Source organism: Mustela lutreola, chromosome 5 (assembly GCF_030435805.1).
Source record: "Mustela lutreola isolate mMusLut2 chromosome 5, mMusLut2.pri, whole genome shotgun sequence".
Classification (NCBI taxonomy): domain Eukaryota; kingdom Metazoa; phylum Chordata; class Mammalia; order Carnivora; family Mustelidae; genus Mustela; species Mustela lutreola.
In genome coordinates this window covers 34181944-34291326 of record NC_081294.1, presented here as the reverse complement: position 1 = coordinate 34291326, position 109383 = coordinate 34181944, and the positions used below count along the sequence as shown (strand labels likewise).

The window sequence follows — 109383 nt, the reverse complement described above, 5'->3', positions numbered from 1 at the left end:
GTGATATGACATACAGCATGATTACTATAGTTAATACCATATTGTACATTTGAAAGTTGCTAAGAAAGCAGATCTTGGGATGCCTGGGTGGCTCCGTCAGTTACAAGGCTGCCTTCTGCTCAGGTCATGATCCCAGAATCCTGGGATCGAGTCCCACATCGGGCTCCTTGCTCAGCGGGGAGCCTGCTTCTCCCTCTGCCTCTGCTGCCACTCTGCCTGCTTGTGCTCTCTCTCTCTCTCTGACAAATACACAAATAAAATCTTTAAAAATAAAAAAAGGAAAGGAAAATAGCCTTAAAAAAAAAAAAAGCAGATCTTAACGATTCTCATCACAAGAGAAAAAATCCTAACACATGCGGTGGTGGATATTAACTAAATGTAATGTGATCATTTTGCAATATACACATCTATCAAATTATTATCTTGTACACCTGAAACTCATGCAACATTATATGTCGATTATATCTCAGTTGAAAATAAACTCAACGTTTATTAGCAAATACAGGCTATAAGTAAGAATTCTCTGGAGAATGCAGTGCTATTACGGTTTCAATGATCTCAGCCTTTTTTTTTTCTAGGCAGAAACAGGAAGTCACCATGCAGTGGTGATTCGCTGCTCTCACTTGTTCTGTGAAGGGTTTCCCAAGTGGATTCCATTTGCCACATAGATATAAGATCAGTGGGTGAGGGCAAAGGGCACAGTAAGATCTCGCGTTCTCCCTTTATGGCTTAGCAGCGGTTTCTTCCACTGATGGAAGCAACATTCTGGGGAAGAAGTGATGAAGTTCTAGAACCTAGGTGAGGTTCAGTGGGCTGAGGTCCGGAGCCGATGACCGAGAAAGAATTCTTGAGACATCTTTGGTGCAAAATGGTGGTTTATTAAAGCACGGGGACAGGACCCGTGGGCAGGAAGAGCTGCTGCCCCGGGTTTTGAGGGATGGCAGGTTATATACCTTGCCGTTGGGTGGGTGTGAAGGGAAGGGAGATTCTTGGTGGGGTGTTATGATCCTGCTATCATTTACATTCCCTTCTACCTCAGCCTCCTCCAGTTTATGGTGGGGAGGGAGACATTAGGGCTTCAGGACCTGAGAGTTATTTGCCTCTGGAAATTTGTGCTATTGATAAGGTAACCTCCCTGTTTGTAGATCTCTAGGACATCTGTAGAGCAAGGGAGATTCCTGTCCTGCAGGATTGTGATCTCTGCAAGTTAACTATTTATCGTTTCATGGCAGTCAGGGGTTCCTGTGCTACACATATTACGGAGGGGAGCGGGTGGAGAGGGGGTGCAAGGTGCCAGCTTTTGCTCTGTCCTCAGTCAGCCTCCTTCATGCTCCCTCATCAGAAGCATGCGATGGGCCCAAGGAGGTCAGAGCATGTGAGGAAAAGGATTAACGTTCTCACCTGAACTGCCGAAACGGGAGTTCAGCAAATCTCTCAGAGTGACCTGCCCAAACCCACTGGCAGGCACGGCGCCAACTGTTACTAAAAAAAAACAAAAACAAAAACAAAAACAAAAAAGCCTCAGCTGAAGGACAGGATTCTTCCCCACTGATGTCTGGGCAGGGAGGTGGATTCTTTCTACCTCCATGTGTGGTTGCGAGCTCCAGCTCTCAAGACCCCGCCGCTCCAGTTGGAGCGTCTGAGCCTGGTTGTGACCCAGGAGAGCTGTCACTGTGGAACCAAGCAAAGCACAGAGCATTTCCGGAAGCTGCCCTCTGCGTCTGGGCCAGTCATCCTTCGGACTCCGCAGTACTGGGAAAGGTTCGTGAGGACAGAAGCCATGTCTAGCGTGTCCCCAGCTACACTGCTGGTGCTTAGCCAGTGTCTGGTACTCAGACAGTCCTCCGTGGATACTCGACCCATCAAGTTGCTAATAAAGGCTACAGGCTCTGGGATGCAGTAATAACATGTGGGAGCCAGTGCAGCAGCTGTGCTGGGAGACTGCGATTTCTCTATCTGGTCTTTGGGAAGCAGGAATGCTCTGCTTTGCACTGACTTCTCAGACTGTTCAGATGGAAGAGAGACAGAGAGAGGTCTTGAGAAGGAAATACTCTCGTTGTGATGAATAAAGGTAAATTAACTTGCAATCCATTGATTGGAAAAATAAAAGAAATCTGACTGTATTTACATTCCAAGCCGGTGGAGCCAGTCTCACTGGTTGCATAAGATAGCATTTCAGATATTAGAATCCTGTGGCTCTCAGACCTTCTGATTCCCTGAGAGGACATGCCCAAACAAGGCTTATTTCAACTGGGTTTGCCCTTCACACAGCCACACTAATTTCCTTACCTTAGAAATAACTCCTCATTCCAAAATGGGCTCAATTTATTCTATAGGGGTAAAAATATTTATCCCAGCATGTCTAGCTCCCCAAACCAAATCCCCAAATCAGGCCAATTTTCCCATATTTTAGGCTGAGAAATCAGAGGCCATGAAGACACAGCAAATATATTGTCTGGGACTAATATACTCACAATAACCATTATGTACATTGTTCCAATAAAATGCAAGTTGTAATAGTCTTGCATGAGTTTTTATGGAGTTAAAAATTCCTGTTTATAACATGCACATGCAACTTACAAACTGTATGTGATTCTGTCTTTTGTCAACTAAACATTCCTGAAATACTAAGAAATACTTAAAAACGATGTCAGTATTCAATTTATTACTGTAAGTTGAATTAAATTTTAAAAGGAGTATTATTTTTTTAAGAGCTAATGTTGATCTTTGATTTCCTTTTTTTTTTTTGTGGTGCATTATATGGTAGAGACAGTGCTGGATCGTTTTGATCAGACCTTGCTTGCAGTCCTTCTCCAGAATGTTGGATTGTTTATCTGTAAGGGGAGATAGGAAAACCTAGCTCAAAAAGATGGTGCAGCCAGAGAAGGAGATGCGACTCCCGAAGGAAGAATGGCCTGTCTCTGAGAAGAATGGTGACTTGCAGTGACCAAATCTGACCCCCTCTTGCTGGTTGAGAGCGTGGAGATGGGGCAGGGTAGGACCGAAGCCCACGCACGTGGCAGCCTTTGGGAGCTGGAAAAAGGCAAAGAAACTGATCCTCTTCCAGAGTCTCCAGAAGAAACACAGCCTTGGACACACCTTAATGTTAAGCCAGTGACACTCGTCTCAGGCCTCTGAATTTCCAGATCTTTAAGGTAACCACTTTGTGTTGTTCTAAGTCATTAAAAAAATAAAAAATATTGTCTTGAGGATTTATTATAAAACACAGTGCTTGACACCTAAGAGGTGCCTAGTAATTATTAGTTGTGTTCTGAGTAAAATTGGATTCTGGCTTGTTTAAGGGAAGAAAGATGTCTGAGGTGAGGGTGTTCTCCCCAGCTTGACTCTTGCCCTCTGATTCCTAACACTTGAGTTCCTGTGAGACAGTTACAACCTGGCCTCAGTTCTACTGCGCAGAGTTGGGAAGGGTCTGCCTTGTGCTTCAGAAAGAGTAGCTAAGGGGAGAGCATTGTCCTCACAAGACCCGGGTGGTGACTCTGGGGGCAGTCACCAACAGAGCAGAGCATGTCTGTGACCCTCAGAGGAGCAGCTTCATGTGGGTCATTGGTAGCTGAGGCAGCAAAGGGCAGCAGGAAGAAGGCCAGAGCACAAATCGTCTGTCCCTGAGCTCAGCTGGGATAATACCCTTGGGGCCGGGGCGGTGGGGGGGGGGGGCGGGCGTTGTCACACAGAATAAAAGTAAAACCTGACCATAAGTTTGGTAGAATCACATGATCTCTCCATTGAGCATCAAAATAATGCATCCATACCTTTTAGGTATGTACATTAGGTACATACCTAATGTACATAATGTACCTACCTTTTAGGTATGTACCTAACTTTTAGGTATGTACCTTTACTTATTCCACAGCAAGAAAACAGCTTCTGTTTCCTTAATTTGCAGTGGGCTGGAAAGAAGTTTGAGAAAATATCACCCTCTATCCTCCCCTTATCCTTTCTTTATCAAGAACATCCCAGAAGACCTAGAAGGGAAGAGTTAGAGACAGAGAACACAATAGCAAAGGATAGAGTACAGCAATGGTTCTTTGAGATAAGGGAGCCTGTAATACTTTTCTTTTTATTTGTTTTCCCTCTGCTTTCACTTTCACCAAGCCTGCTTCCCCAAGGCCATAGCTGAAGATCAATGTCATAAATGGTATTGGTTTTCCTTTGTTATCAGGAAGGAGTGGTGTCAGATCACTGAAGTTGACGTCTACCATGATCATCCCTGATATATTGAATTATTGGCCCCAATTCTTTGTCCTTCCCTTTAGCCACATGTGACTTTGCAGTTCCTGCCACAAAAGCAGAATGTGTTGCCCTTCCCTTTGACTTTGGACTTGACCCCATGATTTACTTTGGCAAAGTAGCAGATGTAAAAAATGCTTGCATGGTAAGGCTGCACCTTTTACACTCTGTTATTGGAGAAGAATCCTCCACGCTGGGTAGCTTCTCCCTCCAGTCTGGGTCGCAGAATGAAAACCCACAGAGAAAAGATATGAACTGGCCAGACCTACAGCTTGAATGGTGCTTCTCTGCTGACCCCTTTCTTTTTCTTTTTCTTTTTAAATTTTTATTTATTTATTTGACAGACAGAAATCACAAGTAGGCGGAGAGGCAGGCAGAGAGAGAGGAGGAAGCAGACTCCCTGCTGAGCAAAGAGCCCGATGCGGGGCTCGATCCCAGGACCCTGGGATCATGACCTGAGCCGAAGGCAGAGGCTTTAACCCACTGAGCCACCCAGGCACCCCTGCTGACCCCTTTCTAAATCAGCTAACTGCTGGTTAGCCTGTGGACACATAAACAGATAAAGGACTGCTGTCATAAATCACTGAAGTCTGGGGTGATATTGTTACACAGTGCTAGCTGACTAATATACAACACTTCTGGTGGAAGGGAGGTAGAGAGAAAGGAAAACTTTTTGAGAGGGATTATCTGTCACAGGGAGGAGAAGAAAAAAAGTCATGGGGCCAGGGTGACAAGGAGGCTATAAGAAAAAAAGATAAATCTGGAGGATGAGAGAAAATAAAATCAGAGCATTACCACCCCTAGGAATCTGGGTATTGGGTATAGGAGAACTCTGTACAATATTTGCACTTTTCTGGAAACCTAAAACTTGTCTAAATTTAAAGAATGTTTTTAACAATTAGAAATGTAGATTTTCTTTCCCCCCAAAGACTTTTAAAAAATTTTTTTGCTTTGATTTCCCTTCCTTCCTTCCTTCCTTCCTTCCTTCCTTCCTTCCTTCCTTCCTTCCTTCCTTCCTTCTCTTTCCTTAAGGCTTGGACATTCCAGTTCACTCACCTCTCTTTGAAATAGTGTATTTGATTTCTCTTCCTGCTCTTCATCTGCTCCCGTGTCACCTGTTGTCATCCTAGTACACGTGATCAGTTTTCCTGTTCTGTGATTTGTGGGTGTGGGTAGCGCGCCACCCTGGGCAGGGCCAGCCAGACCAGGTCAGGGCGGCCAACCTACCACTGTCTCAGCCATTCAAACTTTGTCACCTTAAAGACTGTATCTTGTTTCCTTTCAGCAAAGATTGTTTCTTTGAGGAACTGTGAAAACAACCCAGCATTCTCATCGTAAGCACTAAAAAAAATCTTAGAAATTAAGAACATCATAGCAGGAACTCTGATGGCCTACAACTCTTATTTTAAAGATGAAGGCCAGAGGACGCCCCGATGGCTCAATGGGTTAAAGCCTCTGCCTTCGACTCAGGTCATGATCTCGGGGTCTTGGGATCGAACCTTGCACCAGGCTCTCTGCTCAGCAGGGAGCCTGCTTCTTCCTCTCTCTCTGCCTGCCTCTCTGCCCACTTGTGTGATTTCTGTCTGTCAAATAAATAAATAACATCATTAAAAAAATGAGGGCCAGAAAAAAATAAACAGGGTAAAGCTCAAAATCAGGTTTCCTCATTCAGACATGATATGTGCAGCTCATTACACGAACTTGTTAGAGAAATAATGACCCAGATCAACTGCATTCATATCAGAAAATGGTTATTAATTAGCTATCTTGGGCAAAGCACTTAGCTAGATGCTGGAGGCAAAAGAAACATGAGCCAGAAACTGTATCTGCTCCCAGGGAGCTTCCAGTCTAGGGATGGGTAGGAAATAACACCCATATGTGGAATAGATAGACCATAAGCCAGAATAATGTATGTGCCAGAAGTAGTATAAGGGTGTGAGGAAGGGGACATTACATCCAACTGAGGCTATCAAGGAGGATTCATGGAGGGGGTTTCATTTGCGGTAGACTTGGAAGGATGGCTGATCTTGGTAGATGGAGTTGGGGGTGGAGGTGGGGACCCGGCAAGACATTGGGACCAAAGAGCACAAGCCACGTCATAAATGTGGAAAAGGATAGACTGCGTTTGAGGAAAAACAAATCACCAAGTTTGGGAAGAAGATTCTTCAATGGACTAGAAGAGTACCATGGAGGGCTTTCAGTAGTATTTAATTGTAAGGAATAAGGGATGCCCAATTTGTACCACTGGGAGTGAAGAGGTGGGGCTTTCCCGGGCTTGATGTTTTTCACTACAGAGCGGTAAGGTCAGAGCCACACTTTCCTTCCGGCGTGGGAACGCAGGTGTTCTATGAGGACACCGGGCTTCAGTGGAATGAGAACACCATAGCCAGTGGCATGATGAGGGACGAGGTATGCAACAAGATGAGGGGGCGGCTGGGAGGGTCAGGAAACTACAGATAGGAGGCTCATTTGTCTGGAATATTCTCCTATGCTGAGCAGCAAGAGACTCCTTGAGGAAATCAAATTGGTATAATAGATACAAAATTCCAAAGGGAGGGCTAGAATAAGTTGCAGATTTTCAGAGGAAAGGCTCAAACACTAGTTTCATAATTCTAAAAATACCCACCTCATAATAAGGGTGTCATGGTCAGTTTTGTGTGTCAATAGAACGAGACTACAGTCCCCAGTCACGCAATCAAACACAAATCTAGGTGTCGCTGAGAAGGTCTTTTGTAGGTATAATTAAAATCCAAAGTCAGGGACGCCTGCGGGGTGCAGACGATTAAGCATCCGACTCTTGGTTTTGGCTTAGACCATGATCCCAGGGTGGTGAGATCAAACCCTACGCAGAGGCTTGGAGTCCGCTTGAGATTCTCTTTCCCTCTCCTTCTGCCCTTCCTGCTCATGCTCTCTCTCTCTCTCTCTCTCTCATATTAAAAAAGAAGTCTCTGGGGAAAAAAATCCAATCCAAAGTCATTTGATTTCCAGCGAGAATATCTAGGTAAGCCATGCGGGGCCTGATTGAGTCAACTCAAGATGAAAAGCTTTAAGAGCAGAGCTGAGGTTTCCTGGAAGAAAAATAAGTTTCACTTGTGGGATACAGCATTGGCTGCTGCCAGAGATTTCCAGCCTGCCCTTCTGGATGGCCTGCCCTCTGGATTTGCCTCCACGATCATGTAAGTCAGTGTTTGCAATACATTTCTTAATATATATCCTAATGGGTGTTTCTCGGGTTGAACGCTGATGGATGGAATGAGTTGGAAGAGGGGCACTCAAAGACAATTTAGTGAGGAGAATTCCTTTGGACAGAGGTGGGCTTTGACCACCTTACTTCAGCTCAGGTGGGGCTGTGGTGGGACCCCCATGGTTTCCAGGTGCTCCATGAAGTTGGGGGTAGCACGGACCCATAGCAATGGTTGAGGCTGAGAGTTGGTGAGCTTGCTCCCTTAGCTGAGGAGCCCCCAAAGCCAGGATGGAGACTTGCAAGTAAAGACATGAATGAAGCATACGCTGACATTTGCTTCCTAGCAAAAACTGACTAACATGATCACATGTGGGTTTTCTCACAAGTCATACATCCATAAAAATAGAAAGCCCAAAAAAGAGACAACAGGGACAAAATTTTGTTGGCAAGCAGCGATCTTCCAAAGCTTCTATTTAGGTAAGTCCCTCTTTCCTATCGGGGAGGGGAGAGTAGATGAGGATGGAGAGCCCAGGAGCATGAGACAGACATCCCCTCCACATGCCATCCCTCCACCTCAACAAGGGCTACGCCATTTTTGTGTTATCTTTCTGGGTTTCACAAGGACCAATGTTTAAAAAAGACACAGACACAGCTGGATTAAAACACCTATCAGTTAAGCTCCCACATTCATAATCTCCTAATAACAATACAGAGAATGAAATAACTTCAGAGGTTTTTTGTTTTTCTTTTTTTTTTAAAGATTTTATTTATTTATTTGACAGACAGAAAGCACAAGTAGGCAGAGAGACAGGCAGAGAGAGAGAGGGAAGCAGCCTCCCTCTGTGGGGCTCGATTCCAGGACCCGGAGATCATGACCTGAGCTGAAGGCAGAGGCTTAACCCACTGAGCCACCCAGGCGCCCCCAAAGGTTTTTTGTTTTTTTTTTTAAACATAAATTCAGCAAAGTACAATCAGTTCATCAAAGTACAACCATAGAAAGTTAACCGTCATAACAGACACTAGCTCTGCCCGGGTTTAAACAGACAAGGGACTGATTGCAATGATACGGTGCAACTTGGAGACCTTCAGGGAAGGCTAAGAAAACAGGATTGGAAAATGGATGGAAACCAAAGAGGCTTGCTGATCAGAAGGGGCCTGACATGCCCCCTGCACATGTGCAAGGCCTGTGGCTTGCATTACTGCTCTTGAACACACTTACGGGCTTTGGCCCCCAGAAAATGGATGATGCGGCCACTATCAGAGAGACTTCTCTCCTTGTCTTGCTTCTTGGCACTAACCTCAGGTTCAAAGACCCAGGTGGGTGCATCTGACAGGCTTTAATCCAGGTCCCATGCTTTCTCCTGGTTAGGTGATCTGGGAAAGTAACTATCTGCTGTTCTCATCTGATTGTGGGAGGAAAAGAATTCATGGGGAGTTCCCTAAATATGGGAAAGAGGTCCACACGCTAAGAAGGGAAGAGAAAAAGCAACAAATGTGCACTACAACAATTTGTAGCAGTAGAGCAAATAACCAAATGTTTTCGGGTATTAAAATAGACCATAGCGAACCCCACAGTTTCATATTCTATAGTGCTTTCATTATCAGCTGGAGATATCAAACACAAAGGTCAGCCTATCAGGAATTAAAGCCCAGGGCTGCCTGGGTGGCTCAGTCTGTTAAGCATCTGCCTCTTGATTTCGGCTCAGGTCCAGATCTCAGGGTCGTCCACCCACTCTCTCTAAAATAAATAAATATTTACATTAAAAAAAAAAAGAAAGAAAAAGAAAACCACAAAACAAAATGTTACTACAACAATAAATCTTGGTCCCAACTAGGAAAATCAAGAAAACAAGAAATACTGAAATTTCTTGGTCCCAATTGAAATTTACTGGTCCCAATCTAGAAAACAAGAAATACTGAAATTCTCATGATCATTGCATCATATTTTTTCTATTTTTTAAACTGGAAGCATTCAGTATGTGGATACAGTAATTTAATATCCTTTTCTCTGTTCAGAAATTGAGCCTCAAGCCAATATTTTTGAAAAGGTTTTTAAATTATTTATTTATTTGACAGACAGATCACAAGCAGGCAGAGAGGCAGGCAGAGAGAGAGAACTGAGGAGGAAGCAGGCTCACTGAGTAGAGAGCCCCATGTGGGGCTCGATCCCAAGATCCTGGGATCGTGACCTGAACCGAAGGCAGAGGCTTTAACCCACTGAGCCACGCAGGCGCCCCAGGACTCTTGTTTTGAGAATAAGGGTATTCTGGAATATAACCAGTTATTATTTTATTTTTTTTTTAATGATTTATTTGAGAGAGAGAGAATGTGCATGTGCCCACACAAGTAAGGGGCGGGAAAGGGCAGAGGGCAAGGTGACCTTTCATGCAGACTCCCCACTGAGCAAGGAGCACAGCTTGACTTGGGGTGTGATCTTATGATCCATGAGACCGTGACCTGAGCAGAAACCAAAAGCTGGATGCTTAACTGACTGAGCCGTCCAGGCGCCCCAAACAGCTACTATTTTAAAACAACTTTTGCATAGTAGTATTTCGTTTGCTCCATTGGAAACACTGAGGGTTGGAGCTCCCTGCACTCTCCCCACGTAAACCCATCAATCCTGGACAGGACGTGTCTGCATGCATCAGAGTTATTTTCAAAAATATATCTTTAAACACATTTGTGAATTGGCATTCTATATTCTTGATTATGTGTTTTATTTGCCTGTACTTTTTCAGACCACTGTAGTTGGAACTGGCATTCTGAGTCTATCATAATAAGCATCATAAACTTGGTTGACATTGAGTGTACTTCTGGTTAAAGGTATGGTTCCTCTACTTGCTACTATTCTCTTTGTCTAAAATAAATGACAATTATTCGCCCTCTCCATCTCCAAGTCCGGCTGACACCTATTAGTTCCTCAAACTCAGCTGAGTCACACTTGTATTTTGTTTTTTTCTTCAAACTGGAGAGGTTTATGTGTGTCTCAGAACCTTTGTACTTACTGTCCTGGTTACATCCAGAGCTGCATCGGGCTGGTCCTTCTGATCATTTTGCAGCTCCACTGTCACAAGAAATGATTGCTTTCCTCACCACCTCCTGTGTCACGATCCTCCCCCCAGCCAATAATATTCTATCCTATTCTCCTGCTTTATTTGCTTAATAGTATTCTATCTGGAAACATTTCAGCTTATTTACGAATTAATTTATAAATTTTCTTACGTATTTCTCTGGCTCCTTCCCACCTTTAATATTGTGCTTTATAATTAAAAACCTGTTTTGGGTCTGTGTCCCATTTCTGGCACAGAGCACCTAAAGCCCTTGGAATATCCTAAGTGCTGAGAGTGGTGAAGGTATCATTCCTATCAAACCCCTCTCAACCACCCCTGAGTTTATGTTGATGAGGTAAATTTTGGAAAGCTCCTAAGGGTGCTGCTGGCTGGCTGTCAGGGCAACCAACGTTGTGTTTAGAGGACTGGAACTTTCAGTTCCCCTACCCGACCTGCCTCCCAGACCCCCAGACAGGGAAGAGGGGGTGGAGATTGAATTCAATTAATCATGCCTTAGAAATGAAGCCTCCGTCAACCCCTAAAAGGACAGGGTTTGGAGAGCTTCTTGGTTGGAGAACAAGAACCCACCCAGTGCTGGGAGGAGGGCGCGCTCCAAACACCATGGGGACAGAAGCTCTTATACCTGAGACACTTCTGGATCTTGCCCTGCGGATCTCTTCATTTGGCCATTTTTTGTTATCCTTAAAATCCCTTGTAATAAGCCGATAATCATCAGTCATTAAACCGGTTTCCTGAGTTTTGTGAGTTGCTCTATTAATGAAACCTGAGCAGGTGCCGTAGGCATCTCTGACGCATCGGTGGTGGGTCAGCAGCACAGGCAATAAGCAGGACTTGTGACTGGGATCTCAAATGGTTTGAGAGGGGGATAGACTCCTGAGACGGAGCTTTGAACCTGTCAGATCAGATGCTATCTCCAGGTAGACAGTGTCAGAATTGAGTTAAATTGCAGGATGTCTAGTGGCTGTCAAAGAACTACTTAATGTGTGGGAAACCCACATGTCTGGGGTCAGAAGTGAAGGAGAGTTTGAGTACTGAAGAGGAGAGGAAACACATAGGAGTGTGTTTTTCCTTAGACCACCCCACTAGAAAGAAAGCTCTACGGGAATGAGGACTTGGCTTGTCCGGTTTCCACCTGTTAACCCTATGGAATGGGAATCTTGAGCAAGAAAGGTGCCTTTCTGAGAAAAATGCCAACACTGAGGAAATGACTCTTCAAAGTTGGAGAGCACTATGATAGTAAAGACATCAACTGACCTCTTGGATCCAGTTATCCTTGAAATAAAATCAAGCTCCTGGATTTTTCATTATGTGAACAAATCGATTAAGCTTGTTTATGTTAGTTTCTGTTCTTTGCAACCAAAAGAGTATTGACTGATACATCAGTAAATGGAATCTCCAATTTAAATCAACCTGCAACCAGTCAGGGTTTAAAGGGAGTGTCTTGCCATAAAATCCCACGCCTGGTAGGAAGAGTTCTGTGATTACTCAGCCACCAAGCAGCCCCCAGACCCCCAGAAGCCACATATAGGAAAGTGACTGTAGTTCAGCTCCCTGGCTGGGGACTCTTCCCCAGGGAAGACTCGGTTCCTGCCTATCTTTTAGTCCTTTGCTCCATATTCCTTGTAAATAGAATCCAGAAATTCTTTTTTTTTTTATTTTATTTTAAAAATTGTTTTAGAGAGAGAGAAAGGGAGAGCATGTGAGCAGGGAGGAGAAGCAGAGAAAGAGGGAGAGAGAGATTATCTCAAGCAGGCTTCATGCCTGATGCAAGGCTCAGTGTCGTGACCCCGAGAAGATGACCTGAGCCAAAATCAAGAGTTGGACACTCAATAAACAGAGCCTTCCAGGTTCCCCAGGATCCAGAAATTCTTTCTGGGAAGGCTGAAACCAAGTAAAGATAATGGGATCGTCCCATCATGATTGATTTAAGATGTGTGCAATTTTGCCTAATGAAATATGAGAAGAAGTCTAGGGAGGCTTCTGGAAAAGTTGTCTTTGCTCTTCCAAAGGGATTTGGGGAAGGATCCCCTTTTTTTCCTTCCTCCAGCCTTTGGATATTGTTGGGTGAGGACATGCTTAGACCTGTTGCAACCATCTTATGATGGGACTAAAGCCAACCAAGGCCATGGGGTTAGAGGAGCAAAACCATGGCAAGACTGGTACACAGTGGCCACATAGCTCTTGCTCCTTGTATACTACAATGTTTTTACATGGAGCTGTGGGAACCTCTGAGGCTCTCTTTCATACACCCTGACACCTATTGTGGTGTCAGGATAGGGTTGGCCTGTTTTCTTCCCAGGCACTTCCTCATGCGACTGTTCCAACATGTTTTCTTTCAAAAATCTATGGACCAATAACAGACACTAATTTTTATATTTAATGTGTTCCTTCCCTCCCCTGGGATATATATAAATTCTTCCAAGAATTCTTCCTTCTTCCCCCAAAGTGTTCCTTAGGCGGGAGTGGGACAGGACTTTAGGCCCTACAGCTCAGCAATCATGTGGGGGATAGGGGGAGGGAAGGCAATGCCAGTCTCCTCTTCCTGTGAACAACCTCAAATTTTGATTTAATCTGGGAGTAATAGAGAGAGAACCACCTCTTCTAGGGGGTGAGAAGAAATTGTCCTCTCCCTAGAATCCTGAATTCCTCTCTGGACTGATGTCTCTTGACCTCTCTCTCTTCCTACCCTCACCACCCCATCTTCTTTTCCATTATGGAGGTAGAGCAGGTGGTAGTTGATGGTGGAAAGGTTTTCTTTCACCAGTTCGACAACCCTTTGTAGGTTGTCGATCTGGTCGATCTCAGTATGGTTCTTTTACAGTGTGAAGTATGTAGTACCTCTTTACTTCTCAGCTTTGGACCTCAGTGTTCATGCCTGAGTTCGTGCTCCAAATCTAGGGTAACGCACTTGTAACCACATTGCCTTACTCAGGCTATATGTGGGCTGGGCACTGTCTTAATACATTTCTTCCATACGCTACTGTGAGAGAGTATGAGGGTCAAGTGTGCTTTCAGCATGTGGGGTCTTTGGTGAGGTGTCCCCAAAGGACTTTGAAACAGGGTCATCTGCTGAAGAATAACCTTTAAAAAGTTGTCACACACTGAAGCAGAGATAGAAAGTCACTTTAAAGAAACCACATGTTACTCAGGCAGTTAAGACTAGACTTTAACCTGATTGATTGTACTGACTTGTTTAGAGAACAGACAGGGGAAGTAGAGATGGTCAGCCATGGACTCACAAAAAAGGAGATAGATACAAACACAAGCTGTGTCCAATTAATGATGGGTCACAGAATACAAGAGATTAGGAGTGGATTTCAAGTATTCTTGAGTCAATGGCAAAGCCAGTCTGTCTCAAAGTGGCATGGGTGACATTCATTGGTAGTATTATGGCCTTGGCATATCTTCACTCCTATTGGGAAGACCATCCTATTGAAAAATGGATGTAGGGCGCCTGGGTGGCTCAGTGGGTTAAGCCGCTGCCTTCGGCTCAGGTTATGATCTCAGGGTCCTGGGATCGAGTCCCGCATCGGGCTCTCTGCTCAGCAGGGAGCCTGTTTCCTTCTCTCTCTCTCTCTCTGCCTGCCTCTCAGTGTACTTGTGATTTCTCTCTGTCAAATAAATAAATAAAATTTAAAAAAAAAAGAAAGAAAAAAAGAAAAATGGATGCATAATGTTGTCTTAACCTGATGAGAAGAAGAGCTTGAAAGAACTGTGTTTCTAATTTTCTTCCCGATTCCATGTTTATCGGTCAATGTTCTGAGGGTGACATGACTTCCCATGTTGGTTAACCTAGAGGGTGAGTCATGTAGACTTAAGGGTTGTGGTCCCTTTTGTACTATGAATAGTAAAGTGGAATTCTGATTTTATGCATTCTAAACTCAGTGAGTGTAGCGCACCCCTCAGAGATGGACTTGTTCTTAGTAAACTGATAAAAGAAGTCTGCGGAGCCGGTGAGCAGGCACCAAACTGTTGTGTGGTGAGAGTCCTCAGGATAGTAAATGTTCTCTGAGGCCTCTTGGGAGAAGTTACTTAACATTCCTTTACTCAACATCTACCACCCCCTCCAGTCTACCTTCTTTGAACACAACTGTGCTTTTGTATAGAGAATAGTAGAAGAAACATGGGTTTTGACATCACAAGACCCGGATTTGAATTCATCTTTTCTACTTTGTAATTGAGTAACTTGAAACAAGTTCCCTAACCTCTCTTTACCTCCGTTCCCCCAGTAGCAAAACTGGAGGAATAGTGTATAAAAAAAAGACACATACTATCATCTCTGAAAAACAGTAGATACTCAGGAAACTCTTATTATAAATTGTTGACAAGTAAGAAGTAGATTAACCTCAAGAGCAGACTCTGGGAAGAACATTCGATTGAACTCACTCCTTCTCCTCCAAATTGTAAGGGAAAACATCATATGCTGTTCTAGTAGCACTCCTTTCATCTCCTACCCCACCCTCGCCTACTCTTTACCTAGCGAGATAAAGGCCAGAAACCCAGCCTTTTGCTATTTTTACTTTTCTCTTCCCCATTCTTTACACTATGAACTCTTTGAGGAAAGAGTCTTTCAATGGATCTTCTCACTGTCCAGCACAAATGGGAGCCACAGATGGAAGCCCATATAAAATTTTACATTTCAGGGCACCTAGGTGGCTCAGTCGGTTAAGCATCTGCCTTTGGCTCAGGTTATGATCTTGGGGTCCTGGGATGGAGCCCCACATAGGGCTCCCTGCTCAGTGAGGAGTCTGCTTCTCCCCCTCCCTCTGCTCCTCCCTCCAACTTGTGTTCAATCTCTCTCTCTCTGAAATGAACAGACTTTTAAAAAATTTACATTTCTTAACAGCTACACTAAAACTAAAAAGAAACAGATGAAATTAATTTTAGTATTATATTTTATTTAACCCAATATAATCAAAATATTATCATTATAACATATATCAATATAAAGATCATGAAGGTGATATTTCCTGTTTTTGTACTAAGTGTTTAAAATGTGGTGTGTATTTTACCCTTCTGTCTTATCTCCCTTTGCACTAGCCATCTTTTGAGTACTCAGGAGCCGCATGTAGCTAATGCTTGTCATTGGACAGCAGGAGTCTAGCACAATTCCTGCAACAGAGTAAGTAAAAGGCAAATGTTCAATGGATGAATTTATAATACTAAGTGCTATTATTATGTCTTCCTGCCTCTGAATAAACTTGTTCTTTTCAAAGTAGGACAGAACAATAAACTGTATTTTGCCTTTGATGTATAGCATCTATACTGCATGACCAACATGACTTAGCATTAAATTTAGAAACTATAATAAAACATAGATCTTAATATGCACATTCTAGTAGGACATGGACTTCACTGTGCTTGTGTAAAATTGTGGCTCAAAAAACTTGCAAGCCCTTTGAAAATAAGTATATGTATATTTTGTTTTCATTTGCATGGGCCATACCTAGTATTTTTGCAGCCTTGTATTATCTGCTATCAGATTCCACAGAATCTCAGAGGCTTGTTTTTAAAAATTCAGTCTAATTATTAACCCATTTCATTGTTCATTGCTTAGCTTCCCAGAACCATGCTCACTTTGCTCAACTGAGATTAATTTGACCAAAAAGACAGTCTGTGCCTTGTGGGACTTTTCCTGTTATGCAAGGTGACCACCCTCACAGCTATCTGGTTAGTCATTTCCCACTATGAACTTCTGCAGCTGGAACTATTGGCTATCCCTTTCTAAGGACAAAACTGTATCTTCTTTCTTGTGTTTGTCCTTACTGCTTTTCAGTATATTCTAATAAGTCAAGAGTATTTAATTTCCCCCACACAATTGCTGACGATCACAACCAGGCAATTTTTCTCTCTCTTTATCACCCAGTTACTTTATGAGAGCATGAAATGGGCAGTAGTACTGCAGAGTGATAACCACGGAGGGGTTCGTTCCCATGGCTAACTTACACCACCACTCCACAGTGGTTCCATTGCCAATGTATTTTGCCACTTCATTGCTGAGAATGTCTCTTACTAGGTTAGTATCTATAGTGGATAATAAATTTCCTATAATGGTAGTTGTGTGATGCACAGAGTCATCAATGGGCTCTTATCAACAGCATTCCTGGGTCTCAATGAAACAGAGGGAGAGAGATACAAACAACTCTGAATCTCTCGTGGTCCCCATCAAAGCTAAGTTTTATGGTTTCTCAGACTGAGGAGGAGAGGAGGTAGAGTCTAATTTAAAGCCATAATTGCCCTCCTTTGGATTCTCACAAACAGTGTTCCAGTGATGTTCTCCAGCTTGCTCCTAATTTCTGGGGGAGCTGGGCAGTTTATATTCTATGGGTTTGCTGTACCGACGACCATGGGGCCCCCTCCTTCTTTCAACAATCTTTTATTTGTCACCTACCACATACCTAGCTCAGAAGATACAGTGGGGCCAGATGGAGCCCCTTCCCTCAGAGTGCATGAGCTAGTAAAACTCCTAGAACCTGGATCAATTTCCCTGCTCCCGCAGGGCCCCTTACGGTCCTCACTGGTGTCTCTAACCCCAAACTATCTTGTTTCCAGTTTCCTTAGGAAAAATTGTCCCAATAGCAGTCTCTTTAAAAATCAAGGTAGTTTTGAATGGGGGTATTAGGTATTTACAAATCGGGTGTTTGGAATATTTACACAATTTACAAACTGAATGACATCCGGCACTGTGATGCTGGCGCCTTCGGCCGCTCTGGAAAATCGAAACCATTGAGATTGAATTCAAATAAAGTAATGTAGAAATCTCACAGATGAAGTCCTGTTGCTAAGCAACCTGACAGACTCGCGAGTGGGGACCAACTTGCCTCCCACACTTGACCATCTCTCCCCAGTGGTGGGACGCGGAGACCTCATTGGCTCCCGTGTCCTCTCACTAAACTCCAATTGGTGGGAGAAGCTCTCACTCCGTTTCCGTTGGCTCTCGCCGTCTCTCGCCGCTCCGTAATTGGCAGGCCGGCTCTCGGGCCACCGTACGTCACTCTCTCACCCCACTTCCTCGGCCCTCCAACTTTGTCCCCGCCCCTTCCCCCGCCCTTCCAGCCACGAGGGTAAACCCTAGCAAGAGCCCGCCTCCACTTTTCTTCGATTGGTGGAAGCCGGACCAGGGGGCGGGCGCTGCCGGGTAACTCTGCGGGCCGCGATTGGCTGCTGGAACCACTGTCCGGCCTCCCACCGACTCCCGGCTGTGCCGGAGTCGGGTGGGTGGGCAGCTATAAAGCTGGTGACGGCGGGGAGGCACCGCGTCTTGCCCCTCCGTGGCCCCATCTCTTTCTTTCTACGGCCACCGCCCGGTCACATTTGGGTGAGTGCCCGGGCAGGGGGCGAGCTGGGCTGCTGCGGTGCCGGGCGGGGTGAATACCAGGCGGAGGCGGTGTCCTTGACTAGGCCCAGAGGAGCTCCAGCTCGGTCCGGGGTGGGGGGGAGGCACGGACCCGGCCGGGGAGGATGGGGGCCCCGCGAGCAGGGCCGTGCCTGGCCTCCCCCGCCAGGGGCCTGGGGCCGACTACGGCGGGTTTGACGAGGGGCTGGGGAGGGGAGAAGGCGAAAGGGCGTTGAGGGCCAGGGTTCTAAAGACACAGCCAGGCGCAGGAGGTGCCGGGGACGTGGCTGTGATCCCCTTGAGGCGACCGGGGCTGGGGAGGCGCCTCAGGAGGGGACGAGGAAGGAGCTAGGCTGCCCAGGCGTTCCCAGTGCTTTGGGTTAAGGGTGGGCGCCGAAGGATGGCGAAGATCGCATCTAATTAGATGGAGACTTGTAGGTTGGCAGGGGGTGTGTCCTCTTACTGCCACATCTAGAGAGTGGCCGCGGTGGGGGAAAGGGAAGTGGGCGAGCATAACTTTTCTTCCCCAGCTCAGGTGCAAGAAAGCATCAGACCCGTGATTTAAGCTGGCCGAATACTTGGGCTGTTGACTGCTTCAGTCGGCTTGCTTCGCCTCTCACAGATTCCTGCCTCCCACCTTCCCGCCTCTATATTTTTTATGCCCATATTAAAGAAAAAACGGGTTTTCTTGGTGTTCTGAAGTCCCTTACCCCTCCTTCCTGCTAAGAGCTTCAGGGTCAGCCTGACCTGATATGACGTAGTGGACAGGCCCCCACAGGGCCTTCACACACAGTGGGTTTTGGGTTAAGCCAAGTATAGGGTGTCTTTGAAAAACGTGTGTTCTTCTTTAACCAGGGGTAGAGAAAACAATTACTCTGACCTACGCTGGAGGAGGGATTTGGACAACAGGTTGTCTCTGCTTGTTGTTTGCCCCGTGGCCTTGGCCTTAGGCCATCACAGGCTTCTTTCACTGCCCACCTCTGCCACAGCTCCTTCCAGCTGCTGATGTTCTTGTCAGCCTGCTGCGGTGGGATGATGTGCTCTGGCTTCTGCTGAGTAACATTTGCTCTGTCACACTGATGAATTAGAACAACAATGGCAGGATAAATGACAAAAGTAAGACAAATGGAAGTGTTTGTATAGTTAGCAGGTTTTTTTCCTTTGGAGATGGCGTTTGGACATCCATTGTACAGATTGTTAGAGGGCAAATTGAAAGTCCTTCACATGGATCTGTTCAAATAGTTCTTTGTATCTTGAGACCTCTAAGCGGTTTGTGTTCTTTCTTGGAGCAAAACTTTCTTTTTAAAATTTCAGTTATTTTTTGTAAGGGTAAGGAGGCCAGGGATAGCGTATTTTATGGGAAAGAAGAAAGACTTTATTTTCTTGGTGTTTAACCTTTGTAGGTCTCTTTCTCCTAAATTTGTAGGTTTGCCCTTTATTCAGTTCTAGTTTAATCAGTAACCCCAGTTCTTAGGAAGGTGTTTCCAATGGGGGAGAAATTACAGGATATTTTGTTTGGGACCATAGAAGGCCACGTCATCTGCTGGCTATTTCGGAGCCTTGCCTTTGATTTTGTTTTCTTCTTACATATTCCTCCAGAGTGCTTTTACATCTTGTTTTTCTTAACTGTGAGATGGACCTTAAGATTTTTTTAAGATTTCATTAATTTCAGAGAGAGGGAGAAAGTATGAGCAGGGTGATGGGCAGAGGAAGAAGCAGGCTCTCTGCTGAGCAGGGAGCCTGATGTGGGGCTTGATCCAGGGACTGTGGGATCATGACCTGAGCCAAAGGCAGATGCACAACCTACTGAGCCACCCAGGCATCTCAGACTTGAAGATTTTTTGATTGAGATTTTAGATAGCTTTTCTGGAAGGAAGTGCAAAACCCTGATATTGATGTAACGTGTATTTCCTCAGTGACCCAGAATTATTTAAAACTGTAAAGCAGTGGAACTGAATGAGGGAAGATACAGTTGAGGCTCTAGTTTGAGGAATTTGATGGGCTATGCATCAGAATCTGTAGTTTCATATGGAAAAGAACAGTCTTAAATTTTATGTTGGGTACTAACAAACCAAATATCATAGAAGAGTGTGATATTTTTTTTAAAAAGATTTATTTTTTAAGATTTATTTCAGAGAGAGAGGGGGAAGAGGGGCAGAAGGAGAGGGAGAGAGAATCTCAAGTGGACTCCCCACCAACCACTGAGCCCTCTTACAGGGCTTGATCTCACAACCCTGAGATCATGGCCTGAGCTGAAACCAGTTGGACGTTTAACCAACTGAGCCACCCAGGCGCCCTGTGTGATATGTTTATGTCTCTCAGGATGGTGGTACAGATTCAAAAGGTTGAAAACATGTTACCCAATCTAATGAGAGGATAGTAGGACTCAACTCTTAATAATCTATTCATTCTGAGGCTTTCGATATGTGGCAATGCTCACTTGCTTTCAATTGAGTGTGGTTAGAGCAGTAGAAGAAGAGCTAATTTTTTAGTCTTCATCTTTGCCAGTTTTGTGATTAGGGATGTGTGCATATGGGAATGATGATAAGAACAACCAAATGTTGTCTTACTCCATTTGGATCCCTTACATTTTTCAGTAGAAAGCCAATTTTCTTAAACACTTTCTGGGCACTCTTTGGTGCAGCGCTCATTTAAAAAAGTGATAGCAAAAAGAACTTACTAACGAGGGCTGCTGACAGGTACTCAAATCTAAAAGGTTTGTCTTCTGTGATAACTCCAAATTCAGCCCCTCAGAAAATGGCAGTTGAATGACCATTTCTTCAAGATCTCAAAGAGATTTCAGAAGAATCAAAATACAGCCCTTCTCCCAGCAAGAGTCTAGGAATCAAGTGTGGCTAGGAATACTGCCCCTAACTAGCACTGTTTTTACTTATTTATTTATGTTAAGATTTTATTTATTTATTTGTCAGAGAGAGAGAGAGAGAGCGAGCACAAGTAGGGGGAGTGGCAGGCAGAGGGAGAGGGAGAAGCAGGCTCCCTGTGGGACTCAATCCCAGAACCCTAGGATTATGACCTGAGTTTAAGGCAGACACTGAACCAATTGAGCCATCCAGGCGTCCTGACTAGTTTCACGTTGACAGTAGACTATGAGGACTTCGTGTGGATGACATAGACCTGCTGTAGAAGTGCGGGGCCCTCATTGGAAACTTGAGGAAACCTTGGAAGAGGTAGCTTAGAACAGGGCCTCGAAATAGGAGTAGAATTCCTAAGCAGACCAGGAGCTCTGGGGAGAGGCAGGCATGTGCGTTTTTTCCAGAGAGAACTAGAGCCAAGGAGGGTACAGGCATGGGCAAAGCCTTACTAGCAGTTTTGCTTGCTTGTGCCTAGGGAGAAAAGGTTGCCAGCCCTTTCTTATGAAAAAGGATGTCCCGATTTCTCTCCTGGTGTAGTGAAAAAGATGGGCAGGCAGCTGCTGCTTCTGGTGGTCCATGTACCTACATGGCTGCTGGGCGCATTTCTCTGATGACTTGTTTGAATCAAGGCTGAGGAAGGATCCAGAAGAAGGAATTCAGAACTCTGAGCAAACCCCAGGAGGAAGCATCATTGCATGAATCTGGCAGCCCTAGCAGGCTCTGCAGTCTTCAGTTTTTATCTTTGCCAAGCTCAGGGCCCCTGTGCTGCGGCTCCCGGCGCTCAGACGTGCTTTGTGCTAACCTGCCCAGCCGCTTGCGGTTCCCTAACTGCTTCCTGACCCGGTGGCCGGCCTCCATCTGACTCTCTGAAAAGACCTTCTGTTAGAAATAAGCTGATGACTGGCTGGAGACTTTGGCAGAGCAGTTTCAGTCAGGATAGAGAGCCCTCCTAGCTGCTGCAGACCAGGAGGGAAAGCCCGGTCCCTTTCTAATGGACTGTTCCCGCGAGTGGCGCTTACCGCCTCCGTTTGCATTCCTGGTCTCCAGGCCTGTCCTTCTCCGGAGAGCTTCGCTAACACAGCTGTCCTCTGTGAACCTTGGTTTTTCTTCTGTTTCTTTCTTCTTTGCTCTAATGCCCTTCTCTCCCTTTCTCCTCCTCTTGCTTCTCCTCTCTTGCCCATCCTGTCTTTACCCTCCTCTTCTCTCTGCCCAGCTCTCCCCACCTAAAGCTCCCTCCAGTTGAAATAATCAAAATTGAAAGAGGGAATATTGGCAGTTCAGGAGAAATTTTATTGATGAAAGTAGCGTCAAATGCATATACGTACATGGTTTCAAGAAGAGATATTACTAAGTTATTTAAGTTATTTAGTCTCAGCATGGAGGGAGAATCATGTAGTCTCCGGTTAATCCGGCAAAGGCAGATGCTAAATTTGCCAATAATTAAGTGGAGAGCAAAGGTAATCATGTTTTCATTAAACATAGAAACTGCTGTCTCAAGGAACAATCCTCCAGACCAGATGGACACAAAAAAATGCTCCAGTGTCCCCTTCCCTTTTTATTTCCACATAATTTAAATGATACTAAAGCTTAATGCTCTTTTATCTTGATATCATGTGCTTATCTTTTTAATACAGTCACTGTAGGGAAAAATCACTTGGAAAAGGTTGGGGAGGGTGGAGGTCGATGCAGTTGAAAAGTAGGAACAGAAGATTAAGTAAACGAAGGTAATTAGATCTTGTTACAGAGATTAATATTTTGTTTAAAAAATACTAAGAACCAGGGTAATGGTGTATTGGTGCTTTATATTACGAAGTGTTACTCACATATTTTATCTTCTCAACCATCTGGGAGGGTAGGTATTAGCTGCGTGTGATAGATGAGAAAACTGAAGCTCAGAGGGGCATACATTGCTAAAGCCAGAAGCTCCTAAGGGTAGAGCAAGCTCTTTTTTTTTTTTTTTTTTTTTTAAGATTTTATTTATTTGAGAGAGCACGAGTAGGGGGGAGGGAGCAGAGGGAGAAGCAGCGGGGTCTGAGGACCCCAGGATCAACGCCCAAGCCAAAGGCAGACGCTTCACCAACTGGACCCCTCAGGCACCCCCAGAGCAAACTCTGGAATGTGGGAGTCTCATTACTCCGGAACTTGCTTGTCCAGTCCAACTTACTTATATTCCTTTCGTTCAATTCATTATAATTCAAATTTAGTAAAGACAACTAACAGCTCTCCTGGCGATGCATTTGGTTTCAAGCCAGAATCAGTGACAGGAGCTTCCTCTGGCAGTTGGTTACCAGGACTGAACCTACCACTGTAACTCCTGAAATAAGCGGGGTGGGGTGGGGGGAGTTTTATAAGCTTTAAGTATCATTTTTCTAAGCAGAGTCAAATTCTGTTCTATGCAGTGTAATTGGACAAGGAATTGTTTACTTTAACTTACTTTGAATTGGAGTCATTATTTGAATTTGTGTGGTGATTGATGACTTTAAAAGAAGTTCTTATTTGAAATTCCTAGTGCCTGAAGGAGGAAACACAGTGACAGACCTGGAGACTGCAGTTCTTTATTCCTCACACAGGTACGGCATCCTGTCATGCTGCTAAGGAACGCCTTCCTCTCTCATGGAAGGGGGAAATTTAATTTTTATCCCAGGGCAAATGGCCTCTTGTGTGCCCCGCACATTCTTAAAACCTATTAACAAAGTTTTGTATCTTTAAATATTAGTTAATGCCATAATGCTTTGGGAGACTGGCCAGTTTTGTGATCATTAGACTGATGTTTGAAATCTAGAAACTAATTTTTTGACATTTTTAAAGATAAAATTTAAAAAGAAAATTTACACATTTTATTATAAATATAGAGTCCCCATTATCCTGCCTAGTTTTTTTTTTGTTTTTTTTTTTTTTATTTTAATTGTGGATACAAGCCTCTTAAAAATAGTGAAGTACCTTTTTATCAGCAAAAAGTTGAAAATATATGCAGGTAACTTTTTAAGCTGTCAGGTTTTTAAACTGTATTTGATTTAGAATTTTTTTTTTTTTTTTTTGCTATTTAGTGAATGACTAGAATGCCCCATTGTGTATGGCATTCACACTGTAGTGTGAACATCTCAGATCTTCAGCTGGCCTTTTTCTTTTTCTAAGTGTATCTGGCCTACTTCAGAGAGCATTTGAGAGGACAGGGTAAGAGCATACACTTACTAGGGTAGTTAAAAGTAAAAATTACAGATCAGAAACTATCAAACTTTTTGTTGTTCGAAATGCCATGGAAACAATTACTTCCGTGTATTAATTTTCCATTCTTTTCCAACTTAATCTTACTCCACCTTAATTTTAACCAAAAGCCAACTATTTCAAATTGCACAGCTTTTTATTAGGAATATAATGAGGACATCTTGGCTGCAAAACTCCTCAGAGAATGAGCAATATTGACTGAATTAGAAAATGTAAAAATTTTTTCCACACCAAGCTCAGAGTCATGATTCACTTCCAACCTGTTGAGTGTGGGTTAAACTACGTTTTCTTCCCCCAAATGAAATAAGGCACTTACTTAACCTCTCAGAAGTTTAAGCATAAAAGTTATGCCTTGTTTCTTAGGTACAATAATATAAGAACTGATCAGAGCTAGTCAGATTATGGTAAATATGGATTAATTCTGGAATCAAAGCCTTGCATTGTGGCCTTTAATAAACTGTTCAGAAGATTGTATGTACATTTTATTTCCAGAAGCATTTCAGGCCTCTGGGTGAGGGACGGAAGACCACACTGTCCTCAGTGTATTTAGAGCAGTTTGAAGAGTGGGAAGAATCCCAAGTGGTAACCTTGTGGGAAAGGCTGGGAAAGTGGGTAATACTATTGCCTCTGGTTTGGTGACTTAGAGGGTAGCATATGGGAGGGGTTCTTCTTATAAGGATAAAGACTGGTCTTTGGTTTTTAACATGAGTTGTAGAGCTCTTTTCCTTTCTTTTTCTTTTTCTATTTTATTTTATTTATTTATTTGACTGAGAGAGATCACAAGTAGACAGAAAGGAAGGCAGAGAGAGAGAGGGGAAAGCAGGCTCCCTGCTGAGCAGAGAGCCCAATTCGGGGCTCAATCCCAGGACCCTGAGATCATGACCTGAGCCGGAGGCAGAGGCTCAACCCACCCAGGTGCCCCCTGTCGAGCTCTTTTTTGTGGATTGTGCAGAGGACTTAATCTTGTTTTACTGTAAACTCAGAATCTGCCTGGTAACATTTAGGAGCATACCAGAGCTTTGATGACCCGTCTCTGGTCTAGTTCTCCTGACCTACTGCTTGCCTGCTCTACTCACTAGGCCTCACGTTTCACTTCAGGACTTCAGGAAGTTAGCCCAGCTTTTCCTACATCTTTGTACCCTGCCTTTTTCGATGTTGTCCACCCTGTTGAAAATCTACCACTGTTTGCTTCTGCAGAGCTTTACTGACTACTCCTTACTCATTCTGAAGATTCAGGGCAGCTCCAGTAACCGAGAAGCCTCTCTTCCTACTCCTTCCCTTGCCTCCAGGCTGGGTTAGGTAGTTCTCATAGCATAATGTGATGTCTCTGTTGTTTTCCTTGGTTATTATTAGGTGTTTGTATCACCTAATAACACATGGAGAGGGTGAATATTTGAAAGGGGAAAGCTTATCTTCTATGAAACTTATCCCACAATGAATCTTGGAACACTGAAAAAATTGAAAAGAATAAAAATAAAAAGGGGGAAAAAAACTTATCCCAAATGTTTGGCATGTAACATGTTGTCATTGTTTGAATAAATGAAAAAACATATAAATAAGATTCTTATGTTTAGAAGGAAGATTCAATGGTATCCCTTGGGACCTTTAACTTAGATTTTATGATTATATTTCTAGGTGCTTTTTTTTTAGGTTTTAATATACTTACAACTTTTTTTTTTTTTTTTAAGATTTTATTTATTTATTTGACAGACAGAGATCACAAGTAGGCAGAGAGGCAGGCAGAAAGAGAGGGGAAGCAGGCTCCCTGCCAAGCAGAGAGCCTGATGCGGGTCTTGATCCTAGGACCCTGGGATCATGACCTGAGCTGAAGGCAGAGGCTTTAACTCAGTGAGCCACCCAGGCACCCCAATATACTTACAACTTTAAAAAAATATATTTATTTATCAGAGAGAGGGAGCGAGCACAAGCAGAGGGAGGCAGGGGGAGAAGCAGGCTCCCTGCTGAGCAAGGAGCCTGATGTGGGACTCTATCCCAGGACCGTGGGCTCTTGACCTGAGCTGGAAGGCAGATGCCTAACTGAGCCACTCAGGCATCCCAGGACACTTACACCTGATGACCTGTGGGCTAAGCGTAGATGACATGATCTAAGGATACCTCTCTGCTTTAGATGTTCTTAAGATTTCAGTAATTAACTCACCAAGGCAGTAGTCTATAATTTCATTATACCTAATACTATACCAGAGTTTGCAGAGTGGTAGAGGACAAATGACATAAACATAGAATTGGACTTTTCATTTTTAGGAGTCAAAGTAGTAGTTGGTAAATGCTAAAGAACATTGGTGAACCAGTAGGACCCAGGTAACTCTTATGAGCCAATTCATTAGGCAAATGAAGACCTGAAATTCTGCTACGTAAGGAGCCCCTTCCAATTAATGTGATGCCTAAAAAGGAAATTGAGTTGTTGAAGTTTAAATGGGGAAAACATTCTTTCTCTAAAATGAATAGGCTGTGTCGTTCTTCACACCCTGACAACTGTATATTTCGGCTGGGTTCTGAGTAGACTGCCCGTGGAAGTACGCAAGGGAGAGAGAAGATGGGAAGGCGAGGCCGGCTTGTGTCAGTGGAGGCAGCAGGAAGGGCTGGGGTGGGGGTGGGGGGAGTGAGGGACGGGGTCGGAGGGGCAGGTCCGATCTTGAGCTCAGCAGCAGAGGTGCTGGTACTGGTAGATCCGGCAGCTTCAGTAGGAGTGTGAGCTCGTGGGATCCAAATAACCACATTCCCCCTTGACTCCTCTGGTCCCACCGAGCTTCTAAGCATTTCCCTATATTAAATTCTCCACTGTTGGAAGTATCTAGAATGTCTTCTCTTTTTCTGATGAATACTGTCTCTAAAGAAATTGAGACGGCTCTGATAGGTTATGTGACTTGCCCATATGCACATAGCAGTGTTCTTGAGTGGGTAGCACATTTATTTTACTGTTAGTAAGTAAATCTAGACACCACTGAAAGTATTGACAGCGTGGCAGCAGTCCTTTTTTTAGTGCCCTTTTAAAAAAGAAACAGGTGGCTTTAAGAGATATTTTCTAGATGCCACACAATTAATATGTGGATTACCAGTTTTCAAATTTGGCTTTTTCCCTGATTTAGAAGCTAAGTGATACCTTGTGGTTCTATGGTCATTTATTTTCTATAGACTAGCTGTAGAAAGTATAGAATATTGGCATATGACCCTGTGATGAGTCCTGGAACTTATTTTTGCTTAAAATTTCCATCATTTGGGTTTTGGGTGGGGGATGGGGTCTTCTTTATGATAACAGGGGACTTATGGAGATTTACTTGGTAGACTTCTATAGTGTGGATTTTCTACTTGCTGAGATTGTGTAGATCATTAGAGTGTGACATATATTTATGATGACTGACTGACTGACTGATTTAAACTTCCTTGGATGGCCAGAAATAGATCAGGTACCTGAAGTCTGATTTGTGGACCATATTACTAAATTGTCATTGTATTTTATCTTACAGTGTTTTACAATAGAAGAATCTTATTTGAGTTTTCTTTACTTTTAATAATCCCGTCTTAAATCTAAAGAGACCTAGGTGGGTTTTTTGTTTGTTTGTTTTAAAGATTTTAAAGTACTCTCTCCCCCGAGTGTGGGACTTGAACTCAAAACCCTGAGGTAAAGGGTCACATGTTCCACTGGCTGAGCCAGCCAGGCACCCCTGAAGAGGGCTAGTTTTAAGTAAAGTGCAAATCTTTTTAAAAGACAATAATTTTAAGTGGCAGTATTCCATTCATACTGTAATCGCTACTTTCACATATTAAAATTGCCTCTAATACAGTCAGTGGTATTGCAATAGCATATGATGAAAGATGGTAGCTACCATGAGCATAGCATAATGCAAATAAAATATGCCGTACACCAGAGACTAATGTAATGTGTCAACTACACTTCGATTAAGAAAAATGTAAAAATAAAATTGCCCTAAATAAAATATGCTAAACTTTAGAAACTAAATTAACATTTCAGGTGGTAGTTGAACTTCTAGTGTTGATTTCTTAAGTTTGACAATCTGGAATTTGTAACCTAAAACAGTGTTTCTTCTTATTTCTTTCTAAAGCTCTTTCACCATGCCTGGGTCACTTCCTTTGAATGCAGAAGCCTGCTGGCCAAAAGATGTGGGAATTGTTGCCCTTGAGATCTATTTTCCTTCTCAATATGTTGATCAAGCAGAGTTGGAAAAATACGATGGTGTAGATGCTGGAAAGTATACTATTGGCTTGGGCCAGGCCAAGATGGGCTTCTGCACAGACAGAGAAGATATCAACTCTCTTTGCCTGACTGTGGTTCAGAATCTTATGGAGAGACATAGCCTTTCGTACGATTGCATTGGGCGTTTAGAAGTTGGAACAGAGACAATCATCGACAAATCAAAGTCCGTGAAGACTAATTTGATGCAGCTCTTTGAGGAGTCTGGCAACACAGATATTGAAGGAATAGATACAACGAATGCATGCTACGGAGGCACAGCTGCTGTCTTCAATGCTGTTAATTGGATTGAGTCCAGCTCTTGGGATGGTATGTTACATGTTACTCTGAAGAGACGCTCCTTGAGGATATGTAGGCCCAAATGACCTTTTGGTGAATGCCTCACGCAGACCTACCAGTTATGCTTGTTTTAATATGGTCAGAAATATAGCTCTTTCAACTTACTGATATATAAACTGGTTATCTTTATCACATAGGACAAAATTATAAAAATTTAGAATTTTTTTCGTTTTGCCAAAGAAGGGAAAGCATATTTTAGGAAAATAGAAGACTTCAGTGTATACATATGATACTTACAGTGGTGATCACCTTCTTGTGTTATTAACAAAAATCTTTTTCAGGACGGTATGCCCTGGTAGTTGCGGGAGATATTGCTGTGTATGCCACAGGAAATGCTAGACCTACAGGTGGAGTGGGAGCTGTTGCTCTGCTAATTGGGCCAAATGCTCCTTTAATTTTTGACCGAGGTGAGTGAGTGGGAGAGCATTTCTTTTTTTATTAGCAATGTATGTTGAGGAGGTTGAAAATATAAATAGAAGCTAGTACTTACTAAGTGTTCATTAAATGCAAGTACTGCCTGCTCAGTGCTTTATATGTGTTAGCATAGTTGGTCTTTATAGCAATTTTATGAGGTACGTAATGTCATTCTCATTTTACAGAGCAGTAAAATGGGTTTGAGTAATAAAGAGTAACTTGCCCACAGTCATTCATTAGTCACAAGTTTACTTTGTTTTCAGTTCAGTAGAGCCCTTGTGATCTCTCAGTTGCAGATAGGAGACTTATATAAGATGTTGTATATCAAAGGAATCTTAGGCCTGTCTGTGGACACTGTTATGTTTCATTTCAATTACATGTCAGTTTCACCTTGTGATTTCCATGCTGCAGGTGGCAAGAGTTGACTAGATAGTTTGGGAAGGTCCCTAGATAATGCATTCTGCTGACTACCATACAGTCATCAAGGAGCAGAAAAAATACATATCTTCCATTTTTGTTCTAATAGGACTTCGTGGGACACATATGCAACACGCCTATGATTTTTACAAACCTGATATGCTTTCGGAATATCCTATAGTGGATGGGAAACTCTCCATACAGTGCTACCTCAGTGCACTAGACCGCTGCTATTCTGTCTACCGCAAAAAGATCCGTGCCCAGTGGCAGAAGGGTGGGTTTCATCCATGAGCCTTGGTTTGGGTATCTGTTGAGGGCAGTGTGGTGGGCTCTCTCCAGTGAGATGCTGCTTTGTGGGCATCCTTCATTAGTATCCTCGAACTATTTCTACCTCACCCGCCAGACTGCATTTCCCCACAGATTTGGGGCATGTGTAATTTAGGGATGCAGGGAAGCTTTGGAAATGAGGTCTATCTATGTAAAAACGCTTATTTAAACCTACCCTGGTTAAAAAAAAAATCAAAACTAGGGTAAAAGTAAAAAACTTGAATTTTTTTCATCTTTTGAGAGAGAAACTTTCACAAGGCTTTAGTTTGCAGCTGTGATCCATAGTTGACCCTAGTGAAAATAAATTACTGAAGTGACCCCCTTTCTCCCACAGGCTGTTTGCAATTGACCTGGGAATTCATACTTACTTTTCCAGTGTATCCATTAATCTCTGTCTTTAATCCTGGAAAATTTCTTGAGATACTCAAAAGGACAGCATTTGAATTAGTGCTATTAAAACACACAGAATCATATAAATTAGGATTTTTTGTTTGTTTGTTTGCTAAAGATTTTATTTATTTATTTGACAAAAAAAGAGATCACAGGTAAGCAGAGAGGCAGGCAAAGGGTTGGGGGTGGGTAGCAGGCTCCCTGCTGAGCAGAGATTCCCGATGCAGGGCTCGATCCCAGGTCCCTGAGTCCATCACCTGAACTGAAGGCAGAGGCTTAACTCACTGAGCCACCCAGATGCCCCAGTTAGGCTTTTTCCATAGACCAACTTTGCTTTATAGAGGTTGTAGGAGAGGGTTAAAGTATTGAATAATGTAATAAGATTCATAGTGGCCCTGGAGAAGCATTGTTGCTGTTGTGTAAAGTGTCATACTGTTTGTCAGTATTGAACAGGGCAGTGATTTTTCTTACGTTATTAGGCCCCACAGTGAGAAGTACACTCTACCTTGTCTGTGTGTGCTAAACTCACCCCCAAAAATCATGAAATTACTTCTAATGCCACAAGTTATGCAGTTCGCTATTTTCTATCCTATTCTATTTCATTTTAAAAATACCCTAAAGTTAAAAAAAAAAAACGTATCTGGCCCCAACCCACTAAATTAATTACAGACTCTTAAGACTGAAGTTTGAGGGCGCCTGGGTGGCTCAGTGGGTTAAGCCGCTGCCTTCGGCTCAGGTCATGATCTCAGGGTCCTGGGATCGAGTCCCGTGTCAGGCTCTCTGCTCAGCAATGGAGCCTGCTTCTCTCTCTCTCTGCCTTCTTCTCTGTCTACTTGTGATCTCTTTCTGTCAAATAAATAAATAAAATCTTAAAAAAAAAAAGACTGAAGTTTGAAAGCAGTGATGTGGGGCGGGGATGTTGTTCTATCCCTGGATGTCTTTTTGATAACGCGTTTTAAGTCCTAGAGTTATTTCATTATACAGTACATTTTTGGTTGCTATTTAAAGCTAGAAGAACATCCTAGCCTCGGTCTAAAATCAGACTGCAAAAGTTAGTGTTTTAAATGAATTTCATCATTTCTTTGGGTTTCTTTTTCAGAGGGAAATGATAAAGATTTTACCTTGAATGATTTTGGTTTCATGATCTTCCACTCACCCTACTGTAAGCTGGTTCAGAAATCTCTAGCTCGGATGTTGCTGAATGACTTCCTTAATGACCAGAACAGAGATAAAAATAGTATCTATAGTGGCCTGGAAGCCTTTGGGTAAGAGAAGTTTATTGGGATTTTTTTTTTTCTTCTGTGTGTGAGTATTTTATCTGTCTGTTAAACCACTCTTTTAATAGTTGTGAACATTTTAAAGTTAAAAGGATCTTAAAAGTATCTAGTCTAAGCCCTTTATATCATCAGTGAAGAAACTGAGTCCCAGAGAGGATCCCCATGAATTCTGTAGTCATCTCTACTCATATTTTCTGATTTCCTCCTGTTAGATCTATTCCTGTTGTCACCATGATAGCAGAGCCTCATGAGTCCCTGTGTTTACTATGACAGCCTCTGAAATCTCTCCCTGCCTCTGGAGCCCCTGTGCCCATCCTGTAGCCACCAAGCTCAAGTCCTCTTTCCTGCTCCTTCCACATTTCCCGGCGTGTAAGGCTCCCTAACGCACCAGGCCTGTAAAACTCATTCTGTCCCTTCTACATTTAGTAAAATTCTTTTCAACTTTTTAAGACTCAGCTCCTGCAACATCCTGACTTTTGTAACTAAATAGACATGATGATGGACTTGTAGTAGTAGTGTATGTTCTGTTGGATGATGACAGAGCTTTCGTGAGTTTATTGACCCATGAGAATTAAGTTGTCTTAACCTGATGATAAAAAGCTTTGACAGAAAGGACCATATGTGTGCAACTATTACATCTTCCATGGCAATTAGCTTATTGCTGCTTGGCTTTTAATAAATAGGGAAACCAGATCGTATGCACAGATTAGAATATTAGTGACATTAAGTAATATAATAAAAACGGTCTTTGAACATTGTAAGATGGTCTTTTTTCTAAATCTTTCAGGGATGTTAAATTAGAAGATACCTACTTTGATAGAGATGTGGAAAAAGCATTTATGAAAGCTAGTTCCGAACTCTTTAATCAGAAAACAAAGGCATCTTTGCTCGTGTCAAATCAAAATGGAAATATGTACACTTCGTCCGTGTATGGCTCCCTTGCTTCTGTCCTAGCGCAGTAAGTACCTAGTTTCGCTGCCTAACTCCTCTCATTTGGGGCTGCTAGATTTGGAACACCAAGCCTGGTGGCCCGCATGTTGGTGGCAGGTCACAGGGTAACATTTTCTTTCCAGGTTCTCTAGCCTACCGTCCGTTGGCTTAAAGTATGAGTAGGACGAGGCTACAGTTACTCCTGAGCTCGAACGTTCATACCGGCCCTCCTGGCTGCTCTCTGCGGTCATCTCATTCTTGACCTGCACTTGAGCGTCAGTCCCTAGTTGACAAAGTCACTTATTCTGTGTCGTAATAACTCTCATAAGCCCCGTCATGCCCAAAGAGACAGAAGCTCTTGTTTTCAGTCTGCATATTGCAAAGCTTTAGGTCAGCTTCCTCAGGCTATGGGATGAATTTCTACTCCCAGCTTCGGTCTTCCCACACATTCTAGTTTTGGATCAGTGAGACTTTTTATTGGTTTTTACTTTTATTTATTTATTTGTAAAATTTAGTTATTTATCTGAGAGAGAGAGAGTGGGCTCCAACTGGGGGAGGGGCAGGCTCCCCACTGAGCAGGGAGCCCCACATGGGGCTCGATCCCAGGACCCTGATCTGGGCTGAAGGCAGCTACTTTACCGAGTGAGTGACCCAGGCCCCCCTTGGTGAGACTTTTCAATAGCCTTTCTTCTCCCTACACAGGTACTCGCCTCAGCAGCTGGCGGGAAAGAGGATCGGCGTGTTCTCTTACGGTTCTGGTTTGGCCGCCACCCTGTACTCCCTTAAAGTTACGCAAGATGCCACACCAGGTAAACGCCCACGCTGCCTGCGCGGCTTGTTGGGAGCCTGTGTGCTAGGGGCTGAGGCTGATTCAGCGGGCTTCTCGGGGGCGCTGGAATCTGTCCCGCAGAGTGTTCCTTTTGTGTCTTCTTCACTTTCACCACAGCCAGATTCTTACTCTCTGAGAATCTGCTGTGACTGAGTAAATGGCAGGGTAATGTCTGCGTTAGGATCTCTTCTTTCCTTTTTTTCCAAGTCAGAAAAAAGATGTATAGGGAGCTTAAAAAATCTTTGTATGGCGTTATGTTTGACTTCTTCATCAAGTTACTTTAATTTTTATCTTTTTTTCTCTCATTTTCTTTCATTCATAAAGCATTTATAACCAGGGAGGAGATGCAGGCAGGGAAAGGGACTGTGTCCGTCGAATGCAGCAGCTGCTGAGTCTCGTCACATGACTGAGTAACACCAAAGCTTTCCTTGTTGGTTTGGTTTTATACAAGATCCCTTATTTTTATACATTTATGGTCCTGGCTTATATTCCTGAGCAGGAAGGAGCAGAAACATGGAGAAAAACTGATGAAAGACTTGGCATTACTCAAATACTGTGTCATGGATTGACCATGGACAAGTTATTTATAGTTTCAAATCCCATGTTTCCTCATTTGCTACTGAACAAATGTCTAGTCAGAGATCACAGGAAGCTGCTTCAAACAGATAACCATTTTTTCTCTTAACTAAACAGTATCCAGTAGTTCTATAAGAAATGAAGAGTTGTTTTTCCTTTTGGCAGCATCTTGTTCATGTTTCAGGGCATGCTACTTTTGTCTCCCCCCCCCCAAGATTTTATTTATTGGAGACATCTGGGTGCTTCAGTTGTTAAGCGTCTGCTTTTAGCTCAGGTTATGATCCTAGAGTCCTGGAATCAAGCCCCACATCAGGCTCCCGGCTCAGCAGGAAGCCTGCTTCTTCCACTCCCCCTGCCTTGTGTTCTCTCTCTATGTCAAATAAATTTTTTAAAAAGCTTTAAAAAAAATAATAAGATTTTATTTATCCATTTGACAGAGAGACAGACACAGTGAGAGAGGGAACATAGGCAGGGCAAGTGGGAGAGGGAGAAGCAGGATTCCTGCTGAATACGGAGCCTGATGCAGAGCTCAATCCCAGGACCCTGGGATCTTGACCTGAGCTGAAGGCAGATGCTTAACGACTGAGCCACCCAGGCGCCCCTGTCTATTTTTCTTTTAGAGAGAACCTGAAGGGGTGTGGGGAGGGACAGAGAGAGGAGGGAGAATCTGAAGCAGGATCCACACCCAGCGCAGAGCCTGATGTGGGACTCAGTCTCACTACCCTGAGATCATGACCTGAACCTAAGTTACTTGACACTTAACTGGGCCACCCAGGTGCCCCTACTGTCGTCTTTTAATTTTGGGATTTACTGTTTTAGGGTCTGCTCTCGATAAAATAACAGCAAGTTTGTGTGATCTTAAATCAAGACTTGACTCAAGAACTTGCGTGGCACCAGATGTCTTTGCTGAAAATATGAAGCTCAGAGAGGACACTCATCACTTGGGTAAAAATATTAAATTGTGTTCGAACATCTTGGTACCCACCCAGAAGCCTACCAGGGAGCGCTAATAACCTGAAACACATTACTTAAAGATAAGGGTGTCCAGGCTTGACTCAGTACTAATCCGATGTCAGTGAGAATCGTGGGGAAATGGGCAACTTACTATCTCTGGTTTTACCGGCGAACTTGCAAATCATAACTAACGTTTCACGTCCTTTGCCTTTCCTTTAGTGAACTATATTCCCCAGAGTTCCGTAGATTCCCTCTTCGAAGGAACCTGGTACCTTGTCAGAGTGGACGAGAAGTACAGGAGGACCTACGCCCGGCGCCCGGCCCCCAGTGAGGACACCCTGGGCGAGGGAGTTGGACTTGTCCACTCAAGCACAGCCACGGAGGTGGGTAAAGCTTGTAGTGTTTGCTCTCGGCCTCTGACAGGGTGAGAAGTTTCCATTCCCAGGTCTCAGGGTTCAGGAGACCTGTCTCTGAGCCACGTAAAGGAATGTGGATAAAGCAGAGTCCCTCAGAGCAAGGGCTCCAGCACTGGCTTCCCACTGTGCCATTTGCTAATTGTATACAGTGCTTGGTGCTTAAATTACTAGCATTTTTAAAACGTGGCGTTTATCAGCTCAGCACAGAGTGGATCAGTGCATCGTCTTGCTTCTCGCTCTTAAACCAGTTAGGTGGCTAGTCAGCCACGAGTCAGAGCGGGGAAAGCCAGAGTGCCAGTTGGAATGCCGTGTGTACTTTGTATGGTGGCTCGCGGTGGCCGCCTTCTCTCCCGTGTTGTGTGTTTGTGTAACTTCACTATAAAGAACAGCTAGTTAGTTCCTTCCATGGAAAACTCTAGAGAATGTACATTTAACATAAACCTCTCCACAATTGTCCTTTCTCAGTTTTTTTTATTAGAACTCAGCACCATGACTCTTTAAAACAAAAGAAAAACGCCTTTTTTCCCTTTGATTTTAGCATATTCCAAGTCCTGCCAAGAAAGTGCCGAGACTCCCTGCAGCAGCAGCAGAGGCCGAAGCAGCTGTCATTAGTAACGGGGAGCACTGAGACGCTGCTCTGAGCTCGAAGACTGCGGGGCGGGGCGGGGCGGGGTGGGGTGAATGGGAACAGTTCTGGGAACGTGGGATGTCTGGGGACAATTTTAAAGGATTACATGTTGCGTAACTTTTTATGTGACTGACACGGAGCCTGGAGAACTGTCGTGTTCTTGGGAGAGTCTCTTTGCTCAATCCGCTGCCATGCTTCCGCTTGTGGTCTAGCCAGAGCTCGGTGTCCAGGAACGGTTAAGGGCTCTGGAAACATACCTCTCTGGCCATTTGTGTGCATGAAGCTTAGTTTTTCAGTGTGGTATGGTGAATCGTGTGCTTCAGGCGGGGAAAGCAGAGGTACTGGTCTCCAATTTTAATTTTTTTAAACATAAGAATTTTGTACTTTGAACAAACAAGCTTACTGAAAGTACCTGCGGTTTTTGAAAAGAACTTTCTAGTTTTGGGAATGTAGTCTTCGAATGTGTTATGCACAAACCCTGCTTAAAAATGGCAAGACGCACATGCTCTTTTTCTGTCATTTAGAAACCCTGAAGAGGGAGAAGGGGTGGGATGGTAACACTGGGTCTGGAAACTGAAATGCCGCTACCAATCCAGGCCAGCGGTGACGAGTTCTCGCAATGACCTCTGGGAACAGAGAGACGCTGGCATCGAGCAGACGTCTGCTCAAACCACGGGGCACGTTGGGAAGCTCCGGATGTCGCTCTGGTCTGCTTCGGAATCCCTGGTCCAAGGTGGAGTGTCAGTGGAGCCGTGTATGAGGAAGTTGTTGCAATCCTTCTTTGCACCTTATTTTGAAAAATAAATAAGGCATTTTTCTGGCTGCCTTTTGAAAATTTTAAAACAAAATGGAAGGATGGGGCGCAGGGCATCATTAGGTTACCTCTGATGCTTCAGTGTTACGCATTCAACTTACAGACTGACAGCCGAAATTAATGGTGTAAGTATTCTCTTTCCTTGAGTATCTTTTCAGTGAACATTAAAAAGTACAACCCAAGTTTTGTATGACCAGCCAAAAAAAGTATTCCATTTCGAGGTCTGAAGTAGGATTTATAAAGCATTTTTTCAGACTTTCACCTTAACAACAACAACAACAACAAAAAACTATCACATGGGATGAATAAGCAGACTGGTTAGACAGTTTTGTAGATCTTCTTGGTGCTGAACTATGACATGAGCCTTATAGATTGTAAAATAGAGATAGTTGGAACTAATGTACAGAACTAAATTTTTTAAACTTTATTTGCTGTTAAATTCTGTGAAGTTTCAGTTATCTAAAATAAACTTACACGAATACGAACTGTAATGTTTCAGATTGCAAGTAATACGTAATGTAGTGTTTGTAAAATACTCTTGTCTAATATTAACTAGTGGTATTTTGATTTGTACAGTCATGATTTGTTAAAATGACTTCATTTTAACATCCACTGATGTAGATTAATAATGTAAGTTCACATTTAAAGATTAATGGGGAAATGGTGCATGTAATACTTTCACAAGTATTGGGAGTTTGGTATGTTTTGAAAAGAATAATTTAACTTTTGGGTGTCAGGAAATGGGTTTTTCTCAAAGTCCATTGCCGGCAATGGGCAAGCCTAGTAATATTGGCACAGAGCGTTAACTGTACACCTTATTAACAGTGAGGTGAATAACTTTGAATAAAGTTTTAGAGAAATATTTCAGATATTTGTGTATTCTTTTTCCCTCCTAAACTAACAGTTTAGGCAAGAAATCAGCTAATAGCTGATATTTTGTAAATATGGGTGTTTGTTTCATTTCTGTTCATTTATTCACTCATTTATCTTTTTGGGGGTAAAATTTTATTTCTTTGACAGAGCACAAGCAGGGGAAGTGGGAGAGGGAGAAGCATGCTCTACGCTGAGAGTGGGCTCTGTCCCAGGACCCTGGGATCAGGACCTGAGCTGAAGGCAGCCGCTTAACTGACTGAGCCACCCAGGCACCCGTATTCACTCATCATTCCGCAAACATTTGAAAACCTGATATAAGCAAGGCACTCTGGATTAAAAGAGCTTTAAGACATATGGTTTTGCCTTCAAGGAGCTATTCATCTAGTATAGAAGAATTTATACTGAGAATTTATTATTCTTACACTTCAGACACAGACATTAGCTCCCAAATCGGGTAGTAAACATATATAAACTTCGCCATAGGGGCACCTGGGTGGCTCAGTGGGTTAAGTCTCTGCCTTCGGCTCGGGTCATGATCTCGGGGTCCTGGGATCAAGTCCCACGTCGGGCTCTCTGCTTCCTCCTCTCTCTCTGCCTGCCTCTCTGCCTATTTGGGATCTCTCTCTGTCAAATAAATAAAATCTTTAAAAAAAGAAAAAATAAACTTTGCCATAAATATTTATGAAGAGAATTACTAGGTTTTCCTAAAAGCAACCTAAGATTAAGAGTTACCAATTAAAGATTAAAAGCAAATTTAAGAGTCCATATAGAATGACTTATTATCAGCAAGAGCCTCCAACCTAAGAGCCACATGTTTTAAGATTGATTTATTTGAAAGGGAGAGCGAGCATGAGCAGGGGAGAGGGAGAGGGAGACTCTCAAGCAGAACCCAACTGAGTGTAGAGCCTGACTGGGGCTCGATCCCATGACCGCATGAGATGTTGACCTGAGCCAAAATCAAGCATTGGACACTCACCCAGCCGAGCCACCTGGGTGCCCCTAAGAGCCCCATGTTGCTGGTGCTCCCAGGGGTTTTAGAGTTTTTGCAGTGGCGGGAACTCTGGACTAATTACCTCTAAGAGCCCCATCCACTCTCAGGATTGTATGAATTAGGAATTAACCCTGATTATCTTCTAGCCCAGTTCAGCTCATACCATCATGTCATGTGTAGATTCAATACTTAGTGATAATTTATTTTCAAGAGAGTCTGTCCCTCTGGGTCATTTAGAAAACGGGCTAGTGTTCTTTCTGTAAGGTCATTTTTGCAAATTCTTCCATGCTAATTAATGTTTGTTGGAATTTGTGCTCTATTTGGGCACTTAATTTTTTTGTTTAACATTTTGGCTTTTGTTTTTATGAATACTAATGAATAAGTTTAAGATTCACAGGAGATAATACTCAAACAGATGCAAACAGCTGCTTTTGATACTCCTGTGACTCAATTGAAACACTTCATGTCATGTCTCCTTGAAATGTTGTAGAGAGAAACACTAAAGGGGTCAGTAAAGCACGGAACGTAACAAGATCTTTAAATAATTTAGGGCTAGGTAATCTTGACATAAAAATTAACACTTTCTTTAAAATTTCTAGCCACTACTTTTTTTTTTTATTATTTATTACTATGTTCAATTAGCCAACTTACAGTACATCATCAGCTGAATGGGAAGAAATCTAGCAACTACTTTTAGTTAAACCCTGAGTTCTTCATTTTTTTTCCCTGATTGGTGGTCAAAGTGAATAGTTAGTTGACCTATGATTCCTCTCCCCCACAAAAAATTATTATAAAGGTAGTAATTTGATGCTGAAAATTATGGATACCAATCCTCAGGAAATTTATAGATCATCAGGGCTTCAGCTTTTAATAAGAAACAAGTTTTCATTTTAAATATTTAGAAGTAAAAAAACAAGGAATTCATCTTTGTCCTATTTCATCATTGCATATGCACCTATAATTAAAAAGAGAATAACAGTTTTGTTAGACTAATTTTGCAAAAGCATCCCGTGCCTCCTTGCCTTCCAGATGCTGTTAAACTAGCACTTCCAACCCATCTTAGCAAACTTTGTTGAACTTTGGGGCCTCATCTCGAGAGCTGCTTCCTCCTTGAAGGCTGACTGGACCGCCTTACTCTGCAGTGAGCACATTTTGTCCTGTGTGTCAAATTTATTATTCAAATAGGCTTGCAACTGCCTAGGGTATCTGTTCTCTGCCTACTTCAAGTCAGTACCACACTCCCCAAGGTTTACAGTGTTTTCATCTACCCTGTCTTCTCCATTCCTCACATGTGCCCAGTTCGTTCGTTTAGCCTTAGAGCCTTTGGTTTATGTATCCAAACCCCTGGGCCCCATATCAGATGCTCTCTGGCCTGCCCTCAGCTCCAGCCACAGGTCTAGCAACTGTTTCCATTCAGTCTTCGACCAGGATCTCAGAGAATACCCAGCACCTTCCTTTGGATTCCTGCTATATACCTTCCACTGTACCTTCACTGCAAGATTCCCACAGAATTCACTTGGTACAGTTCCCATGGAACCACCCTTAACCAATGGTGGACATTTGGCTGGCGGTTAAGTGTTTCCTCCTTTCATCCCTTGGGTAGACAGTTCTGAGCAGCATTCCAGAGGTTCCTCTTGGAGATCGACTACCCGTTGCCCATGGCTTCCCTCTTTTCTGTGTAACTCCTGCACACCTTCTGCATCCTGGGATCATTTCCCAAATAGGTCAGTTGCATGTAAGCTTTTGTCTCAGGCTTTTTTTAGAATCCAGGCAAAGACAGTCGGTACCCAGAACAGCTCTACAGTGCAGATCCTCAGGATAGATTGGAGCTGGTTTACTCACCTGTCAAAGCAATCAGCACCACTGCCATCTGTAGTCGGCAAAATGTTGTAGCCATTCGACACCAGCCCCCCTGCCCCCAGCCCCGCCATCCTTGAAGATGACTACCTCTGGAACTTGTGACTATGTTACCTTACTTGGCAAAAGCAAATGCGATCAGAGGGAGATATGACTGTAGATCGAGGGCCAGAGAGATGCAACACTGCTGGCTTTGCAGAAGGAGGAGGGCGATCATGAGCCAAGGAACGTGGGCAGCCTCTAGAAGCACACACAGCGAGGAAATGGATTCTTCTCTAGATCCTGCAAAAAGGAACCCAGCCCTGATGCCACCTTGGTCTTAGCACCGGGGAGACCTGATGTGGACTTGTTTCTACCTCAGAACTGTCAGATAGTAATTCACGTTGCTTAAGCAGCGACACTCGTAGTAATTTGTTAACAACAGGACATAAGGGGCTGTTGCTGAGCAGACGCTGACTGGCCCCGGCGTGTGGGAACAGCATGATGGCCACCCAGACTCCTGTCTCGGTGCAGGCGGACAAGGGCTGGCGGGCTCTCCCAGTACCCGTGGCGCTTGACCAGCAGGGGCCCGTGAGAAAGACTGTGCGCTTGGCTAGTTTTTATTAACTGCTTGGGAAGCCTGGGGTAAAAATACAGGCCTAGGTGAGCCAACTCCCACCTCAAGGCCCACTGGGGCTGGGGTTGAGGAGAGCCTGACCTCCCGCAGCCCAGGGAAAAGTACCAGAAAGAGGCCTGGGGTCTAACCGGGCGGTTGGCTGAGCTGCAGATGGGATGAAACACTGTCCTGACAGTTCTGGATCAAAGTCAGAGCCTGAATAGGAGCAGACTGGGACACTGTGGCCTAAGTTAGGAAAAACAGTGTAGATGCACCCAAACACGCTGACGACAAGGCCCCTAACGTGGGGTTGGCAGGAGCGGCTGTCACTATCTCGCGCTGTACTTACATGGTTTTCCGTCAGTGCCTTTGTCCAGCTCTGGAACATCCTGCACAGGGGAGCAAGGGCCCAGCCCGTCCCACTGCTCGCTCTTTCCTCCACACCTGGAAGAGTGCCTGGCCCATAGGAGGCTCTGGGTAAATATTTCTTGATTAAACAAATGAATGACTGCTCGAGGTTAAGAACAAGAGAGCAAATCTAGACTTGGTTGGAAGGGGGGGAAATGCATATCTTAAATTTAAATTTATTTAAACATTACAAAAATGTCTCCACCCAAGTTGTCCATGAAAAAATTTAAAAGCAGCAACAATGCTCTTGGATAATGACCAGGAGTTTAACGCAATTTATAAAATTGAACAAAATTTAGATGTGTGTCTTATGCCTCTATAGACACGGGACCCTTTCTTTAGGTCCCTTTCTTTAGGGTCCGGCAGCAGCATTATCGGGACGCTTTCCAAAGCCTTCTTCCTTTGCACTCTGTGCAGGACGATCCGGTAGACGCCCGTGATGGAGCTCCGGGCGTCTCTCCCTTGGTTGTTGCGGATGTGCTCTTCCGTAATACCCAAATGTTCTAGAGCGCTTTTGACCTCATTTTCTTCTTCTTTGAGGGTGCCGGTTTCAGACAGATGTTTGGGGTCCAGCTGGAAAGGCTCCAGAGGGGTGGGGTACGGCACCCCCTGCATCCACTCGTTGCTCATGATGGAGTCGATGCCGTGCCTGTCGGCGGGCACCGGCTGGAGGACCCCGCGGATGAGGCGGAGGCAGGGCGCCGACACGTGCGGGGGCACACTGTACGCGCCCTCCAGGATGCTCTTCTTCAGCTTGGCCACGGTCTCTGCCCGGAAGGGCATGGTGCCCGTCACCATGAAGTACAGCAGCACCCCCAGCGCCCAGATGTCCACGTAAACGCCCACGTAATGCTCGTCCCGGAAAAGCTCGGGCGCGGCGTAGGGGGGCGACCCGCAGAAGGTGTTGAGCATTTCGCCTTTTTTACTTACGGTGCTGAATCCAAAGTCACCCACCTTCACGCAGGTATTATTGGCATAAAATACGTTTTCTGCCTTCAGGTCTCTATGAATAATTTGGTTCTCGTGCTGTGGAAGGAGACATGGGGAAAAGTCATCGTTTTCAAGGTAGAATACCAACACGAAAATAATAAAGGCGTCAGTGGCTCTGATGTTTCACTGTGGTGAGGTGATGATGGGGGTAATAACAGCAGCTCCACGGATGTCAACTTAACTCAGACCTGTGAACCGCTCCCCGACCCCGGCCGGCTGCCCGGTCCTGACCCTTAGCAAACATGACACCCCCTCGAACAGACCAAAGCTTCTGTTCTTCCATGGGACAATGGCAGGAGTCTGTCCCACACATGGGACTTGGGAATTAGTGCCAGAAATGAACCCAGATCTTTCAAAACTGCATGTTCTGAAACACAGTGAAACTAATCTTTCCTATTTGAGGCCATAAATCTTTTTTTTTTTTTTTTTTTTTTTTTTCCTGGCTGAGCTGTCTCTTTAGGAGGGCCAACACCAAGACGGTTCAGAACCCTTGCTTCTTTGTGGGGGACCAAGGGGGCTCCTTTGTCTTTATAGAATTCAGTAGAAAGAAAGAAAGGCTATATTTGGCAAGGTTCTAGCAGCAGGTCCTGCTGTGGGTGGCAAGCACATGCCCCACCCCCACTCTCACGTTCTGGATCCAGACAGACAACTTGGGACCCCTGACGTCCTTAGTCCCCAGGGCTCTTGGGAGATGGTTTAATGTTACTTTGCTGGGCTTCCTGGGGTAAGAATCCAGGCTTTGGAGCCTGGTGGCTTGGATAATTCTGGGTTCAACAATACCGGCTGTGTAATATGTTTTTTTTCTCTGTAAAGTGAGACAGCGACAGCCGCCTGCACGAGTGCTGCATCTGAGGCGCTCAGCAAGGTCCTGGCACGGGGTCAACACACTCAGTGGAACCCGGATCTACATCCATGATCCTCTCTTCCTCCCTTCAGAGACCAGGCAGCTGGGAGAAATGTCAGGGCACAGAGCTACAGGGGACTCAGCCTGATTCTCTTTAGCTCTCCCACCCAATTTCCTTTCTACGGAGGATGAAGAAGACTCTTCCCATCTGTTCTATTGTTTGATGTGTGTCCTGCCCACTCCCTGGCCTGGGAAAGTTCACGGCAGCACAGGGCCACTTGAATGCCACCTGTGGCACCATGAGTCTGAAACACCCACCGCCGTTACAGTCGGGCTCTTCTCTCTTGCTCGTTTTTCCCCTCCCCTTCTCTCTCCTGATGCCTATCTTGGGGCTCCAGGTCACTAATTTCCCTCTAGTGATTGGTTCAGGAAGTCTCTGGTCCTAGCCTCACCCCACAGAGCCCAGTCAGAGGAATGAACTAGAAACAGGTTCTCAGCTCACACAGTCCCCAGACAAATGTTTCTTTTCTACCCTCTGGATAAAGAGGACAGCTCAGACTTGTGGACTAACGGATCCATGGAGGTGGTGGTCAGGCCCGTGCCTCCAGCTCCTCTGTGTGCGCACAATACGGCCAATGGCGGAGAGGGCAAGTGAGAACCAGCTCTTGGAGGAACTGGAGGGTGTGGTTTAGGAGTCCAGATTTACCTAAAGAAATAATCAGGGAACTAAGGTAAGAATAGCATCACCAAATGTTAAAAATCGGAAGAGCATGGAGGCAGCCAGAGCTGGAGGAACTCACCAAAGGCAGGAATGATCTGCATAAGCTGATGGGAGATTGAAGAATATTCCAGAGAGAGGGAAGGCTGAGCAGAGACATGAGGGTGGATGGGATTTGGAATGTGACATGGTTAGAGGGGACAGAGCGTCCTACACACAGACATGAAGACAGGGCCAAGCAGCAGAGAGGAGCTGGCTCTCTGGCAGTGGAGGACAGGTGTGGAGAAATGGCGGTGGCCAGGGCCTGATGAGGGTCCTCTTGTTACTGGGAGTGACTCCTGCCAACTGCCCCAGAAGCCAGGAGGCTGCCGTGTAACTGGAGATCCCTGGGTGTTGCTTCAGAGGCGAGTGTGATCTCATCCAGACTTTGGACTCTCACAGATGGGACGCCTGCCATCCCTCATGGGACTAAAGCCTCCTGGGACGCCCAGATGGTGGTGAACCAAAGCCCATGCTCCGATGCGGGGAGTATGGGAGTGAGACTCCTCTCCTCACCCCCACTCACCATGTGCTTCACAGCAGACACAATCTGGGAGAAGATGAGCTTGCTTTCCGGCTCTGAGAGCTTCCCTTCGGTGCTAATTTTTCCAAAGAGTTCCCCACCCCCTGCATACTCCATGACCAAGTGGAGCTTGGATAGGGTCTCCACAACTTCGTACAGACGGATGATGTTGGGATGGTGCAGTTTTTCCATGCTGGAAATTTCACGGGATAGTAGCCTTTGGGTTTTCTGGTCTAGCTTGGTCTTGTCCAGGATCTTAATGGCCACCTTTTCTGGGAGAAAAAAAAAAAAGTCAAAGGATGTGCCAGTGTTCATAGGTGCATAGAGATTTTTTGAATGGGGAGGGAGCTTGATTGGCTACTTTATTTCACTAGACACAGAGGGTGAACGGCTGTTCCCAAGCTCACAGAGCTCTTCAGTGGTGATGACAGCCGTTCTCGAGTTGACATCAGTCCTCGTCTCTTGGGTCAGGGTGAGTCTTCCACACACAGATTTTTTTTTTTTTTTCCACACACAGATTTTGATGCCAACTTCTGTCTTCCAAGGAAGTTTCAGTTTGATGATATTTATCTAATTTCCTGGATAAAGTGAAAGATTTTTGCTTAGCCCAGACAGGCCCTCCTGATCAGACCCAATCTAGGTCCTCTGCCTCGCCAGGCATCGCCCCTGTCCACAGATACTCCTGCCCCACACAGAACTGTAGTTCAACCATTACACAACCTCTGCTTGTTTCTGAAAAGGGACGGCAAATCGCAGTCTGGGACCTGTCCCCCATCTGGAACATTTCCTCTACCTGGCTCGCCACTGCTTCCCTGTTCTTTACGCAAGTAAGGCCTGATGAGCCTTGTGGGCTAGCCTCGGAACCAGCCTCTTCCAGGACATTCCGATGTCTGTGTGTTCTTTGTATGATGATCTCAGCACACTAGCCTCTACATGTTGATTCCTTCTCTGTGTGTCCCTCCTACTCCTTCTCTCGTGGCTACATTTTATCTGACTTTGTTCATGCCAAGCACGTAACATCACTGTGCAGTCCACACCGGCGCTCAGTATGTGCAGAGCCCCAGGAGGGCACGAGCCAGGATGTGGGATGGGTTGCCAGTCGGATCGTTCCAGACTGTAATTTGCTATTACGTATTGACAGTCCTCAGAATGGCTGCACATTTTGACCTAGCCATTTCATCTTTGGCAATTAATCTTTTTTTTTTTTTAAAGATTTTATTTATTTGACAGAGAGATCACAAGTAGGCAGAGAGGCAGGCAGATAGAGATGGGGAAGCAGGCTCCCCGCTGAGCAGAGAACCCAACGTGGGGCTCGATCCCAGGGCCCTGAGATCATGACCTGAGCTGAAGTCAGAGGCTTAACCCTCTGAGCCACCCAGGTGCCCCGACCTTTGGCAATTAATCTTAAAGAAATCATAATCGTCTGACACGTGTACAAGACTAGATGTGGAAGGAGACTTCCGTGATGTCAGGAACGGCATCCAGCCAGAGAGAGGGTTAAAATGATGTCTGGTTCATCTGTCTCTGTAACAGTAACCGAGCAGCTAGCCACATGATGTGGATCCTTATTAAAATGAAGAGATGTTCAATAGAGAACAAGTGAGAAAAAATACAAATACACATTTGCACACATATACACTTATACAAATTCAAAATACGAAAAGATCTGGCAAGTAATGCACCAAAATGTTTAGAACAGTTATTAATAATGGGATCATGGGTGGTTTTTTAAAAAAGAAATTTTATGTATATATATTCTCTAATTTTCCTACAATTAATTTATACGATTAACATAAATCATGTAATAGAAGTGGTCAATGTTTGAAAATGATGAAAGTACCCAAAGTAAAACAATTCATTTTTTGGTTCGAATTGGACCGGACTTTGTATTAGGTAAGGAAAGAAGGTTCCAGGAAAGTAAGAGAGAAAACAGGATTGCAGGGCTCCCTTTGACCCACTTGCAAAACAAGTGTTTTGAAGAACTTTGGCACAGTGGTTGTGGGCATGAAAACCGATGCAGCTGGCTTGAAATCAGAGCCCTGCTGGTGCTGAAAGTAGGTTCACTAGGGCTTCTGGAATGGAAGGGGGCAGGGTCCACTGGCGTCTGATGCGACCTCACTCACTCTGGTGGAGGCGATACTGGGGAAGAAGGTGAAGAGCCGTAAGGGAGAAGAAACCCTCGTGATTTGCATAACCTCCGCAGGCAGCGAGTCCCAGGGACGGACTCCCACCAGCGAGCCTGGAGGGGCATGCCACTGGAGCCTGGCTCGCGGCTTTTCTACCCTTCAGTTTTTAGGAGTAAGATTCACTCGAGCTGCTGCCCAGAAACAGGAGCTTTAGGTTTGGGTAGCGGATAGCTGAGCTGCTGTTGTAGGGGCTGGAATAAAGAGCACCATCCTTGAATCTGGCAGACGGCCTGCAGAAGAGCCCGCCCCACTCTCCCTTGATCCTGACCCCGACGTCTGCGAGAGCGAGCGCGCGTCCCCTCTGTAGCTTGGCCGGCGGCCACAGCCGGCCTCCCACACTGCGGGCACCCATGACCAGGTCATGGAGCGGTCAGGCTGCTGTCACAAACCTCTCTGGAGCACAAGCCTCCCTGGAGCACAAGCCTAGTCTTATTTCTGTTCAACGTTTGAGTGGCTGTTGGCAAGGCTGGCGTCCCAGGGTCTGGACTGGAGTAAGGCAGGAGAGGGACTGTGGGGGCCAGGGGGCGGGGGGTGGAAAGTGGAGTTTCTTTACACTCCATGCCCTGGGCACCCCGGGGCCTCATGCTCCTCCCCACCCGCTTCCTCCACTGTGTGTTAAATCAGATGCTTGCCATGCTTCATACCATGAAGGGATGATCGTAGAACCCACTGTAGAGGCCTGGGTCCTGGGAATGGTCATCAAATGGCAGAAACTGCCCTTCCAGGAAGAGTGAGGTCTCCACGTCCACTCCCCCGACGGGCGGTCAGTGAGCACAGCGGAGCACCCGCGTGCACCAGGCAATGAAGAAGACACTGTTCCTAGTCCAGTGAGGGACAAAGACTGAAAAAAGCCCCTATGACAAGTGCAGCCCAAGTGAGGGAGGAGTACGCCTTTCCGGGAAAGGACCTTTGAGCTGTGGCCAAGAGGTGGGCCAGGCCTGGGCGGGGGATGACGTGTGTGTTCGAGGACGTGAGGGGAGCCCACTATCCTGGACACAGAGAATGAGGGGAGTGGGCCCAAACCAGTCTTGTGTGGTCAGCAGCAGTGGAAAACCCAGGACCTTGGAGGCTTTTTCAAGAAAGGCAGACTATCTGGTGGACAGTGGCAGACAGTCTGCAGGTTTCAGGGAGAGAGAGTATGATCATCTGATTTCCAGGTCAGAATGAACACTCTGGCTGCACTGTGGGAAATGGATAGAAGACCTAAGAGCAGCCTGGTGGTTTAGATGGTGATTATAGCAGTCCCACAGAGAGGACCCTCTTGGTGCAGGCACTGGAGGGAGAGAGAGAGAGAGAGAGAGAGAAGAAAGTAACCCTCTCTTTTTCCAAATCTAGTAGAGAGTCTGACACAGGTCCCATGTAGTGGGCAACACATTCCTTAAACTAGGACTCGCAAACTCCAGTATCTCGAGGGGGCCAGGGTGGAGATAGGGTGGCACACTTATTGGAAGGCAATAGGGATTAGTGGGGACTGTGGAGTGCTGAGGAGTACATGCCCCAGTGCAAATGCCACTCCAGACAGTTGTCCCTATTTAGAATGGAGACTCAGTGTTGTCAAATCTGAATTTTTTCAAGAGAAGCCAGACATCATTTTATGCAAATGTTCCAATTGCTAAGTATCAGCAACAAATTCCCATTTTTAGACCTAGAGTGGACCAGCAAAATCTGTCTGTGGGACCAAAGGGAAAAGGGGAGAAAATAGATATCAGAACACAGAGTGCTGTGTAGAAAAGTTTGCCATGAGAAGAGCTGAGAACTTCCTTCCAGACACTCAGCCAAGCTGAGCCAACCTTACCATGAGAGTCTGGGTGAACAGAGATCAAACCTCCCTCTCCTTCCTTTGGTCCCCTGCAAGAGACCAAAGCCAACGGGCACCCAGAGAACGAAGGAGACTTGACGCAGCCTGGGGCAGAGAGCAGAATGAGGGTGGACAGTGGGTCTGGGGAGGAGGTGGAAGGTGGCCCGCACAGCAGGGTAACAGGGGACCGGTGTGAGAGGTGATGTGAGCATAAAGCAGCCGGCTGTGGCCCTAGTCTGGGGTCAGTGAGGACTCGTAGGCCTTTCTCTGGAATCTGTTAGCTAGAGGAAAGTAGAGGAGAAGTGGTAAGAGGAGGTTCTAATGGTAGGGACGTGTAGGAGAGATCTCGAACCAGGAAGAACCTGATACCTTAGGGTATTGGTCTATATAGCTTCTGATTGGCTTTATCAGTAAAACACTTTTGAGCACTACTCTAGTATATATATTTAGAAATTATATGCATGTACTAATACACACATTTTAAATACATATAAGCATAGATATTAAAAAGATAGAACGACAAACAGAAATGGCAATTCTAATATTGTCTTTCGTCATCCAGTGACTCATGTTGGGCATCCCCTGGGGAATGCAGACCCTACTCTGGAGACCACTCAGGGTCACCAGTGACCCCCAAGTTGCTAAAACAGATGGTCAGTTTTTAGGCTTTATACCTCCCCCTTGAAACACTTTTTTATCACTTGGTTTCTAGGGCAACACACACTTCTGACATTTCTCCTAGCTCTCTTTTGTCTTTTTATTACTGACGTGTAGTTGAATATGATGTTATATTGGTTTACGTTATAAATATGAGTATGATGTTTTATTAATTAGGTGGATCCGTAGTGGTTCGAGTCCCACACATGACCTAGCACTCACTGCCATAAGGAGTCACCGTACGACGTTATTACAACATCACTCCCCACATGCCCGTGCTGTGCTTTTCCTCTCCGTGGCTTATTGTATAACTGGAAGTCTGTACCTCTTAATCCTCTTTGCCTCTTTTGCCCATTCCCCCACCCCCTTGCCTCTGACAACCACCAGTTCGTTCTCTGCATTATTTAATTAATTAATTAATTTGTAAAGACTGATTTATTTATTTTGGAGAGAGAGAGAGAGCTTGTGTGCAAGTGGGGGAGGGGGGAGAGGGAGAGAATCTCAAATAGACTCCCTGCTGACTGTGGACCCCAACGCAGGACTCGACCTCACAGCCCTGAGATCATTACCCTGAGCCAAATCCAGAGTCTGATGCTCAACCGACTGAGCTACCCAGGCATCCCGTGGTCTCTGTAGTTAAGAATCTGTTTGTTTTGTTTTTAGATTTCACCTATCAGTGAAATCACATGGTATCTCCTGCTTCTCCTGCTTCCAAGTCTCACTGCGGTGTCCTTTCATCTCCATAGCCTCTGAATGTCGGCTACCTGAAGGTGCCGTCCTTGGACTCCTTCCCTGCAATCATCTCCTTAGTGATTCCAGATGTATAAACACATCTGCCTATATGATCTCTCCACTTAGTCATCTTAGTTTGGGTTCTGCCTGAAGCAGAGCCTGAGGCAGGGATTCAGGTGGACAAAGGAGGTAACCTGGGAAATACAGGTAGAAGAACGAAGAACGGAGATGGAAAGGAAAGATGGCCAGTAAATGGTGTGTTACTAGGCAAGTTAGTAGTCACCCTACTAAGAGCTACATGCCTAAATACCACGAGAAGAGCTGGGGTATTTATAAATCAACTACTGCCAGTGATTGGTTGTCAGCTGCTCAGGGGGATATAAATTCCTGTTTATTTCTGGCCTCCCGTGCATGTGGGAAGAGCAGGCTCCAGCAGGAGAGAGCCCAGAGGCTAGGAGATGGAGAGATTGGCTCGTGGAGGGGCGGGGGCAGGCTTGCACACACTGATGTGGTAAGGTGTTAGGAGACATGGGGGAGGGAGGAGGCACCCTCTGCCATATGTGTGTAATAGATGTGCAACAAGCATGCACAACAGAACATGTTCAGTACTGTGCTCCCCATCTCCCCCTGCCCCAGACCTGGCCCTCCCAGTGTCAGCAAGTGGACAGTCTAGTCTTACACTTGCCCAAACCACAAGTCTTTGAGTATCTGAGTCCTCTTTAACATTCCGCTTTGAATTCGTCAGCAGATCCTGTTGTCTGTCTCCACCTTCTAGACACAGCCGGAATCCAGCCGCTTCTCCGCACCCCACTGCTACCTTCCTGCTCCGAGCCACCGTTCCCTCTTGCCTGGATGACGGCCCTACGCTCCTCACTGATCTCTCTCTTTCTACTTTGACCCCTTGCAGTCTATTTTCAACCGAGCAGCCAGGGTGATCCTATTAAAACATAAGCCAGATCGCATCAGGTCTCTGCTCCCTCAGAGGGCTCTGGTTTCACTCAGAGGAAAAGCCAGAGTCCTTCCTACGACATAATGACCCCACACGACCCGGTCACCGCTGCCGCCTGGCCTCATTCCCCTGGCCATTCCCAGAGTACCACAGGCGTCCTGCCTCCTCAGGCGTGCTGTCCCCTCCGGCTGACAACGCTCTCCCCCACATCAATGGCCAGAGACCGTATTTCTTTCAGGTCAGGGATTGCCCCCTCAGTAAGGCTGTCCTGGCCAACTTACCTAAAATGTGGCCTCACTGTTTCCTATCCTCCCCCTCGATTTCCCTCTTATCACTTGTCACTATGGAACAGAGTGAGTACTTTCCTGGCTTACCTTTGTCTGTCTCTCCCCATTGGAATATAAGCTCCTTAGGACAGAGGTTGTTGTCTGATTTGTTCATCATTGTACCCCCAGTCCCTAGAAGAGGACCTGTTACAGAGTAGGAGCTCAACAACTATTTGTTGAATGAATGCTCTCACCAGCCCCACAAGAACCAGGTGAGGAATATTATCACAGAGTAAACGCAGTTTGGCACCGAGCTTTATCATTTACCATTTTCTTTGTTCCAGGCACCTTCCATGTTCTCATGGACTCTTCATAGTCCTGATTTTTAATGGCCATACACCTTCCATCCAGCGTATATGCCTTCATTTACCTGACCATTCTTATATTGTTGGATCACATCAGTGATTTCCAGTCCTTTGCACTAGAGATAACACTATAAGGAGCATTTTTGGGTTCCAGTATTTCTATTATTGGACTTATTTTTAGGATGGGTTCACCAAAGCCACTAAGTAACCATTTTTAAAATGAGAAAACAAGCTTTACTTGCTGTTTTAATGAAGGTTGTTCAAGAGGAGATATTACATCTTTTAAGGCTGTGGGCCTTCTCTATGAAGCTTGACTCAAGACTGCGTTAATCTCTAGTCCTGTCTGCCAAGAAGGGACCACGGAGAGGACCTACCAGAGGACACTGCTATGCATTGCTTCCTCGAAAATCTCTTCTCTGCTAGGTTTTTATGAGACGTTCTACACTAATTTAATTCACCAAATACTTGTTGAATAGTTATTATTTATAACTACTGGGGAGAAACTCAAAATGCTTCAATGACACCAAGGAGCCTATAAGTGGAAGACCCAAGATTTTCACTATTCCCTGAATTTGTTAAGCCCCAAATCTTTATTTCCTATTCATACTTTCTTTGGAGCTAGAAGCTGGCTGTTGGACTCCATGTCAGTGCCTCCAAATTTTTACTCTCAAATCCCGTTTCTTCTCCTATAGTCACTCCTCACTGCTGAGTCATTAAAGCTAGAAACCTGGGGGTCACCTTCAGAACCTTTTCTCTTTTCCTGCTCTCACCCATGCGACTCACCACAGGGTGTTCCGGTATCCTGAAATATTTCTTAAGTGCTTCCTTTTCCCTCCATCCTTTCTGTCACTTCTTTGCTTTGTTTTTAAAATTTTTTGTGATGTGGACAAATCCTTTTTTTTTTTTTTTTTTAAAGATTTACTTATTTTAGAGAGAGAGTGAGAGAGATCGGGGGAGGGCCAGAGGGGGAGAGACTCTCAGGCAGACTCCCTGCTGACCATGTGTTGAGCCCAACACAGGGCTCAATCCCACGACCCCAAGATCATAACCTGAACTGAAAGCAAGAGTCAGACGTTCCACCAGCTGAGTCACCGTGGTGCTCCTCTGTCACTTCTTTAGTTGAGATGGACATCGTCATTCATCTGAACCATCAGACTAATATTTTTTCTGACTTCTGACTTTTGTCACACTCCAATTTGCTTTCCTCACTGAAAACTAATCCTATTAACCACCTGTATGAATTTCTTGCTTACAGTTCCTCAGTGGCTTCCCCATACCTAAATGACAAACCCCAAATGTGCAAGACTCTCCAGGGTCTAGTCCCTGCCGGCCTCACCCTGTGGGTCTTGCTCTTTATTCCTTTTAAACCTCCAATGGCTCCCCTCCCTAGCGCATAGGTCCTTACCCTTCATAAACCTCAAGGCCTACTGCGAGCCCATCCTGCTCAGGACCCTCTCCGGCTGCCCTCGGGTGCACGGAGCACACCCTTTGGCTTTACCCTGTGGCAGCTCCTACAATTACAGCCAGTCTCCATGACCTACCTCGAGTTCCCAACAGGCTAGAATTCTATCTTACTCATCTCCCTAAGGCCCAAAACAAAATGTGGGCCCAGGAGAGTTTATTATATTTTTAAAAAGGAAGGGTTGGGGGGGTATGAATGAACAGATGAATAAGTCAATTGAGATGAAAGAAGGGTTCTAGAAATGGGAGACCAGACTGAACAGGAAGACCAGGGAAGAGGAGGTCAGGAAGGGCAGCGACAGAGAAAGGAACGGGCACCCGTGGCCTCATGTACTTTTGTTTGTGACAACAGATGGAACATAAAATATTCAGAAGCCGAGTGCATCATCTCTTTTGAGAAATTTCTAATCAGCTTAAAAGGGGACTCCTAGCTGCCCTATCGGCTTGCCAGGCCCAGGGAAATCTGAGCTGTTAGCTATAAAAATAAACTCCAGCCAACAGGGGCCTCTCCTGGAGCCTTCTTCCTAGAGATCCATCCAGAACAGCTGGGACCCTTAAAAACTACCATCCTAGGGGGGCACCTGGGTGGCTCAGTGGGTTAAGCCTCTGCCTTCGGCTGAGGTCATGATCTCAAGGTCCTGAGATCGAGTCCTGCATCGGGCTCTCTGTTCGGTGGGGAGATTGCTTCCCCCTCTCTCTCTGCCTGCCTCTCTGCCTACTTGTGATCTCTCTCTCTCTCTCTCTCTCAATCTCTCTGTCAAATAAATAAATAAAATCTTTAAAACAACAACAACAACAATAAAAACCTCCATCCTAGGAGCTGCTCCCAGCACCCAAACCCTCTGCTTTCCTGAGACCCCCTCCCCTGTCTCATCTAGGTTGCCCATACTTCCTAGAAAACCTGATGACAATTCTGGGCCAGCTGGCTTTGTATGAGGACCACATTCATACAATCACTGTCCATGTGACATGGTCTGATGGGGCCGGGCAGTGGGACAGCTGTTTGAAATTCCCAGCGTGGCTTTCTAAGCTGCTCACTAAGCCACTTCCATCTCTCCTCTTTCAGAAATGAAGATTTTGGGGATGCCTCGGTGGCTCAGTTGGTTAAGCAGCTGCCTTCGGCTCAGGTCATGATCCCAGCGTCCTGGGATGGAGTCCCACATCGGGCTCCTTGCTCGGCAGGGAGCCTGCTTCTCCCTCTGACCCTGCCTGCCACCCTGTCTTCCTGTGCTCACTCTCATTCTCTCTTTCTCTGACAAATAAATAAAATAAATAAAATCTTAAAAAAAAAAAAGAAAAAGAAATGAAGATTTTGGAGGCATGGGGCATCTGTCTTTCCATTCCAGTCAGCCCAAGGTGGCTAAATGTCCCCCTCCTTCTCTCAGGCCATCTCCCAGTACCTGAGCCCCCTTTCTCTTGCCTGACAGCCCTCACACCCCTTGACATATGGGCTCCCCATCCCAACTCCCTTCTCAGCTCCTTTCATTGTCACCTTCCAGCTGCTTCCTAACTAGGGGCCTCACCGAAGACAGAACCGCAGAAGAGAGGTGGGTGCAGCTCTAGGACCAGGCCTTTACAAGATGGGCCTACAGGGGAGGCCCAGGAGTCATTTTTCAGTTGCTCAGTGACCGGACTTTACATTATCTGTTGCTTAAACTGTCTCGTTAAGTCAATTTTCCCACTGCCTGGGCTTTGGGCCTTCCTCCCCTCTTTTGCACATATGCCCCACAGCCGGAGGGTGACGGCGAACCTCTGACCCGCAGGCTCGCTGGGGCAGCTCGGCAGTGCGGAGCACATGTGGGGGAGGCCACTGACGCGCCCAGCTTGCACAGCAGGAAAAGGCCATGTTCTCTGGAACTCAAGGAGCCACAACTCAGTTTCGCAAGGCAGCCACGGAGAAGCCTGTGGCATCCGAGCAGGCAATGGTTACCTAAATCCCATTTCTGCTGCTTGTCTCTTCGGCCTTCCTCACCCAGCAGCCTGTCTCCAGGCTCACACTTTCTGGCTCCTGGCTCGTGCTGATTTCTCGCCTCCGCCGCTTATTGCCCCCCATGGTGGATGTGTCCCTCGATTTGCTGCGCTCTCTGCTACTCCCCCCCCACACACCAGTCAGGACCTCAGACTCTGCTGACATGGTCATGGGGTCATGGGACTCGCCACCTAGAGGCTGCAGCTGACTTGATGAGGGCGTGACCTTGCACTCAGCAGCGGCCTGGTGTCCGCTGGCTGGGGAGCAAGGGCATTCCCGGTCAGCTGTGAGCTGGACGAGGCGAGCAGTACGGAGATGGGTAGTAACGCCGGGAGACCGTGCAGACGGGTGGGGGGGGGGGGGGTCAGCAACAGCCATTCCCGGCCAGGAGTCTTCTGAGTGCTACACGGAGAAAGCCGCTCTGGAACGAAGTCTGAAGATGGAACATTTTCATCAAGGGAAGTAGAAATGAAAAACCGTGAGGCCCCGGAGAAAGGAGGGGTGGAGGGAGTAAGAGCTTGCAACTTGCTCTGCTTCTCCGCTGTGGGCGCACGGGGCTCCCCGGTTCACGATGCCCCGCTTTCCACGTGCTCGAATGTGAGTGCGCTTCTGTTCCATGAACCCAGGGATGAGTGACTCAGCAGGCCCAAAGAACCTAGACTTTTCTGAAATCAGACTAATATTAGCATTTAATGAATACTTACCGGGTGCTCTGTCTAAGGCACAGGGTAGGTATTCAATATGGCACATGTTTAAGTTTTACTCATGAAGACACTGAGGCACAGAATGATACAGTCACTTGTTCAATGTTATGCAGTGAGAGATAAAAAAAAAAAATGGGAGGGGCGCCCTGGGTGGCTCAGTGGGTTAAAGCCTCTGCCTTCGGCTCAGGTCAGGATCCCAGCGTCCTGGGATCGAGTCCCCGCATCGGGCTCTCTGCTCAGTGGGGAAGCTGCTTCCCTTCCTCTCTCTCTGCCTACCTCTCTGTCTACTTGTGATCTCTGTCTGTCAAATAAATAAATAAAAATCTTTATTAAAAAAAAAAAAAAAAAGAATGGGAATCCCACCCAAGTCTCACAGATTGCAAGCTAGTAACTTCCCACAGTATTTCGTGCGTGCCCTTCTGCTACTTAAAGACACAGCTGTCACTGAGGCACTGAGCAGGGAGACGGACTGGCAGGAAGGAGGCTGCAAGACAGACTCGGGCTACTTCCGCAAAACAGGGGGACCAGAGGAGGTCAGTGCTTCCCGGAGGGGAGCCTGTAACACTTGTGGGGCGCGGAATGATTTTCGTGCAGGGGACCCGCCTTAGCCAGCCCTGAATCACTGCCTAAAAACACCATTCCTGTTAGAGTTAGTCTATAATTCTCCTGAGTAACACAAATAGAAAGTCTCAGATTGGCTATTGGCGTGGTTTACTTTCTACTACTTGGCGATTTTCCCTGAAAACTTCTTGAAAGTTGCTGATGAGTGAGAGTCAATGGTCAAAGTTCTCACCATACACAAAAAAATCCTAACTCTGTGAGGTGACAGATGTTTGAAGCAACTTCATTGCAAGAATCATTTTGCAACATATACAGATATAAAATCACTACTATGTATATCTTAGCATGCCCAGTGTTATATGTCAATTATGTCTCAATAAAACCGGGAAAATACATAAATAATAGAACTTTTACATTTGTTTGCATAGTACCTATTTTTACCATTACCTTCTACTCAGAACAAGTGACATTGGTTTTTCATTATATAAATAATATTACATTTCTTTTTGAAATAAGTTTATTTGAATAAAAATATTGAGTTGTACCCATGATGGCTACTATGTGCCATGTACTTTATAGATGTTGTTTCTGATTTTCCCAGCAATTCTAAGAATCATTCTCTCTATTTTATGGCTGAGGCAACTAGGGACCAAAGAGGAAGTGCCTAGTAAGGGACTGAAGCAGGATCTAAAACAAATTTGCCCGGTTCTGAGGTGCCTAGTCCCTCCACTGCCCCCACAATGTCTCCTCGCCACTGGAATCCAACACCTGAACCCACACTCGGGAAATGGCTCCAAGCTGGCCACAGCCGGCGGCCTTCGCTCGGACTCCTGCCTCACGGCCTGTCTGCTGCACTGGACACGTTCCTCTCCCGGTTTGCCTTCACCCACCTTCTCCTCTCCCCTTCCTGATCATGTCTTCTGCCTCAATTTCTGGCCTCTCTCTCCCCGTGCCTTAGCCTCGTCTCTCATTCTTGCTCTAGACCATGGGTCCCAGTCAGATTCTCGTTACAGCACTAGATCTGCTTCTGCGGGTCAAGTCGGATGGTCCCCGGCTGCATTCTGTACCTGAGGAAGCACAGGCTCCCAGAAGTACTGGCATTTACCAGGGCAAGTCGGGAGAGTAGCCGAGACGTGAGGACGTGGGGACCCAGACACTTGGTCTCCGAGCAAGATGGAAGGAGACTTGGAGCCCCCATGACGTGGGAACACATGTGCACACGCATGTGTATGTATGTGCGGGTGTTTTTACGTAGGGGCCAAATATAGGGATGGGATTGGGGGTCAGAGAAAAAGAAAACCAAAGACAACTCTAATATAAGAAAAGAGGCGCCTGGAGATACGGTAGTAGGCTGGGGCCAAGGTGAGAAAATGTCGCGGGGACAGTGTGGAGTCCGTGGGCTTTAGGAAGTTGGTAAATCATACCAAGTTGCAAGTGTACTTTTCCTGCCTTCCAACTCCCTTATGAGCATCTCCAGGCTTCAGCTAAGTTTCAGGTGACACGGAGAAGTGCCCACTGGGCACTGGGCTTGGCCAGCAAAGGGCTGCTGGGCTCTCTGCATAGTTCCTCCCTGAGGCCAGAGTGGCAGGCGCTGCTGGTCTGGGGTCCAGAGTGTCCAGAGCCAGGCCATCAGGAGGCTTTGGTAGAGAGCAAGGAGCCAAGCAACAGTGAGGGGTATGCAGTAGATGGGAGCAGAGAGGGTCCTGAGATCCAGAGCCTTTCCTCCAGATATAATAGAAGCAGCCTTGGGGAAGGAGGGGCGCCTGAACCGTCCTGCTCACGGACAGTGGTGACCTGGGAGGTCTCCTGTGTCATCCTGTCACACACACACACACACACACACACACACACACACACACACAGGTTATAAATAAGGATTTGGAAGATGAACTTTCCGGGCACCAAGCCACACCCACCCCAGTGCTCCAAGGCCTGCCTGGAGAGGACAGAGTCCCCTCACATGAAATGAGTTCATCCATGCGGTATGGTGAAAGAGTTTTTAGAGTCAAAATCTTTCAAGATTGAACTGCCAAAACAATATTTAACTTCTTTTGATCTCAGTTTCCCTATCTGTAAATGGAAATAAAAATACTGACCTCACAGTGTTCCTGTGAAAATCAACAGAAGGTAATAAAGGAAGGTGTGAGGGGACAAGGCTTGCGACGCTCAGGGCCTCGGGGATGTCACTTCACCCGCTGCCCTGGCCCTGGCCTCCGAGCCCCCTGCCCCAGACGAGCTCCCGGTGCCAGGGGAGAGGATCCTGGAAGGGCAGATCCTACCTTTGGTTAGGGAGTGAATCCCGAGCTTGACTTGGGAAAAGTTCCCGCTGCCGATCTCCCCTCGGATCCGGTAGAAGCCAATCCGTTTCCCCAGCGTGATCTCCCTCAGCACCTTCTCATCTTGGGACAGGTCCTGCGTCAGCTTCTCAAAGGGCGTCAGCCGGCGGGGCTGCCCGTGCTCCTCGTCCTTGCCGCTTTCCACGCTCTCCCGCCGATCCCACCGGGCGTAGTGGGGGGTCACCAGGCCGCCTCCATGCGCGTACACCGCGGTCATCGTCCACCACAGGCTCGCATCTCCGTCTCGGCCGAGAGGCTCCGGTGGAAGGCAGGTGAGGAGCGGCGCCAGGGCCAAGGGGGTGGGCGAGGGGAGTTGGGGCCGGTCAGAGCCTCGCGTCGGTGACCGCCGGCCTGCAGAGCACGCAGTCCCCTTTGAGGCTTCAGGGAGACGAGGGCAGAGGCGGACAGGCCGGCAGAGCCTGCCCCGCCAAGCCGAGAGCTGCCCCCCTCACTGCGGACATCCCACCGCTTCTTCACGGTGCACGGCCCAGCGCTCGCGGTCCGGCGGGCACACACCCAGTCACCATCACCGCTTTCCTGTCTGGGCTCCAGGAACCGTCCAGCGGCCCATGCGGTCTGATGCTCTGTGGTAGGTGCCCGCACCCGAGACAAAGGCTCCAGTTTGCTATTTCCTTTGACGGCCTGAGAATCTTCCACTCTGGTGTGTAAGGGCCCCTCGGAGGCCCCCAGGTCCCTGCTGCTGGCCTTCAGCTCCGACCCCCTTCATTTTGCACTTTTCCTGCTGGAGAGTTGCAGGGCCCCCCCCCCCGGGGCCCAATGATCTGAACCCCAGGAAAGAAGAAACTTGCAAATCTGCCTTCTGGTCACACGGGCTGCCTGCCGGGCTGCCTGAGAAGGATTAAGTCCCTGCGACGTCACTTTAGCCGGCCTTTATTTAGATGAGCCTTCCTCTAAGCCGGCGAGCTGTCTCAAAAATTTGGCAGGTGCTGATTCATCCTGAAAACAGAGAATAAGAAAATTTACTTGCCTATGCTAATGTACTGTACAGGATTTATAATGAACATGAAACTGCCTTATAAACATTGATCTAAAAAAAAAAAAAAAACCACTACACAAATTTCAGTTATGACTCTCGGTAGTAAATGTTTGATTATGTATGATTTACTAAGAAGAAAATGTACACACACACACATATACACACACTCCCTCAAGCTACATTTTAGAAAAGACTTCACAGCCTGTAAATATTTTTAGCAAAACTATTTTTCTGTTTCTTGACATTTAGGAAAATATGCATGTTGCCTTGAATTGCTTTAAAGCCAGACTTTTAAAATAATGATATAGCACTAATGATGATAAAGATTTCCTATTAATACAGTTTTCAAAAATTCTTACACTGATTTAAATAACAATGTGTGTGTTATATTTCCTGTTACCCTGTATGTTTTTGTATAGATTTTCCTAGATTGGTTGCTCCCACTCTCTTTACTTGCCATTTTATGACAAAGGCTGATTTTTCTCCCAGCCTTATTTTCTGGGGATTTCTGACCAGGTTTTAGCCTCCAGGCCTGAGAACTCATTCTGAAGGTGCAGAAACGGGGGGTAGTGTTGCTGGAAGATAGAAGCTTATGGCATCCTCAGTGAAGAAATCCTGTCCAGCAGGAACATCGTCATGACTCTCCTGCATCCTCCAGGAAGAAATCATCTCTTTCCCACCACACTCTGTGCATTTTCCAAAATGTCTTATCTCCATGAAGTGGGCACAGGGTGTAACTCATCTGTATGTCTTGCTTCCCCCCTGTCTCCCTCAGCATGTCCTACATAAAGAAAGTGGGTTGAACTTGATTTTTGGACTGGAGCATGGAACTAAAAACCCAAGAAAACATGAGATTGCCATGGAAATGTAAATTTTGAATTCTGTTTGATGATATCACATTATTACAATTAAGTACAGAGTTTCTTATATTATTATTGTGGTTTAATAGGGGGTTGCCAAATAAAGATAAAGACAGGAAAGAGTAAACTGCCACCCAGCTCCATTCCTTTTTTGGGACAGGGTTTGGGAAAGCTAGAAGAAGGGTAAGGAAGAAAATTTTAAAAGGGACCAGGTATTAGCAACCACACACACATCTCTAGGTTAGAGTTTGATTAGGATGTCTTAAAAGATGTTCTCAAGATAAAAGATCCTTAATTAACTTGAGGAAAATCTACTCATTGGTTCTTAAGCTTTCTGGGGTCACATGCTCCTTTGAAATTCTCACAGAATCTATGACCCTGTCCCTTAGAAGTTAAAAGCATGAGCATATAATTTGCATCCAATTTTAAGGGGTTACCAGACCCTCTGAAACCCATCCTTGGATTAAGAATCTCTAGGAAGATCAAGTGGCCCTGGATCTCCTCAGATCCCCGGTGGACAGTTTCCACACAGATGAGAAGCGGAGTGACACTCATTATAATTCTGACATTATAAGTCTGCGGCTTTACCTGAATAGAGAGAGCAAGGATTTTAGACAGGAACCAGTACTTTAACATCCTCGTGCTCCAGCAGGCTCTGTGAAGAACTTCTTGGGTCTGAGTCCTTCCTGGGCATCTCTGAGAGCACCTCACGGCCATGCTGTCTCTGCCGCTCACCTACCTGAGCCCCAGCCTATGAGTACCTGCATGGCAAGGACCTGTGCCTTATTCTAGCTCCCAAAGCTCAGCCCATTCCCTGACACTTATCTGATAAATGTCCGTTGAAGAAAGACGAATTAACTTACCAATTTATTGGTAATTTATTGACCATTACGTTTGGGTATGATTTAGTAGAGGTAAATATTTTTAGTTATAAGTGAATTCCGCTGTCCCAACACTTACTGGAGTATCTCAGAAATCTTATTTCAGTCCATATTTCCAAGGCCAGAGGTCCCTTCTGCTGGCTGTTGGGATTCCTGGCCTCACCTTCTTGGGTAGGTGAAAGCTTAGTCAGAATTCCACCATCCCACAGCGAATTGTTAGGGGGCTGCTTAGAAAAGCAAAACTCCCCCATTCTTGCTCCTTCCAAAGGATCAGCTCTCCCCAGTCACCCACGCCTCACTCATGCCTCCTGGAACCTGTTCTTTGACTCCCCACTCTTGGTCAGGTCTTCTCTGCTTTCCTGGAACCTGCCCCCAACCGCACCGCCCTGCCCTGTGCTCCTGATTTGGGCTCTGTTTCTTCAACTCTGTTCAGGCCTGGGATTTACAGTTGGGCTTTAGACTGGATACCCTGATTAACTTCAGGCGCCCCCAGGAATTCCTCTTCTCTCCTCCTAATTCGACATAGAGAGTCAAGCACAATTGTCAGGCGTCAGGCTTTATCTTGTATTACATACCTTTTACCTACAACTTAAATTTCTTGCATGATGGCCTTGAAACCAATTGTCTTGCCTTTATAGCTAGGAAGATAGTTAACCTTCTGTTTAGATCAGATAAAGAAGTTTTTACAATTTTGAAAATGTTGCGATGGGTTTGTATTGAGGATGAATGGCGACTTGTTGAAACAGGCAGCAAGCCAACTTGAAAAAAGTTGAGCCCTTAACTCATCCTACTCCCAGATAAATTACAAATAGGTCACTGCATAAATGTAAAACAAATTAAACCAGAAAATCCTAGAAAAAATTAAAAACAATTTTTTTAGAGATTTTATTTATTGGACAGAGAGAGAGCCAGAGAGCATAAGCAGGGGGAATGGCAGAGGGAGGGGATAAGCAGGCTCCACACTGAGCAGGAACCCTGATGCAGACGGAGCTCGATCCCAGGCTCCTGGGATCATGACCTGAGCTGAAGGCGATGCTTAACTGACTGAGCCATTCAGGCGCCCCACCCCCCCAAATTTTTTTATGATCTCAGAGAAGGCCAGAAAAGAAAACATTAAATTTGACTACATACATTGATAACTTTGTTTACCGAAAGGTGTCATAAAGAAATAAAGCAAATTATTATTACTTTTTTAAGTAGGCTCCACACCCAGTGTGGAGCCCAGTGAGGGACTTGAACTCATGGCCCTGAGATCAAGACCTGGGCTGAGATCAAGAGTAGGACATTTAACTGACTAAGCCACCCAGGCACTGCAAATAAAACAAATTAAACGATAAACTGGAAAAGCTTGCCAATATATATGATGGACAAAGGTCTGATTTTCAGATAAATAATTTTTACAAATTGATTAGGAAAATACCAATATCTCCAAAAAATTGGTAAAGAACATGAGCAGACATTTCACAGAAAATCCAAATGGGTCTGTAACATGGATAAAGATGCTCAGCTTCACTTACAACCAAAGAAATGCTCCTAAAACTACACGAAAATTAGATTAAAAAAAAAAAAACCAATAAATTTGGAAACTATGAAAACATTTTTTAAAAGGTTTTATTTATCTGACAGAGAGAGAGAGCACAAGCAGGGGGAGTGGCAGTGGCAGAGGGAGAGAGGGAAGAGCATGCTTTCCCTGAGCAGGGAGCCCAACTCATAGCTCAATCCCAGGATCCCGGGATCGTGACCTGAACCGAGGGCAGACACTTAATCAACTGAGCCCCAGGGTATCCCTACAGAAACGTTTTTTGGCAAAAGAAGGTTTGGGAAACAGGGATCCTCATTCATTGCTATGGAGAGTATAAACGGGTACAAGTGCTTGGAGGGCAACCTGGCATTAACTAGGGAAGTGCGAGTGTACGTGCCCTTTGCCTCAATGATTCTACTTCTAGAGTTAACTTATGCACGCTGCACAGAAATATACCTATTTCTAGTATAAGGATTGCTAGACTGAGATTCACGACTGCATTGTTTTTGCAGCAAAAACTAGACACTGTTTTTGTGGCCATCAATAGGGAACTGGTTAAATAAATGACAGTCCGGATTACTATGCACTTACGGAAAAGAATGAGTTACAATATCCAACAGGAACTGTTAAGAGATCAGAAGAGTGTATATAAATGTGATGTCAGGAGCATAAGAGAGAGGAGGGCACCCCTAAGGACCTGGCAATAATTACTGCGCCTGGGGAAAAGGACTGGACTGGGGGCCGAAGTGAGAGAAAGGTGTACTTTTCACTATTTACTCTTTTCTCTTATTTACATTTTCCCCATATGCATGTACCTAGACTTAAAAAGGAAAACAATTAAAAATATGTAATGTGTTGTCATCATACCCAATAAGTTTGTTTTATTTTGGTTATGCAGAGAAATTACAAGCCTAATTCTCTAATATCCAATGGATTGTTTTTAAAGTCAAAACACAATTGGGAATTCTGATTAAATACGGAATATTTTTGTACTTTCATTTATTTCTACTTCCTTCCAAAAACCCACAGCAGGAATAGGAAGAAAAGGGGCATAAACTCACAGAGAAAATAAGAGACAGGAGAGCAGCCAACGTGAGATGTCCACATGGTTCTCTGGGGTCCAAAAGCAAACTGAGGAGCAGTGAGTGACTTGGCAAAGACAGTCACAAAAAGTATGACGTCTACTTCATTGGCATGCTGCCAAGATTCACCTTTCGGAACGCTCGAAAGACTTCCAACTCTGAGAGACCAAGTGCCTCTATGTTTGGAGGAATGAAGCAGACCAAAACACAACAGGAACTGTTTGAAATGTGGAGCAGTAAGACCCCCGGTCATCTCTCAAAGACAGCTTGTTATTTTCTCCGCCCATCCACAGCCCAGCCCAGAGTGCAAGGCCTAGGACAAAAGGTTCAATCAGACTCTGGGTTGTGGGATCCCCCATTCCCTTCTCTTCTTACCCTCGCACTCTGAGTTTCTAGAATGGAGGGAAACACCTGTATAATCTTCCAGGCAGGGAATTCCTCTCTCATTCTCTCGCTCTCTCTCTCTTTGTATTAAGTAAACTCTATCTCCAGCATGGGGCTCAAACTCATGACTCTGGAATCAGAAGTCACATGTTCTACTGACTAAGCCAGTCAGGTGCCCTGGATTCCTCTTTTGGATAAACCAGATCCCTCAAGAGGAAAGATCTCCTGAAACCAGTATTTGCAGATTCTTCAACACCAAAGCCATCCAACCACCTACTGTGCAGTCCTCCAGATGTCTGGCTCTTTCTGCAGTGGGCTTCCCATCAGATTTTAGTGCCTTCTGCTTTGAATGAATGTCAAGTCGAGAAGCACCGGACACCTGAGGAAAGGCTCCAAAATCAAAGAAAGAAACCATCCTTAACCAAAACAACAACAACCCAAAGGAACTTGAAAGAAACAGAGAGTGATGCAGGAAGCAGAAGACCAAAAAAAAGATATTGCATCTATAAAAAAACAGGACAAAATGCTAAAAGAAACAAACATAAGCCCTCCGAGAACCAAAAAGAGTTCTTTTCAAAAGTGAAATTAAATAATTCGATTTAAGATTTGTAAAACAAAAACAAAACTAGAAGACATGAGCAATAGAGAAAAAAGAAGAAAATTAGGTAATCAACTCAGGAAGTCTAACATCTAATTATTAGAATTTCTAGAGTTACATTATTGTGTCCCCAGTAAAGACATATGGTTCCTCTTGTACTTGAATTGCCAACAAATTTCAGCAATTTCAAAAACAGTAATGAGTAAGGGAAAACTCCAGATTCTCAAATATTCCAGTAGAATAAAAAAGGAGAAGAAAAAAAAATCTATTGGAAAGATAAACCCCATTTAGGTATGTGTATAATTAGTACTGTTTTTATTTTATGTAATTTTTTCCCCTAAAGACTATTCTTAGATGTTTGGAAATAGGAATCCTGATTATAGGTTGTGTTGTGGGGTTGCTATAAATAGCTTATATTTAGATTACCTTCTAGGAGGGTTCCAAAACATCAAGTTACATCATGCTAAAAATATGCAAATGATGGATATGACATCACCCTTTTCTCAGATGCATTTGTTGGGGGCTTTACCTTTACCCTTTTGATTTTGACCAATTTTTATAGACATAAATGAGCGCTTAGGAACCCAACCAGCCAAAAACATGGAGTCACATCACTATAGATCAAAGCTTCTGGAGGAGGCGGATTGGTCCTTAATTATTAGCTTACTGTTGCTGAATAGCAATGCATTAAATAAGATTAAAGAAAACAGAGCTTACTTAGTAATTCCTTCTCTTGACTTGCAACCCACTGGGAAGAGTATATCAAAGAAAACCAACTGGCTTATGTTCTCTTTGTCTGAGTTTAAATTACAGAACTTCTGAGCCAGGCTTTCAGACAACCTTTTCATTGGTTGGCAAGGGCAGGCACTGGTTTGCTTAGAGGAAAAGCTGGGTTTTCTCTGTGTGGCAACAGGACGCAGTGATAGACAATCCCACTGAATCCTTTCTCAGGCATGGTGCACCCTTAGAGAGGATCTTTAGGAAATAGGCTTCATTTAAAAGTATTTTTTACCACTTAAAAATAATTTGCACTGCCTTAGCTTTTGGGCTTAGCTCTTTATTTCTCAAAACACATGTCCAGATCTTCATGGGGAGGGGACCACTGGGAAATTTTGAAGCAAACGGAAAATCAGCATAAACTGGGTGTGCCCTAGTGAAGAAGAGCAGTGTTGTTCTTAACACTACATCTCGCCTTGCCTGACCTTACAGGCTCCTTCACTGACTACTCAGCGCAGGTGTCCCCCATTCCACTTAACATCCACCATCCATGCCCAGTCCACCCAGTCTGATGAACTTACACACCAGCTCATCCCACACGGAGTTCTACCACACTTGAGGTCCCCTTAGCCATCAAGGTCAGCCTCAACCATCAAGGTGACAGATTCAAATACCTAGAGGGCCATGCAGGTGTTCTATGGGGCTTGGAGAAATGCCCGAACCTTGCTCAATGCCCATCCCAAGCATGATGAAAAAGGCCACACTCAGTTCCAGCCAGAGCAGCCCTGCTAGAATGCAGGCTTATTTTCACCTTGCCTTTTATTTAAAAGCAGCTGGAAATCAAGAAAGTTTTGATGAACTCTCTCAATGTTTAAATGGTGGATTAAATATTTTTTAAAAATACCCTGTGGCCAAGGAAAACTGAAATATCAGGCCAGATTTGGCATTCAGGTTGCCAGTGTGCAGTCTGCTCTAGCTTTTCTAGGAACATCACCAGAAGAAAAGGGGAGGGTCATCCAAAGGTCCACAGTCAAGGTCAACTGAGAGTGGCACATGTGATACCACTCAGGGATCTGCAATTAGTACCTTACAGTATTGTGGTAGATTACACACACACACACACACACACACACACACACACACACACACAGTGTTTTGCTCATTTGCTTGTTTAATTCAGTGTTCACAAAGCTTATTTAACTATCTAATTCATCCTCACAGACTATCTTTTTGTCATTGGTATTTTTCTTTTTAGATTTGATTTATTTATTTGACACAGAAGAGAGTGTGTACAAGCAAGGGGATGGCAGGGAGAGGGAGAAGCAGGCTCCTGCTGAGCAGAGACCACAATGTGGGGCTGGATCCTAGGACCTTGGAATCATGACCTGAGCTGAAGGCAGATGCTTAACAGGCTGAGCCACTCAGACTCTCCATGTCATTGGCATTTTTCTTACAACTCTGCCCACAAAGTTTGACAAAACTATGAAATATTCAACTGTCCATTGACTATCTGTAGGAATTTGGGTTCCAAGAAAAAAATTAGTAAAACTATTCAGTATAGAATGAAACAGAAAATGGATTTAGTTGAGTTTAATCCACAGAGGTGACAGTCTAGCTGGGAGATGCCTACTTCTGTGACATCTAGAATGACACAGTACTTAGCAATCAAGTATCTTTTAACCTTGGGAAGATTTATCGTCCGAACCAGAAATGTTTAAGCGACTCAAATCCCATAGTATTAATACTTTTGTTTTGATGATGTATGGGATGGTATTTTAGGTACTTATAATGTAAAGAAAATTTAGCAGAATAAATAACAAAAAGTTTGGTGATTCTAATTTTATTTTTATTTTTTTTAAAAGATTTTATTTATTTGAGAGAGAGACCATGAGAGAGAGCATGAGCAAGGAGAAGGTCAGAGGGAGAAGCAGACTCCCCGTGGAGCTGGGAGCCCGATGTGGGACTCAAACCCGAGACTCTGGGATCATGACCTGAGCCGAAGGCAGTCCTCCAACCAACTGAGCCACCCAGGCATCCCGGTGATTCTAATTTTAAATGAATAATTGAATAATTGATTTAGATTTGTGGTTTTGAGTTGAAAATTTATTGTTCATAAATAGCATAGGAATGTATTTAAGAAAATATAAGGTTCACCCTGTTTATATGTTTAAATCATATTTATAAGAATTATTAGTATTTTAGAAGCATTTTGTTAATCATATAAAACATTTAAAAGGAAATGAAATCAACTATACAGTATAAAATGTTTAAAAAGTTTTGAAGTTTTAAATGGGATCTAACACTAAATTTTAAAAATGATTTTTAGATGAGAAACTGGACTACTTTCCTACACCATATACAAAAATAAAATCAAAATGTATTAAAGACCTAAATGAGAGACCTGAAACCATGAAACTCCTAGAAGAAAAGGTAGGAAGTACTTTCTTTGACATCGGCCTTAGCAACATTCTTCTAAATATGTCTCCTGACGCAAGGGAAACAAAAGCAAAAATAAACTGTTGAAACTACACCAAAACAAAAAGTTTTTGTACAGTGAAAGAAACCCATCAACAAAACAAAAAGTCAACCTACTGAATGGGAGAAGATATTTACAAATAATATAAATGGTAAGGGGTTAATATCCAAAATATATAAAGAACTTATACAATCGAACACAAAAACAGACAAACAATCTGATTAAAAATATGCAGGAAACCTGAATAGACATTTTTCCAAAGAAGACATACAGATGGCAGACAGACACAATGAAAAGATGCCCAGCATCATTAATCATCAGGGAAATGCCAATGAAAACCACAATGAGATATCACTTTACACCTGTCACAATGGCTAAAATCAAAAGGACAAAAATATTGGCAAGGAGGTAAAGAAAAAGGAACTCTCGTGCACTGTTGGTAGGAGTGTAAATTGATGCAGCCAGTGTGGAAAACAATATGGAGTTTCCTCTAAAAACAGAAATACCATATGATCCAGTAATTCACTACTAGGATTTTACTCAAAGGAAACAAAAACACTAATTCAAAAAGATATATGCATCTCCAATGTCTATTGTGGTGTTATTTACAGTAGCCAAGATATGGAAGCAACCCAAGTGACCGTTGATGAATGAATAGATAAAGATGTGGTGTATTTACAGAATTATTAAGCCATAAAAATCACTAAACCATAAAAAAGAATGAGATCTTGCCATTTGTAACACCACCAATGGACCTAGAGGGCATAATGCAAAGTGAAATAAGTCTGACAGAGAAAGACAAAAAACTTACAATTTCACAGTGAAATCCAAAAAAACCTCAAAACAAATAAACAAACAAAAAGCAGAAACAGACCCACAAATATGAAGAACAAATTGATGGTTGCCAGAAGGAAGATAGGTAGGGGAATGGCTAAAATTGGTGAAAGGGAGCAGGAGATACAGGCTTACAGTTGCAGAATGATTGAGTCACAGGGACAAAAGGTACAGCATAGGGAATATAGTCAATAGTATTGTAAAGATATGACAGATGGTAGCTACACTCATGTTGAGCATAACATAAGGTATAGACTTTTGAATCACTATGTTGTATAGCTGAAACTAATGTGTCAATTAAAAAAAAAACAAAGTTTCAGAAAAAAAGATTATTAGATGAAATGATATATTTGGGGTGTGTTTCAAAATAACCAGGAGTGGGGGAAATGATGGAAACTTAAATGAAACAAGATTGGCCACGAATTGATCACACACAAAGCTGGGTGATGAGAATATGGAAGTTCATAACATTCTTTGTACCACTTTTGTATCTGCTTAAAGTTTTCTAGAACTATTTTTTAAAAAGATTGTCAAAAATTACTAGATCAAAAATATATTTGTAATTTTAAAATGTTAGGTATTTCACAACAGTGACAAAGAGACAGATGAATGATGTGACATGACAGTCCTGTGGGGGGGGGGGGGTGTTGTCATCCCCTTGTCATAGATCAAAATAAAAACAAAACACAAAACTAAGCCTGACAAAAGTTAAGAAAATTGCTTTTGCCAACAGACCCATGAAAAGATGCTTGACATCACTCATCAGGGAAATGTAAATCAAAACCACAATGAGACATCACAACACAACACGACACATCAACAGCACAAGAAACAGTTAAGTGGAAGATGTGGAGAAAAGGAACCCTTGTGCACTGCTGGTGAGAATGCAAACTGGGGCCGCCACTGTGGGAAACAGTATGGAGGTTCCTCAAAAAAGCTAAAAATAGAACTACCCCATAATCCAGAAATTGCACTAGTGGGTATTTATCCAAAAATACAAAACAAACAAACAACAACAACAACAAAAACCCACTAGGGTTGTTTACTGCAACCTTATTTATAACAGCCAAATTATGGAAGCAGCCCAAGTGTCCTTCCCTGTAAAGATTTTGATCTCTCACATAATTCATTTCCAAAACACAAATCTTCCCATTTCCTCTGAGGGACTTTGCCGGCCTCTAAACAAACAAGAAGGGACATAAGGTCCAGGATAGCTAAGGAATAGCATTAAAATACAGGATAGAATCCTGGATTGACTCACAAGCAGGTGGCCCTGAGAAAACAAAATGTAGTCTTTATCTCCTCAGAAATAATGAATTTAGGAAACACAGTGTGGGAACATTCATGCCTATTTGCAGCTCATAGCTTATTTTTAGGGGTCTAAAAATATTTGCACGTCAAAGCAGAAACTGCTCTTTTGCTGCCTCAGAACTTTCTTCAACTCTGGTATAGTATATTCACTAGGAAGCAGGGAATAATGTTTGAGCAATGGCCCCAGGAGAAGAGAGGAAACACTGTCCTTTGCTATCTGAGCAGAGCTCAAGAAAGCTAGCATGACAGGACATGGCAGGGTGAGGGTCAGGGAGAGGGAGAACAGTGTTCCAGAACAACAGCTCCGACAGTTCAGGGGGATTTGAAACCTTTATTAGGAGCCTCCCATACCTCAGTGATCCCTTCACACTGAGAATCCTTAAGTATTTACCCAGTGGCAGAAGTAAGTAAGGGTGGTGACGAAGGAACAGAAGTTATCAAATATGGAAAAGTGCGCCTGTGTCAGTGTACAAGAACAATCTGAAATAACAGAATGGAGAATTTTTAAAAAAGATCTCATGGATTATGGAAATTTCCCATGTAATAGACACAGCATTCCAAACCACTGGCCAAAGACAAATGATTCCATACGTGATGCTTGTGGAGACTGAACCGACACGTGGTTCACGTAGGCTTTTGCTCTCCCAGCACCCCAAATCCTTCTACCAGATTAAATTAATATAAGCTTCCATGCAAAAGAACACAGGCTGACCCCTTTTCTGTTAAGATCACTATTCCAAGACCCATACATATAGAAATTTGAGAGTCACTCTTGGGTGTTTGGACACATGCATATGTATACATGTGTCCATTTGTGTACCCACTGGAAAAGGTCTGGAAGAATACAGATTGAACTAGTGGATGACAACCCGGCAGGGGTAGAAACAGGGAGTGGGTGGTGCAGACAATGGTTTTCTGATATTCCAAAATGTTTATACCTTCTTACAAAGAAAATTCACAAATATTTATTGAAGCTTGGTTGTATGAAAGAAACTAAGGTGTGATACGAATGACTATGTCACCATTTTTAAATGCACTATAATTACTTACAGTACTTATGAGGAACAAATTAATCTCAACAGAACAATACCATCCACACTTTTCAAGTGATATTGTTAATCTAAATTTCACTGGTAGAAGTTTTGTTTGTATTTAATAGGATAAAATTTGTTTTGCTTTATAGCTGTATACAAGCTATAAGGAAAAAGACTTAGGGTTAAAAAGAGGTTAGGGTCGGGGCACCTGGGTGGCTCAGTCGGTTTAATGTCTGTCTCGGGGTCCTGGGATTGAGCCCCACATCAGGTTCCTTGCCCAGCAGGGAACCTGCTTCTCCCTCTCCGTCCTGTTGTTCCCCCTGCTTTTGTTTGCGCTCTCTTTCTCTCTCTTCCCCCACCCATCAAATACAAAACAACAAAAATAAAATCTTTAAAAAAAAAAAAGTTTAGGGTCTAGACCTTCCCACTAAATGTCTGTGTGACATAAGCAAGTCCCTTCCCCTCTCGGTTTCAGTTTCTTTACTAGCAAGTGAAAGTGATGGACCCCATGAGGTCTGCGGAATCATGCCCTGACCAAAGATTCTTGATTTTAACAATATAGGATGAATTCCAAAGCATCTGTGAAAAAAACTCCCTCTTGAAGTCCAAGTGTCATATTGCCCCCTTCTGGACTTTTATAATATTCACACAAATTAGATTATTAAAAATCCATAAGCCGACATGGACATGCTAAAATACTGTAGCTCAACTCCTTTCCCCTCACAAACAACTTAGAATGGCCAACTTGAATGTTTTCCAGTAGAATTATGACAAGATTACCCAGGAAAGGAGAAAGAGCAAAAAGCATCAGGGGAGTAGGTGTTGACATAGGATAGGACTAAACTCAGGGGAGTTTTACGTACAGTAGTATCTCCGTCTCCTCCCCCAAAATGATAAATGTTATTGGTTGGCCTTTATCAGATGTCTACTATGTACAAAGAACTAATTTTTTAACCAATTAAAAAAATCCTTCCAACCACTCTTCAAGCCAGGCCAAGAATATCTGTGTCCTGAGTGGGTCACGGTTATTACCATAATTTTGCCCTTTTTCCTCTAAGTTTTCCCATCCTGTGAGGATGTCTCCCTTCCCATTTCCTGCTAGAAGTAGTCTTTGACTAATACTCACTGCGCTGCTACTATCCTGGGGGCACTTAAGACCTCCATCTCCTTATCTGGTCCTCGACTTCATGATTTTTCCACTTCATATGAGTCAAGATTTCTCACAAACTTCCCTTGGGAACAGAGTCCAAGTGCAGGGCACTGTGTCTTCCTCCTACCATTTCTCCATCGCCCAGAACAGTTCTGCTCACATTGGGCTTGACAACACAATAGGACTATCTCTACCGTGCCCTCTAATTACTTCCTCTGCAGAGGAAATTGCTTGTATTTGAAGGAGAAATCTCTCATATTTACTCTAAAGTAGAAAAAACAAACTTCTGATTTTCTTCTCTAAATGTACTTCTTTTGCACCTTGGTAGATGACAACACATCCTTCCATTTAAAGTCCAAACCCCGATTCTTCTTACTACCTTATATCTTGTGTTCAATCTGTCAGTAAATCCTATTGGCTCTACCTTCAAAATATGTCCACAACACAATCATTTTATCCTATTTTACCCACATCACAACCATCCCATTATTACCACTAAGTCCAAACCACAGTCAGGTTTAACGAGATTGTGGTAACCGTCTTTATAACTGGTCTCAGCGCTTCTGTCTTTACTTGTCCATGCCATCCCCCAATATGGTCTGTCTCAAACAGAACATCTAGGAAGGTCCTCCTAAAAGATGTCAGACCATGTTAAGATGTTCCTGCCAAGCAGAGCGCCTGATGTGGGGCTCGATCCCAGCACCCTGAGATCATGACCCAAGCTGAAGGCAGAGGCTTAACCCACTGAGCCAGCAGGTGCTCCTACTCAAAACCTTTTGATGGCTTCTCTTCTCCATCAGAATAAAAGCTAAGATCCTTAAAATGGCCGTGCAGGCTCTGCCCAAGGTGGTCTCCCCTGTGGCATCATCTCCTTCAGTCTCTGCCTTCCACTCACTGCACTTCAGCCACACCGACCCCCTCACTCCTCCTAGAGGCCAGCACGCCCTCCCCACACCTTCTGCAAACTCCTACGGATCCTTAACCTCCACTGTAAGCGTCATCTCTTTGAGGAAGCTTCCCTACCCACCACACTGTAAACCCAAGGGAGTTCTCTTTTGTACTTCAGCATCTGTGGCTAGCACTGTAATTTTCTCCACCTTTTTGTACAATTATGACTTCTACATCAGACTGTTTATCTTCTCAGATTGTAAACCCATAAGTGTAGTGATTGTGTTTGACTTTTTTAGACTATATTTATGAGAGCTACAATAATCAAGATGGTGAGTAAGGATAGACCAGTACATCAAAATAGAGTCTAGAAATTGATCTATATATATATATGGTAAATTGTTTTTCCACCAAGGCTCTGAGTCAATTCAATGGAGGGAGGGAACACTTCTCTTTTTAACAAGAGGTGCTGAGTCCACTGGATATCTATGCCAATGCATCCATGACCTGTATCCTACACCATCCCCAGAAATGAGTTTGAGATGGATCACTGAACTAAACAAACAAACAACAAAAAAAACTAGGACCATAAAGTTTTTGGAAGTATACATAAGACAATAAATCCAGGACCCTGAAGTAGGGCAAGTGTTTTGGACTAGATACAAAAAGCACAAACCATAAAAGAGAAAAAATTTGAATTTGACTTCTTCAGAACTAAAAACTTCTGGGTATAGAAAGATACCATTAAGAAAACCAATAGATGGGGCTCCTGGGTGGCTCAATGGGTTAAAGCCTCTGCCTTCGGCTCAGGTCATGATCCCAGGGTCCTGGGATCGAGCCCCACATGGGTATCTCTGCTTAGCGGGGAGCCTGCTTCCCTCTCTCTCTCTCTGCCTGCCTCTCTGCCTACTTGTGATTTCTGTCTGCCAAATAAATATATAAAATCTTAAAAAAAGAAAGAAAGAAAGAAAGAAAACCAATAGACAAATCCCAGAATACACTACAAATCTAGGGGTCTAAACAGTATCTGACACAAAATGCTCAATAAAATATTTGTTGAACAAATGTATAAAAGACCTGCCTCCTTCCTATCACAACACACAGCTATTCCAACAGGCACAGCCAGCTGAGAAGTCAACCTCCTGCGGCTGTTGAAGGGACACTGCTAGCCAGAGGGAAACACTATTATACTGGAGGAAAGAAAAGTATCAAGGTTTGTTAATAGAAATAAAATATGTCAAGTCAGCAAACTCAATAGATTGTCTACAGGTTATGAGGATTTATAGTGAATCAGACAAGATAGGGAGTAGATAATTATAGAACATTCACAAAAGTAAATTAGCTAAAAGTACAGGTGGAATTTCACCAAATGGAACAGAAGGCATATACCTCATTCCTCATTGCCTAAGAGTGATGCTAATGATTTTATAAGGAGAACTGTACAGGCTAAAACTAGCAAATGGAGGTGGAACAAACAGTGTTTTGCCTAGAGGAGCTGGGAGGAGTTTTATCACAAAAGATGGGGTCAGGAAGGGAAAAAATTAGGTAAAAGGGGTTAAACTGATCCTACTTGCTGGAGTATGCTTCTGGGCATGGCATAGACCCAGGCCAACCAGAAATTCTGGTTTGCCAAAAATTGTCCAAACATTTCCCAATGTAATCACTATTAGCTGTTTTTTCACTCTCGGAGTGTTTTTGTTTGATCACCCTACTTCTACATGTTATTTTTTCCTTTTAACTTTATTTTTTCTTCCTCTTTCTCTGCATAGTCCCTGAGGATAAAAATAATTGTGTAGTTGCATATCCATCGTGTTGTTTTACTTGTTAGCATCACTCCCTGGAAGGAATCTCAGGCCCAAAAGTGTGAGTTTTCCCTCTCCTGACAATAGTGTATGGCTGGGCTGAGCAACTGCACAACCTGGTGTTCAGACCGGTTCCCCGCTGCCTCCTGTAATCAGGTGAGCTGGACAGTGGGAATCTTCAATGTCACAAGTTGAATTAACATAGTTCTCTTTTCTCCTAAGAGCACCAACTTTTTAATTAATATTTTAATCTACAATTTTATTTTAAGCTACATATATTAATCAATACTCTTTCAAAGACCTGGAAACCGAGGCATGGAATGATCCAATTAAATGACTTGTCTGTGATCATTCAGGATAAAATTATCTAGATGAGACTCCGATTATGATCAATTTATTTCCAGCTTACCTTCACCACCATCACTCATCCATTTAACAAACACTTATTATGCACCTATAATGTGCCATCACCTTCTTCTCCACGTGATGTGTTATTCAGGAACCCAAAGTTCTGAACATCACTGCACATGCATGACTTAGCAGAGGCAATCTGCTGCTGAGAAAAGAACATCAGGTACTCACGTTCAATGTTTGAAGTAAGTTCTGTGCTTCTACTAAGAAAGCAGTTGACTGAAGGGAACCTGCTGTTCTACAGTCAGACAAATCTTAATTGTACTCCTGAATTGTCCTTTGGGGTCCAAGCAATAGTGAGTTATGGAATGCCTAGATGGGGAGAGAAGGGAGGTTCTGCATACAGTGATGGAAATAATCATTCAACCTTTCTGAAGTTTGTTTTTTTTTTTAAACCAAAAAGAGTCTTTCATGATGCTGCTCTTTTACCTGATAAAACCAACTAGGAACAGTCTTTAATTAGTATTCTGAATGGCGGTACATTTACAGTAGAAATATCACCTTTGGATGCCTTTGATTCCTGAGCCCATTGATCTGCCACCACTTTGAAATCTCAGATGGGAATTCATTCATATTGACCTAATTTGGGGGAGGGGGGAGCAACTTCTTCCCAGCCCTCTGAATTATCCATTCAGAAGGCTCCCTTCTCTTCTGGCAACTTCTGGAATGGAGCTGGCTTTCAAAGGTAGAAAACAGCTCTTTGCTATAGTAATCATTTAACAAAATGAAACAAACATAGATAAGAAGAGGGTTGTTCCTTTTTAACAGCTCCAGCCTTTAAATAAGTAAATCTTATGTACATAAATGGCTGCTACTAAGAAGATTTCTAGGTAGCTAGGGACTATGGACAATGGGAACTCTAAAATTGTATTGAAGTTTACTAGATGACCTCAATTAACTATTGTGGTCTTTAATAATAATTGTTATGTCAATAATAGTAGTTAGCTCTTATATATTATATGTTATGTGGTAGACGTGGTCCTAGGTGCTTTATGTGTACTAACAATCGAATCCAGCAGTCTGGAAGGCAAGTACTAATACCTCAATTATATAGGAAAGCATAGGGAGGTCATCAGGTAACTCCATCCAGCTGGGATTCAAGCCCAGGCAGGGACATGCCAATCTCGGACATCTTAGCCACTGTAAAGGACTATATAATTATTTCCAGAATGTTCTTACTACAATGAAGCAAATTTCTTTATGCCTCCAATTTAATATTTGGTATAAGGAAAGTCTAACACTTTGTTATACATATCTCTAGACTAGTAGAAAGCAGGTTTTCTTTAGGTGTTGTGGGGGAATGAAAGAAAGAAAGAAGTCTAGACTATCACGGGCTTCTCTCAGTTGTCTCAGTCTATTACCAATAGTTTTCTTCTTCCTCTTCTTATGGGCCACGTTCCACCCTTCCAACTTGGTTAATGATAAATTGATCCTGTCTTCCTTTTGCTAAGTCCTAACCAATGGGTTTGTACTTCTTTTTGTTCAGTGACTGGACACCCTGATGAGAACACACAAAGGGAATTGACAGTCTAGTGGGGATGTGGGACACAAGGTGAGAACCCCAGGAGAATCACCAGTGCAGAGCCATGGTCACTGAGAAGAGGCAGAGAATGTGTCCATTTGGAGAGCACAGGAACGTCTAAGACTAAAACTCTCTTGCCTCCTCCCCCAAGATCTGCTCTATCCATGGGATGCTTCATTTATTCATTCCACCTTTCCTGAGTATCTAGCAAATGTCAACACTGGGCTAGGCATCAAATACATGACACTGAATGAGAAAGACATTGTCTTCTTACTTTTTTATTGTGATTATTACCTCTCCCACACTACCAGCAAAATCATGCAATATTATTCTCTTAATCTTTTCATTATTTACTTCCCCATCTTTTGGGGATGCTCTCTCTCTGTATGGAGAGCATTATTTATTGATTTATATATTAGGTGAGCACCTACTATGTGATAAACACTATTCCCGTGTAGGGGATATGACAATGAGCAAAACAGAGATCAATTCTGTACCTAAAGGTCTCCTAATAATACCCAGGTCTATCTATACTTGCTGTCTGTCCTTCTCTGTTTCTTTAAAGGACATTAAAAATTATAAAAAGTAATAATTATAACCATATGTTGTATTTTTAACACATATAGATGTAATATATATAACAATAATAGCAAAACAAAGGGGAGTTGGGAAGACCTATAAAGGAGTAAAATTTCTAAATCACACTGCAATTATGTTAGTATAAATTTAAACTGGTTCTGATAAGTTAAAAAATATATATTTAAGTCCTAGAGCAACCACTCAGAAAATAACTAGAAATATATAATTAAAAATAAAAGTCTCTCTACATGCAGAAGGAAGTTAGCCTCCTACTTCACACCATAAACAAAAATTGACTCAAAATGCATCAAAGACCCAATTGTAAGAGCTAAATCTATAAAGCTCTTAGAAGAAAACATGGCCATAATAAATCTTCACAACATTGGGTTAAGCAAGGATTCATTAGCTGTGATACCAAAAGTATAAGCAACAACAAAAACAGACAATATGGCATCATTAATCACAAACTTTTATGCTTCAAAGGACACCATCAAGAAAGTGAAAAGACAACATACAGAATGGGAAAAAGTTTTGCAAATCATGTATCTGGGAAGGACTTATATCTAGAATCTGTAAATAAAGCTCAATGATAAAAAGATAAATAGTCCAATTGAAAATGGGCAAAGGCTCTGAATAGACATTTATCCAAGGAAGATATATAAATGGCCAATAAACACGCAAAAAGATGCTCACCATCATTAGGCATCAGGGAGCACAAAACCACAAGACACCACTTCACACCCAGTAGGATGACTAGAATTAAAAAGACAGAGAGTAACAGGAACCCTGGTACACTGCTGGGTGTAAAATGGTTCAGCACTTTGAAAAAAAAAAATCGGTCAGTCTTTAAAACAGCTGAATAGCAGCAGCTCTTTCTGCCTACGGGTCCTGTCCCCATGCTTTAATAAAATCTGCTTTTGGTACCATAAATTTAAAAATGATAGATAGATAGATAAAGGCTGAATATAGTTATCATATAACTCAGCAATTTCACTCCTAGATCTATACCTACAAGAATGAAAACCTATGTCTATGCAAAAACTTTTATACAAGTGTTCACAGCAACATAATTCATAATAGCTAAAAAGTAAAAACAACCTAAGTATCCATCAACTGATGGGGGAGAAATAATGGTATACACGGACAATACAATATCATTCATCGATAAAAAGAAATGAAGTACTGATACATACTGCACAAGGACAAACCTTGAAAACATATGCTAAGTGAAAGAAACCTGTCACAAAGGACCATATATTGTATGATCTGATTTACCGTTCAGAATATGCAAATCTAATAAAAACAGAAAGTGGATTGATCTGTGGCTGGCTGAGGTTTGGGGAGGAGCTGGGAGTGCTGCTAAGCTGAGTAGGGTTTCTTTTTAGGGCAATGAAAATATTCTAAGATTGCAGTGAGGTATGCACAGCTCCGTGAATATATGAAAAGCCATTAAATTGTATATTTTAAATGTCTACTTTTAAATACATTTATAATAAAGAAATTAAGATGTTACACTAGAAAATACCCACTTCGTGCAAACTACCCAGCCAGCTGCTTCCAAATCTTTTCTGTAATAGCCTTGACCATGCTTTTGCACTAAAAAACCTTCAGCTTCTAGACCATTCACGTTCTCTTTTCAGCTAGTCACATCTCTGACTGCCACTTCTGCTCCTGCTTACATTCCTACAGCCTTCTCCCCTTCCTTCCCTCATGGTCTTTGCCCAGACTGTCCAAAATGGCTCCAACAAGGAATTGTGCAATCCTGAAAGGTCAGAAATGGAAGATCCCTTGGTGCTCCTCTTCACCCACCTCCTCGTTTTTAGGGATGAGGGGACAAAGGCGCAGAGAGATTACATGACTTGTCCATGGTTCCCCAAAATACTTTGTCCTTGCTCACCTCCTCCAAAAAGCCTTCATTCATAAGCAAATGTTTCCTTATCTTTCTACCCAATCTCGGAAACATTTCTTTACTGATTACTAAAAGATACCAAACGCATTGATCTCAAGACATCGCTCACATTTAAACTCCAGTCTTGCATTCCAGAGGGAAAAAGCAGCCCTTTCATCTCTGTGGCCACTACATCTGATCTCAGCTGCTGCAGCTTCTCCTCTGTTGTCGTGAAGAACAACACAAAATTCGTAGGAAGTTGGCTTAGCACCAGCGGGGAGCAGATACAGGAACAAACGCCCTGCCTGGTTTCCATAAAGGACACCCCCTCGCCTCACCTCACAGAAAACCACTCCTAAGGTCTTCAGAAAAGAGCAGTTTAGTCCACAGAAAATACAGCCTCTCTACATTTTTAAATGCTCTCAGGAAAGAAAATGATTACGGAGGGCATTCACATGTCTTTAGAGGTTTATAACTGTAAGTATTCTAGGATCAAAGATTAAGTTGATTTCTTTCTTTTTTTTTTTTAAGATTTTATTTATTTATTTAACAGACAGAGATCACAAGTAGGCAGAGAGGCAGGCAGAGAGAGAGAGAGGAGGAAGCAGGCTCTCTGCTGAGCAGAGAGTCCGATGTGGGGCTCGATTCCAGGACCCTGAGATCATGACCTGAGCCGAAGGCAGAGGCATAACCCACTGAGCCACCCAGGCACCCCTAAGTTGATTTCTTAAAAAACAAAAAAATATTCATCTGGATGGGAAACAGAAAAACCTCAAGGCTGGGGTGGGGGTTGTGCAGGAAATTCATAAATCAGGCAGTCACTCTGGACTTCACGTGAAAAGAAAAATCCTCAAAACCAAACTGGCCTTTCACCTGTAGGAAAGCCTGGTAAATAATGACGTAAATCCATTGAAGAATGTGAATGGTGACGTCAAAGCTCACGCAGGCCTACCTGGCTTGGAAAAGCAAAAGAAACGGCTCTCTAAAAGGAGAAGCAGGGCCTTGTCTGGCTGTGCCTTTATTGCTCCAAGAACTGCCTGGCACAGGTGTCCACTCACAGGACCTTCGTGACTGAGGAAGACAAAGGCACATGTAAATTAGTGACACTTTGTTCCCCAGAGCAGGCACCATCCTGGGCCTGACGGAAGATGTGATTACACAGTGCTGAGGAGGAAATTTAAGTGTTGCCCACCAGGGAGCCTAGAGGCTTTCATTGCCAGTTCTGAGAATTACATACTGTTCCACAGCTCTGGCTAACTGACCCGGCATTTCTGGCTGAAACCATTTCCCCAAGGAGGCCAAAGTAGATAACGAGGACCTCCCATCCCACTGGGCAGCTCGGAAACAAAGCTTGAGCTCTGGAGACTAGATAATGTTTCAGTGCATAAAATTGCAAAAAGGTCGAGGATTAAACATGAAAAGATTCAGAAGGGTGGGGGCGCCTGGGTGGCTCAGTGGTTAAAAGCCTCTGTCTTCAGCTCAGGTCATGATCCCAGCGTCCTGGGATCAAGTCCCATGTCGGGCTCTCTGCTCTGTAGGGAGCCTGCTTCCTCTTCTCTCTCTGCCTGCCTCTCTGCCTACTTGTGATCTCTGTCCGTCAAATAAATAAATAAAATGTTTTTTTACAAAAAGGTTCAGAAGGACGCATCAAGGTTTCCACTGTGATTTTCAGGCTGCATTCCCCTCTCCGTACCATGTACTACTTAAGCTTGCATTTTATGAATTGCTTGTCTTTGTAAGGATAAGGGATTGAGGGGAACAGCCTCAGGGTCCACAAAATGTGTACATTTCCGAGAGCTTCCTGAAAATAGGCCCTATTCACTTAAGCAGGGATCTATGCGTGTGTAAGGAAAGACAGCAGCAAAGTGCAGGAGAAGTTCTGGACGCATGAGTTCCTAACTGTTGACAGGCAGGAGGGAAATGAACCTGGGGTGAAAGGGGGCAATTCAGAGAGCTCTATCGTGTTTTCCTCTCCTCCTGTATGTGCCTTTGTTGTTGAGGCTATTTTGACTATGATTACAACAGGTTTTCTTGGCTTAATGGCTAGAAATACACATTTATCGCTACCAGTTCCTGGGGATCGGGGCCGGTTTCTGATGACCACGTATGTAAGAGTGACTCGTACCCATATGATACACTGGCTCCCCTGACTGAGATGGTCTAGTCCAGGGCCTCAAAGCTGAGATTTTCTGAAGTTTTGAATCCAGAAATAAGATGACTTAGAAACGAAAGCTGGCACCACATTAAATCAAGCAGCTGAAATGGTGACACAGTTACCAACTGACTACAGAATGTACTGCCAAGCAGAAGTAGACCCTCAATCACTGGTCATGAAAATCAACGGCACTACTAGGGCCTGACTCTTGCCCTGGGCCTGGAAGAACACGGAGAAGGAGCTAAACCTCCATTTGAGACTGTGTCTGTAAATATTGTTTTGTCTTTCCTGTCTTTCTTTGGGGGCTGGGGCTTCGGGAATCCTGAAGAAAATGGTGTAGTGAACACTAGGCCCAGGGTCATAAGGAAAATGGTCTTTGCAGTCCTTGACACTTCAGCATTCTCAGGAACAATCTCAGAGATACATTTGGCTGTTGCCTGGGGCTTTCTTCCAGACAGACTTGGGGGCTGGGTGGGAGTGGGCTAATTATGCTTGACCCTGGGATAAAGACGCTGTATCTTCTCTTTTTTGTCACTGAGCTGCAGTCTCAGTGAGTAAGGGGACCAGGTGACTTAGCACGGAGGAGCACTAGCCAGGGGACCCCAAGAGATGGGGGAGGGGACTGGGAGCCCCTGCGGAGCCCTTGTGTCCTGAGCCAAGCTGTGTCCGGAGCCTCATGCCAGACCTGCACTCAAATGGTGCTTCTGGCAGAGGCTGAATCTGGTCCTGAGGATTTGAAAGTTCCTGAGGGGTTTGCTTGGGGCTGCCAGAGGAGGGCATTGTAAGTGCAAAACACGGAGGGGCTCTGCAAGGAGAAGAGATGTGGGAGGCGTGCCTGCCTCGGAGGAGGCCTCTGCCGGAAGTCAGGAATGATGGGAATGAAGCGTCTAGCAATCCAAAGGCAGGACGCGGCCAGTCTCCTGTTAGCCACGTCAGAAACCTAAGCGCCATCCCAAGTTTCTCTCGTGCCTTCACCTCGCCCTTCACCCATCACCCTGCTGCTGCCTCCACCGAGCGGGGCCGGGTCCACGATAGGCAGACATGCACATGCTTTAAGCACCAACAGGGAGGAGGCAATAAAAGTCTTAAAATATTTTTTATGTTCGATATATGTTTTTCAAGGCATCTAGGAGAAATCAGAATCTGTGTTTTATTAGCTACCTTATGGTTCTCTTTGCTTAAATTCTAAATTGCCTCTTGGACCGACGGGGGCAGGAGTCTCTAGCGGGCTTAATCCCGTGCTGGACCTACTTGGCTAAACAGCCGCCTAGCTTCCTGTCTTTACCAGCTCAGCTCTGTCCTCCAGGAAACCCGCGGCAAGACCTTTCCAAAATGCAGGTGTTACTGCTCCGCGTAAACTAACTTCGTTACATTGGATACTGGACAGAACTCGGTCTCCGTTGCATGGTCTAGAAAGCTCTCCAACCTCTTGCTCTTGATTTCACGCCTCCCCTCATTTCTCATCCTCCCCTGCTCCCACTCGCCTTCCCCCATGTGCCCTGATAGGGTTCGGGGCGTGCCGCCCCGTGACACCTTGATAAATTGAATATTTTAAGCAAGAGAGTCAGTCTGACTTCCTTCTCCCCTTGCCCTTCTTCCCTGAAACATGTTATAAAACCCTCAGGAGAGAGGTCCCCTCCCTATACATGGAGGAAAGGGGCATCCTTATTTCTGAAGACAAGGGGCACCAATTAGAATCCTAACAAATGGGCCTTGCTAAGCTTCCCCCAATTTACCAAATTTACCTCCTATGGTCGTCCCGCCTTATCCTTGGGGGATATGTCCCAAGACCCCCAGTGGATGTCTGAAACCGCAGATGGTGCTGAGCCCTGTATGCACTATGTTTTCTTCTATACATGCATAAGTATGGCGAAGTTTAGTTTATAAATTAAGCACAGTAAGAGATTACTAGCAATAACTCACAACAAAATAGAACAATTATAATAATACACTGTAAGAAAAGTTATGCGAGTGTGGTCTATCAAAACGTCTTATTGGATCGCACTCACCCTTCTCGTGACGCTGTGAGATGATAAAATGCCGATGTGAGATGGGGCGAGGCGAAGGAGGCAGGCGTGGTGGTGGGGTGCTGGGCTGCTGATGGCCTTCTAACAATAAGTCAGAAGAAGAATCCTCGACTTCTGGGCCCCCTGTGACCTCAGATAACTGAAACCGTGGAGAACAAACTCGAGATAAGGGGGGGGGGGTGCGAGGGTACTCCTTAGTTGATCATATTACTCTGTGACAATCCACGCCTCATCAAATAGCATAAAGTATTCAAGTCTGACTGCTTATAAAAATAAAGGCAAATTTTAAAAACAAAGCCCCAAAACTCAAGTGTTCTCTCCTGAAACACGGGCTGGTTTGTGTGTTACAAGATTGCTTATACAGGCTCCCACGTCACAAAAACTATTGAATACATGTATATGTTTTTCTCCTGTTAATCTTTGTCAGTTTAATTTTCAGACCCAGCCAAGGACTCTAAGAAGGTCAAGGAGCACTTTTCCTCCCCTCCATGGAGCCCTGAATCTGAGCCATAGCACCCGACTTCAGGTCCCATGAGCATCCCATGCTGCTTCGTGCCTGTATGCCTTTGTACTTGGCACTTCTCCTACAAGGACTGTTCTCGTCAACCCATTCCTCATTGGCCCTCCCAAACTCTATCCCACTGTGAAGTCTTCCTTGCCTCCTTTAAGTCCAAGGAACCCTAGAGTAGTTCATGCATCTCTCTGTGGACATCTGTCTCTTGTGTGCACATCTGTCGATCTGTGTCGACAGTGAGGGTACTGAGGGCAGGAACGAAGGATGTTCTATTCACCTCTCTCTCTAAATGATGCCTGGCACATCGTAGGTAGTCAGTACTTGTTTATGGCACAGACGAATGAATAAACAAATTAAAACAGATTTATCTTGTTTTTAAGCATAATGGTTATTTTAAATTCCTATTTTACAAAGATTCATTTCATTGTTTTTCTTACTTCAATCATCTAATGGTTAAGATTCTACTTGTTCAAATTTAGCTGAAATTCTCTTCTTTTCTCTTCCTGGTACTTCAAGCAGAGGTCAGCTCCTCCTCTGGTGTTTCCCGCATGAACTCTGTGTTTTCCTTGAACATCTTCAAATTCTGCCTACTGTTTGTGTTACTTGTGTACATATTTATCCTCCCCACTGGAATGCGGGTTTCTATGGGGCAGGTCCTCTCAGTCTTACTAACTTCATTATTCTGGACACTCAAGTATCCAGGAAGAGTTCGTAAATGCTGCCTAAATTGATCTGAGTTGTACAGATATTTTATTTTTTTTTAAAGATTTTATTTATTTATTTGACAGAGAGAAATCACAAGTAGTCGGAGAGGCAGGCAGAGAGAGAGAGAAGGAAGCAGGCTCCCTGCTGAGCAGAGAGCCCGATACGGGACTCGGTCCCAGGACCCCGAGATCATGACCCGAGCTGAAGGCAGCGGCTTAACCCACTGAGCCACCCAGGCGCCCCATGTACAGATATTTTAAAAGGTAGTATGGATCCCAGGAGATACAGGAATAGATATTTCTTTCATATCCTTTTCTGGTGGAAAAACACCCCCACCATTACTAACAACTGTTCTATGATAAAGAAAAAAATAAAGGCAAATTTTAAAAGCAAACCCCCAAAGCTCAAGTGTTCTCTCCTGAAACAAGGACTGGTTTGTTTGTTACAAGCATCCCTAACCAGAACACCTCTGGCTGGAAAATTTTTGAAACGTCGTGGGGTTTGGTGAGATGCCCTGTTGCTTTTCTACAACACTCTAAGGTTCCCAGTGAAGCACACCTCAAATGTGGGTAGACATTCCTAAGAAGGCTGTTTGAATTGGAAGCATCAGAATGTTTACACAGCAGCATCTGCTCCAGCCCACAGACAATAAAAACAACTCAATTATAACTTCCCTTTGGAAGGTTAGTGAGGTTAAAATGTTCACAGTAAGACTAAAAAAGGCTCCATATCCCTTTGTTTTTGTTTTTAGGCTGTGAGATGTTAGCAGCCTCCAGCAGAATTTGCTTTATTTTAAAGCATGCAGAATAATCCCCGCGCTATTTTCAAGACCTTCCCTGCACTTCTCAATTCCTCTGAAACGGTTCTGCAAATCTACACATCCAGGCGCTTGCCTTTGCCTTTCTCCTGACTCCTTCCCTTCTTTATGTTTACACTTCTCCAGGGGAGCCAAAACCAACACTAATTAACAGTGAATTAAACCCTCCCTCTAGGACACTAGACGGTCAGTGCTTACTGGATACTTGAGTGTCCCTTCCCCAAGCTCAAAGGCTCAGAGCTACATATCCAGCCCTGAAGGGAAGTTCTGACTTAATTCTGAATTAATTATGCAATTTATTCCTAAAGTTTTACCTTTCCTGTCATAACCTATCTTTTCATGCCTGGGTAGTTTTATATACGCAGCTTGTTTGGCCTGGAACACATTTGCTCCTTACCTTTTTCAGCCTTTAAGACCCTACCGAAATATTACCTTCTTATTTTCTTCTACTTAGCTAGACAGTTAGTTGCTTCTTCCTCAGTAGTTCCCCTGAACTCATATCTTGAGTTCTCATATAAGATAAGATATTCTTATATCTTATCTTAATAAGATATTCTCATATTCTCATATCTTATCTTATATGCCATCTTGATATTTCACATCATATGTTCTATCAGTTCATATTGTAATTGTGTTTGGTCTCTCTAGATTGATCTCTATTACTTATTTCTCACATACCTTCAGTACTCCCCAGCCTCTAGTCCTAGGATATGGGAGGCACCAAACAAATACTTGTTAAGGGGTGCCTGGGTGGCTCAGTGGGTTAAGCCTCTGCCTTCAGCTCAGGTCATGATCTCAGGGTCCTGGGATCGAGCCCCGCATCGGGCTCTCTGCTCAGCAGGGAGCATGCTTCCCCCTCTCTCTCTGCCTACTTGTGATCTCTCTCTCTCCACACCAAATAAATAAATAAATAAATAAAATCTTATAAATAAATAAATATTCATTAAAAGGAATTAAGAAAGAATATATGAAAGTCACTATAACATAAACTTAAAATCTACAAACTAATAACACCTTTTGTAGGACATTTGAAAGAAGCCATATTTTTAGTTGGTGTTAGGATATTATTGTTAGCATTTTATTCATTCGAACAGTGACAAAAATACTAAAAGCTACTTTCATTAAGCATTTGAAATATACCAGACACTGTGCTCTCTTACTGATTTAATCATTATAACAAACTCTATAAGACAGATATTAAAATAGCCATTGCACTGATGGAATAATTAAAATTTAACAGAGGTTAAGGAATTTGTCCAAACTCAAAGTTGTAAGGCTGGCGTGGCTGCCAAGCCTGCCTGATTCCACTTGCTGCTGCGTTTGGTGGATTCTGCAGTGGAACAAAATCTCTAAGGCACTGGTAGCCACCACAATGTCCAAGCTTGGGCATGACAGTAGCCAAAGCAGGCAGGAGAATCAGAAAGGAATATTCCTTTTTTTCTTTTTATTTGAGAGAGAGAGAGTGTGTGTGTGTGAGAGAGAGAGAGAGAGAGATCATGAGCAGGGAACAGAGAGAGAGGCAGAAGCAGACTCCCCACTGAGCAGGGAGCCCAATAAAGTACTTAATCCCAAAACCCCGAGATTGTGACCTGAGCCAAAGGCAGACGCTTAACTGACTGAGCCACTCAGGCACCCCTGAGGACACAGATTTTAAGCATAGAAAATGCCAGAGCCTCATAAACCGTTAGAACTAAGTAGGTTTAACAGTGTGCTGGAAACAAGATTAGTGCAATTCAATAACATTGCATTCACCAATAATAATCTGGTAATAATAAGGAAATAATAAGAAATATTTCATTGACATGAGTAGCAAAAATATTCATGAGATACCTAAGCATAAATCCAACAAAGGAGTTGAGACATAAATTATGAAAGTTGTGAAAGCTTATTGGAAAACATAAAAGAAGATCTAATAAATGGAAAAACTTATCATGTTTACTAAGGGAATACTCACTATCATAAAGACATAAACTCTCTCCCAAGAGAATCTATAAATTTAAGGATTTCAGCTGGAATCTCAACCAATCTTTGTTTCAGTGTGTGGAAATGCTTCAAGTGGTATACTTAGTCTTGTATTTCCATGCCACCCACATACAAGCAGACCTGTTGCAATTTCACAACGTACACTGGTACAGCAAACATCTCTGTGCCTTCTAAAAGAGGTATGAGCACAACTGAACTGCTACCTATGAGAGGATGAGAATAGCCACAGAAGCCCAGTGCTTTGAGCAGTCTTGGACAAGGCAATGAGTTGTCCGGGCAATGGCACAGGGAGGAATCCTTTTCAACATTTCCATCAGTTAGCTAAAGTAGGAGGTGCTAAGCAGTTGATTCTAAATCTGACAAGGGAAAAGTTGTGAAAATCGAAATCTACCTAAGGAAAATTTCATAAAAAGAAACCACCTTTTAGGAATGGGGAAGATAAGATGCTGAGTGTAGTTCCCAGGGAAGGAGCCAGGAGGGGCCTCTGCTCAGGGGGCACGGCCTCTAGAATGGCTCACTGCAAAACCAATGCTGAATGCATGTCCACTTTTTGCCTCTTTTCATAAAAGCCAAAATCCTCTTGGGTGTTCACTTGGTTGGTGAAAACAGATACCAATGTAGATCTTTTGTAAAAGCGGGATGGTGTCCTATGGACTCTGAAAAGCAGGGGATACCTGTAGCAGCAGACTGGGAGTGGGAGGGCTGGTGTTGGACCACCACCAGTGGACCGTGACAGAATTAGATTAGACTCGTGATGTTCCATTAGAACCTCTCAGGACACAAACCCAGAAACAGGTGAGCTAAACCTCACCGCTCTTTGGACCATGTTAGGTCACTGAATGCTGTAAGATAGTTCAGGACTTGGAATAAAACAAGTCTTCTCTTTCCTTGTCTTTCTTCCCTCCAAACCACTAAGTGCCACTGACCTTCCATGATGCTTAGGAAATGCCTTCCTTCTGCCAGAGGTGAATGGCAGATTGTGTAGATGGGCATTCAGGCACTTCTGCAGTCTTACTTCTCACCACCTCCTTAAATCAAGGGGATCTGAAGCTGCAAGCAGAGTGGCTGTTTCGTGGTTTCCCTTGATACCCAAACATACTCATGGACTCTTAGGGGGACGCAAAGTAGAGGAGCCACAGGATTATTTCATCTCTCGTTTTGTATTCGAAAAACAGATCCAGAGAGGAAGGAGACTTGCTAGTTAGTGCCCAGGGACAAGACAAGAACCAAATTTCTTCCCTTTGTTTATTTCCACATAGTAGAAGAATAGAATAGAATAGAATAGAATAGAATAGGCTGCTATTAATAATCACACTGGGACAAAAGGTGTAAACCAGGTCTGGCCCTCACATATAGGGACATATGGGCACCATATCACGTAGTGGAAATAAAGTCAGCCCACTACTAAGTCGGCCTACAACACAGCCCAACAGAATGAACAACTATGTAAAACAAATTGTTAGGATTTTAAAACCAAGCTAAGGAAAAAATAAATAAACAGCTAAATAAATATTTTCATTTCAAATCAACTCAAAAGAAAATTTGGAAGCGAGGGGGGAGGAGTCAAGATGGCGGAGAAGTAGCAGGGTGAGACTACTTCAGCTAGCAGGAGATCAGCTAGATAGCTTATCTAAAGATCACAAACACCTGCAAATCCATCGGCAGATTGAAGAGAAGAAGAACAGCAATTCTAGAAACAGAAAAACAACCACTTTCTGAAAGTTTATCTAATATATATATTTTTTCTTTTTTATACTTTTCTTTATTCGTTTTCTTTTTTTAATTCTTTTTTTTTCTATCTTTCTTTTTGAACCTCTTTTTATCGCCTTTCACCCCCCTCACGATTTGGGATCTCTTCTGATTTGGTTAAAGCGTATTTTCCTGGGGTTGTTGCCACCCTTTTAGTATTTTACTTGCTCCTTCATATACTCTTATCTGGACAAAATGACAAGGCAGAAAAATTCACCACACACACAAAAAAAAAAAAAGAACAAGAGGCAGTACTGAAGGCTAGGGACCTAATCAATGCAGACATTGGTAATATGTCAGATCTAGAGTTCAGAATGACAATTGTCAAGGTTCTAGCCGGGCTCGAAAAAGGCATGGAAGATATTAGAGAAACCCTCTCGGGAGATATAAAAGCCCTTTCTGGAGAAATAAAAGAACTAAAATCTAACAAAGTTGAAATCAAAAAAGCTATTAATGAGGTGCAATCAAAAGTGGAGGCTCTCACTGCTAGGATAAATGAGGCAGAAGAAAGAATTAGTGATATAGAAGACCAAATGACAGAGAATAAAGAAGCTGAGCAAAAGAGGGACAAACAGCTACTGGACCACGAGGGGAGAATTCGAGAGATGAGTGACACCATAAGATGAAACAACATTAGAATAATTGGGATTCCAGAAGAAGAAGAAAGAGAGAGGGGAGGGATGCCTGGGTGGCTCAGTTGGTTAAGCGGCTGCCTTCGGCTCAGGTCATGATCCCAGCGTCCTGGGATTGAGTCCCACATCGGGCTCCTTGCTTGGCGGGGAGCCTGCTTCTCCCTCTGCCTCTGCCTGCCACTCTGTCTGCCTGTGCTTGCTCTCGCTTCTCTCTCTATGACAAATAAATAAATAAAATCTTTAAAAAAAAAAAAAAAGAGAGAGGGGAGCAGAAGATATACTGGAGAGAATTATTGGGGAGAATTTCCCCAATATGGCAAAGGAAACGAGCATCAAAATTCAGGAGGTTCAGAGAACGCCCCTCAAAATCAATAAGAATAGGCCCACACCCCGTCACCTAATAGTAAAATTTACAAGTCTCAGTGACAAAGAGAAAATCCTGAAAGCAGCCCGGGAAAAGAAGTCTGTAACATACAATGGTAAAAATATTAGATTGGCAGCTGACTTTTCCACAGAGACCTGGCAGGCCAGAAAGAGCTGGCATGATATTTTCAGAGCACTAAATGAGAAAAACATGCAGCCAAGAATACTATATCCAGCTAGGTTATCATTGAAAATAGAAGGAGAGATTAAAAGCTTCCAGGACAAACAACAACTGAAAGAATTTGCAAACACCAAACCAGCTCTACAGGAAATATTGAAAGAGGTCCTCTAAGCAAAGAGAGAGCCTACAAGTGGTTGATCAGAAAGGAACAGACAATATACAGTAACAGTCACCTTACAGGCAATACAATGGCACTAAATTCATATCTCTCAATAGTTATCCTGAATGTTAATGCGCTAAATGCCCCAATCAAAAGACACAGGGTATCAGAATGGATAAAAAAAACAAAACCCATCTATATGTTGCCTACAAGAAACTCATTTTAAGCCCAAAGACACCTCCCGATTTAAAGTGAGGGGGTGGAAAAGAATTTACAATGCTAATGGACATCAGAAGAAAGCAGGAGTGGCAATCCTTAGATCAATTAGATTTTAAGCCAAAGACTATAATAAGAGATGAGAAAGGACACTATATCATACTCAAAGGGTCTGTCCCAACAAGATCTAACAATTTTAAATATCTATGCCCCCAACGTGGGAGCAGCCTACTATATAAACCAATTAATAACAAAATCAAAGAAACACATCAACAATAATATAATAATAGTAGGCGACTTTACCACATCTTCTTGATCCATTCATCTGTTGATGGACATCTAGGTTCTTTCCATAGTTTGGCTATTGTAGACATTGCTGCTATAAACATTCGGGTGCATGTGCCCCTTTGGATCACTACATTTGTATCTTTAGGGTAAATACCCAATAGTGCAATTGCTGGGTCATAGGGCAGTTCTATTTTCAACATTTTGAGGAACCTCCATGCTGTTTTCCAGAGTGGTTGCACCAGCTTGCATTCCCACCAACAGTGTAGGAGGGTTCCCCTTTCTCCGCATCCTCGCCAGCATCTGTCATTTCCTGACTTGTTGATTTTAGCCATTCTGACTGGTGTGAGGTGATATCTCATTGTGGTTTTGATTTGTATTTCCCTGATGCCGAGTGATATGGAGCACTTTTTCATGTGTCTGTTGGCCATCTGGATGTCTTCTTTGCAGAAATGTCTGTTCATGTCCTCTGCCCATTTCTTGATTGGATTATTTATTCTTTGCCGAGCAGAGATCCCGATATGGGGCACGATCCCAGGACCCTGAGATCATGACCTGAGCTGAAGGCAGAGGATTAACCCACTGAGCCACCCAGATGCCCCCATAAGTGACTCTTAATCTCACAAAACAAACTGAGGGTTGCTGGGGGGAGGGGGATTGGGAGAAGGGGGGTGGGGTTATGGACATTGGGGAGGGTATGTGCTTTGGTGAGTGCTGTGAAGGGTGTGAACCTGGCAATTCACAGACCTGTATCCCTGGGGATAAAAATAAATGTTTATAAAAAATAAAAAATTTTTAAAAAAAGAAAGAAAAATTGGAAGCTACAAATACAGTCTCTTGATTAAGGACTTTGTTACTAAACAGCTCAAGGTCATACTCAACTACATGCTCCGTAAGATAATAATCTAGAAACTAATGTTTCTTCACACATGCAAAATTTCTGATAAATTTTGTGATGGAAGAAAAGTATATTTGACTTAATATATAAATGGCTTTTTATTTTGTGTCATAAGTCTTCAAAATACTTTAGACCAAATCAATATCTCAGTATTATATCCCATATTACAAAGTGTTCACTCCAACAAAGGCAGCATTAAAACCTACTTGTTGTTAGTCTTTTTTCTCTTTAAGATGTTATTTATTTTACAGATAGAGAGAGCCAGTGAGCATAAGTGGGGGGAGGAGCAGAGGGAGAGGGACAAGCAGACTCCACCCTGAGCATGGAGCCCAACACGGGGTTCAATCTCACAGCCCTGAGACAACAACCTGAGCCGAAATCAAGAGCTGGGCGCTCAACCAACTGAGCCACCCAAGAGCCCCTGGTGTTAGTCTTTTCAAAGCAAACCCTAGCACAGAAACTTTTCCATCTTTCCAACTGCACCCAATCCATTTATTTTTCATGCCATGGTGTCACATCTCCCCCTGTCCTTCCTCTCCACCCAAGCAGCTCACCTCATTTGCTGATTCACTCATTTCTCTTTCCCGGAAAACCTACACATTGGCTGCCTGTACCACACAGGCACTCACCACATGTAATCCTGGCTTCTTATTTATCTTACGGTTACAGTTTATCACTTTTATTAATAACTACTATTTAACAAGAGCCTACAGTAAATCACACGTGCTCAATAAGTAGAGTGAACATAGAATTTGTCATTCAAACCAGGATGCTTTTGAGAATAGAAGGGGCTGCTATTAATAATCACACTGGGGGCGCCTGGGTGGCTCAGTGGGTTAAGCCACTGCCTTTGGCTCAGGTCATGACCTCAGGGTCCTGGGATCGAGTCCCGCATCGGGCTCTCTGCTCAGCGGGGAGCCTGCTTCCCTCTCTCTCTCTGCCTGCCTCTCTGTCTGCTTGTGATCTCTGTCTGTCAAATCAACAAATAAAATCTTTAAAAAAAAATAAATAATCACACTGGGACAAAAGGTGTAAACCAGGGCTGGCCCTCACATATGGGGACATACGGGCAACCGACCAGTAAGTGACAATGTGGCAAACATTACAGGCTGACTCACTCAACATCTTTACTAAGTCTTTCTTCCCTTCCTTGCCTCCTTCTGCTATAGAAGCTGGAAAACCTACTTTCTCTTTCTCTCCCACAGCTAGCGCTGGCCAGGAGCCACAGTTCTGGAGAATGAGACTTTGGTAAGGGATTTCTGATAACTTGTGTTTCCTGATAAAACAAGGCATGACACTTTTAAAGGTTATTATACAACAGTGCTAAGTAAGGAGACTCTTGGCTTACACCAGGTAACTAACACAGCTCCTTTCTCTTTCCTCCTGTGTGGACATTGTGTCAAGGTGTAGAGGTCACCTAAAGACAGTGAAGGGATAAATGTGAGAGCAGGAGGAAGAATGGCAGAGCAGAGAGTCTCCTTACTTACCATTGCTATGCGGTAATCTCTGAAAGAGCGATGTCCTGTTTTCTATAAATATTAACCAATGTAACAGTGTTAGAGCTTGGGCAAATCTTTGTTACTGTCCTTGGTGGATAGTGATCACCAGACCACACAGAGCGGCTTCATGTGAATGAGTCTACATGGAGTGATTCTTAAGGGAGCCTGAGTTTAGGCTAGACAGAAGTACTCCTCTGTACCTTCTAAATTACCTACGAATGTCTCTAGCCAAAGCTGGCCACCCAGCCCACTTTCTTCTGAAGGTCGTCTCTGCTTCCTGGGGAGATAGCAATTCTCTGGCATGTGCAACTTGATGGAACACAAACCAGCTTAACATGAATTGCCGCAGTGCGCCACTAAATGCTCTTAGGAGGCATGAATCTTCACTGGGGCAGCTCAAGGCTTAATTCCCAAACCCTGAAAGTGTCCTGTGTGAGTAAAGCAGGCAGGTGACTCTCATGGACCGTGGAAAAGCCAAACTGGCAGGTCTCCCAGGAGGACATCAATGCAGGCCAGCCTTCGGAAGGGGTCCACACACAGAAGCTTTCTCACTGGCTTAGCAGCCTCACCTAATCTCTGAGGTGGCAAGGGTAGACCAAAACATCAGACGTACATTTCTTTTGGCCTTTGCTGTGCAGTACAGAGACTCACACCTCCCATCTAGGATCCCCACTGAGTCATCCCTCACTACTTCTGTTCTGGTTCTTGGCCCTGTCACCTCCACAGTCCTCTGTCATCTTCCCACATGAGTATTCCTTCATTCTGCTGTGTCCACACTTCAGGTGACTTTTCCAGAATGTTTTTATGCATTGGAAAAGGTAATATCTGGGCACCTGGGTGCTCAGTGGGTTGAGCCTCTGCCTTCGGCTCAGGTCATGATCCCAGGGTCCTGGGATGGACATCCCCCCACCCCATCTCACAGCATCTCCCATCTTGCATCTGTGGCTCTCTGCTCAGCGGGGAGCCTGCTTCCCCCTCCCTCTGCCTGCCTCTCTGCCTACTTGTAATCTCTGTCTGTCAAATAAATAAATAAAATTCTTTAAAAAGGAATCTATCTTAGTTGCAGGGGGGCTTCTCAAATTCAGGATGTCAGGACCTCTCTTTACATCTATCTGTCCCAAGCCCCGAAAGTCCAGAAGAAGGTTGGCTTCCCAGACAATTAGTACTTACTGAGAACATAATTTGTAATTCTCCGTCTCAGGATCAATACAGAAAACAAATATGCCATATAGAAGAATATTGACTATCCAACATCCAAAAGCTCAAAACATAAACTGGAAAGAACAACAGATAAAATTGTATGTACAATATCTCTTTTTTTTTTTTTGGTTTTGTTTTTAACTACCAAAAACAAACCCCAAACTCTGAAATGTTAACAATGGTAATCTCTCTGGGATTAAAGATAGGATTAGAAATAGAATTATAGATAATTATTTCTTTCATTTTAACATTTGTTTTTGTATTTTTTATAATAATGCTAGCAACAATGACATTTACTGTGTGCCAGACACCATTCTAAGAGCTTTACCTGAACCAACTCATTTAATTCTTACAATAATCCTAGAAAGTAGATGCTATTATTATGCCAAAGAAAAGTGAGACACAGAGATCAAATTACATGCCCAAGGTTACATACATAAGTAAGTGAGTCACAAAGCCAGAATTCAAATGCGGCAAGCTATTTCCAGAATGAAGATTTAACCACCTGCAAAAATAAACTATTGGGACTACATCAGAATAAAAACTAAAAGGTAACGTACTGAATGGGAAAAGATATTTACAAATGAGGGGCCCAAGAAAGGGTTAGTATTCAAAATATATAAAGAACTTACACAACTCAACACCCAGGTAACGAATAATCCAATTTATAAATGGGCAGGAGACATGAACAGACATTTCTCCAAAGAAGATATCCAGATGGCTAACAGACACAGGAAGAGATGCTCATCATCACTCATCATCAGGGAAATGCAAGTCAAAACTACAATGAGGTATCACCTCATACCTGTCAGAATGGCTAAAATCAACAACACAAGAAACAACAAGTGTTGGAGAGGGTGTGGAGAAAAATGCACTGTTGGTGGGAATGCAAACTGGTGCAGCCACTCTGGAAAACAGTATAGAGGTTCCTCAGAAAGTTAAAAATAGAGCTACCCTATGATCAGGAATCACACTATTGGATATTAACCCCCCAAACACACACACACAAGCACTAATTCAGAGGGATACATGCACCTCTATGTTTATGGCAGCATTATGTACAATAGCCAAATTCCAGAAGCAGCCCAAGTATCCCTCAATAGATGAACAGATAGAGAAGAAATACTATATCATACACAATGGAATATTCCTCATCCATAAAAAAGACTGAAATATTGCTCTTTGCAAGAAGTGGATGGAGCTAGACAGGATAATGCTAAAGAAGTCAGAGAAAGACAAATATCATGTGATTTCACTCATATGTGGAATTTAAGAAACAAAACAAACAAAGGGAAAGAAGAGAGAGAGAGTCAAACCAAGAAACAGACTCTTAACTATAGAGAACAAATGATTGGTTACCAGAAGGGAGTGGGTGGGGGGATGGGTGAAACAGGTGATGGGGATTAAGGAGGGCACTTACAGTAATGAGCACCGGGTGTTGTATGAAGTGTTGAATCACTATATTGTACACCTGAAACCGATATAACACTGTATGCTAACTATAAAACACTTTTTAAAAAGTAAATAAGACTTGGGGTCCCTGGGTGGCTCAGTCATTTAAAGTGTCTGACTCTTGGTTTTGGCTCAGGTCATGATCTCAGGGTCATGGGATCCAGCCCCCTGTGAGACTCGGGGTGGGGGAGCTTAAAAGGGAGTCTCCTCATCCCTCTCCCTCTGCTCCTTCCCTGCCCCCCAACACGCCCGTCCCCCAGCTCAGGCGGGCTCTCCTGTGTGTGTGTCTCTGTGTGTGTGTGTGTGTGTGTGTGTGTGTCTCAAATAAATAAATAAATAAACACAATTTTTTTAAAACATTCTTTTAAAAAAGTAAATAAGACTTAACCACTATTTCTGCTATCTCTAAAATATGTACTATTTTATAATACATAGTTCATAATAAAGAAGTATAATCTTCCCTTTTTTTAAAGACTTTCTTTACTTCTTTGACAGAGAGAGCGAGCACAATTAGGGGGAGCAGCAGAGGGAGAGGGGTAAGCAGTCTTCCCACTGAGCAGCGCTCTATGCAGGCAGGGCTCCACCCCAGGACCCCAGGACCTCAGGACCTCAACCCAAGCCGAAGGCAGATGCTCAACCAACTGAGCCACCCAGGTGCACCTATTCTTTCTTTATAATAAAGAAAAAAGGTTTTAAAAAAGAAAAGGAATATAAGACAAGATAGTCAAGGAGAGAGAGGGTGAAAGAATGAGTGTTTAAAAGGGAGTCAAGAGAGGGGCTCCTGGGTGGCCTGGTTGGTTCAGTGTCTGACTCGATCTCAGCTCAGGCCTTGATCTCCTGGTGGGAGTTCAAGCCCCACGTTAAGCTCCATGAGCAGCATGGAGTCAGGAGAAATGACCCTACACTTAGTATCTCTGGATTTGTTACCTCACCTGCAAAACAAGGGGCTGAACAAGACTACATTCTAGAGAAATAATTACCTTGCGCATTACCAAAAACTGTCCCGGAAGATGCTCATCATTTTAGACGTGGCCATCGCATCATTGATTAGTCTACAGCAAATTTGTTGTCTTTGTGTTTTAATTTACATTTCAAACCCCGCATGTCCCATAAAGCAAATGCACAGGATATAAAAACTATTGGTAGGGCTAAGGGAATGACTCTGTATGAATGAGAGCACTGATCATTTTTAAAAGACAGAAAGTGGTAAGAAAACAAATGGAAATGGTAGGAAATGAAATGCAAAATGGCCTGGCAGCTTGCGTGATTCCAAAGAGCAGCAACCAAGTCATTCAAAAAAGGCCTTGTTCCCAGCAGCTCAGCTTTTTACCCTCCCACTAGACTTACCCCCTGACTTTTCCTACCCAGTCCCTTGTGTTAAATCTAAATTCCTCAACCAGTGGATGCTAATGTGTGAGAGCAATTCCTCCCTCCTCTAAGAGCCATCCTTGATCAACTATTTCTGACACTAGCTCAACTTTGGCTGATCTGGCTAAAGTCCTACGAAATACTTAGCCCTGCTGTCCTGAGCCAGACGCTCCTAAGGGCTTTCTCATTCCTGCCATTTTCAAATAAAAGGTGATGCCAATGGTGACCTGGTTGATTTCTTTCCACCAACTATGTTGCAAAAATAACATAGAAAGGGAAGTTGGAAAAGGTGGAGTGAGAGAGCTATATCCACCCCATAATAAGATAAAGCATGTAGATTCTGTCTAAAACTGATCAATCAAGACCAGCTACATATGCAAATTATTTAGAAATAGGGAGATAAGTGATTAAACAGCCAAGAGCCAGAGCAGCCCAACAGATGACCCCGGTATCCAAAGAGGGGGAACGATGATTTGGTTAGAATCTTAAATGAATCTTAAATAGAATCTTAAAATGCTCTAATTCATAAAATTAGATGAATGCATTATTTGATAAATATTAATGCAATCTTTGAAAGTCAAAACTTGTAATTTACAGTAAAAAATTACAATTACATAATCAAGTTGTGTCTACAAACTAACCCAACTAAATGACCCCAACAAATGGAGATGTAGGTTTTCTTGGTGACTTAAGGACTGGGAAGACAGTATGGTGACAGTATGGAGACAGGAAAACTGCTTCATCTCCTGGCCTGCGTGCGACAGGAGGCCATGGGCCAGCGGGCAGCCAGATCTACGGCTCAGGCCTGCCTTGGGTTCTTTGACATAAGTCAGAGAAGTTTGCTAACTGGGATACCTGGGTTTTCTGGAAAAGCATCAAGCTCTCTGTTCTCCTTGGAAGATGAAGAATTCTTTTTAGTTTCCTGCTCTCGTGGTTTCCTGTGTCTGTTTCTGTGCAAATCTCTTTGCACCTGACTTTTTCTCCTTGACTCCCTTTCCCTTAATCTGTGTGTTTTCTGCTCACTGAGGACTCCCTTTCCCCTACAGTTTTATTTTTCTCTCTACTCTTGAATTCTTCTCACCATTCCTACTCTGTCTCTCTTCCCATCCTAATTTTTCTCTGTCTTCTCTGACTTGTATTTTTGTCTCTCGGTTTTCCATGTGGTTAGCTAAAACGACTTAAATCTTTTGAATGCAACTTGCTCATCTGTAACACTGGTTAATATTCCTGAGTATCCTGTATAATACTGGCTGAGTTATTCATCTTTGAAGTTCTTGGGAGAAAGTAATTTTAGAAGCTGCAATCTATTTAATCAAATTGTAGGCTATTACCTTCATAAGTAATTTGAATATTTTCTTCTCTTGAAACATATAACTTCAGTTCTAGAAAACTTTTTCTAGAATGACAATAGGAAATGACAACAATAGAATGAGACTAATTTTATAAACAACTGGTCCTCTCAACAACTGAAAGAAATCAGCCAATGAATTAAGGCTTTTTAGTCCTTAGTGAAATACTGTAATAAGATTCAAAAAATGAAATTGGATTTCACATTATATTTTAATTTTTAAATTTCTCAAAATGAAACTATATATTTGACTGAAAACATTAACCTACTAGGAAGAAATATTTTTTTCTTTTAAAATTCTAAATCTGGAGGCTTTCAAATTTTCCAGTCATGTTCCATCAATGTACAAAATTGATTTTATAGGATACATTGCTCAGGAATTGTGGATGTATAAAGAATTATAGTTCTTAAAAGACACGAGCATTTGCTAATGAAACTATCTGAATGATGCCACTGCTGTCCCCAGATGAACCATCTTAACTAAACCTAAGGCTTAAACCAAGAGCATAGAGATCTCTATGGCCTATTGTAGTTATGACCAGGAAATTTAGATTTCATACAAACTTGCCTTTATTTTAAATGCAGTTTAGTTACTAGAATAAAACACACAAATATCAATCCACTAAACTAAATATCCAATCCACATTTTTTTCCTAACACAGAAGGAGGCCTCTCTGAAGGGTGTTCCAGGCTTACCACTGAACAGTGGTCAAGCCAAAAATAAACCTAGGAGGCAAATTCAACAGCACACAGAACAGGAGTCCATGGAGAACAGGACTTAGCTTTTCCTCCATTCACCTCCTTCTGGGATCCCCACCCACATTCCCCCATCTCCTAATTAGACAGCTAATTAGGACTCCAGATTTAAATGCTAAATGGGGAAGGAGATCTGGTGCCAGGCCAGGATTCCTTTAACATCAAACACTCTCCTCCTTCACCCTTCTCCCCTCAGCCCTGCGAGCTGTGGCAAGGGAGCTGGCCCAGCAGGCTGATTGGCTGGAGGGCAGTGTTTACACTTAGTTGTCTTGAGAGGGAAGATCTGTCTCTCAAATGGCAAAGTCTGAAAAGATAAAACTTAAAAACAACATGCCTAGGCTTTTAGTACTTTAATGAAAAGAAACAAGTATCTTATAAGCTCAATTATTATTACCATGGTGACATGGGGGGGGGGGGTACGTGAGGAGATCTCAAGAACAGTTCCTGGTTCCAGCCAGGCAGCGTCTCAACGGTGCCGGGCGACTTCTTCGGTTACCATGGCAACCAAAATTAGAAGTGCTTTTGCAACCCTAACAGAAACCATCTTTTTAAGTGCTTCTGTGAATCACATTGAATACTGATGATGCAAGTTTGAGTGATACATATTTTTCAAACATTAACACGCGCGCGCGCGCACACACACACACACACACACACACACCATATTGGCATAAACAAATATTCTTTTTAGATTCCCCCTTGAAATCTTGACTTAACTTGGAATAGATTTTTCGGTCTGTTTTTGTTTCCCTTTTGGATTCCCGCGGTCTCAAGTGCAAACGCAATTTGTTTAATTTCCAAACTTGTCTGAATTGCACGGGTAAGAGCTCAGAATGTGGCTCATTTGCTCCCGTTTTGAAACGGGATGAGGAATGGGGTGGGGGAGGGTGGGTCTAACAGAGAGTCTTTTTGTCTACCTAACTGCGGAGGACGAACACGGGGGGAGGGTGGGGGGGGGGGGAAGGAGGAGAGGCAAGGAGGGGAAGGAAGAGGGAGGGAGGGAAGGGAAGAAGAAAGTGCGGACCGCTGAATCTTTGCTGCCTGAAGAGCACCTTTATCTCCACCTGCCCAGATGTTGTGTCCGGCACACAAAAGCTGGCCAGAAGTGACATTTTAAAGACCCCGTTGCCATCCGTTCCTGGTCATCCCGGAGTTCCTAATACTCCTGAAGGGACATCCGGGAAGAGGCGACGAGGTTCTTCCTTACTTGTGCCGTCTTCAAAAGAAGCACGATTCTTTAGGGAGCATCGTGCTGCGGGGCGGGCCACAGCCCTTCGCTGTCACTGCCCTCACTGCGAGCCCCCAGCGCTCGGTACGAGCTGTCCACACCTGGGCTCGCGCCCTAGGGCTCGGGCTCCCGCGCCAGGTGTGCGCCGGGCAAGGCGCGAAGCCTTTCTCCCGGGCTCAGGTGCGGGCGCGCACACCGACGGGGGCCCGCACGGCGCCGGGACTGGGGGACACACGCGCGCCCACACCCGGGGCGCCCCCCGCCGCGCAGGCACCCGCCCGCACGCGCCGGAGCACCCGCGCCTCCCGCTGCAACGCCCTCTGCTCGCGCGCGCCGACTGCCCGAGAGGGGCCGTCCCCCGGAGCGCCCACCCTTCCCCTGACCCCAGATCGCCCCCCGCCCCGCCGGCAGTCGTGTCTCCGTTCTCCTCTCGGCTCGCGGGGGGCACGGGCGCCGTTCGCAGCCCCCAGCCCCCGCCGCGGGTCGGCAACCTGGCGGAGGAGAGGCGGGCGGGGCGGGGGTGCCGCCTGCGAGCCCCGCGGCCCTCGCTTACCTTCGTGGCGAGCCCGGCTGACGGGCCCGGCGGCGCGGGGCCAGGAGCTGCCGGCGGTTGGCGCTGGAGCGCGCGCCGCGCGGTGGGTGCGTGGGTGGCGGGCGCCGCGGCCGCGCGGGAGGCTCCCGGAGCTGTCAGGGGCGGCCGCCCTGACCGACAGCTGCCCCAGCAAACCCCGCTCGCGGGCCCCGGCCCGGGCTCTGCGGCGGGGGACAGAGGCGCCCCGCAGCGTTTCCCGGAGGACCAATCGGGAGTCGAGGGCTGGCCCGGGGGAGGGGGCCGGGGGGCCGGTCAGGCGCCGGGACGCGGGCCCGGACCTTGTAGGCCGGTTTCTATGGCAGCCGGGAAGGAGGGGCTGGAGGGAGGGGGTGCGCGGCGCGGGGACACCCACCGCCGACACTGGAGGAGAGGGGTTTGGCCCTCTCGCAGAGAGAGTCCCTCCTACTGCACGGATGGGAAGCGGCGACACAGCCAAAATAGGGTTGACACAGTCCTCGTCAACTCGCTTCCTACCGAGCCGCTCGAGCCTCTAGATCAAAGGTTTCCGCGTCCTTGGGAGACCGCGACCCAGTAATCTCCCCAACAGAACGGGGGTTTTCAGCAAACCACCGCGACAGCTCTTTCGGGTGAGTCTGGCAGGGTTTAGTCTCTGCAGGAAGAAGTGCTAATGCCACCCTCTACCTGGGTCCCTCGCAGACACTAGGTCCGGTCCCATTGGTACCACTTAGGCAGTGAGTCCCTAATCTCCCGCCTACTCCCCGACTGTAACATTCCGGCTGATGATAGGTGGCAGATATTTTTGGCAGGGTTTACAAACAGGGAAGCCAAGTCACTGAACTGAGTGTTGAGCAGGGAATGCGATTCACAGAATAGTAAAGGCATAGAGATTATTTACTGAAGTTAAAGTACTTCATTTTACAGAGGAGGAAAGTGAGGTCAGAGAAGCCAGTTAACAAGGGTCACAGAGCTCCATTAATGCAAAGCCAAGAGCAGCACCCCAAGTCACAGCTCAGTGAGCACTCTTCCCACCTCCTTGCGCTCCCATATTCTGTATTCCTGATTGCCAGGGTAATATTTACAAAAGCAAAAGTGCTAAGGAGACAAATAACTTTAGTTTAAAAATCTACGTATGGTAGAAATTAGGGGAGCCAAAGATTCCTTTTTTTAATTTGCCAGGCCCTATTACAAATACTTTCACAAGAGTAACTGATTAAATCCGCAGAACAACCTTGTAAGTTAGGTATTCTTGTTGCCGTCCCTGTTTTGACCCACGAGGAAAGTGAGACCCAGAATTGTTACTTGACTGCTGGAGATCACACAGCCGTCCAGGGCTGATGCTGCTCTTCCTGACTCTGCTGCCTCTTGATGAAGGGGGCCAGGAACAGGAACAGCAAGAAACAAAACCTTGGACAGCTCCAGGGACTGGTTATTGAGATTGCCAAGGAACCAAAACAACTTGGAATGATTGCTTCCTTGGTTGATGAGAGTGGTTATCTCCTTGTGTAGGATAGAAGTTCTCTGAGAGAAAGGTTTGTCTTTAAAGGGAGGCCCTTTCCAAAAAAGACAGAAGGTTTTTTTTTTTTTTTTTCTTTTAAGAGCAATCTTTAAAATAGTACATGCCATCAGTTGGTTTTGTTTTGTTTTTTGTTTTTTGTTTTTTTTAAGATTTTGTTTTTAGGTAATCTCTACACCCAAAGTGGGGCTCGAACCCACAACACTGAGATCAAGCATACTGAGCCAGCCAGGTGCCCCTTGTTTTCCTTCTAAAGCAATAAAATACAGGGTAAGACTTTACATGTTTAAAAAATATAAAATGCTCCTTGAACCCTATAACATGGCTGTACATAGGATAGAAGTTCATAAGGAAACTGCCTAGAAGCCAAGAGCCTCAAACTCACAACGTAACATAGACCCTCTCCTGTAGACCCTCTCATCATGCCCCCATAGAGCACTATAGATGCTAGATTCTAATGGCTTGTAAGGTGACTGAAGACTTCCGGCTATCCCAGAAAAGGAAAACTTCATCATCAGAGACCACTTTCAAAGTCCATTGGCCAGATTCCATTCCAGGAGCCTCCTGTATCCCTATTTCTCTGGCAGCCATTCTGCTAGGGCCAATTCCCTTGCAAATCAGGACTTTTCCTTCATGCTTTCCCTTCCCTTGGAAGTCCTCGGATCCATACACACACACACACACACACACACACACACACACACGCTTTCACTTAATATGTTAAGTGAAGTATATTTATATATTATAGAATATATATTTATATATAATATATAAATAATTATATATAAATAATATAAATAAATATAAACATTATATTATATATAAATATTTATATATGTTTAGGACTGACTTCTCATTCAATTTCTTCCTCTTGAAAAAAGTGTCATTTTTCTTCTAGAATGGCCATTCAATAAGTTGATTACAATGTAGCAGTAGATAGAAGTATATAGAAGTTAAAATTCTTGTTTGGAATAGTATAGAGTATTTTCAACATATTAAGTGAAAGCAAATTTACAAAGCAGAATGATACAAATTCGTGATATGTTTGAATAGAAGGAAATAGACTAGATATTAGTAATGTTTTTTGTTATCTGGTGGGATCACAGGTAATTTAAATGATCTTCTTAATAGTTTCCAGCACTTTTTTTCTTTTTTCTACAATGGACATATGTGCCAGAATTCTATTTTCGGAAGAATTGAGGAAACAGTCCGACCTAGTCAATGTAGGTCGTCTCAGTTTTCTAACCCCTGCTCCATTGTGTTGGCAGAAAATAAGTCAAATACAGTCTTAGGAACAGTCCTGCATGGTTCTAACACAGGAGGTAGTGGTTCTATGCTTGGAGAAACACTGGCAATGGCTGAGAGTTTAAACTCTTGAGACATAAAGTTACACCTCGCCTCCTAACTCTGCCACTGATTAGCTGTATGAATTCTTTTGGTTTCAATCATTGTCTAACCTCGGGTTCTTCATTTGTGCCCTGGGAATTGTGAGAATTAATGAGATAAAGTTTCTGGCAAACGGTTAAATTAGGCTGCCTTAAACTAGAGTCCATGGGGTTGGGGTCGTTAGTAGGAGTGAAAATTTGTTAAAGAACACTTTCTCTGCAATCTAAGTAGTTGGGACTGCAAACAGGTCAGTACTTCTTCTAGTAAGTGCTTAATAATAATAGTTACTATTACTATCTCATGTTCTGAAAGATTGTTCCACGTTAGGTTCTACTCTAGGGCATATAGGGGCATTTTACTTTTCTTCTGGACATTGTTACTGGTACACTGTGTCCCTATGGGATGTGAACCTGGACTAGGGTTTTCCGACCCCTACTTTTCCTTCCTCTTTTCCTACCATAGGGATATCTGGCAAATCTTGGAAGAGGAGGTGGGGCAAAAGTTTTCTAAGCTGCATAGTGGTGTAAGGTTGGATCTACAACTCAAAAGGCATATCTTTTTCCAAAAGAATTTGTCTTATTCTTTTTTAAAAATAACTTATTATTTGCCAGAGAGAGAGAGTACACACAAGCAGGCAGGGAGGTAGGCAGAGAAGCAGGCTACCTGCCAAGCAAGGAGCCCGATGTGGGGCTCGATCCCAGGACCCCGGGATCATGACCTGAGCCGAAGGCAGAGGCTTAACCAACTGAGCCACCCAGGCATCCCAAGAGCCTATCTTCTTTATCCTGCTAGGTTTCTCTGTGCTTCCTAAGTCTGATCACTCATGTCTTTCAACAATTCAGAAAAATTCTCTATGACCCCTATCTCGTGTTTTACCTTTCTTTTAGAAATTCCAATTGGATATTTTTTATGGGTTATGTATGTCTCATTCTAGCTCATGTCTTTTCTCATGTTTTCCAGATTTTTACCTTTGTTTTAACTTCTTTTGTATTCTGGTAATTTGTCCAAATCGACCTTATATTTAACTAATTCTCTTGAGCTGTAATTAATGAACTATTTAAACTGAACACTGATCTTTATAAACCTTGACAGTGCAAATATAACGAATTCAGGAGGAGGAAATATGAGAATGCCAAGTTCATCCTTTCACAGCAAAGGGTCAACTGACAAATTTAAAACTGTATCACAATTAGTATTTGTTAACATATTTGTCCTTCGCTTTATAAGAATCTTTTGAGAACTAATATTTCTTGCAGTAAAGAGAGATTTGTCTGTGCCTTACTATTTTATTCTGCTTATTTGTTAAATTCAAGCAAAATTAAACTGAAAGAATTAAAACTATCATGGCAATGCTGTTTTTAAAAGTACCTCCCACATCTCTCGCCCTCCTCCTCTTCTGCCGCCTTCTTCTTCTCGCCATTCTCTTCCTTCTTTCGTGTGTGTGTGTGTGTGTGTGTCGAGCTAGATATTTATATATTTATGTAATGTTGACAATAGTTATTTCTGGTTAATCGATCTTAGATTTTTTTTAACTTTCTTATTTCCTAAAATATGTGAACCTTTTACTTGAGTAGGTGTGATTTAACATCAATAACCAAAATGAAGAAGAAAGAGGTTGCAGGGGCACCTGGGTGGCTCAGTGGGTTAACCCTCTGCCTTCGGCTCAGCTCATGATCTCAGGGTCCTGGGATCTAGTCCTGCATCGGGCTCTCTGCTCAGCGGGGAACCTCCTTCCCCCCTCTCTCTGCCTACCTCTGCCTACTTGTGATCTCTCTCTCTCTCTGTGTCAAATAAATAAATAACATCTTAAAAAAAAAAAAAAGAGGTTGCAAATTTCAGTAGCCAAGGGGCCACTAGCTCTCTGTCTGCTAGTCAGCTTAAATTCTATTGCTATTCTTCATACTTTCAATTCACTTCAGATCTTCCCGTCTCATCATTTACTCTAATGTTCAATATTGAACTTTCTTCCTGAAGATAAAATACAACAGTGAAGAGAGAAAAAAACAAATTGTGATCTTGAGAAATTTTCATTATAAAATCTGAGTCCCTGAGATCCTCACTATAGTAACAACTGTACTCCAAACTCTTCTTGACTGTGTAGCCAGCCATGTATAGCAATTAGTGTAATATGTTCTCATAATTGGCACTTGGGTATTATTTACAATTGGGCAATGAAGAACAGCTTAAGAACCGTGGGCCCACTGATACTTAAGCAAAAATTATCTCTTATGAAAATTTATAAAAATAAAACGTGACACATTACCTTTGTTTGAATCTTTAGTTTTTAATGGGCGCCATTTTAATGGGACTAGTGTTCTGAACCCATAATATTCCTTCCACAAAATTTCACAGCTGTATCTAATAGATAACTATCGTTTCACAGGACAGTTTCTGTCCTAATATAGGCGGTCTACCAGACCACAAAACCACAGTTAGTCTCTTAAGTGAATTCATATATTGGGATTTACTTTTCAGCAGATACTAACATTTTGTGTCTAAAGTATGTTTGGGTTACTCAGAAGAAGCATAACTATTCCTAGTCAATCATTCTGATTTGGCTTTTTTTTAAAGATTTTATTTATTTGAGAGAGAGAGCGAGCACAAGCAGCAGGAGCAGCAGCAGAGGGAGGGGGAGAAGCAGGCACCCTGTTGAGCAGGGAGCCCAATGTGGGGCTCATTCCCAGGATTCCAGGATCACAACCTGAGCCACCCAGGCAACCCTGATTTTTTGGTGTTTAATTTCTTACTATTCTCTAACATTTGTCTTTGTAGCATTTTCATTTTAGAAACAGGAACAATTGTTTACTGAGAATAAACAGAATGTTCTTGCTTGAAATTAAAAAACCTAAGACAGCTGCCTTAGCCCGGTCCTTTACTTGAATGATCAACATGAACAATAAGTAACAAGATATTTTTAGAGTAGCACCTGGCTACACTATAAAAAAGAGACCATCAGAAAGGTCCACTCCACCCGCAGCTCGCCTGTGCTTCCCTGAAGTGATCCATGCCTGTTGCTCCCTAATTGACCCTGGTTCCAGGACTAAGGGTGTTAGTATTAGCTGGGAACCGTTAGACAGGCAATTTTGGGGACCCTAATCCAGACCAGTTGAATCAGCAACTCAGAGTGTGGGGGTCTAGCAGTGTGCGTTTTAACAAAGTCCTGATGCACACCAAGTTGGAGAACCTTTGTCAAGCCCACGTGCCTCAGGGCAAGGCGATAGCAAGCAGACATCAAAAGACAATTTGCGGCATGTATCTTGCCAGCTTTTCTGATCTCCTGTTCCCTGAACCCCCAACCCCATATTCCAAAAAGAAAATAGATGTCTCAGCTTTTGCTCTGTGCAATCCAATGTCATCAGCCACAAAGAGATCTCATACAAAAGTTAACTGTTTCAGTGATCAAGATTGTCGTCTGTGGAGTCAAGTTCCCTGGTTTCAAATACTGGCTCCATTCTTTACCAGCAGTTTCTCATCTCCGCCATCCCTTACTTTCCCCATTTATATTTACCTCAGGAGGTCATTGAGATGATTAAAATGTTAAATGTTCAGCATATGATAAGCAGTTCATAAATGATGCTATTATGTCATGACATTTTTCTATCCTAGGCCATATTTTGGTACAATGCCCATCAAGGTGGCCATTGCTTCAGGTGAATAATTATGTGATATTAGGTTTTAGGAAAGGTAAGAAGAAAAAAATATTGAATTCACAGCCTGCCTTCCTATTTACCATGTCGACAGCATTAATGAAGTAACGTTTATACAACGCAGAGTAATTTTAAGATATCCCCATAAGCTCAGGGTACATTTGTAATGACAGCCTCTGTTTACCATTTTGAAGCACTACACTACTAGGCCTCCAACTATAAGGGATCCTATTAATTGGAGGTGGTGGTGAGGGTTTAAGTTTTAATTCCTGCTGCTTCTCATTTAACTCTTTTATAACAAACTGTGTAAGAGCTATAGCACAGCTCAGCACATTGTATCTGAAAAACAACTGAGCTTGTTTCCCCCTCTCCTAATGTAACTAGCAGTGCAGTGCGAACCTCATGAATGAGAAGCTATTAAAAGTTTTGTCCAACAGAATCAAGCTCAACTTTTAAGGTCAGGCATTTCCTTAAAATTTTGCATGGCATTGTTATAAAACATTATTTCCAGGTGAACATGTTAATGACCATCTGATTATGGGTTTTAAAAAACCCATGTTAATTTAAGATGGACTTAAATTAAAACGGACTTGATTTCCTGGTAGACTTTATATACTTTTAGGACTGTCAGTACTGTTGGCTTATTCCAGTTATAAAGTGGGTAAATAGTCTAGACCTTCAAAGACTCTTCCAGTATTGAAATCTTTAATTTCAAGTTAAATGTAACAGAAACAAGAAAAATTTTATTTCCACTAAAATATTCCCATTTTAATAGTGTATGAGGATGGCAGTCTTTGTGTTTTTTTAAATATTTTGATTGCCAGAGAAAGCTCGAGCATGCACAAGCAGGCAGAGTGGCAGAGGGAGAGGAAGAAGCAGGCTTTCCTCCATGTGGGGAGCCCGATGTAGGGCTCAATCCCAGGGCCCTGGGATCATGACCTGAGCCAAACGCAGATGCCTAACATACTGACCCACCCAGAGTCCCTGATGGCAGCCTTTTTAAACTCGTCAGACTGTAAGAACCTACTCTCTTTGTACATATTCAAAAGATTTCTGGGCTTTAAGTGTATTCCTATTAGGGTTCAGTTTAGTTCTCCTTTGAAACTGATTGTAGGTGTGGTATAATAAAAAATACATATATAGGGGCACCTGGGTGTCTCAGTGGGTTAAAGCCTCTGCCTTCAGCTCAGGTCATGACTCCAGGGTTCTGGGATCGAGCCCCGCATCTGGCTCTCTGCTCAGCGGGAGGCCTACTTCCCTTCCTCTCTGTCTGCCTCTCTCCCTACTTGTGATCTCTGCCTGTCAAATAAATAAAAATCTTAAAAAATATATGTACATGTACATATGTATTCAGTCTTATTCTTGGCACAGAGCTCTTAAAATCCTCAGAATTTCCTGAGGACACTTGTCATAAGCTTTTTGCCCATACCTGAGTTTCTGCTCATGAGGTGATCTTGACACTGGTCACCAGAACCAACCACATGATCAAAGGGCTAGAACGATCAGCCACA

The 109383-nt window shown here is 43.9% G+C and overlaps 2 protein-coding genes and 1 long non-coding RNA gene across 9 annotated transcripts; 2 read left to right on the top strand and 1 right to left on the bottom strand.

Moving 5' to 3' along the window:
- The first annotated feature begins 17665 nt into the window (after positions 1–17665).
- Positions 17666–37341, top strand: HMGCS1 (3-hydroxy-3-methylglutaryl-CoA synthase 1). 2 transcript variants are annotated; one of them, XM_059173918.1, is made up of 11 exons: positions 17666–17821; positions 23222–23282; positions 28020–28477; positions 28789–28914; positions 29448–29612; positions 31155–31320; positions 32120–32290; positions 32965–33071; positions 34487–34612; positions 34841–35004; positions 35576–37341. In XM_059173918.1, exons 3-11 carry the CDS (start codon positions 28030–28032, stop codon positions 35663–35665), a joined length of 1563 nt encoding a protein of 520 aa, XP_059029901.1. In that variant the 5' UTR covers positions 17666–17821; positions 23222–23282; positions 28020–28029; the 3' UTR covers positions 35666–37341. The 2 variants fall into 2 exon arrangements, with proteins under 2 accessions (XP_059029901.1, XP_059029900.1); XM_059173917.1 differs by lacking the exon at positions 23222–23282 and having other exon boundaries at positions 17684–17821.
- A 97-nt stretch (positions 37342–37438) lies between these two features.
- On the bottom strand, positions 37439–101454 carry NIM1K (NIM1 serine/threonine protein kinase). Of its 4 annotated transcripts, none has more exons than XR_009353769.1 (6): positions 101327–101454; positions 83402–83558; positions 58245–59258; positions 44321–44589; positions 41145–42229; positions 37439–40482 (listed from the first exon to the last, which is right to left on the bottom strand). XR_009353769.1 is itself a non-coding variant. In XM_059173920.1 (6 exons), the coding sequence occupies exons 4-6, from the start codon at positions 58516–58518 to the stop codon at positions 41480–41482; spliced, it is 1293 nt and encodes a 430-aa protein (XP_059029903.1). In that variant the 5' UTR covers positions 58519–59258; positions 75420–75560; positions 83402–83558; positions 101327–101454; the 3' UTR covers positions 37439–41479. The 4 variants fall into 4 exon arrangements, 3 of the variants coding, with proteins under 3 accessions (XP_059029903.1, XP_059029902.1, XP_059029904.1); XM_059173920.1 differs by adding an exon at positions 75420–75560 and having other exon boundaries at positions 37439–42229; XM_059173919.1 differs by having other exon boundaries at positions 37439–42229.
- LOC131831718 (uncharacterized) lies at positions 46928–53972 on the top strand. 3 transcript variants are annotated; one of them, XR_009353771.1, is made up of 3 exons: positions 46928–46994; positions 49622–49728; positions 53798–53972. It is a non-coding gene; the product is annotated as an uncharacterized LOC131831718 (long non-coding RNA). The 3 variants fall into 3 exon arrangements; XR_009353772.1 differs by lacking the exon at positions 53798–53972 and adding an exon at positions 50466–50545; XR_009353770.1 differs by lacking the exon at positions 53798–53972 and adding an exon at positions 50439–50518.
- Positions 101455–109383: the final 7929 nt, after the last annotated feature.

Excerpts from the sequence above, each read along its gene's own strand:
- HMGCS1 (XM_059173918.1), top strand. The coding sequence starts at position 28,030 with ATGCCTGGGTCACTTCCTTTGAATGCAGAAGCCTGCTGGCCAAAAGAT. Across the intron at positions 29,613-31,154 it reads CCGTGCCCAGTGGCAGAAGG|AGGGAAATGATAAAGATTTT; the intron begins GTGGGTTTCATC and ends TTTCTTTTTCAG. Across the intron at positions 32,291-32,964 it reads CTTGCTTCTGTCCTAGCGCA|GTACTCGCCTCAGCAGCTGG; the intron begins GTAAGTACCTAG and ends CTCCCTACACAG.
- NIM1K (XM_059173920.1), bottom strand. The coding sequence starts at position 58,518 with ATGACCGCGGTGTACGCGCATGGAGGCGGCCTGGTGACCCCCCACTAC. Across the intron at positions 44,590-58,244 it reads GATTCACTCCCTAACCAAAG|AAAAGGTGGCCATTAAGATC; the intron begins GTAGGATCTGCC and ends TTTTTCTCCCAG. Across the intron at positions 42,230-44,320 it reads TGTCTGCTGTGAAGCACATG|CACGAGAACCAAATTATTCA; the intron begins GTGAGTGGGGGT and ends CTCCTTCCACAG.